The sequence below is a fragment of the Cyprinodon tularosa genome, unplaced genomic scaffold (genome assembly GCF_016077235.1).
Source record: "Cyprinodon tularosa strain WSP-4 unplaced genomic scaffold, ASM1607723v1 ctg142, whole genome shotgun sequence".
Taxonomy (NCBI): domain Eukaryota; kingdom Metazoa; phylum Chordata; class Actinopteri; order Cyprinodontiformes; family Cyprinodontidae; genus Cyprinodon; species Cyprinodon tularosa.
The window spans coordinates 1,690,463-1,805,292 of NW_024038243.1; the positions used below are offsets into that span (position 1 = coordinate 1,690,463).

At 39.0% G+C, this 114,830-nt stretch overlaps 4 protein-coding genes across 11 annotated transcripts; 1 reads left to right on the forward strand and 3 right to left on the reverse strand.

The window, feature by feature from the left end:
* Positions 1–3,017: 3,017 nt before the first annotated feature.
* On the reverse strand, positions 3,018–9,598 carry trmo (tRNA methyltransferase O). Its single transcript, XM_038278596.1, has 6 exons — positions 9,244–9,598; positions 6,417–6,565; positions 5,519–5,693; positions 4,578–4,735; positions 3,839–4,420; positions 3,018–3,759 (listed from the first exon to the last, which is right to left on the reverse strand). The coding sequence occupies exons 1-6, from the start codon at positions 9,531–9,533 to the stop codon at positions 3,515–3,517; spliced, it is 1,599 nt and encodes a 532-aa protein (XP_038134524.1). The 5' UTR covers positions 9,534–9,598; the 3' UTR covers positions 3,018–3,514.
* Positions 9,599–13,212: 3,614 nt separating this feature from the next.
* hemgn (hemogen) lies at positions 13,213–15,583 on the reverse strand. 3 transcript variants are annotated; one of them, XM_038278598.1, is made up of 5 exons: positions 15,435–15,583; positions 15,237–15,314; positions 14,963–15,041; positions 13,826–14,592; positions 13,213–13,742 (listed from the first exon to the last, which is right to left on the reverse strand). In XM_038278598.1, the coding sequence occupies exons 1-5, from the start codon at positions 15,469–15,471 to the stop codon at positions 13,630–13,632; spliced, it is 1,074 nt and encodes a 357-aa protein (XP_038134526.1). In that variant the 5' UTR covers positions 15,472–15,583; the 3' UTR covers positions 13,213–13,629. The 3 variants fall into 3 exon arrangements, with proteins under 3 accessions (XP_038134526.1, XP_038134525.1, XP_038134527.1); XM_038278597.1 differs by having other exon boundaries at positions 14,951–15,041; positions 15,435–15,582; XM_038278599.1 differs by lacking the exon at positions 15,435–15,583 and having other exon boundaries at positions 14,951–15,041; positions 15,237–15,393.
* Positions 15,584–23,338: 7,755 nt separating this feature from the next.
* anp32b (acidic (leucine-rich) nuclear phosphoprotein 32 family, member B) lies at positions 23,339–38,024 on the forward strand. 3 transcript variants are annotated; one of them, XM_038278607.1, is made up of 7 exons: positions 23,342–23,571; positions 30,542–30,691; positions 30,776–30,898; positions 31,053–31,245; positions 36,441–36,565; positions 36,648–36,714; positions 37,321–38,024. In XM_038278607.1, exons 1-7 carry the CDS (start codon positions 23,518–23,520, stop codon positions 37,398–37,400), a joined length of 792 nt encoding a protein of 263 aa, XP_038134535.1. In that variant the 5' UTR covers positions 23,342–23,517; the 3' UTR covers positions 37,401–38,024. The 3 variants fall into 3 exon arrangements, with proteins under 3 accessions (XP_038134533.1, XP_038134535.1, XP_038134534.1); XM_038278606.1 differs by having other exon boundaries at positions 23,343–23,571; positions 37,318–38,024; XM_038278605.1 differs by lacking the exons at positions 36,441–36,565; positions 36,648–36,714; positions 37,321–38,024 and adding exons at positions 33,010–33,095; positions 33,182–33,583 and having other exon boundaries at positions 23,339–23,571.
* Positions 38,025–44,255: 6,231 nt separating this feature from the next.
* On the reverse strand, positions 44,256–114,352 carry coro2a (coronin, actin binding protein, 2A). 4 transcript variants are annotated; one of them, XM_038278602.1, is made up of 13 exons: positions 114,209–114,335; positions 77,329–77,412; positions 60,420–60,620; positions 56,824–56,940; positions 56,450–56,599; positions 54,325–54,504; positions 49,628–49,744; positions 49,275–49,379; positions 49,100–49,196; positions 46,798–46,910; positions 46,603–46,693; positions 46,252–46,496; positions 44,256–45,121 (listed from the first exon to the last, which is right to left on the reverse strand). In XM_038278602.1, exons 3-13 carry the CDS (start codon positions 60,618–60,620, stop codon positions 44,996–44,998), a joined length of 1,542 nt encoding a protein of 513 aa, XP_038134530.1. In that variant the 5' UTR covers positions 77,329–77,412; positions 114,209–114,335; the 3' UTR covers positions 44,256–44,995. The 4 variants fall into 4 exon arrangements, with proteins under 4 accessions (XP_038134530.1, XP_038134531.1, XP_038134529.1 ...); XM_038278603.1 differs by lacking the exon at positions 77,329–77,412 and having other exon boundaries at positions 114,209–114,352; XM_038278601.1 differs by lacking the exon at positions 114,209–114,335 and having other exon boundaries at positions 77,329–77,616.
* Between the last annotated feature and the right edge of the window lie 478 nt (positions 114,353–114,830).

Below are 114,830 nucleotides of genomic sequence, written 5' to 3' on the forward strand. Positions count from 1 at the left end.
CTATCGATAATCAAATTCTATGAAATAATTTAGTTTTCTTTAAAAGTCAAATAACTATTTGTATATGTTTACTCCCAAAATTCTTCCTCAAAATATCTAATAAATTAATATTTTCCTTTATACATTCAAACTCTCTCCTCATATATCTTCTCTCGCTTTCATATTTATGACATTCCAGTAAAACATGATCTATTGTTTCATATTTTCCAAAGTAATCACATTTGCCAGTAGTTTGCTTTTGAATTTTGAAAAATGTATAATTAAGTCCTGTATGCCCAAATCTTAATTTTGTTATCATCTCTCCTTTCTATTTTGTCTTCTATTTCCTACCATCTTCTGAATTTTATAAAACCATCCTGTTTTTTCTTCATCCCACCTTTTTTATGCAATTTTTCCATCAGTTTTTCTTTAATAATCCTCTTTCCCTCCGATTTACTTGTTTTAATGTCAAACTAATAGGATTTTGAATTGCCCTCTTATCTACCTTCTCTTCTTCTTCTTTTTTATGGCGGTTGCCAAGCAACTTATTGATGCGCATTACCGCCATCTACTGGAATGGAGTGTGAATCGGGATACTATATATAAATTCTCCCACACAAAAAAATATATGTAACAAATAAATTAATAAATCATATATCCTTTCTATCAATTTTGTTTTCTTAATATAATTTATTAAACATGAAAAAAAGAAGTAGAAAGTTTGTCCAAAATATCTTGTATATTTAACTGCAATTTATTTATTTTCTTGTAATGGACAAACTAATTCCCTTCTCTCAACAGAATATTTAGAACAGAATAACAAAAAAATTTTTACTGTCTCTTCTTGAAAACAAAAAACTATTTCCTGTTGGATGTTTTCCTATTTTAAATAATGTACTATTTAACCGTGTTTAATCATAATGTAATCTGGATATAATGGTTTGCTCTTTTCTATTTCTTCCTGTTCTTATCAAATGTTCTTTGAAAGCTGTAAAGCCACCTTCCAGATCTATCCTCCTCCCACTGCTTCTGCCATCCTTCTCTTCTCCTCACTTTAATGTAACTCAAACAGGACATAAATGCAACTACGCTTTTGTATTGAAAAAACAAAAAAACATCCTTCGGTTTATTGTTGTTTGAAGAAAGGATCATTTTCTTGGCCCATATTGGCCCATTTCAATACAAAGATCAATTTTAATAGAACCTTTTAGTTTATTTATTTCAGAGACCCAGTTCACTATTGAAGCCTTTGAACCCCTGGTAGTTTCTAAATAAAACCCAAATTTCATTGCTGAATAATAAACTCTCACTGAAGATTTTTTGAAAGATGTAAGCTTTTAATTTTAATTACATTCTATGTTAGGCAGGTGGTCATGCTTTTTTAAAAACTTTTTTTTTTATTCTCAAATAACATTTTAAAAGGTTGGACTATGGGTTCAACTTATCTTTGCACGCTCTCTGCATATCATCTATGGAAGCCATTAAAGACAAACATTAAAGAACATGGAATTTCTCTTTCATAATTTGAAGACAAAACCTTGGAATGGATAAAAAGGATTAAACACACTCAATAAATACACAATTAAAGGGGGTCATTATGGTTTAGTTTAAATTAGAAGAGTAGTTTCCTCAAACAGAATGGGGACAATAAGCCTCAAAGCTCAATTTTTGTTAGCCACAAGACATAAGGCGGCCCACTCTCAGAGGTCTGAACTTTAGTTAAAGTAACTTTATTCCTCAGAGGTTTCCTCCTAAACCCAGATATTTTGCCTTTGGTTTAAGCTGCATTCAGTTAGAGTTCAGACTCCTCACATTATGAGTGGTTTTAGACCGGGGCCAACAGGGCCAAGTGCTGCTGCTGTTAAACTGGACATGAACCCTGTTCTCAAAACAAACACTAGCAAAAATGTTTATACAAGTCATTTTCTTTTAGTGTGTATTATCCCTAGATAAAGCAGATAGGTAAGACAATTTGACAAAGGGATATTTATTTACTTTTAAAATCAAATAAATAAAAAAACTGTTATTTCAAGTGTCTGCATTATATCTAGTTCTAATTCTTCTATTTACCTGCTTAAATGAAGGGAAAATACTGATATATTAAGATATTTGTACATATTTTTAGATCCGTTTTTGCAGTTTAATACTAAATCAATGATTGTATTGGCTGAATGAGGAGACCATAACTGGTTAACTCCTTAGATAATAAAATATATTCTATTTATAATTTAGAAACAACAGTCGGTTTTAAGCCTCAGCTGTATTAAGAAGATCACAGATTTCCTCTGTTAGATCAGGATTCTGCAACTTTGACTTTGTGGCTCACTTTATACATTAAACAAAGCCCTCTTGGCCTGTTTTATTTTTTTCTTTTACTTCTGTGCCCCTATGAAAAAAAACTGAACACTCTCTTACACCCCTAAACAAAGTCATCAGTGTGGCTGCTCTTATTCTGCTGATGGGGACCAACAAAACCCAGAATACGTAAAATATTACTAATCTGCTGTCCCATCTGCTCCGATATGTGTGAGAATGGAGGTTAACAACACACAGCCCTGAGGTGTCCCGGTGGAACACATACACGTTCAATCTGACAAACAATTGTTTACTCTCACTGTCTTGTTTTCTTTTAATTAAGAACATGATCCTACCTGGATTTTTTCTTGGGATTACATTGTTCATAAGAATGTTTGATTGTAAAAAAAAAAAAAAACATGCAAGAGAAATTGACCCACAGCATCACACAACCTCCACTGTTCCTAAAGGTAATCTTTTTCCCCCCACATACCGATGTTGCTTTGTTCTTGCTGAAAATCTCATCCTGAGTCTAATCTGAGGCTGATGATTGGAGCTTAAATCTGCATTCAGTAGATCAAAAAACTCCATTTATTTATCGCTCTGAATGACGTAACGCTTCAACTAGAAACTTTGGTTTCTGGAGTTCTGTTCTGCCTGAGCACCGCTTTCCCTGACCATAATGGTGAGATAATCAGCGATCCTCATGCAACCAAAGGTCAGCAGTCAAAGCAAACCTCCCAGTGAGTCACAGAGTTTATTTTATTTTCCAGTCACCGGTTTCAAACCTGTACCTCCAAGAAACTTCAAAGTACTTTGAAATGTAGGATGTACCAATGATTTATTCACCTGTAGTTTTACTAATATGAATATTGCTTAATATCGTCCTCCATAACTCAAGATAATCAAGATATAGGTCTGATTTTTGAAGGAAAAAAAATGTGCTCCTTTAAAAATAAATGATGATTTTATTAGAAATCTTCCAGGATGTGGCCAGAACTGATTGCTGAGCATTTTGAACAGAGGCGTTTTTTAAACGACTGCTCTAATAGCGACTAGGTTAGGGGGGAAAAAGAATCAGAAAAATAGAAGATAAAACATCTTGAAAAAAGACAAAGAAAAACATCTTTAAAGTCCTTTTTAACTAACTTAGAAAAAATGATGTGATTCCCAGATCGTCATCTTAGAGGGTTCGCCTGCACAGAAGCATCAAAGCGATAGAATCTAACAGTTTGTTGTTTCACTTAAGCAGTTCTTTAGTTTGCTGTGATCTTACGGGTTGGACCTGCAGAACCTCAGAAAATCCTTCTCCAAACCAGCAGGTGACGTGGGCCGTGTCCAGAGTGAAGAAGAAGAGTCTGTCTCTGCATCGGGTTCTCCTGTAAACTGACCTGGGATCTGCAGACAGAACGCCCCTGATGGCGGCGGCGGCCTCTTCTGGGCTGCGCAGAAACTTGAATCTGGGTCTGCCGCAGTCAGACGGTTCTGTTGGAGAGAAGCGATTTTAAAAACAGGACACAGACAACAGCGCCCTCTCATGGAGGATCAGTATATCAGCTGTTACCTGCCGTCTCCCTTCCTACAGGGAGGAACTCCTCCAGCTCCTTCTGAGCATGAGGGGTGAAGCGGACATCCAGACTGGAAACCGGAGGCTCTCTGATCCAGTCTGCAATGGTGGTACTGGAGTCCGCACCGTAGCAGGGCCAGTCTGTGATCGGTTCTGGTGCTTCGTTATTTACACGGCCTGAAACTCTGCGTTTGGTCTCACATTCAGGCGGCGAGGAGTCTTCTTTGTTCACAAACGATTCAACTTCTTTCAGCAGACTCAGCGTTTCTTTGGGCAGGAAAACTGGAGAAGCCTCAGTCAGCGAAGCTGTTAAAGAAACATCCGTGTCTGATTTCCCTCCTGGATGAAGAATCACATCTTCATCTTCATCATCGTCGTCCCGCTTAGACTCAGCATCACAGTTGAAGTCGCTTGTCTGCTTGTTTTCAGGAGCGGCTGTTAGATCAGTGTCAGACTGACTCTGCTGTGAGTCAAACACCGTCCTGGAGTTCGGGGAGTCATATTCTGGGATGTAAGGTTTGACGTCCAAGACAGGAGTTCCAGCAATCATGTCAATGTCAGAGAGATGCAGTGTGTCACCTAGAAAACAACGGGAAAAAACAGCATGAATTACAGCAAAACATAAATGCTGATGAGAGATGGAAATAATTCAAACCGTGTTCACGCACAGATTCCCACACAGCAGAAAACTTTCCATCACACATGACTAAATCCCTGATTCAGAAAGATTTCAAACCTTGAATCTTGTCCAGCTTCGCCAGCGTCAGTCCGAGGGAGTTTGGTCGGTGTGGACTCCGTGTGGAATAAACTCCCACCCTCTGACCGTTCAGTCTGGGCGGCTTCACTTTGGCTTTGTAGCTCAGGTGTCCGTTTTTATGGAAAAGAAAAATAATCCTGTAAAGATGAAATATTATCAATAATCTAGAGAGTTTTTCTAAATCAGCTTCAATGTCGATAATCCCCTCCAGGAGGTGACCTTAATTTAAAGAGCAATGAAATTCAAGCTCAGAAAATGATCATGTTTCACAACAAACAATAAAAACACAACAAACTGAATATCAGCAGGTAGAGGATCAACCAATTAGCTATTAGTTTTGCGCAAATATCCAAGAACTACGGACGCCGAGAGCGGTCATGACCCTCCCAAAACTTTTCTTGAGAAAATAAGTTAATTTTCTCATTATCTAAAGATAACAAAGCCGTTTTCTGGTGATAACGACATGATTGGTGTGTGTTAAAACTGATTACATCCTTCAATACCACAACAACGGGAGAGGGTTTCAAAGTACAGTATAAGTCATGGCTACCTGTGCATAATTCAGCAAATAATCCTATGTTTAACTTTTAGGGAACAAGACGGCGTTGTCCACCTGCCCGCCCGGCCGCCTGCCTGCCGAGAAACATGGCTAAGCAGTAAATCGGTTGGCAGTACGACGCTCAGATTGTTTGGGTTTCTGCAGCGATCAGGATTTCATTTCTGTTTTTCTTTTTTTTGTGTGTTGCCCCTTGTATGTAAGTTGTATTACATAAAATATTGATACTATGACTGAAACTATAAAAAAAAAAACATTTTAAAACATAAAAACTAAACTAGCTATCAAATACTTGGGGAAAAAATGAAAAGAATAGAAATTCAGAAGTCAAAAATAAATAGGAGGACAAAAACCCTGAACGTACCAAACATGGGAGTACTGTTGAAGGCCCGTCAGTGCGTGCTGAGGGTTGTTGAAAACGCTCTGCTGGATTCGCAGCTGCGCCCGTGACGCGCCACAGATCGTCGGCTGCCTGGGTGTCCCGTTCTTAGCGGAAAAGCAGGAAGTGATGTAACCGATCGGCAAAGTCCGGATCATTCCTGCAATGGGACATATTGTTTGGATTTGTTTTTTTCTTGACAATCCAAATGAAAAACATTGAAAATTAATAAGAAAATAAGAAAAATCTAACTTAGGATATACATTTTTTTTTTCATCATGCTTAGTGGGAGGTTTGGACTATATGGAGACCAGTGTGGCACTTAGACAATCATATTTCCCCCAAACTCTCAGCACTTTTATGTTTTGCTCATAATATTTTGTGAAGATGGACCAGCTAGAAGAGCAAGGTGCGCAAGAAAGCTGGGACCCTTTTTCCACCTGGATCTCCGCTCTTTTTGGCCCTCATGTCCCTCCGTTGTCGAACAAACTTCCTCATCGCCTCGGCCGTATCTAGACCCACAGCTAGTTCCTGATTCTCCCTCTTGCGTAGTGGCGTGGAATAACAGCGCAGACCACGCTTCAATATTGGGCATAAATCAAAAATATCTGTGACAAGCTCACTGCGACGCACTGCTGCGGGAGGATAACCAGCACTTTAATGTTGCTCATCAAATCAATCAGGGTGTAAAAGTTTGAAACCAATGCTATTAAAAAGGAGCATTTCGTTAACAATTCGCAAGTTCTAAATGTTGGGAGTTTTTGCTTCGTGGATCTTCAAAGCTTCTTTACTTATTTTTTGCCTCTAATCCAAACAGTTCCCGCTGTGCAGGATGCTTGTGATAAACAGGAGAAACGGTGACATACATTAAAACAATACCAACCTTGCTCTAAAGCATCTGGTGCTGATGATGAGGGTGATGAAGGTGTGCGGTCTGTCTTATCATGGCCGGAGGAGTCGATCTTTGCCACAGCAGTTTGAACAGACATCAGATGCTTGCGATGCGCTCTGACAGCGCCGTCCAACGTCTGCCTGCTCAGAAAAAAAAAGGTAAATATTTGAGACGGAGGAGTGGGACTCATCTAAGTTGTCCATTTTAAACTGGACTCACTCTGAGGCGATGATATTACAGTTTTTAAATGATTTTACAAGTTAAACAAAGGTTTTAAAGGTTTTTTAGGACGGGGGTGTCACACCCATTTTACATCAGCCCACTTTGGCATTGTGTTGTCTCTAAAAGGGCAGGCTGCAACTAAATGAATGAGACTATTGATCCCATCAATTTATTTACACAGAGCACACTGCTATGCTATTATAACTTTAAACGTGTCTTTTGCGACACTTATTATTTTTTTTTACACTTCTTATAAATTGACATAAAAAGTCAATTTTGGCTCTCGAGGGCCGGTGTTCTGTCAGATCAGCATACCCATAGTCAATACCCACACGCAAGACGTCAGGTTTGCATACGTGCAGGGGCAGATTTACCATTAGGCAATACTAGGCAGGTGCCTAGGGCCCCAAGTTCCTGGGGCCCCATAAAACTTTGTTTACATGTATGGTTAATACAACTATTCCTTATTTGTGCACATTAATTATGCTTTGATAAAAGTTTTTTTGCTAAAATCCCATCAGAACGCTGATAATATTAAGTGTGTGTCAGCCCCCCCTTCAGTGTCCACCATATTGGATCAGTCCATTTGCTGCACATGTTCAAAAAGGTCCAAACAGACAGCAGCAAACCATTTGAAAAGAAACCATGCAAAGAGCAGTGTTGCCAACTTAGCGCTTTAGTCACTATATTTAGCCACTTTTCAGACCCCTCTAGCACTTTGATTTCTAAAAAGCTCCTAGCGCCAAATCTAGCAGCTTTTTTCTGCTACTGGAGACTTTGGAGACAACATCTAAAAGCAGCGAACTCTGCTCTCCAGAGCGAGTAGATTGTAACCCCGCCTCCTGCTCTCCTCTATCTTGTCTGCTGTCATGATTCATGCAGCATTTATTTCATCCAAATGAAAAATGGAGAACAGATAAGCAGATCATGGCTTGTCTACAGTGAAAAGAAGGACTGGCTTATTTATTTTTGCCTTTTTGGAAACACAGGAAGGAGCAATCAGCTAAGTGAGCTTAGTGCTTGGAAAAAATCTTTCATTCCTTTAGAGACAGCATGAAAAGTCAGCTGAGTACAAAACATAGAGAGAAAAACAAGAAGAAAAGGGACAAGAAGAGACGGACAAAACCTAGAACAGATAATGGATGTCTATTCTATTATCATTTCTCTTTCTGTATAATGGGTCTGTTTTATGTGTTGTCTTCTCCATTCAGAGTGGCCCCTGCCTGTCTCTGCCTAGGGCCACACATTTCCTAAATCCGCCCCTGCATATGTGTATGCTAGTCCTGTTTATCCCTTTAGTTTTGTACAATAATTAACTTTAAACTACCTCGACAGAGTATTAGGGACAGGTTATAGATTTTTTGTTAATTCTTTATTTTGAGAATAGAGTCATTACATTATAGAAAAAAGTTGGAATATTACGAGAATAAAGTCGTAATATTGCGAGAATAAAGTCGTAACATTACGGGAATAAAGTCGTAACATTACGAGAATAAAGTCGTAACATTACGAGAATAAAGTTTTATTTTTATGAGAATAAGCTTGTAATATGCGTAATGTACCGCTATTTGCTGGTTGGAGCTCGACCAGCAGATGGCGGGCGACCAGCGCCACCAATCAGCAACCTGAGTGCACTTAGACCTACTGCCCAATTTGATGCTGTTGCTAAAATATTTCCTTATTTGTCAAACCAGAGCCAATGTATAAATTTACTTGATGCTCGACATTCCTCATTTTAGGGAAGAAAGTGCTTCTTGTAAGAATTGTCATAAAATATGACTTGTTTCTCATAATTTTAGGTCTTTTTTCCTCATAATTTTAAGACTTTATTCTCATAATGTTACAACTTTATTCTTGTAATTTTTTCGACTTTATTCTAGTAATTTTATTACTTTATTCTCATGTTATGACTTTATTCTCATAATTTTACGACTTTATTCTTGAAATAGAAGAAAAAAAAAACCTAGCCTGGCCCTAATACTCCGTCATATGTGTCCCTTTAGTCATGAAAACAATTTAAGTTCAGATTGGCATATGCTTCAAAAAACACCAAAAATTAAATAAATTGTTTTTTGGTTTTTTTGTAAATGATTAAAGATAAAATAAAGGGATAAACGGGTATTGACTATGGATATTCTCATCTGACTGGATATGCTGATCTGACTGGCTATGCTGTTCTGACAGAACACCAGGATAAAATGCTAAGATGATCTGGATATGGCCCACGCGCTGTGGGTTTAACACGTGTTTTAGGAAGACCTTCATTAATTTTTAAATATCAGCAAAAAATATTTGTCTGTAGAATAATCTAAGAGTAGATTTTTCTGAAATTTGTTCTATAAAATTCTTGATTAATGCACTTTCAGGAATGCATTAGGTGATCTCCATTTTCACAAAAAGAAAATTAAATCCACAATTTTTTTTTTTTTTTTTTTTTGCCATACTGGCCTAGGATAATGTTGGTCACATTTCCTTGTTGTTGTCGTTTGTTGTCTTGCTTTTTCATTAATCACATTTTTCAGAGTCAAGCCCAATCGGACGCTTACTTCAGTTTTTGGTGTGTGTTTTTTTTTTTTTTTTTTTTGCTCAAACATACCTGACATTTCTTATTTCCTTTCGCATCACAGAAACCTGCTGATTTATCTTTCTTATGTTCTCCCCGCAGCTCTCACACAGCGGACACATTATTGAAATAAAGAGAAACAATGAGAGTTTCCCCTGCTTAGCCTTTAGCTTCCACCACAGAGAGCAGAGCGTCGAAGGAAGCAGCTCCGCGTGAAGGAAACACGTGGGATTTAAATCGCTGGCCAACAAAGACTGTTCCCAGTGAAAAACAAACAGATCACAGCGGCCATGAACGCGAACTGTCGGTGGTGAACAAAGCATGAAACGGTCCAGTAACAGATTTACTATCGTTTAATAAAATATTAATGGCGGAAAACTGGACAGGTTTAGGTTGTTTTTGCACATTGATGTTTGTAACACCAGGTGGCAGCAGAGAGTGGAGTGAAAAAAGAAAAATGGCGACTTATGATAAAATGTCAACATTTGGATTTCATACTGCTTTATGTTTGCATATGACAGAAGAAAATAGAGTACATTTTTCATCTGGAAAACCATTAAAAGGGAATCAGCCCTGATGCTCTGCTGGATCTGATTAGCTCAAAGCATGGGGAAAAAATAAAGTTTGCCAAACTTTATATTTACTTATTGCTTACTTACAGAGATTTCAAGTAACAAAGTACAAATACTTCGTTACTATACTTAAGCAGAGGCGCAGCCAGAAACTTTCATAAGGGGGGCCAGGCAATAACCAATCAACACCGAGGGGCTGCTGAAAGCGGATAGATGCCAGAACCTCAGGGTCAATCTACACTGTTCCAACAGGAAAATTAAAAACACAACACCCATATTTCCTACAGCCTTTGCTAACAAATAGATGCAAATATTTAACAATCTGTACTTTCTAGATAAAAGGTATAGTGGATACAATTCTTTCAGGTTTGAGTTCTATTGCAAACTTCTCTTCCTTTGTCATTACTTACCTACTTTTATCAACAATTATTCTGCATAAAATTGATATTTACAAGTACTAATATAAACAAATTTATTATTAAGTTTTTATTAAAATAGTTATTTATCTGAAAAGTCATCTATTCTCTAAAGACTCCTAGATGACTTTCAGAGACACATCATTTTCTCTTTACCCCATATAACACAAAATATAGCTCTGAAAAGAGCATGAATTATCATCTTTAATGTTAGTATATTGATGTGCATAATTAACCACATTGTTTTTGTTGTAAAGTACAAATTAAAACATTGTGAATATTCCACTTGAGAGTATTACTGCTACCACCGTCTGTATTGGGGGGGGGCCTTAGCCAATGAATGGCTAAGGGTGGCCACGGCCACCTCTGTCCCCCCATCTAGCTCCGCCCCTGTACTTAAGTACACTTTTTAGGTATCTATACTTTACTCCATCACTTATTTTTCTTCCTACTTCTGACTTCTATTCATTACATTTTCACTCAAGTATCTGTACTTTCTATTCCTTAAATTTTTAAAACAAACGTTACTCGTTACTTTTGGCTTCGGTTTAATGTTTATAAATATTTATTACACGTCATGTGCTCCATACAATGCAGATCATTGGCTCCATTCACATCTAGTGAAAACTAGTGTAATTGGATGAGTCATATAACGCAAACACTCATTGTTTAGCTAAAGGAAATCATCAGAAGCAAGCAGGTGTTCTTCAAACTGCAAACGTGAATTGTCTATGCCATGCTACAATGTCGGATTCAGAAAAAGATGTTGAAATGTCTGAAAGGTCGGACACAGGCGAGAGCGTATCGGGAGACGGAGACCAACAAGACCTCACTCATCCTTGGCCCTATCTCAAAGAATTTTTCCAAATAGTCGAAAAATTTAGTTTTCAATTCACATAGAGGCACCTGGCTGGTTTTTTTTAAAGGTTACTTTATACTTTTATACTTCAAGTAGTTTTGGGAGCACATACTTTTTCACTTTTACTTGACTAAAGAGGTCAAGTTGATACTTTAACTTTTACCAGAGTGTTTTTAAACTGCAGTATCTATACTTCTACTTAAGTAACAAATGTGTGTACTTTTTACACCACTGCTTACTTACTTATGTGTGACTGGAACATTATTGTTGCATCCCCCAAAACCAGTTAAATTCTGACAAGAAGAGGTCCAATTCTGATAGCATTTGGTCTGCATCCAGACTAAGTTTATTTATTTATTTATAACAGTGTCCTATCTGATTAATAATTGTCTTGATGCCAAAAAAGGGCCCAACAAATTTTACTTTCACAAGTGGAGCAGTACGGCTATCGCCATAGTGTTCCACTTGATTTATGCATATAAATTGCTTTATTATAATTCATGCAGGGAGTTTTACAGATAATATGGACACTGCAATGAAAGTAGAACAGGAAAAGAAAAAGGAGAAAAGATGAAAGAAAGAGGAGCTAAAAATAAGATAAAACATCCTCGGTCTGCTTCATCACCTGCAAAGAGATGTAAAAAGAACAGCACAACCAGGAGATATAGTATAAGAGATACAATAAGGTAACACTTTGATACTATCGCTGAAGTATAAGTAGTATTATTTAATCTGTGGCTGAAGATCAGAACATGGGCTTTCTGTATGGAAGTGAATCTCTAAGTACCCGGAGCCAAGCACCGGTAAGTTTAGGGATTTAAATGATTAAACAAGCAGCGGCCATGTTTAGAGCACGGATCGGGGGTCGAAGTGGAATCACATTTAAAGGAGTATTTCAGGAGGTAACTGCAACGACCGACACTCAGTGAAACCAAAGAATGAAAGCCAGCAGACTGAGAGAATGCTTCACTTAGGCACCAGAGACCTCTACCAGGACCTGATGGAGTTTGACAGGCGTCCCAGTCAGACCAAAGTGCTTTTATTAAGCTGCTGCTTTACATATGGGTGCGCAGATATGGGTGTCAAATTCACTCAAGATGGAGACCATAAAGTGCGTCTAAAACTCCAACAATCTCAACAGGGAACGTTGAATATGCAAGATGGGTTTCTGAAATCCTATTTTAGATCCACAACTGATTGTTATCACAGATCCTTCCCCCCAGCAGCTGTTAGAGTTTAGAAACATCGCTGCTCCCAATAAATTCAGGAAGCGTTTACATCCCTGCTTGTTTTCTTGTTTGTTTTTGTTTGAGCGCTCCTTTTGCACATTTTAAAAAGTTTCTGTAATGAGTATTATAAAAGTATTATAAATTATACTTTTGTTGTGTTTTATATTAGCTGACTGTTGTGCAAAACCAACATTTTGCTGTAGCCCAGTTACAGGTTTATCCTCAGGCTACTGATAACAGCAGATGTATTAGCAATCAATACCATTTATACCTTTGAATGTATTGATTGCATAATGGCACAACACACATTCGACTTGATTAATGTTACCTGGGGGTTATGTTGACATTTTAAGTTACCTTTAAACAGAGATATAAACTATTTTAATTTGACATCCTTTGCACTTCAGAAGAAAAACACAGATTTACTTTAGAAGCAAATATAAAAATAATGCAATGTATACATGGAAGCAATAGTTTAGATTAGTGATTGATAGAGGCACCATTTGATTGAGTTTCAGTATTTAGTGACCTTTGGTTTAGGTTATTATAATGCAATATCTTCCTTCCTGAATATTTCAGCTCTTTTCTTTGTACAACTGTGTTTTGATTTACTTTTTCCCTCTTATTGTTACTATAAGTTTCTTTTCTCTTGATTTGAGGTAAATTAGCCAATGGAATATGGTCGCTAATATTTAAAATAAGAAAAAATATCTCCATTATCTTATTGTGCTCAATATTTAATAATCTTACTTTAAGGTCAGTGATATTCGTTCCATCGATTGCAAATCGAACGTCAGAAAGCTTTATTTTCAGTTCAGTTTTTGCAGTGTAAATCATTCACTGAACTTTAAAACCACAATCATATATTTTTTTTTTCTTTAATAATATTCATGTTTTCCGGACTCAGATAACAGTAATGACCAGCCTTTTATTATTTAAGCGATAAGATTTATTCTATTTTTTACAAAATCAGATGAAAGACTTTACAAACATCAGCTTTAGTCCCTCTGAGGTGTGCCTAAGTCTGCACTCCTGTTTTACAAATACAACATTTAGTACAATTACTGGTTAACCCCACTTAAATAAAGAAAGTAAAATTAAGCTAAGCAATGCAAAGTAAAAAAAAAAAGTCAAATTTGCACAAAGCTCGCTGTAAGGCATATGTCAGAATAAATAAACCATGCAGGTCTGGTTTGCATTCAAGCATTTTTCAAATAGGCAATAACTGGCTCACCTCAATAAGAGAATGCACACTGACCCAACTAAGCTTCAGACACACAGTGTGACCTAAAAAATACGTTTTGAGTTTGATCTAGACCGAAGTAACATCCAAACAGGAATGTTTACAACTGATTTCCTGGAAGATATTCCTGAGGCAGAGGAGGACTGGACAGCGTTGGAACCGAGTACATTTTGTTTTGTTCAGCCGCATTCATTGCAGGTGTTTCATATAACCCTGGAAAAGATACACAGACAGGTGGTTTAGGAGAGAACATCATCAGAAGCTCTGAAAGGACTCTTGCTCCATGACGTTCCTACCCTCATCTGCTCTGTTGTTTTGTGAAGGAGAGAAGTCTTCCTCATCATCAGGCCCCAGATCCTCGATAAAAACCTGCTCGAAGGTCTCTCTGCTTTTTGACTCTGAGTAGAAAGTTTCCATCCGGGGAGGAGCAGGAGTTTCATCTGGAGCAGATTGTTGGGATGAACCTCGGATTGCAGGAGCATCAGGAACTTGGACATCTTCAGGAGCTTGAACGTCATTGAGAACATCTTTAGGAGCTTGAAACTGGACCAGAACATCACTAGGAGCCTGAACTGGGATTGGGACTGTATAAGAAGCAGCACTGGAGGCCTGCAATGGATCTGGAGCGACATATGGAGCTTGAGCCGGGATGGAAGCAGCACTGGTGGCTTGCACCGGACCTGGAGCGGCATATGGAGCTTGTGCTGGGACCTGAGCAGGGTAGGAAGCTCTCACTGGGACTGGAACTGAGTCCTGTACAGGAGCAGAATCTACATCTATCTTCCCAAAACTGGAGTTTTGGACCAGTCCGAAAACCGGAACAGGAGCAGGTGCATCTACATCTGGAGCTTGCTGTGGCTCCACAGCCATTACGGTGGTCTGAGAGCTCAGTATTTGACCTGAGACGACCTCAGCAGACACAGGCACCACCAACACCGCAGGGTCCCCTGCCTCCTCCTGAACCACTGGAAACTGTGGGACGGGCTCAGTCTTCCGGGGCCTCCCTCTCCTCTTTGCTCCGCTCTTGTTTTCGGCCTTTGACCTTTTCCTCTGGCTCTCCACCCTGAAAGAGTTCAGCTAATTAAGGCGAGCAGCAGAGGACACCGACACAGGGCAGAGTGATATGTTTGCAAAGCTAATAGTACAAAGTCCTTGTCTGTGATCTGGAGCGTCAGTAGACCCACCAGAGCAACCTTTGGTTTCCCTGTTGCTGCATATTCAATATAAACGAGACAAGAGATAAGAAGTGAGAACAGTGATAGTGTTAGAGCCACGCACTGTTATTCACAGACAGTTTATGGGTCAGGCCAACACTTCTACTCTCCTCTTTTAGCTCAAATATTCAGCAGAAGTATTTAGATTTGCAGGATTTCCATGCTGCTCGAACACTGACAGGGTTTTTTGTCTTAAAATAAATTTACCCAAAAACCCACTGGTTAGTTTCCTTCTCCTCTGCTTCAGCTTTTCTCTTCCTGAGAAGCTCTCTGTCTCGCAGTCGCCGGCGGATCCCTCCTGAAACAAACACAAATAAAAATGTTTTAGTCACGCAGCATAAACTCAAATATGCCCCAATCTGCAGCTGTTACACAATAGAAAGATTTTCAGCATTTTTTTAATGTTAAGCTTTAAAATAAACCTCCAAAGACAGATCTCCAGCCTCCTAGAACTCATGCAAAAAAAGAAAATCATGGACACAAAATGAATTACCTTCCTCCTCATTCTGGATTTTTTCCTCAGCTCCTTGTATTTTCTCCTGCTGTGACGTCTCCTCCATTCTGGCTGCAGCTATGAATGAATTCAACTGTAAAGGCGCGCAAGCAAACAGCAAAGAGAGGAAGAAAAAAAAATGACTTCTGTTGTCTATTCCCACCCCCTAGATGAATTATCTGGTTAAACATTACTCACAGAGCTGGGAGAGTGCTTGCAGCCTCAGCCTTATCATGTTTGTAAAGCCGGAGGAGTTGGCGCAGAGCTGTTAAAGCAGACAGCAGGAGCGAGTTGTGTTTGGGGAGGATGATAGTGTATATACAGTAAAAAAGAGGAAAATGCATGCATGACACCTGTTGAATATTTCATACATCTGTTAAAAAGCTCAAGGTTTTGTTCTGTCCATAAAATATGGCTGATATGTTTCTATGATGAGGTTAACTGTGCAGTAAGTGTGTTTTAAACAAAGAGAGATCCCGCCTTCAAACTACAGCAGGGTTCATCCTCTTCTTATCTCTGACAGAACGCGCTCAGTTGGGAGTGTTCTCGATCTGCCCACCGCATGTTGACTCCTGATGCGTGCGTTTGAGCCACTCAGAAAAAAATAAATAAAACCAACCTAATCGATTCCCCCTCCTTTATTTACCCAAACATTACCTTAGTTTATTGAGGTTAGGTTAGGTTAGGCAAGGTTTCAAATTTTAAGATTTTGTTTATTTTGTCACAAACAAATCAAACGTGGTAACATCTGCAATATTGCTTAAACTGAAAACAAAAAACTAATTATTTTATATTTATCTTGATTTAAGGTCCTACTTCGGCTTTTCAATCAAGCTTAAGTGATTGAAGCAACCTAATTTGTGACTTCCTTCCGCTCATTTTGCCTCACATATGTCTCTAGAAAAGTTTAAGATCCATCAACTGACTAAACGTTTTGTGGCAACAGAAACAGTCCCAGATCAACAGGCTTCCACCACTGTGCTTTACAGCTGCTGTAGGTTTGAGTTTATGTTTTATTTTTGTTTTTCTACTTATCTACACTTCTGTCTAAAGGACCTAGTTCAAGAAGTCTCTTGGTTTATTCACATGGAGTTCTGCTAAGGCTCACTGCCATGTTCTTTTTAGAGATAAGCTAAAAAAAAAAAAAAGCCACAGTGCTGCTTTAGTGGAAGTCAACTTCCTTGTTGTGTGCACCGAGCTAGACCTGTGTCTTCCTAAATGTGCAAATGTATGTTTACATTCCTGCCACCATGTGAGTAAATGCGACCATAATGAATGTATTTTTAGGAACAGCAGGCTGAATCAGCATCAGATGGCTGATGATGAAACGGGTGTTCCTCTCCAGGGCAATAAAGACACAATGGTAGGACATTTGAGGATGGACAATGATGGTGGATTGTGTCCAGATGGTGATCTAGTGCAGGGGTCTTTAACGTTTTCCAGGCCAATGACCCCCAAACTGATGGCTAGATGGAGCGGGAAGCCCCTAATTATATATATTGCATGAAATTGTGTTCTATCAAACTGGTCCTAGAGTCACTCTATTACAGATGGAGTCATGTAACAAAGTAATTTCTCCCTGGGATTATTAAAGTATTTCTGATTCTGATTCCTGGTTAATGGGACAGGTGTTGTGAATGAAACCGTTCCCAGCTTGAAAGAGCTCCTGTGTGTCACTGAATGTGTGCATTGATGACTGAGAGACATCTTTTGCCTCCATTTATCTGTTTACTTCAGTGTGTTGATTCATGTTAAAGACATTTCAATTAGGGGGAAAAATTGCAAGGGAAGAATATAAAAACAAAGTCTAATCAACCTAAACTTTCGTGACCTCCATGCAGTACCTCCTGGACCCCGTAGGGGTCATGGACCTCCTGTTGAAGACCTCTGATCTAGTGGAATAGTGAGGAGATTTAAAGTTGGCATTCTGAGGTTCATCTTCTGGTTCCCTAGAAGATGAACAACAGAAAGCAAAACAGGTAACATGAAAATTCGGTTCAATTTAGTTTTTAATTTATAATTTAGTTTTATTCATAACTCACAACAAATCTCATCTCAAGTTACTTTACTCAGACTATTTAATTAGATCATGTAGTCAGATTGTTAAAAAGTTTTCTATCTAAGGAAAATCTGCTGACAGAAGACATTCACTACCATTGCATCATTGACTCTCTGCAATCCCTCACACCAAGCATGCATGCAGTGACAGTGGGGAGGAAAACTCAATTTTAACAGAAAAAAAAAACTCCAGCAGGACTAGGCTCATTGTGAGCAGCCATCTGCCGAGGCCGACTGGGGTTCAAGGAGGCAGAAGCATATATACAGCATAAACATGGTAGCACTGAAAGATAAAAGAAAAGCTAACATGAACTAGCTCAACAGGTGACCCTGGCAGAACCAGGCCAGATCTAGCTACTATGACAAGAAAGAGCAGAGAGAAGATGAGGATTAAAGTTTAACAAACAAATGTTTCTCAACTGGGAAGTACAGATATAATGAAGCAAAATGATTTAAAGCTGTCCCTATGTCCTCCAGCAGTCTTAGTCTATAGCAGCATAACTTTGGAGATAGCTTTAGGACAACCTGAGCCACTCTAACTATAAGTTTTATCAAAAAGGAACGTTTTAGACTGGTGTTGCACCAATACTGATACCAGTATCGTAACAATCTTGCATCTGCCTCAGTTGTTCAACTTCTCCTGATTGGGCCTTAACGAGCTCCAGTTTCCCATCACACTCTATAGTAAGAACAGCCCATACTGACTTAAAACTGCACTGTGTATTTGGTATCGGTGTGGTTCTTCAGAGATATAGCTAACTTAGCAAGCAGCATGGACCTGCATAAAATTGTAAATCTGTCTTTAGTGTTCAAAGTTATTATTCATCTAAAACCAGTGTCAGCCATTCAACTGTGATTAAAGCATTTTTGGTACAAGCAATGAAACTTATTTTAGCTCACTGTTCATTTCAGAGTTGGGTTGTTGTTTTTTTATTATTATCATTATTGTCATTATTATTAATGTCATTATCATTATTATAATATCATTATCCTGTCTGTCAAATAAGAGAGTTTGGAAACATGGACAGCGTATTTATGATCATGGCACTGCATATTAATCAGATTACAGTCTAGACTTTGACTAGACCAGACTAAATCCTTACTGTTGTTGTTTTTTTGTTTGTTTTTTTCATCCATTCAGCAGTGGACTTCATAAAGAACTTTGAATCTGGGCCTGCCAGATAACCCAAGTATTTTCTAGAATTATTCTGAAAAGCTGCTCTGGATTTTTTGGGGGAACCTGTTTTTATAAAGTTCTATTTTAGTCTTATCAGTTCATATGATATTTTCCTGCATGTCAGATTCTCAGGTTCTATAGAAGTGGTTCCTGCTTTTTTATAAATAATGGGCAGTTGGTTTATTTGTTGTTTTTTTAAATGCTGAAAGTCAGAAATATAGTGTGACAAAAAAAGTAAAAACTGATTAAATCCATAACCCTATTAAAGGAAATTGACAACGACTGCTGGTAATACTAAAGGCTTTTTATGCCTGAGTGATTCACTTGTTAAAATTTCACAATCTAGATCTGCATTACAGCATGGATTTAAGACTGATGTTCTTTGCAAACTGAGCCAAAACAAAATCCAAAAGACAACAAAACTGGAAAACTTTGATTCAGACCTCTTTAAATGACAACACAGCCTGAAAAAAATAAAAACAAAAATCAGTGTTTTGCTTGTTCTCTATTGTGAAATAAAATACTCGCAGCTTCTTTCAGTTTGAATAAAAGTAAAATGAAAGAAATTAAAGTTTTGATTTTTTTTTTTATCATTACATTGCTGCTACCAGGATGAGTCTAAAGTCTGGCTGTTTAAAAAGGAACTATGAATAAATAAGCTTCCTGTATTTTCATGTTTAGAGATTTGTAAGATAAAATGCATAAATCTTTGAGCTGATGCCGACTCCTTCCAGGTATGCATGGGCCTCCAAATTACTGAGGCCAGAAGGCAGAGAGGACTTTCCTCCACATTCAGCTCCTGGAACTGAGGAACCTCTGTGTGGATAGGACCTCAGGAAACCAGTCAGTGATGCTACAGCGCCATCCACAGGCCATGGGTGTAACAAGAGAAGGGTTTTCCTTTGACAGCCTTAAAGGTTGGGAAATATTAGAAAAGTTTTTTCTCTCGATTCCAAACCATGCAGACACCACCTTTAGAAGGAACCTGCAGTGTTCTATGTCCATATAACTATAGTGATCTTGAAGGGGGTTGGGTTAAAGGGGGGGGGGGGGGGGGTACCTTGCCAGCTCATGCATGCACAAGGCTCTCTTTACTCCAAAGCCACCTCCTTCAGAGCCATGTGTCACAGTCGAGAAGTTAAAGGCAAGGAATTATTAAGGCAAGTGAGTTTATTGGAGAAGTTGTGGACATTTTTTCCAGACAAAGCATAAATGTAACAGCTATGATGTCATAATGCATTACATGCTGAGCTGTTTGTGAACTTTAAAATACTGTGTGTGTCTGACACCACCCATGCATCGTTGCACATATAAAGGAATATATTTCCCTTGTAAACTTTGATAGAAAAAATGACATGTTTTGGAAAGTATGTGATAACTAACTGCTTCAATGTTTTTCTTTGCATTAATCCATGCTATACAGGTGCTGGTCATAAAATTAGAATATCATGAAAAAGTAGATTGATTTCAGTAATTCCATTTAAAAAGTGAAACTTGTATATTATATTCATACATTACATATAAACTCATATATTTCAGATGTTTATTTTGTTTAATTTTGATGATTACAAATGACAACAAATGAAAATCTCAAATTCATCATATCAGAAAATTAGAATATTACTGAAGACCAATAAAAACAAAGGATTTATAGAAATGTTGGCCAACTGAAAAGTATGAACATGAAAAGTATGAGCATGTACAGCACTCAGTATTTAGTTGGGCCTCCTTTGGCCTGTATTACTGCAGCAATGCGGCGTGGCATGGAGTCGATCAGTCTGTGGCACTGCTCAGGTGTTATGATAGCCCAGGTTGCTCTAATAGTGGCTTTTAGCTCTTCTGAATTGTTGGGTCTGGTGTATTGCATCTTCTTCTTCACAATACCCCATAGATTTTCTATGGGGTTAAGGTCAGGAGAGTTTGCTGGCCAATTAAGAACAGGGATACCATGGTCCTTCAACCAGGTACTGGTAGCTTTGGCACTGTGTGCAGGTGCCAAGTCCTGTTGGAAAATGAAATCTGCATCTCCAAAAAGTTGGTCAGCTGCAGGAAGCATGAAGTGCTCTAAAACTTCCTGGTATGTGGCTGCGTTGACCCTGGACCTCAGAAAACACAATGGACCAACACCAGCAGATGACATGGCACCCCAAACCATCACTGACTGTGGAAACTTTACACTGGACTTCAAGCAACGTGGATGAAGTGCCTCTCTTCTTTTCCTCCAGACTCTGGGACCTTGATTTCCAAAGGAAATGCAAAATTTACTTTCATCAGAGAACATGACTTTGGACCACTCACCAGCAGTCCAGTCCTGTTTCTCTTTAGCCCAGGCAAGACGCTTCTGACGCTGTCTGTGGTTCAAGAGTGGCTTGACACAAGGAATGCGACAGCAGAAACCCATGTCTTTCATACGTCTGTGTGTGGTGGTTCTTGAAGCACTCACTCCAGCTGCAGTCCACTCTTTGTGAATCTCCCCCACATTTTTGAATGGGTTTTGTTTCACAATCCTCTCCAGGGTGCGGTTATCTCTCTTGCTTGTACACTTTTTTCGACCACATCTTTTCCTTCCCTTCGCCTCTCTATTAATGTGCTTGGACACTGAGCTCTGTGAACAGCCAGCCTCTTTAGCAATGACCTTTTGTGTCTTGCCCTCCTTGTGCAAGGTGTCGATGGTCGTCTTTTGGACAACTGTCAAGTCAGCAGTCTTCCCCATGATTGTGTAGCCTATAGAACTAGACTGAAAGACCATTTAAAGGCTTTTGCAGGTGGTTTGAGTTAATTAGCTGATTACAGTGTGGCACCAGGGGCCATCAATTTTGAACCTTTTCACAATATTCTAATTTTCTGATATGATGAATTTGAGATTTTCATTTGTTGTCATTTGTAATCATCAAAATTAAACAAAATAAACATCTGAAATATATGAGTTTGTATGTAATGTATGAATATAATATACAAGTTTCACTTTTTAAATGGAATTACTGAAATCAATCTACTTTTTCATGATATTCTAATTTTATGACCAGCACCTGTATGATGGCATGAAAATTGTTTACTTCCTGGGATTAAGGAAATATTCTTCTAATCTATCAGATAAGAATCCCATTTGAATTTATCTTCTGAATGTTTGTTTTTTAAAAACAAGTTAGGAGGGAGGAAACATTGAATTATGGGGAATTAACTACTTTTAACATACAGAATAATATTTGTTTGTGTAAAACTCTAGGTTTACTTTTAAATTAATATCAGATAAGGTGTTTGAGGATGAGGAGCATTAATTCAAAACTGAATCACACCGTATAAATGAAATGAATTTACATGGAGGTGAAAGGCATAAAAAAAAACTGAATGTTGGAACTGGAACTATACAGTCAGATGTTTACATCACTTTTTTTCATCACAATTTTTTTTTATCACTGCTGCTTACCTTTATCAAGGCTGCACTCTAAAAAAATGAAAAAGTCTAGAGAGCTGTCTAAAACTATTGGAAAATATCTTCACTTTCACTGAAAAATGTGCAGTAATGACAAAAAGCTGGTTAAAAGAGTACGAAGGACCACTGCATGACTGTGATAAGTTTTTTTTTTATTACATCATTAGAGGCTCAAGCATCAATAGTCTGGTAATAGCAAACACTGTAAAGATATAAGTAAATGGTTTAAAGAAGAAAAAAGCAAATGAAGAGGAAACAAAGAAAAAACAAGTACCTGAAAATAACCATAATCAGATGGCCCTGCCTATTTATATTTATATATAGATATGTATTTATTATTTTATTTTAATACCAAACTTCTTGTTCCAGTGACTCACCAAATCATTTTTTGGACTCGGTAAAAAGCAAATGGATCCCTAAGCAGGGAGCAACAAGCCAGGGGTAGAACTCCCCAGAGAGAAAACTGGACAGTATTAATGCCTGGAGTAAAAAAAAACAATCCAGAGAATAAAAAGAAAAATAATAATTAATTCAAAAAATATAACTATTTAAGAAGAATGCCATGAAAACATGTACGCATTTAAAGTAGAAACAGCTGCCCCCTGAGCCCCCCTTAAACATTTTATGAGGTGTTTGGAGCACGGGCGTAACTTTCTGAAGGACTGCTGTGGACATGTCCCCACCAGCTTTGGCCTGCTGTGGACATGTCCCCACCAATAATTTCAATACATAGACCTTGGCTCTCAACAATATGTGGGACAATTTGATTTTGCCGCTTTTAAAGGAGGATAATCACTGATGTAGCAGAAAGGTAAAACATCCATCAATCAATCCACATTTTTCTGGATGGATGGATGAAATTGTGTAGATATACTAATGTCTAACTACCCATAAATATAAATATCAGTGTATTTTTGTTCTTTTGTGTTCTAAACAGTAGGAACGCATTCAATAAATATATCTTTGAGCTCATTTTTGGAAAATACAAACCCTTTTGAAGGTTAAGTTACCAACTTTCATCACAAAGTGAAACCCTTGGTTTGGACCCTACAGGGACAATGTGCAGGATAAGACTAAAAATGAACAAAGGGGAGAATTGATGTCACTGGAATAATGCAGATGCTTGTGTCTGGATTTGTTTAAAACAAAGTGCCTTTAACAAAAAAACAAAACCAAAAAATAAAATGCTTGTGGTTGGTGGCATATGAGACAAACTACATCTAAAATAAATTTGGTTTGTTTAACACAAACATCTGAAAATAACACTTTATTATCAGGATTTTTGGATGGTTTATTTTGACATTTAAACTTGTTTCTTCTTCTTGGCAGCAGCTGCAGCGCAGCTCCGTGTGGTGGAGCCGCGTCATGTTTTCTCACTGCATTGCCCATTCAGAGGCGATGGGCGGTTCTGGGCGTAGGGGGGCGCTGTTGAGCATATATTTTGTTTCAGTCCCGTTTCCCTCCATGGTTTCCCCTTCTCTCCGACTAACTTAGCGTTCGCCTCACTTCATTACACTGTATTCTCCCTCCATAAGGGGCATCTCTGCCGATTTGGACTGAAGATCCCAGCAGAAGCCGAGAGAGCGGAAAAGTTTCACTTCCACCGGGGGAAGATGGACATGAAAAAGAGGATCCACTTGGAGCTCAGAAACAGGACACCGTCTGATGTGAGTCGTGCTTTTTTTAAAAGCAGCCTTTTAGTTTTCAGGCTAGCCCCTCGCTAACGGTGACCACATGGGTTTCCAGCTTGTGTGTTTCTCCTTTGTAGCAGAGAGTTAAAACAGTAACCCTGTTTAATCCCTCCGTAGTGTTTGCTGGATTGGGCGTATTATACAGAGGGGGCAGCGAGACGAGAAAAGCTGTATTCAATGGTTACTTTCAAACGGCGGTTCTTCCTCCCCCCTCAGTTTGCTGACATTATTATTGCGGTGCTTTAACCGTTTCGCAGCCTCTCCGCTGGCCGCTGCACACACGCCTCGGTCCGCCTGAAAACTTATTTCTGCTGCTTCCTCCGCCGCCGTTTGGCATGCACACGGCGCTATATTTTAATACACTCCTCGGAAGCCATGTTTGCTGCTAGCTCAACTGCTAGAAGAAAAAAAAAATCGGTGCTTTTTAGGCAAACTAATGCAGATTTCCGGAAATTACACCTTTTAAATCGAGTTGAATGATCTGATAAATCGGTCGTGGGAGTAATGTCTTGTAAATGCGACATTTTTTACACTTAACCGGTGAAAACAAAAAATAAAACACTCATACCGTGAGATTCTCCTTACATAGACAGTAAATACAGTTTTAACGAAATAACCCTCCCTATGTCTGTTTTTTGTTGAGTGTGTATAATAAAAGATGACGCCGTTATTGTGTTTATATACCAATCTGCTAAAGCCGCTTGTATTAAAGGCTTCGTATAACATCGCAGGCTGTATTCCTTATCTAGACTCTGAAATTTTGCTGTTTTTTAAATGGAATCAGGCGCTGCCATTATTCGAGACCCGGCCAGCTAACTTAGGAATTTGTTCCCGCCATATTACCACCACCCCGAAGTTGGCTCGTGATTCGCAGCTTCTTCAGTAAAGGGCCTTTTCATATATATTTTTAAGGGCATGTTAGCTGTAGTTTTTAGTTTACAGTATTTAGCACGGGTCACACCTGGACTTAATTATTTCACACAAAATAAACATTTCCGGAAAAGACAAAAAAGGGTTAGCCTATGAGCTCTTTCCGTTCTGTAGAATGCAGAAGTTAAACCTGCACTGATTAATCTACACTACAACTCTCTGGTGGTCTAGGTTACTACTTACTTGTGAAGTACTTATTTTCTGAACCATTGTAGACTGGATTCAGCTTTAAATCTTAGATAGTTAAATCTGAATTTATGAATCTGCAATGGTTACAGGATATGTAAAGGTTGCAGTGTTAGCAAATAACTAGTTTGATATCCAGAAAAGGCATATTTGTTTGCCATTGTTGGCATTTAAGCTGCCTCGTATACTTTTCAGAAGTATTTATTTTTATAGAAAAGTTTTATTTTTATTATAAATTCTCAAGTCTAGAAAGTGATAATGCTAAACGAAAGCCATGCTTTCATGCTGTATGGAAAACATAAAAATCCATCTACAGATATTAGTAATTAAGTTTCCTCTAAGCTGGATCTTTTTATTATAGTTTCTGGATCGGGTATGTAATATCTTAATCTTACACAGTTACATTCTTTTACATACAGTTTTAAGCGCTATAGAAAACACCTTTACACAACGAAGTAACAATTCGGAAGCGAACTTCAAAATCGCCATATTGCCCCCTTCGCGTTAACAGTCAAATACGGTAAAATTCTCACAGCCGCACACCTAAAATACAACGACTGTGTTTGCTAGTTATTAGAATCTTGCCAAAAGTCGCATTCGCGGCTAAGTAAATATTGTTGGTTGGGTAGCGGCCTCTTAGACAGAGCCAGCCTGCCTGCCTGCGTGACATTAAGATCCGACGCTCCACGCTTCATGCGTGGGTAACCGAAAAAACTCGACGGCCGGCGTTTCCGCTTAAGCAACACTTGAACTAAAAACGTTTTTCGTATATTAGAAACGTTTTGTTTAGTTTTAATTCTCTACAAGCAGTTGTTCTAATCATCTTTCCGCCATTGGAGTGATGGGAGAGCTGCATACTGTAGCTTTGGAGTCGCCATGTTTGTCGCTCAGTGGTCTTTGAAGCCCTGGCAGAGAGGAACCGTCTCCATCTTTGTTTTTTTTTCTGTTTTTCCTTACTAAATTTCCGTTCTCTCTCCTTCGCAATTTCGACCTCAAAGCGAGTCGTTGAACAACCTGGGTCGTTCACTCGACGATGAATATTCCACTTTACCCCCTTAATGAAAGCTGGTTTTATAAAAGGAAGAATCTTTGTCGGGGTGCGTTGGTAGTCCTTTTCCGTTGCTGTAGTGCTGTCTAATGGCGGGCGGACTGTAGCAGCTGCTCTGCTGCTCCGCAGCTTTTATAAAAGGGGGCAATGGCTAGCTTGTAGCCAGCTAGCTTCAAAAAAAATCATTGCATTTTTCCATTAGTGGGGGCATCAGCTAAGCTATTAGCTGCTGATTTAGTTGGTGTCTGTTTTAAGGTGGTAGTTTTTAATGTCGCCTCGTTGAAGGACACACAAAGTCTTATTAGAACCAGAAACGCCATTCCTTTGGACGGTTTTCCTCTGCTAAGTCGCAGTATTCATTGTTTTTGTCCAACATTTTAATTGCGCAACCAGTGAGTTCAGGCAAACTCAAACGAACTCCGCCTTTTCGATGCGCCTTTTCTCATGTTTATCCCACAAAATGTCCCTGAAAGAACAATTAACTGCATACACTGGAAAAATAATGAAATCTACATAAGATATTTTTCTTTAAATAAGATTTTTTCCCCCTTGCATTGAGGAGGTAAAAGATAAATTTAAAGACAATTTACATGTAAAATAAGAAAAAGAAAAAAAAAAACTGCATTGTTTTATTTCAAGTGAATATTATCTAATAATTATCTTATTTTAAGAGTAAAAAATACTCATTCCATTGGCAAAGTATCTCATTTACCTATTCAAATTAAGGGTAAATACACTTAATTTAAGACATTTTTACATATTTAGGCCCGAGCAGCAAAGCGCTGCGAAGGCCTATTGTATTTCGAAAGTTTCTTATTATTATTATTATTATTATTATTACGATTCTTGTAGCACTTTGAACGCATTTTACGGGGACTTCGCATATTCAAAAACTCAGGAAAACGTGGCAGTAAATTGTCCCCCGCGTGAAATAGCCGGTCTGTAATGGAATCCAAAATGGCCGCCCCCAAATTACGCCACAGCGCCCCCTAACGTGAGTTGGGGGAAACTGTAAGTCCCAGAGATTTGAAAGTTGGCACACAGGTAGATCTCCTCAAATCATGAAAAAAAGTCTCTTGGAGGTATGCCCTAAAACCCACAGGAAGTCGGCCATTTTGGCTCAAAGTGCGATTTTTGGCCATTTTTCATTTTCGCTCATGTCGAACTTTAACAAACTCCTCCTAGGGATTATGAGCTATCGGCTTCAAACTCGGTCATTATGCAGTTAAGGCATTGGAGATTAAAAGTTATCAAAGGTTTTCGTTTTTGAGCATGTTTAAGGGGTCCCCAGGGGCCCCGAAGTTAGGGTACTTTTGAAGAATTTCAAAGTGGAATAACTTTTAGAAAAAAGGTTCAAATCAAACCACGTTTGGCAGTAAGGAGCCCCTTTGGGTGCTTGACCATACTGGATGGTCAAATGATGACATCATCTAAGCCCCGCCCCCTAAGGGAAGAAAGTGACTTTTTTCACTTGGGAGGGTCCCTTTGAGTCATTTTAAACACCAGCACCTTGAAAATTTGTCAGATGATAGAAAACATGTTGGTCTAACTTCGTTTAAAGCACAGAGAGTCTGAGTTAAATGGTGTTGCCGTGGCGCCATGGCGAAGTGAGGCGTTTCGCCATGAAAATACGATTGGCTCTCATTTCCTCATTATTAATCAGATCTGCACCAAAATCACAAGAGATGATCCTAGTCCAACTCCAAACAGGAATCCAGAGCAATATTTTGTGGGCGGGGCTTAGTTTCACTACAGCGCCCCCTAGAAATAACAAACTTCAAACCACCAGCCCCAAGCCGTTTTTAGTCCTAGAATATTGAAACGTTGAACACATTTGCATCTCATCAGGCCCTAACTAAAAGCCTCTTGAAGCCATGGTCTAAACCCCACCGGAAGTCGGCCATTTTGAATTACAATTTACTCTATTGTGAAAGCACTGACCTTTTTTCAAAAAATTGTATAAAATCAGCCTTTTATCCAAATGAGCTAAAACTTTCAAAATACGTTCTTTACAAAGCCTGCTGTAAGCTAGTTACAATAGCAAAGCGCTTCTTTAAAGTCCGTCACTCTGATTTTTCAAAAGTTTGCGTTCTCGCCTAATAGTTGGTCAAGTGGACAGATAATGCCAGGAAATAATTCAGCCCCTAGCCATGCTCATTCCTAGGATAATGAAACTTGGCACACATCTGTATGAGCTCTCCACCTACAAAAAGTTTCATTGGAGCCATGGTCTAACCCTCTCATGAAGTCGGCCATTTTGAATCAAACGGCACCCTTATGAAAATAGAATCACTATGTTAAAATATTTCTAAAAAATCAGTCGTTTACCCAAAAGAGCTAGGACTTTTGGAATATATTCCTCTAATTGCTACTTGTTTGATGGTAAACACAGCATAGCTCTTCTGAAAAGTCCATCACTCTGATTTTTCAAAAGATTGTGTTAACAAGACAGTGTTGTATCTCAAAAAGTTTTATAGCAATCCTAGCCAAAATTGGAACAGTTATTTATCCTTTGATTATAGAAAGTACTGCCAAGTTTGGCGTGAATCTATGCATGTTTGAGCATCTTATGGGGTTTTCAACTGCCGCAGTATATGGCATTCAAGTTTAAAGATTTTTCTTTCTTTAAATTATTTAATAAATCATCTAAAAAAAATCTAGGACATGCAAGATGTGTTCCTTGACATTTGTGATTTTTTTCAGGATTTTATTGCAAACTATGGATTTTTAATGATTTTTTTTGTTTTGAGTAGGGTGTATTACCGCTAACCGTGGAGTTTGGCAGTGCTGTTTCTCCATCTTTTGAACATATACTTTTGACCGACCACCTGAGATGGCCGCAGCATCTATCTCACAGATGAGATTCATCCCAGATATTATATTTTATCCCTAGTTTAACCCTTCCTGACCAAACCTGTGGTTTTCTCCGGCTGGTCCAGAGGTGAAGCGTGGCGCCTTTTCCGCTGGCTGGGAAGGAGCAAGAGGGCGGCAAACTTCTAACTTGCTGAGCCTCGAATTAAGACATAAGGGGTCAAAAGTAATCAAAAGATTTTTGCTGTGACAAACCATGTGGGCGTGGCCAAGCATCAAAATCAGACTTCTCGCCGTTAGAGTATGACTAGAGTATGACTGCCTCAGGCCCTGCTTTTATTAAGGATTATTAAATTTGTATAACCGAACACGATGCTCAAAAAAGTATATTGGAGCCATGGTCCACACCCAACAAGAAATGGGCCATTTTGGATCAAAGATACCATTTTCTTTTTTTAGGTCATGACATATCTGAGTGAAGGGCTCTTGGTTTTTTTTGAGTTTGAGACTTTAAATTAACTTTACATGGACTATAGTCATAGCAGATTAAAAGTTATCAAAATTATTATTCTACATGGGAGCATGTGGGCGTGGCTAAGCATCAAACTGTTAACTCCAGTCATCCAAAGCCATGCTTTTAGGAGGAGGAGAAGGATGATGAGGATGAGAAACAAACACCAGTAGGAGATGCAGTGAGAGCAGCAGCAGGAAGAAGAATATGAAGAGAAGGAGCACAGGGGGAGGAGGATGATTAGGATGAGAAACAGCAGAAGGAGAATGGAGGAGGATTAAATGAAGCAGGATAAGGAGGATGAAGAGGATCAGGAGAAGCAGCAGTAGGCAGGGGATGAAGAGAAAGAGCAGCAGCAGGATGAGGAGAAGGAGATGCAGCAAGAGTGACAGCAGGATGAGGAGAAGGAGATGCAGCAAGAGCGACAGCAGGAGGAGGAGAAGGAGACACAGGAAGATAAGCAGAAGCAGGAGGATGATGAGGAGAAGCTGAATTAGCAGGAGGATGAGGAAGATGAGGAGAAACTGCAGGAGTAGGATAAGAAACAGTGGCAGCAGCAGAACGAGAAGGAGGGGGAGGATGAAGAGAAGCAGCAGCAGGCATAGGCTGAAGAGCAGGAGCATAGGCTGGGAAGGATCGTGGAGGTGGAGGTCGCTTGGTTCCCGCGATCGCAACATACCAGGCGGTGCGAGCTGCGAGGGCCGCCCAATGCCACTTGTGGCTTTAATTCTAGATTGCTTTTCCAGTGTAGGATTGTGTGTTTTTATTATTTTCTAGTTAGACAATTTATACTCGGTTTGGGAAAATGTGGAATGAACTTTCAAAGGGAGGGAGAGGACATGTATTTGAAATATAAATAAAAACGTTTTAATTCTTGTCATGTCAATAAACTGAAATATATTAATGAAAATTAAAACAGGTTCTCTCCTTTTTCTTTTTTAAAGGTGTTTATATGGTTCAATATTTGATCTTATCTCACTTTTTTGTATTTAACTCATCAAACAAAACTAGCAACGCACAAACACTACTACTAGCTACTGTCAACCACAGTGGTGGAGGTTTGATGATGTGGGCTTCTGCCACCTCTATTGTTTACAACTTTTCGTGGGGTCAGCCTTGGACCAAACCGTCAGTGATGGAGCAGTGATTCCACAGAAGCAACAACATGCTGTAAAATCTGTTTTTATTGGTATAAATGCCTTAATTACTGTTAACATTTTACAGTGCAATCATGTTTTGGGATGCCTCAAAGTTTAAGAAGTTTTTATTTATCTTTTAAAAGTAAATGAAAAAAGAAGCCTATTTATCTGGAATAAATTTACCCCAATTAGTGATGTTGTAGATTGCATCATGCTGGAAGTCAATGATTAACTATTTATTCACCATACAGCAGGTAAATGTATAACTCCTGCATTTAGTACTTATTAATGCTATAACTCATTCTTTTGATCTAATTTCAGGTACGAGAACTCGTCCTCGATAATTGTCGATCGGTTGAAGGGAAAATCGAAGGCCTCACAGCCGAGTTCGTCAACCTCGAGTTCCTCAGTTTGATAAATGTCGGCCTCATCTCAGTGTCCAACCTGCCTAAACTAGCAAAACTGAAAAAGGTAAGGCCAGGTTCTTCACTCTCACTTTCTCCTGTCACTTTCCAAGGACATCACAGTTGACCTCTCTGTCCTCTTCCCTTCCAGCTGGAGTTGAGCGACAACAGAATCAGCGGCGGCCTCGACGTTTTAGCAGAGAAACTCCCCAACCTCACACATCTAAACCTGAGCGGAAACAAATTGAAAGACATCAGCACGTTGGAACCTTTGGTCAGTTCTTTAGATTTAACTGCACCCTAATTCAGTTTACATCAGATACTATATAAACAGCTACTAACTGACCAAAATTAGGGACCGTTTTATTTGTTTTTTTTCTTTGTTTGTATGCAAACATTTAGTTTTAATTTGCATTGTGCGTCTGCAGAAAAAGCTGGAAAACCTGAAGAGTTTGGACCTGTTCAACTGTGAAGTAACAAACCTGAACGACTACAGAGAGAGCGTGTTCAAGCTGCTGCCTCAGCTCACCTACCTGGACGGATACGACATGGAGGACAGGGAAGCATCCGACTCTGACGGAGAGGTGGATGGCGACGGCGTAGATGATGATGAGGATGAAGGTAGGAAGCTGTAGCAGAGTCTGATCCAAAGCAATAGTAATGGCCTCCAGGCTCTAAGTTACCTTCAGAGTCCACATCCTCTGTAACCGCTCCACTCACATACGTCCAGCACAAGTCACATTAAATAATGGGAACAATTCCACATCAACCGTGACTCCTCCAAAGGTCTCCTTCCATATGCGCTTTCTCAGTCCTTCACATACGGAGCAGACTTATTTTTCTGTTCCGGTCCATTGAAATCCAGCCGGGTCAGCCTTAGCAATTGCAATCGTATCAAACAGGAAAAAGAACGTTAAGAAGATCTGGTTTGTCAAAATAAAATAGGTTACCACAAATAATACATAATTTTTGAACACCCCCCCAAAAAAGCAAAGCATTTTATTTAATCATTGAATGCAAACTACTGGTCCTCCAGTGTAAGTAAGTAAATTTATTTGTATAGCACTTTTTACAGATAAAAAAAAAAAAGTAAAAATGTACTACAATAAAACAATGTAGAATACAATGTATATCAACATTTTAAAAACAAATGGAAACATACAAACAAAGCCATAATAAACCACACGTCTAATTAAAAGCCTGCTTAAATAGCAGCGTCTTAAGTTGCTTTTTAAAGTTGTAGGGAAATCATATTTAAATGACAAATCATTATCTTATGCAGGCCAGTTAGTTATACGTCAGCCTGAACACCTAAATTCAGCCAATCATATATTAAAGGTCATCTGTCAATCACATTTTTTCGGTCATAGCATCTTGATGCATTTGTCACAGCGAACATACGCAACATTTAAAATAAGAATAATTTCCTTTCCCATTGAGTTCCGTCACAGTGTTCACTGGGATGGACGTCTGTGTCTTCAGCAGGCGTAGAGCTAATAGAACTGGCAGCGTTGCGAGGCAAGGGCGTCCTCTTCCACAACATCTTCATCCCCACTTTCCTCCTCTAAATAAAAAATGTATGACGGAGGAGACTCATCCACGACCTCCGACACAAAACTCCCCTCCTCCTTTGTCACCATGTGTATTGTTATATGTTATATTGGAGGTAGACTAGCTATGTTTGAACAGAAACAGAAGTAACAGTAACATAACAATACAACAGATGTAATGTTTGCAGTTTTTTTTTATGTCTTGCTACGTTTACAGCAGAATGCTCAGTTGAAACCATTGTATTGCCACAGCACCCTCTCTCCTGGATAGTTGAAGTAGGTACAGAAAGCATCCCTAACGGCTCTGGCTGTAGCCGATGTGCGTTGTCTCGCCATATTCTCGAAAGGCAGCAGCCCATGTCGGTCCTCTTAGGCACTCTTCGGCTCGGCAGGAAGTTGTGGAGCATCCAAGCTGCCATCACAAAGGAGTCCACATTATCAGGGAGCAAGTTGTGATGAAGTATTCTCCACCTTGACGGCAGAATACCGAAAGCATTTCCAACAACCATCCGAGCTCTTGACAAACGGTAGTTGAGGATCCTTGTTTGCTGCAGGGTAAAGCTGATCTTGTATAGATCCCTCAATCACCCATCCCACGGTGCCCCACACCAATGACACCCAATCATTAGTCTGCTTCCACCAAGAAAATCAGGAACATTGAGAATGTTAGTTTTATTTTTATTTATTTTATTTTCTGTAGCTGAAGTACAGACTACTAGGTCATGGTGTGTTTTTTTTTCTATGACCACATGCCATCAATGCTCCCAAACAACGGCAACTACCTGTTCTAAAAATAATCAGAGTTCAATAAATTTGTGTGGTTTTTTTAAAAAAGGGAAACGGGTCATTGCAAAATGGAGAACCCTGCGAGGCGGTTACGTCAGGGCACAAAACCTACCAAGTGGCTCCAAAGCAGAGACGGTGAGGGAGCATAAATATGCCAGGTTGATGGCATTTTTAGACCCATACATCCAGTCCTGAAGCTAAGGCAATTCTGTACATCGCAGGAAGCAGACGGTCAACCCACTGATGTCTCTGGTGAAATTCATCAGCAATGTTTGGCAGCATCTACCTCTGGCCAGCCAACACGGAGCAAAGCTGAAAGGTCTTCACGATCCCGGAGCCCAACAGACCGGGCCACATCACCACCCACTAGGTTGACAAGAGCAGCAAAGACCGCTACACCCAGGGCAGCAACTGCTGCATCAGGACGGGCAACAAGGAAACCGGATGTTGCTGATCGACTTCTGCAACTGCTGAACGAGCCACAGGTTCTCTATGTCCCGCACGGTGTGGGCGACGAGTTGTACCACTTTGCACTGAGCATCGTACCGATGCTGCTGAGACTCGACAGCGGTAACAGACCCCAGGCCAGGCTAAGATCGCCATTCTAAACACTCTGCACACCTTGGAAAGCTCACAAAACCAACAGTAGACGACCGCAACCTTACCCCCACCACCAGTGTTCCCAACCTCACCCACTATGCAAGGAGGAGGCAGGATTGCAACCCCCTCCCCATCTACACATTCCTTTGATCATCCCCACCTGACAGTTAATTCCTCCTGAATGTCAATCTGTTACCTCTACCCCCCTGGAAGCCTCATGAGGATGACGCTGATCCAAAATGTGACACAGAGGGCACTACTTCATTTCTGGATCTGAGCTCTGTTAGACTTCTATAAAAGAATTAAATCCTGTACATAGTTCTGTGGTTTAAATGTTTGTAAGACCACATGTGTGAAATAAATATGATCACAAAACCTCTGGGCCTGCTGCTAGTCTTTGTTTTGGTTCAGCTGCTGCTCTGTATGCAGTTCACCAGTATTGGTGTTTTTCTGAGCGTAGCCTCAATTCTTGGATCAGGTGATGAAAATCACCTTTGCCATTGGACGAACCCAGTAGCAACCTCCTCTCTCTTCGCTCCATAGCCAGTCAGCAAACATGAACCATACCCCAGTGCTTTCTACTAATAGTTACTCTAAATACCATGTAGGTTTTTGGTAGCTAAAGTACTCAGCCGTTCTTGATGGTGGTAACCACAGACCATGTCAATTGATTATCAGTGCAGGAGCACTTTCTGAACGCTATTCAAAGGATGAATCAGAAATAGGCTTGGTGTGCCGCTCCTTTATGTCCCCTTTTTTGTATCACGTCAACTCAAACCTCTTGTGGATGCTTTCCTTGCACTCCAGGGTACTCTAAGGGGGACGGATGGGGAGCATATTAGCCTAGTAAACTAGCCCCAACCGCCAGTGGCCAAAATCGTTTTTGCCTGCGAGTGGTCTAGCCTCGATCAATGCCCTATGATCGAGAACTGGCTGGCCAATCACAACGCAGATATGTGTTTCTTGACAAAGCGGGCGGGGTTTTGAGGGCGGGATGGCAACAACTATTGAACAGTTCTCGTTTGACTCAGCCTTGGAATCAGTTTTGGAAGGATTAGACTTGGGGTTTTCGTTGAAACGTGAGCAGGAAGAGGCTCTACGCTCATTCATTTTTAAGACGGATGTATTCACTGTTTTACCGACAGGCTGTTTGTTTACACTCCCCCACCAGCTTTCTGTAGCGTTTACTACGTCACAGTCAGTTGCTCTCATTGGTCAGAACGTTGGCCAGTAGGCACAGACATGGTTTGAAAGACAACAGGTTGTTCTCAACAATTATGTTCTAATGTCTCATTCATCAGGGCCAGACTAAGTTACACATTTAATCTCACATTTAGTCTGGTTTATCAGGCTAAGATAAAGAACTCCCACTCATATCTAATGCATATCATCTTTGTCCACTCTGGTTATTAGGAGAAAATAACCTGCTGTCAGTAAAACTGGATCATCCTAATGATCTTCATCAAACGGGGCAGTGTGGCTAATAACTGATACAGATGCTGCATTGACCTCTCATTTATTAAAAAAAGAAACTTCTTTATATCAGATTTAATCTATTAACATTTATGGTCGGCATAGTAATGATGAAAAACTGGACAAACTAGAATTAGATTTTTAAAACCTGCTTGAAGTTAAAACACTACTAGATACTAGTTAATTGAACATAATCATAGTCTGAGAAATGTTTTATTCCAAAAGTTATCCTAATTTATTAGTTTATTAGTAGAATCAGATGGGATGTTTTTTGTTCATTATTAGAACAGATCCTCAATGCAGGGGTCATGACCCCCTCGTGGGTCACAGGAGTACTGAAGCCACCAGAATCACAAACCTTTAAGGCAACACAGTAAAGTAACATCTACAATGTTTGAACTACAAAAATAATTGTGTTAATTTTAAATGGGGACCAAAAGTTGCAACTCAATTTGTTTTTCTTTTATATTTTCAGACAGACATTTGTTGTTAAAACTCGGCTTTTAACAGGCTGATGATAATATGTCAGCAGATTATATACTCCTAAAACTATAATGTATGTCCAACAAATCGGCTTATTTAGCAATTAAATAATTAGTGGCAAATTTCCCACATCTTTTTTTTTTTTTTTTATATCACTGTTTGAATTTAACTCACCAAAACTTGCAGAAAACCTTTTGAAAAGGAGCTCAATGTAAAAATAAAAAATGTTAGACTCTTCTTAAAAAAGCAGATTTAACCTTAAAGTGCGGGGGAAAAAATATGTTTCTTCAGGAGTCACTTTTGATAAAGTCACAGAAAGATCTAAAGATTGTGGCATTTCCCCTGGATTCCACAAGGTGGGCTCAGTGAGCATAGACGGCTTCATCTTTTCTCCTTGTTTTGCATTTTGCAGCCATGTTTAGAGTCAGTTGTGCAGCAGTGCACAGCAGGCTGCTCTGCTCTGCCTCGGCGGTGCATTTTTTCCGCCCCTTTTCTGTCAGAACAACTGACATGTCTGCCATTTGGCCCCGTCCAAATTTAGCTCTTACTGCATTTCTTCAGTAATAACGGCGCACAGCATGCTGTATACCCCTGAAGGTCAAAGATTTTACAGGCGGTGATTGAAGTTTGTTTCTTATAGCGAGATATGATGAATTTCTGCAGATAAAGCATGTAAACATAACCATTACTGTTAATTCCGTTAGCACCTTTTATCTTTGGCAAATATAATAGAAACTGATGTAAAACCTGGTTCTGGATGTCTGATCTAAAACATGTAGGCATCATTTTTAGGTCTATGTAAAAACAGCAGCTGTGATGCATTCACTGACTGCAGGGGAAATAAAGATCAGATTTAGCACCGGCTCCTTTTGCTCTAATCGCTCTCAGCAGTTTCTAATGTTTTTTTTTATCTTCATACCACAGAGGGAGAGGAGGAGGAGGATGAAGATGGGGAGGAGGAAGACTTTGACGAGGAGGACGATGATGAGGAAGATGAAGAGGAGGTAGAAGGAGAGGAGGACGATGAGGAGGTCAGCGGTGAAGACGAGGTAAAAACCAAGTGATTGATTGTTGGAACCGGTGAAGTCACTTAAGTCTGCTGTCTTTAACTTGATAACGTTGTTCATGAAGGATGAAGAGTTTGGTCAGGATGGAGAGGTCGAGGACGAGGATGAAGATGAGGATGAAGACGATGAGGGTGAGTAGTTATGCAAAACTACACAGCTTTGGGTGATTAAAGTTGTGTTGGATCAAAAACAATAAGATATTCAATATTTTATTTGCTGAGATGTTACAGCAGCACTTCTAAAACTCTTCAATACAAATATATTTAATTTTGACTTAAGCAAAAAAACAACTCTGCTATCATTTATCTCATATTTACTATTCATTACAGCGTTTGTATGGAAGTGGTGCCTCAAAAAAAAATGTGGCCCCCAAAAAAGACATGTATGAAAACAAACTTTTTCATACATGTAAAAGTAGAAGGTTATATTTTTATTAGTTTTAAAGAACAGTAAAACTACATTAAACAAATTCTAAAACTTTATTTTCCTGGTGTGATGCTGTTTGAACACTATGAAACACTTGTTTATAGACTTTATCTAGTGCATGTTATAAGGATTCTATTATATGATAATAGGGTTTGCCAATGATAATATACTAGAGTTCTTCAGATTGTAATCCAGTACATTTTGGGGTTTTTTTGTCTGTAGATGTTTTATAATCCTGCAGTTTTCTGATTTCCTGTAATATTTTTATTTAATGCATGTTTGTTTTGTTTTTTTCTATTTCCCCCCAGAAGCAGAAACCGGAAAAGGCGAAAAGAGAAAGCGAGATCCAGAGGACGAAGATGACGATGAGGACGATGAAGAGGACGATTAAACGCAAAACTGAAAAAGAGAGCCTACCGAGTTTCCCCCCTTCTCCCTCTTTGACCCTCACAAACCCGAACGTCGACCCTCCAACAACTCGCACCGCCTTTTTAATCTGCGTCAACCTGTCCCCCCTCCCCAGCACTGCGCTCTATTTACGAGCAGGACTGTACTGACGGGTGGGCCGAGTGGATCTGCCACTCCCACAATCCCAGTTGTTTTTTTCTTTCTCCCTCCTCCACCAAGGAACTGAGAGCCACCTAACACCCCCCACTGCGCTCCCACCCGTTAACCCTGAGGTTCTCAGGCAGCCTACCACTCAGCATTCCACGTTTCCACTGTCCATCCCTCTTTATGTATTCCCGTGTGAGGACTTTGGGACTGGTATCTAGTTTTGGGTCTGTGTTTTTAATATTTTGTTGGATTAAATTTTTTTTTTTCTTTGTTGGGTCTATTATTTCCCTTATTTTCTGTTTTATTTTTTTCCCCCCAATAAAATTATTGCTATAGCAGCTGTGCAACCAGCAGGCCATGGTTTTTAGTGTGGCGGCCTGTTGCACAAATCAAGGTTGTAGCTACATTTTTACTTTCTGTATGACAAAAAACGACTTTGTAAATAAAATGTTAACATTTTTGGCTTTTCTCTCTCCCTGCTTCGCTTTTCTGCTGTTCTGAAATGAATAGGATCAGAAAATATATTTTAAATTACATTTCGCCCTTTGAGTTATTGGAGAAGGAAAAACAAAAAAGTCCATATATTTAATTTGTGCTTTTTAATCTGAACCCCTTCAGTAAAACCCAGCCTGAATGCAGGTCAGTGGTTGTAGGAGGACCCCAGGGGGATATTTGGAGGAATTTATTGCACAAGAAACATGGAGACCAACAAACACAATGGATGGATTGGGAGAAGGCTGCGGAGAAACTTAAGCAGAGTTAGGGGAAACAAAACATTAAAGAATTCAATTAATGGACTGAAGGTGGAGTTCCACCTGAAACAGTTTGGTTACAACAGAACTAATCGGAGGAGAGGTCCTCTGGAGGAAACTGGCAGCGACAGGATAGCCAATCATTACTGCTGATATAGAGAGTTGTTCTGGTCTGAATTAGGCTTCTAAAAGGAACCTTTTAATAGATGCATCATATCCACACTAAAGTACACCACTGGCAGTATCATGCTGTGGGGATGCAGTCTGGTCAGAAGTGATGAAAAATGAAAAGATGCATTAAATTGGCCCAGAACTGAATCCCATCCAAGATTCTCTGAGCTTGAGCATGTTTCTTAAAATTGTCTAGAAAAAAAAAGTTTTAAATTTACGTCACTAGAACCAGGCTTTAAAGAGGCACTGATCTGTTTGTCTTAAGACACATTTTGCTTATAGGAACTGATATTGTGCAGGTACTGATCAGATTCTGATTCTTTAGAACAATTGTTCCTCACAGAGGAGGAAAGTTCATTATGAACAGAATACCTGATTAATTATCCAGGATTTCCAAATGTCTTCCAGCCTGACGTGTCAAGTAACAAAGTATAAACAATTACCTACTTCATTATTTTTTTCTTGGACTCTATTTACTCAACATTAACACTTTCACATTGGCAAACTGATCAGAACATGTACGATTCTGTTTAACTGGATCAGAGGCGGGCGTAAAAGGTAGGCAGGCAAAGAGCGGAAGAGCCTTTGATGGAGGTCATGTGCTCAATTCATTTTATTTTACAATTCAACCAGATCATACCGTAAAATTGCTCAAAAGTTTTTCTAAGGAAAACCACTTGATTGCATTGACTCTAAGGCAATCCCTCACACTAAGCATGCTTGTAGTGACAGTGGAGAGGAAAAACTCTTAACAGGAAGGAACCACAGAGGTCAACTGGGGTTCTAGGAGACAGAAGCAGAGATACAAAAAGCAACTGTAAATCAGCTCCACAGGTGGCCCCGTCCAGGAGAAAAACAGCCAGGCAGATGAGCTCTGAGCCAGTTCCCATGTCCGGATGCTGTTGATGGAAGCAGCACAGCTGGTATTTTTCTCCAGGATGGTGTCATGGCCAAACAGGAACAGACTAGGTGAAGCTACTATGAGAAAAAGCAGAAAGAGCATAGCATTAGAGATTGAACTTCTGCAGAGTGGGAGAAATAGAATGAAGCAGAATGATGAAATAGGGGTCCCCATGTCCTCCAGCAGTCTAAGCCTATAGCAGCATAACTATAGCGATAGCTCAGGATAACCTGAGCCCCTCTAACTATAAGCTTTATACATAACTTCCAACCTGATTAAAACAAAAAAAATTGTGGAAAATTATTTTTGAATAGAATGACTAACACTTTTAATTTTGCTCATCAATGCCCAATTTGCACAAGCACTTTCACCATCTGCTTAAGCTTATTTCATTAAAATGACAGAAGAGAACAATTGTTTAAGTTACACTGTTTAAAACATTTTACACACAAAAAAAAAAAAAACTTAGAAAAGGTTTTATTATACACACCAATTATTAACTTAAATGGGAAAAAAAATAAAATCATATTCTATTACCAACTGTAGTTCTGCACTCCACCAGTAGGTGGCGACATGTTCACATGAAGCTTCATGAACTGTGAGGATCATTGAAGCAATTAGTCCAAAACGGTTCAATGAGGCTTCATCTCACCACACTGCAAAAACGAACTAAAAATAAGTAAAAACGTCTTAAATTAAGTGTATTTATCCTTATTCTAAGTAGGTAAATGAGATAGTTTGCCAATGGAATGAGTATTTTTACTCTTAAAATAAGATAATTAGAGAATATGCACTTGAAATAAGACAATGCAATTGTGTTTTCTTATTTTAAGTGTAAATTGTCTTGTTCCATTGGCAAAATGTCTCTTATACCTCCTCAATTCAAGAACAAATGCACTTATTTTAAGAAAAAAAATACTTATCTAGATTTTGATTTTTTTCCAGTGCATCACTAGAGATTTGATTTAGAGGAAAGGTGTATTACAGTGAAAAGAAGTGAAAAACAAACTAGAACACTCAGCTAAAACCAACCTCGCTGCTTTTTGAATAGACCGACGTGAAAAGCATAAAATGATGAGCTTGAGTGATCAGAGCTCCCCACTGACACAGTGTGTTATAATTCAAGAGGTCTTCAGGAAGCCCCAGTATTAAGGAACAAAAATATACAAATAGGGAAGAGGTTACAAAATATTTGTAGACAGGCTTAATGGGACGTCATTTAATCAGCTGATAGGATAAAGCTGTTTTTGGGTTGAGAAGCCAAAGATTACTGCATTCCAGCCAGTCTACGTTCATATCTGCCCTGGAAATGGGTGATTCAGTAGCATCTGGCATCATGGTGATGCATCACCAAACATGCTGATTCTGAGAGCAAACTTGATAGAGATGAACTGTAGAAGTTTTTCCAAACAAAGCCTGATGTACATGGTTCCAGAAGTTGGTTACGCCGGTCACGGTTGGGTGGAGATTTTGAGGGCCCAAATGCAGAGGTGAGGAGGCAGAGGTTAATTTTGTAGATTTAATGAATTACCAAAGTACAAAAACCAAAGTACAAAAATACAAGGAACCAAAAACCAGAAAACTTCATGGGAAAACTCACGCTGGGAGCCAGGAAAAGACGAGGAACCAGCCCTGAGGAACTGCACAGGGAGAGTATATATAGGAGACAGAACAAAGACTGGACTAATGAGCTGATTGGGAGCAGGTGTGAACGGAAGCAACTAGAAGGAAGCCAAAGGGAAAGGAAACAAACACAAAGGGGGGAACAGAGAGTAACTCAAGAACAAAACACTGTATTTATAGTTGTTTTCAAGCAAAGAAACTAAAAATAAACAGAGGGCAGAATCCTGAAAACCGCCTTTTATTACAGACCCATAATAAAATGTTTGGATTAGAAGTTTGAAAAGAAAACCTGAAAACGGCAGCTCGATGCAATCAGCTGGTTTTTCTTATTAGAAACTTTAAACCATTCTGACTGTAATGTCTCTGCAAGGTGCCTTGATTTGACATGCAATGTGATTTGGCACTATATAAAAAACTGAATTGAGTTTTACTCACCTTTTAAACACATTTCTCTAAAACGACATACAATTATTTACACTACGGAGGTTTTAAAACCAATTTGTCTGTATACTGTAAACAAATATATATTTTGATTTACTAAATCCATCTATTATCTTTCCAGTATTGATTAATTTTCCACAGTGACTCTATGATCATCTATACCCTATGACTGTAATTTTGTTCCATTATTGGTCCAAGCAAAGATCATGTTTTTGCATATGTAAATAATAAAAAAATGCAATCCGCAAATGAAACTTGCGTACTTTTGCTATTTTCTTCTACCTTTTTTCATTATTAAAATTTTATTTTTTGACATTAATATTTTATTCTTACAGATTTTATATTTTCAAAATGTTTTCCAATTTCTGTTTTTCAGAATGAGATTTTCAAATCACATTAGGTTATTGCTAATGTACATGTAGACTAGACCGATAGAAATGCAACTCCGCACCAAAGAGGAAACCCTCAGAAATGAAGAAAACATGATCTGCAAAAGTAATTTGAAATGGACATTTGTAAAACTAAACTAAACAGAAAATAAAATGAAAATTTGATAATAAAGCTGTAAAAGATTAAAATCTATGATTTTTTTTTTTTATTATCAAATTCACTCTCAAAAAAGGAAGTTTTTAAAATGTTTATATTTCGACTGCATCTTTGTTTGGTTTTTTAACAATTTTTTACAAAACGTGTCCTTTGCTTGCAACAATCATGACAAAAAAATCAATCACTCATTACACCCTGGCAGAAAGAGAGAGTACCCACCCCACATATGCACAGACTCCAGCTGGGGTGATGGTCTCTTAAGGAGCATTCAAAGTGAACATGGTGTGGGAGCGATGGCCGTAGATAACCCTAAATGCTTCCGTCTCCTAGAACCCCAGTGAGCCTCAGCAGATGGCTGCTTCTTCCTGTAAAAAGAGTTTTTCCTCTCCACTGTCGCTACAAGCATGCTTAGCGTGAGGGATTGTCTTTGAGTCAATGAGTCGATGCAATCAACTGGTTTTCCTTAGATAGAAAACTTTGAATCAATTTGGCTGTATGATCTGGTGAACTGGAAAGTCCCTGGAGATGACACGTTTTGTGAATTGGCGCTATATAAATAAACTGAATTTAATTTAATTAACTCTGCAGAGTTTGAATATATACAACTTAAAACTAACTTCACCACAGTCAGAGAATTTCCAGTTTACTTTCTCCCGAAACACACATTGCACATAAGAAGGGCTTTAGAGAGCTAAAAAGTGCTACTGTTCACACCTGTCCATTCAAGTCTGAACCAGTTCAAGCACAAGCTGCAGCACAAAAAGCCATGTTCTAAACCAGAAAATTCATATTTGACATATCTGACATTGCAAACCACTGAATATCAAACACCAGAAAGGCTAAGATGCCTTTGTAATATTTCCACTACGTTTTGATGTAGTGGGAAGTTTTGACTCAGAATGATTCAGGACAAAGGTGTAACTTTGTGATGAAAGTTGGTGGGGACACTTTAAGGGTGGGTGCTGATGGACCTACAGTTACTCGACTATTTTCAAAAACTGAGCTCAAATATATATATATTGAATGCTTTCCTATTGTTTAGAACACAAAAGAACAAAAATACACTGATATTTATATTTATGGGTAGTTAGACATTAATATATTGAAGGAAAAAAAAAGGATGAATAACAGCCGATTTCGATACCAACAGCAATATATCACGCCTCCCTAGTATGCACACAATTTCAGTTTCATTCATCCATCCAGAAAAATGTGGATTGATTGATGGATGTTTTCCCTTTCAGCTACATCAGTGATTATCCTCCTTTAAAAGCGGGAAAATCAAATTGTCCCACATATTGTTGAGAGCCAAAGTCTATGTATTGAAATTATTGGTGGGGACATGTCCACAGCAGGCCTTCAGAAAGTTACACCTGTGATTCAGGATCTGAAATACAGTCCAGCTAGATTTAAAACCATTTTTTAAGATATATCTAACACTTCTTGAGGTATCTAAAATGGAATTTTGACTAGTTAAAAATACATTTCTAAATATCTACATGGATTCATCTAATCATTTGCTTTCAAGATATCTTCAATATAATTCCCACTCATCAAATCCTGCTTTAAGATATCTTAAAATACATTGAAGATATCTTGAATAACAAGGTAATTGAGAGATTTAATTGGATTTACAGTCAGCCGGAATAAAGGGAGAAATCTCAAATGTGTTTTATGACTAGTGACAATTGTTAATATCTGTAATATACCTCTGAGATCTTCTTGGACAGGCTTTAAGCTTTTTCTGTTTCTAATTCATGACATTTCAGCCATGTTTCTGTTGGTTATTTAAGTTATCTTCTGCTACTTTTCAGGAAAGAAATGAAGCATTTCTGTTTTCTGCAATTTCGGACCATTTCAGGCATTTTTGGTTAAAATTTTTCTTTTTTTCTGCCATTTCTTAACTTGGAATTTACAGTTTAGCGTACAGAATTCACACTGCATTTTCTCAGGAATCACAAATTTTAATCTTAAATCCCCATAAAGCTTAAAAAACACCAGTCTCTGTGTTATTTTTCTATATCTGATCTATTTGTTTCATTTGGAGAATAATTTTCTAATCTATTGAATCTGACTGTAGAGTGGGACATCCTAGATAGGGTCAGAAGATCCTCATCAGCTTCTGAGTAACTTACTTTTCAGAAAGTTACAGAAAATAAATGGTTTTTTACAATAAAGCTGTCACAATAACAAAGGAAGCATGAAGGGAGACAATCAAAAGTCATGAAATGAACAAACAAAAACAGGTTTTGGATACTTTTTTTATTTTTATAGATTTTCTCTTCGTATATTTTCTAAAATCAATTCTGGGGTTAAATTAATTGTTAAAAGGTGTATTCTCCGCTCGCATCTTCAAATAAATATAAAAATCAAGTTCAAAAATTCAAACTGGCAGCAGGTACAGATTTAGCTCACACAATCATTCCTGGAAAAAAAAAAAAAAAGAAATCAATTGGGATCGAGACAGTTTTTAAAATAAAATCTGGGATAAAAAGAGCTGCAGCTTTAAGGAAAGGCAGAGCAAAGGTGGGTCATTCATGTTGCTCTTTCACATTCAAGACTCAAACACCACGGCTGTGTCCACTTACAGCAGTTTAAATACAATAACAACAAGCACAAAAAGGAAGTTCAGCAACGTTAGCTCTCAGGCAGATGGTTGGAGCTCAGACCTCCATTTATCTGTGGACTACAGAAGGAATAAAAACAAAAAAACTCCATATGAACAGTAAACTTGCATAGATGTGACGTGTACAAAAGAAATGGGGCAAAAGGTAAAAAGGTGCATCTTCAAAAGTTTATTTACACGAAAAAAAGAACGTGCACCGAGTGTCGAGGTGGTCGAAACAACGAAGAGGTCCGAGTGTCAGGAGAGCTGTGAAGTTTTAAAGAAGGAAGGAGGTGATTCGGATTCTGAGCTTTAAACCAGAGTGTCCCGTCAGGAAGGTGGGGTGGGGGGGTGCAGCTCAGCGCATCAGGAATGTTTGGGAACTCCTAAAGTTAGCTCTGAGAGTTCTTGATGTTCTTAATCTCCAGCTCGAGTTGTTTGACGCGAACTTCCCTCTGGTTCAGGAGCTCCGTCAGCCGCCTGATCTCCTCCTGCTGCCTGAGGCACTTCAGACGCAGCTGTAGACACACATAAAACACAGCGGGGGGTCAAGAAAGGCGCCTCTGACGACACAGGGACACACACTGGGAAAACGATCTATATAATAAGTAAAAATTTCTTAATTTAAGTGTATTTTACGCTTAATTTGAATAGGTAAATTAGATACTTGGCCAATGGAATAAATGTTTTTACTCTTAAAATAAGATAATTAGATAATATGCACTCGAAATAAGACAATGCAATTGTGTTTTCTTATTTTAAGTGTAAATTGTATTGTTCCATTGGTAAAATGCATATTTTACCTCCTCAATCCAAGAACAAATGGACTTATTTTAAGAAAAAATGACTTGGATTTGGATTTTTTCCAGTGCAGTAACAGTAAAAAGGTTGAGAGGTTCCGAGTAGCTAGTATCCTGTCTGCTGAGAATGACCTCAGTCTGAGACATGAAGTCCAGCTGACATGTCTTTAAATATCTCCAGTCTAAGGGGTGTGACAATTCTATCAGGATGTGATAATTTTCAAAAGAACTATTTTTTATTTTTTAACAGATTAGGACACAAATGCACTTTTAAATTTTAAATTATCCATCCATCCATTTTCTGTCACGCTTATTGCAAGCAGGGTCATTTGGTGCCTATCTCCAGCTGTCTACGGTGAGAGGCGGGGTCCAACCTGGACAGGTCACCAGTCCATCGCAGGGCAACACAGAGACAAACAACCATCCAAACACACACTCACACCTAAGGAGAATTTCGAGAAGCCAATTAACCTAACAGTCATGGTTTTGGACTGTGGGAGGAAGCCGGAGTACCCGGAGAGAACCCACACATGCACAGGGAGAACATTCAAACTCCATGCAGAAAGATCCTGGGCCAGGAATTTTTAATTACTTAAAACTATGACATTAAATTCAAACAACAAGAAATTAATAGAAAAGCTTTTTTGAAGCTTTAATTTCTTTTTGTAAAAAATCAGAATTGTTCAAAAGTATAAATAAAAACAATTTAAAAAAACTAAGAAATTGTTACTCGTTATAGGTCTAAAAACTGTCATTGGTGAAAATAAGCATCAACTTTCTTGCAGGCCTGGATTTTAAATGGGATCATTTAAAATCCAGGCTTGTGTTTGATAATCAGCTAATCGCACCTCGCTCTCTGTCAGCGGGGAACCATGCGCCTGGTCGTCCCCGTTGCTCACAGACGTCCAACTCCTGTCGGACTTGGCCTGCTCGCCGTCTTCTTTGGCTTCCAGTTGGTCCTGAATGTAGGAGAGGCGCAGCATGCCGGGTCTGCTCTGAGAGCGCCGTGTGTCCAGGGAGTTGGTCAGCCCCTTCAGCTCTGACGGAGGCTCCATTAGTTCACTTCCAGGCTTCAGAGACATGAAAACCGGTCCTGAAAGACCCAAACCAGGAAGAATATGAGCACAGCAAACTACCTGAACAAAACATGCTTGATCAAATTTCGGGGATTATTCATAAGAAGAATGAGCATTGCTGACCTTTACTGATGCCGCTGAGCCACTCTTCTGCAGTCAGCGCTGGTCTGTTACCTGCCGTCATTGGATAGATGTCTTCTTGGTACGACTCCGACTAAAAACGAAGAGAAAGTCAGAACGAATGACGCTTAGATGAAAGAAGTTGTCTGATGCTTGCTGTGTCGTGTTGGAGGTGTGTGTTAATCTGGGCGCTCTCACCCTGCGGGGTACGATCATAGAAATAGGCTCAATGAGGCTCTTGACTATCACCACTTTGTAGAACCTGAAAACCTCACATGATGTGACATCCAGGCCTCTCTTTGGCATTACTCCTGCAAAAAAAAAAAAAGACATAAAGAGCTTCACACATGGGACAGAAGTCTCATTCACAATGTTATTCTGTAAAATCAGAGATTAAAGAATTTTGGATTATGTCTAACTAAACCAAGAAGTTAGTCAGATTGTGACCCGACTTCATAATCAGGTCAATATGATTTGCTGCCCAAATCATTACCCTTCCACCACCATGCTCAACATGAGCCTTTTTTTTTAGCTGAAAAACTGCATTTGTTTTCTTAATTGAAGGTCGTTTGTCTGAGAGGTAAAGCTCGGCTGCCAAACACCAAAGGTAATCACACAACAGAATGTCCTAATAAGACTGGAACCAAGGCTTTGGTCTAGTTCAAGTCCACACTGGAAAAACGACCTAGAAAAAAGTAAAAAGTTCTTAAATTAAGTGTATTTAACCTTAATTTGAGTAGGTAAATGAGATCATTTGTCAATGGAATTAGAATTTTACTCTTAAAATTAGATATTTAGATAAAAGGCACTTGAAATAAGTCAAAGCAATTGTATTTTATTATTTTAAGTTTAAATAGTCTTGTTCCATTGGCAAATGTCTCTTTTACCTCCTCAATTCAAGAACAAATTCACTTATTTTAAGAAAAAATTACTTATCTAGATTTCTATTTTTTCCAGTGCAGGGCTCAACCTGGCCGACACCCTTTGTCTGAACCCCCTGACAGCTGTGCGGAGACAAAGTTAGCAAACCTCTGAGGCTACAGAACCGACCACTAACTGAAATGGAAAAGATTCCTGATAGTTTAGCAGCTAAAGGTTGTTCAGGAAGCTTCTGATTCATTAGGTTTACAGTTTACCTACAGACAGATTTTCAGTCCTGGTTTCATCGGTGTTTAGATTCAAGCTTTCTTTAGTACCTTGTAAAGCCCATCTCCTAGGTTATTTGGTTTCCAAACATCTTAAAGGGCTCATAGAATGATTCTATAGGGTATTTGGTGCTGGTCCTTAAGGTCTCTGAATAGGATGTGTAACATTGGTTGGGCTGAAAATGGCATATTTGCTGTTCTATGAGCCCTAATACAAGCCTGGTTAAGTTGAAATGACAGGTTTTCTTCCTTCTATGCTACGCTCAAAGCTGCTGAGCAATGACGCATCATAGCAACAAGCACTCAATTACTGAAACATTGTTGATATGGTAGGGTGACCAGATGTCCTCTTTTTCCCGGACATGTCCTGCTTTTCATACCTGAAAAAATGTCCGGGGGGAATTTCAAAATTTTCTAGGATTTTGGTGGACTACAGTGCAGCACGTAGTTGAAACAGGGAGCCAGCGGGGGATGGAACGACAAAAGTACAGGCCAGAACAAAATAAAGCAACATCCACGAGTTTACGTCAAGTCGGGGCTTCGTTTGGATTCGCCTGTTTTATGGTGGAAGTTTAGAATTGTGAGATTTGCAGAGAAAGGAGGTATCGATGGGGTTGGAACTTCTCTGTACGTCCATTTCACCCACTGAACCATCGTTATTCATCTATGACAATGGAAACTTGGTTTTGCATTCCATGACACCTTTAAAAAAGCTGGAAATGTTAGTTTATCAATTAACCTGAACTTAGAAATTAATCAGTTCCTGCTTCTCATTGTGCTGTGAGCTCTGACTGTCAGTCTAAAGCTTAAAATCATCATCCTATTATTTGCGCAGCATTCATCCGGTTCTCTTCTTTAAATCATGGGTGTGTAAAATTAGCTTAAGAACAGGATTAACAACAGTCTCTTCTGTATAAGCTCTGTTCGTTTGGAAGGATAAAGCTCAAGTTAGCACTATTATCTCAGGTGCTCAGTAATCTGATCTGAATGTATAAAAATGAAGCTCAGAGCGTCCAGATCTGATGGGGACAAGAAAAACACAACAGGGGACGTTGCTGCAGACCATGTTGTTCAGTTAGCGCATCATTTCTTCAAATATATTACTAATAAAGCATCTCTGTAGGATTTTCAGTGCAGCAACACTCCGGTAGTCTTTGATGTGAATAGTTGAAGGGTAGAGGTCTAGAAAGGTGACGGCCAGCAGGCTCCTCAGCACCTGATTTGGTTAATCAAATACAGCAGCTTCATTTGCACAACAGCTTTGCCTACAGGTGCAAAGAGTCAATGCAGCCTGGGGAAAAGAAAAAAAAAAGCTAAAAAAAACAAAAAGTTTGACCATGTTTTGCTTTTCTTACCCATTCCTTTCTGAGGTGAGTGTGAACGGTACTCCGTCAGGTAGTGGAGGTAGGGTTTTTCTGAGCTGATCTCATAGTACCTGATGTTTCCATCCCCCTAAAAATATCAAAACATTTACAGCTTTTTGATTTTGTGTTTTTTTTGGCTATCTTTTCTCTAATGAGCCCGTCTTACCTTTCCAGCAAGGTAGAGCATGTGTGTGTCAGGGTCGTAGAACGGGAAGATCACCCCTGAGGAACCGTCCAGGTTCTCCTGCAACAAAGGCACAGACAGGTCTTCCTGCAAACGCACACAGAGAAACAAACTTTTGTTAAAAAAATAAATTAAAATAAATAAAAAAACACAGTTTGATCCACTGAATTAAAATCCACAATCCATTTTTGCATAGTAAATAAAATTGGCCACTAGATGGCAGGGTTGGGTTTAATACAGAAGTTTGAAACAGGAACATTAAAAAAATAAATAAATAAATAAAAGCTAATTTGGTAAATAATTAAAGAAGGAGAATCCTGAGTCTGCTCTCTCACCTGATCCCACAGAGCTATCTGTCGATCGTTGTAGCGAGAAGTGCCAGATGTGATGAGCATCTTCAGGTTCCCTAAAATCAGCACCTTACTGGCTTTATGCGACTTACAATTTGCTTCCTGCAAACCAAAAACAAAAAGGAAATTTAGAGGCATTTACAGTCTGTTTTCTTTGGCGTTTGGACAGACTGCTTTTTCTGTTTACTTATCTACAATGTGGTTCATTAAAGCAAATGATAGAATTCAAATAAAATATTTTTTCTTGAAAACTCCAAAGAGGCAGATAAAGGAAAACTTGAAATACAGTTTGTTAATATTGAAAAGGGAAAAAAAATCCTTCCAGTTGTAAACGATGTAAAATAAAATTAGAAAAAGGTGATGATTTTATACCAAATATTTATTAGATCAAAATGTATTACATCAATTATACTGCTTATTGTTAATAACCATATTTTAATTAATGTGTGAAGATCTGGGGGAAAAATTAGAAAACGACTCTAAACTCAGTTTGACTGTAAAAAAGGTAAAAACTAATCAATAATATTCAAAGCCAAACAAACATTTTTTAAATATTCAGAGCAGTTTATTGAATGGGAAACAGGATAGCTTAATACGATTGTTCCGTTTTCAATAACAAAACTTTGCGTCACAATGGATGTTGGATCAAGAACTAAAACAACAAACAACAAAATAAAAAAAATATCTCTGCTAAACACGTCAACGATAAGAATTAAAAAATGATAAACTATTTAAAAAAGAATTGTTGTACAACATGTCATTTTTTTTGCATATCAAATCTAAAAAAAGTGTGTGTTCTGTCTGATTGGATTCAGGGGATGCCAAACCCAGGGACACGAGGACTGGGATTAAATTTAACCAAGATCTCTATTATGTTTAAGAGTGTTGAATATAAAATGTGTGTTCTCAGTTTGTCACAGAAATGTTTTGTTAATCACCAATTCCAATTTAAATAATTAAAAACACAACTAGACATAAAATTAGGCCTCAAAAGTAATGAAAACATCAATTTTCTCTGCCCTGAGACAATGAGGGTGTGTTCACTAGGGCAGCTGAAACCACATGCTATTCTATTACAATACACAGTTTTAAAGAAAAAAAAAACAGCTACTTAGCCAGACTCAAAACCCATCTGTTCCAGCTCGCTTATCTGTGAATATACTGCTCTTTTCCCTATCCATGATTGTTTTTTTTGTTTTTTATGTTCCTGTATCTGTATTTTGTATTTTCATCTCTTTGTATTTATTTTTTTTGTATTATTTGTAAAGTGACCTTGAGTGTCAAGAAAGGCGCTGTTAAATAAAATGTATTATTACTATTATTACTTATTATATTTACACAGAGTTTTACTTCAGGGGGAATCAGAGGAAGCTTTGCCGTTTGTAACTCATCTTCAATGAAAGAAGAGAGGAGAGTCTGTCTGCAGACAGGCTGCAGCTGCTGCATCCTTAGATTTATTTTTTCATTTTTTTATTACACAAGTGTAAACAAAAAAATTTTGTTTAGAACAGCTCTCTAGACAATTTAGTTTTTTAAAGTGCAGCCTTGCTAAGGTAAGCAGCAGTTGTTGTTGAGCTGCTAGTACTGCCTCCAGCTCCTGAAGCACTCACTTCTCCTGGCTCAGGGGAGGAAGAGGATGCTGATGATCGCTGTGAGGGTGGTAGCCCCCTGGGTTGAAGCGGATGCCGTGGTTGAAGCAGCAGCGGTGCCATCGGCAGGTTTAGCAGCGACAGACGATGCTGGAGAAGCTGTGGAAGCCGGAGGGGGCTGGGAGGAACCGGCTGGGGATGTTTCAGCATCTTCAGGGAAGCAACTAGAGTGCTCTCCTCATTTTCACCTGCAGAGGGCTGTGCTTCCCCTCTAGATGCTGAAGATTTCCTGGGAACAGTCTCAGAGGAGCCTCCAATTAAGGAAGAGCTCTTTGTTTCTATCGGCGTGGTACAGCATCAGCCCCTCCAGGCCAACAACATTGTCCGGTATTGTTTGATGCAGCCATGACTCTATCAGAATGATGGTGCATTAGTTACATATCTCCTTTTATGAAGAGAGATCAAGTCGAGGATGATCCATTTTGTTTTCCAACGAGCGGACGCTGGAGAGCAGGATTGATGGAAGCGGACCCTAAGCAGCCTCACTTTCTCCGTCTTGCTCATCTCTTCCTCGGTTTTTTTCCGCTGTTTGTTGACATCCGTCCGTAGCACTCTGCAGCTTTTAAAATGGTCAAAAAATGTCAGTATTTAAAACATTTTGTGACCGTAGCTCCAGTAGGCCTTGGCGATAATAGATGCGGGTTTGATGTCTAGTTTGTATCGTTTTAAGCGAGCGAGAGGAGCTGCTCTTGGCTGCTGCCTTGGAGGAAGGGGCTTGCTCACTGTTCGCTGAAGACAGTAAACTCAGAGCAATCACTGCTCTGTTGTCATCAGTGTCTCCAATACAACAGGAAAGTTTTTAGATTGTTTTTACACTGCTGAGGCCTATGCATCACTTTTAAGGGATGGTTATCCTCCCTCAGCAGTGTGTCACAGTGAGCTTGATGCAGATATTTTTGATTTATGCCCAATATTGAAGTGTGGACTGTGCACAAACCAAGAGGGACAATCAGGACCTAGCTGTGGGTCTAGATACGGCCGAGGCGGTGAGGCAGTGGGGGCAAATTTGTCCGACAAACGGAGGGACATGAGGGTGAAAAATAGCGGGGATCCAGGTGGAAAAAGGGTCCCAGCGTTCTGGTGCACCTCGCTCTTCTAGCTGGTCCATCTTTACGAGTCATTTTCCACAATGGCGGTCATACAAACAAAACAAGCCGGTAAGGTACCAAACAGGAAATACGCATAGGGTAGAGCGGATGTAGATTTGACCAATCAGAGGCCTCCTGTCTGCAGCACTGTCTGTGGTCACCTACAATTCTGGAGAGGTGCAGCAGCGTGGCCGCGGCAGGGCGGAGGCACATTTGCATTCACTGCGACACACACCCTGGTTTTTGAGTATAAATCAGCCTTTAGACACGAACCCAAAATAATGAAACACAGGAATACTGAAACCCAGATTTAATTCTAGTGCCACAGTGCCATCAAAGAATTTTGGGAGACTTTTTACACACGTAGAACAAAAAATTCATGACATTTATAATTCATATAGAAGGGAACTCTTTCCATGGTCTAAATAAGAAAAACTCCTATGTTCATTAATGTGAGAACAGATCAGAGAACAACTTCTCTCCTGAACCCACCGAAGAGCAACAACCATCCAATGTAGACCGGTTTTATACAGTAGAAAATGTGGTACAAAATGATTATGGCGGGTTATAAACAGGTGAACTTCTGGTTCGCTTTATGCAGATAATCAGATGACATCACAAACGATCGGTTATTATTATTCAGTTTGAATCTGACGGTGCAAATGTGTCAGTTTTGTCCATGTGGTGCTGAAACACAGTCTGCTGTGAGAAGGAATAAAACAGATGAGGAGCTCTGGAAACGGATCAGAAAAAAGCTGTTCCTGGGAAGGCTGCAGCAAAGCGATACTGGACTGACCTTCCTAATATATCATCGGTTTTAAAGTCTTTAAAAAATGTGTTTTGTTTTTTTTTCCATTAGGACTATGCATAGGTAAAGGGATTTATCAAGAAACTTTGACCAGTTTATCCAAGCAGCAGCAGAAAATGGAGATATTGCCTCAGAGGGGGTTTCACCTGCATCCCAGTCTGGAATTACGACCTTTCAAGTCTCCACATGTTGATGTCTGAGCTCAGAGCAGAAGCACAGACAGCCAGTAGGTGTCAGCAGGGCAGGGCCCGCTGCCAGCATGCAAAATCTGATCTGATCAGATAATGCCGCATGGATTAACATGAACTTCCTGTTTATGGTGAAGGATTAGTGACGATGGTTGGATGAGTTATGCGTCCGTTACATGACCCACAGCATTAAAACGCTGACAGCATCTCAAACATGATCAGTTATCAGCTCTGAGGGGAGTTTCTTCAATCTTTAGTTATTCCTAAAAATTCTGGATTGGACCTGAAATAATCAGCAAGGTTCTGAATATGTGCAGAGGGACCTTCTGCACAGATGGAGATGGGGCAATTGGATGAAACAATTTGTGGATCTTGATATGGAAGCATAAAGAACGGAAGCTCAAACATCTGGATCTTGTGTTTTGTCATTTCTTTAAATCTTTCACTGAATGATAAACTCAACACTGGAAAAACAATGTAGAAATAAATAATAAAATTCTTTTTCCTTATTTTTATTTTTTACGTAAGTGCATTTACTTTTAAATTGAGTAGGTAAATAAGATAATCTGCCAATGGAATGAGTATTTTTACTCTTAAAGAAGATATTAAGATCAAGTGCACTTGAAATAAGACAATGCAATTGTGTTTTCTTATTTTAAATGTAAATTATCTTATTCCTATTGGCAAAATGTCTCTCTGAAAATCTCAATTCAAGAAAAAATGCACTTATTTTAATAAATAATTATTTATATAGATTTAGATTTTTTCCAGTGAACATTTATTTTATTCCAAAAAATGTGGCTTTTGACAAGGGTTCTACAGGTTCAGGTCAGAGAAGGACTCCTTTCTTTTTTGACCATAGTCTAACAGTTTCTCTGGTCTTGTTGCACCAAGGTTTATGGAATCGCTCTCATTCTGACCGCAGATTTAAACGCTGTGACAAACACACCTGCAGCACGTTCCCTGAGCGCGCCTCCATCAGCCGGACCTTCCTGTCCCTGCAGGTGGTGGCCAGGAGGCTCCCGTCCGTATTGAAAGACATGGACAGGACGACGTCTGTGTGGTGCTGGATGGTTCGGACGGGGTTCTTTATCACCTGCTCTGGAGAGTCCAGGTTCCAGATCATCACCTGGTGGGAGGACAAAAAAAGCAGAAACGTTCAGCAGAGAATCAGCTGGAAAACAATCCAGATTATGTTTATTGGTATTAAAAAGTTAAATACAAAAAATTACAGCTTATTTATAAAGCAAATTAAAGAAAAAGAAAAACCAACAACACCCTGTGATGTTGGCCTATGTGCTGACATTGATTGTCTACTTCAGGTCAATGTTTCCAGTGGTAAGGTCACCTCTGGATCAGCTTAGATCAGGATAGTTGGTTCCCGTTCTCCACCTTTTAGAGTCATCGTTGGTCCGACACTCCTGAACTGAGTGACTCAGTATGCGGCACGTTTCTCCAGCTTTCCCTTCATCATCCAGTTAGTTCATTCAGGAGTGTTGGACCAAGGACAGTTAGAAGTTCCAGGATAAGAGCAGAGAGACTCTGTGTGGCTGGACTCTGATCATGTCAGGATCACATCATCACGCCATAGGACATTAATCTGCTCTGTTCCTGTTTGGCTGTGACTCCATCCTGGAGCTGTGTTTCTGCCATCAACACCTTTGTTTATAGATGTTTGAACTTGGCCTATTTTTCAGTGTTGTCCTGTTTCTCTGACTGTGAGTGGCTGGATGTGCTCTCTTCATCCTCTGACATGGGAGCTGGCTCGATGCTTGTCTGCCTGGCTGTGTCTTCCCTAGACGGGGAGTCCGCCTGTGGAGCTGGCTGCCTTTTGTATCTCTATTTCTGTCTCCTTGAACCCCTGTCAGCCTCAGCAGATGGCCGCTCACACTGAGCCTGGTTCTGCTGGAGGTTTCTTCCTGTTAAAAAAGAGTTTTTCCTCTCCACTGTCGCTACAAGCATGCTTAGTGTGAGGGATTGCATTTGAGTTAATGAGTTGATGCAATAAACTGGTTTTCATTAGATAGAAAACTTAATCAATTTGACTGGATGATCTGGTTGAACAGTAAAGTGCTTTCAGAAGACATGCATTGTGAATTGAGACTATATGAATAAACTGAATTTAAAATTATAGTAGTGTACTTGTAGGCTTTCAACAGATCAACAAACCAGTAAAGTGCATAACTGTCCAGTATTCAGCGGTCAATATAGTTTGCTTTTTTCTAGTTATGTTTTTAACTTAATGCTCATTATGACTCTCTGAACTGCCTTAGATTGATCTGGAATCAACGCAGCAAAAAAAAGAAAGGCTGCCGGTTTCAGAGACGCACCGCGGCGCATCCGTCCTGACTGACTAGAGCTGCTGTGATCAACTGCAAACATAAAGGCAGGAGCCAGACTGGTCCATGACTCTAAGGTCAACAATCAGCCTTTAAGATCTATTCTGGAGGGAACAGGGGGCCAGCAAAGAGAAGCATCTTCATAGACCTGATGAATCTCAACATTTAAAACTGGCTCAGCTGGTAGGTCTGTCAGCATCCTGGACCCTGGTTCACCATATTGGAGCTTTACCTTTTAATCTGGATTAGAAGGACCCAGACACAGTATTTAATTTTAGAATACCAGATAAAAGTATTTGGATCCACGTAGAGTTGAACTGTTAGAGGACAGTGCTTCACATCTCCAGCGTTATCAGTCTGTTTAAGCTACTTTTTAGGCATGGATACAAAGGTTGGAGTTTGATCTAGATATTCTCCTACGGATAAAAGCTGGAAAAGAGACGATATATTGGATGGACAGAGATACACAGAAATATTCCTCTAAAGTCTGTTTATTTTCCCATCCTAAAAAAAAACAATTAAAATCTCAGACTTTTGCAGAGCAGAGCCCTGAGTGTCATTTGCTTGTAAAGTCGCTTCACATGGACGTCAGCGGCGCAGTAATCACAGAAAACATCTAATTCCTGAAACCCGTTTGGCAGCGTTATAATACAGACGTGCCGCCATATATTTAACAATCAGCCTTTTGTTATCCTTATCTTCACGGATGCCGTGAGGTCAGATCCCTTCTGTTACCTGGTAGTCATAGGCGGTGCTGAAGAGGATGTTGTTGGCCGTCGGATGCCACTCGATGAGGCCCACTCTGCGGCTGTGACCCTGCAGCTCCTTCCACGGCATAGTGAGGTTCGTCAGCACGCCATGACGAGGGATTTCCCATACTTTAACCTGCACAGAAACGCGCTCAGAATGATTACAGAACCTTCATCAGAGAGGAGCAGAGACTTTGCCCCCTAGGCACAGTTTATGGACTCCTCTTCCTCTGCCTGCAGGGCTTTGTTCTGAGCCGCCCTGCCAGGCGGAAGGCTTAACAAGCCAGGGAATAAAAATCATCTCATATTTCAGGAATGCAACTACACATCAATTCAGTCAGTCTGAAAGCGTCCACGCACCGTGGCGTCCTCTGAGCAGGAGGCGATGCAGTAATCATCGAAGGGATTCCATTTGATGTCCAGGACGGAGCCCCTGTGGCCCGACACTCGAGGGTGGTGGGGATCCAATTTACCCGTCTGACAAAAAATAAATAAAACTATAATTAGAAAACTAGACAGTCAGTCTGGAAATGATCATTATTTACTTTGCTTGGAAAGGAAATCAATAACCTCCTGGATAAGCAGCAATCAGAGGAGTCTGAGTGTTTCAGACTAAAGGTAGCAAAATCTAATAAGCTTCAATGATATCAGTGCATGACAGGACTGATTTGCATGTGTAATGTAAACTAATCTGCTTAGCAAATTGCTGCTCTAGGAAAGAGCAACATGCAAAGGTTTCAAACCAGCTTGGATTTTCCCCTCCTAGAAATTTCTGAACAAGAAGTTTCTGCTCTGGAAAAATAATTATCACTGAGATTCTTTGATGGTTTATCTGCAAAATAATTTTTTTTTTTTATTCTGGCCATTAAATCCAAAACTTTAAAAAAAAATCTTATTTTTATCAATAACAGAAGCGACACATGTCATGACTTTGTGTACTTCCTCCTGTTTTAGAGGAGGGATTGCTGCAAAGCTAGAGACTTTGTCCCTTTGATTCAGTCTGCTTTCATTAAAAAAACAAACAAAACAAAACCGAACAAACAACTGATCAAATCTGAATAATTGACTATAATATAAACTGGATCTGGGTTTTCTTTAAGAACCCAGATTTTCAATTGAAAACTTAAATTGAATCTCAAACTGCAACCTCTAGTAAAATAACTGTGAATCTATTTATTCTCCTTTTAAAGAGGAAATCTTTCATACAGTTGTTAAAATGAACAAATTTCAAATTATTAATTTAAATCTTGTTTCAAAATTGAAATGAATAATATCAGCCAGTAGGAGCCTAATCCAGTTTGAAGGGGTTTGATGGGAGCCAATCTGAAGCCCCTCTGCAGTAGGGCTGAGTAAAAAAAAAAAAAAGTGATTTAATCGATTTTGAATCGATTCCTTTACATTTTTGCAAAATCAATGTCTAGGGAATGAGATCGATTACTTTTATTGTGACGCGCATGACGTTCACATTCAAATAAGCAGGGAAGATGCACTCAAGATGACTTCAAGCCAGACAGCTGCAAATATAGCCAACAGGTTGACTGAAGACATTAACAAATGGAGGCTGAACAGCAAACACCCTGTATTTGTTACAGATAATGCTGCAAATATGGTTTGTGCAGCAAAGATAATGCAGCTCATGAATGTCTGCTGCATCACATCTGTTTGCTCAAGTGAAGCTTTTTCACTTTTCACAAACAAGTTTGCACTTTTGAGACAGTTTTGTTCACATCTCAAGTTTAAACTGTATTTATTTACAAGTTCCCACTTTGTGTTTAATATGAAAGGAAAAATTTAAATACATGAGTGTTTTGAAACACAGTTGAACCAATTTCATTATTGCAAAAACAGATCGAATCGAAATTAATCGATTTAGAACTGAATGAATCAAAATGGAATCGATTCAGGACTTTGGCGAAAATACCCAGCCCTACTCTGCAGGTTCTGGAGCACAAAGGTGACAAAAAATGTAGATAATAGAACTCTTATCTTCCATTATGCTACCAAAACAAGCCTTCTGTTTCACAGAAGGTGACCTAAAGACAATGCATGAAGTGATTCATGGATGCTTTTGGTGTTAGCACCTCCAGAGAAAAACACAGACATGTTCACACAGAGTCATGGTTTGGGTGGGACTCAATGCAGGTGAAAGAAAAAAAAAATAAACTCCAATCTGCCAGATGTTGTCTTTTTTCCCCTGAAACTTTAATTATTGTAAACTCCAGTCAGTGCTGCTCAGATTAACATCCCTGAAGGGCATTTATCAGACACATGACGGGCTAACTGCTGCTTTCCTTTCACATAAACCGTCAGAAATTCTTTTGGGGAGCATTGAAAATAAAATAAAAAAAACACTGATGAGTGTGGCTGAAAAGTCAGTCAACCAGATGCACAGGGAGAATCAAAGTGTCAGGCTGATCAGAATGTGTTGATCTGTGCAGGCTTGGACACGATTCCCCTTTTTGCACCGCGTCTAAACGTGCAAGACATTGACGCGAAAGTGCAAAATGTCCACAAAATCTTGCAAATTCTTTCGGACGGCTCCTCTCATATTAGATCAAATCAACTGAAAAGGTCTGAAACCTTTCTGTCCAAGCGGCACCGGTAATTATCTCTAAACAGAATGCTCCGTCAAATTCATGCCTGCAGGCGGGAGAGCCGGGCAGGTAGAAGTCTGTAGAGGTGAAAAAAAAATGAAGCTGTTCAGGCACAGAGCGGTGGGATGTAGGACGGTGGCAGGAGGAGTGCTAAAGTTTCACCTCCTTGAGATAGAAGGGAGGATACTGCAGGGGGGTCAAAGATGAGATATTTCATTCCTGAGCTCATATGCAATCCTTGACGATGCCAAGAGGCTGGTAAAAGAAAATAAAAATCAGAGAGACGGAGAGAGAGAGAAAGAAAAGGAGGTTCTCAGCTTCATTAATCCCCTATCTTCAGATAAGCTGAGTTCTTTTTTCCAAGACTACACAAGAGAATTAGATATTTTAGAACAAAATCAGGATTTTTGTCGAGAAAGGGTAAAAAAGGTGTTTCTGTACACTAAGATTTATAACATGAGAACAGATCCACCTCCTCTTAGCCGCCCTTAGAGAACAAAGAAGAGTTAATCAGCTTTTTGATTAGCAGAAACATTTCTGTGATCCTTTATGTGTCGCAGATTTTCTGTGACCAGCATAAATCAGGACGAGGATTTGTGTCCGAAATACGACCAAAAGAGGAATAAAGGACATTTTCTGGGAAGGAAACACCTAAAGCAGTGGTTCTCAACCCAGCTCCTCATTTGACTTTTTAAAAAGCCTGTCCCACATTAACAAAGGTGGACTATAGTTGATTAAAATGTAAAAATAAAATCTTTGGATAACCATCCTTCGCTTTTCGAAGGACCCTTAGATTTCGAGGTTTGCCACCAGTGATTAAAAAATGTGAAAAAACAGTTCAAACAGAGCAGCAAACCTGCTCCTCAATTCATGCATCGTTTATTTCCTTTGAAGTCTTGATTTGCTGTCAGTTTTAAATTGATTTCTCAGTATAAATTTGAAAGGTCGACGTCTAAAAGCCTCACCAGGAACCGGATGTTTGGATCGGCCTTTAGCTACAGGACAATTATTGCTTTTAATTCTAATGTTTTATGTCTTCTCCTTGAATAAATACATTTGTAATAATAATTAATCAAAAAGGATTGTGAAAGGACTTCTGCAGACTCCCACATTTTAATTACCTCTGAGGCTTCCATGCCTGTTTTTTTTTATGGAGGATCGATTTTAATTATTAAACCCATATTGACTCAGCTTTGGTTCCCTTTATTCAGCTGCCATTTGAATCATTCATAAATTCACACAGAGTCCTGCAGCTTGCAGTCCCCCTTTGCATGTCTCTCCTGATAAATCAGTGCTTCGACCTCATTAAACAACCTGACATCAGTCTGTCTGCAAAGCTGCCTGCCAAGCAAAAAAACTCACATGGTGGACCGACAGCACCAGGAAGGCCCCGCCCCCGACACACTCTGTGATGATGGCGATGAAGCGAGGGTTGACGGCGCAGAAGTGGTTGTCCTGGACGCTGCGTGTGATCGGCACGCCATCGTAGCAGTTCTCCTTAGTGGCAGCTTTCCCAAACACATGGCGAAATTTGGAGCTGCGGTACTGAGGGCGCCATGTCATCTGAGAGGAGGAAGAAAACAGAAAGGTTTGCAGTTACCGACTGGGTGTGCTCACACTTTACAACCGAAAAACAAACCGCAGATCAGTCAAGAAACCAGGAAAAATCACAAAATCAAGATAAATAAAATAATCTCCCTAAATTTGCCAATCCAGTTTTCTTTAATGAAAAGGGCGGTGAGTCCTAAAGTAAAGGCAATAATGATCAGATATAATGTTGCTGCTTAAACTTCACCTAATACTACAAAAATATGATTGAAATTATTAAAAAAGCTTGAATATTACAGGGAATCGATATGGATATGGGGAAAAAAAAAATCTGAATGTCGACCGGCATCTTAAATCTTTATAATGTGCACTTTGCTTTTAACTGCTTCTTTTAAAGTTTCTGAAACCAGCTGGTTAAAAGTAAATGGGTCAGTTGTACCAGTTGTCCGTGGCCATTTCTAGTCCTTTTCTACAGTGATCCATCCTGATATTCTGTCTGGTTTATAATAAAAATAGGTCGGAATAATTTTGCAAAGATCTAAATTGTGATTATTTTTTAACCAATATTTCAATTTCAATGTTTCTTTGCATTTAGTACGAGCATGTAGACCAGCGGTCCTGAAGCTTTTGCGTGCATCCCTGCTCTAAAACCTAAAATAAAAGCCCAAACCAGCTCCTTGGCATGTCGGTTAGTTTAGCAGAGGCCTGGATATTAACAGTTTATATATTCCTTAATTAATTTACCTCAGCGTATGAATCCATGTTTAATGTAATAAATGGAAAATAGGATTGTTTTCGGGGAATGTTTTCTATCCTTCAGATTATTTAAGATTAGGGTTGAAACAATTAATCGATTACTGAAATAATCCTTAACTAATTTAGTAAACAATCGTTAACTAGGGCATAGGGACTCTAAAGCATGTCTTTAGCTCACAGAGTAAACCACTTAGAGCAGCAATTATACCAAAATTGTAAAAAAAAAAATTATAAACATTTTGCATTTAAAGCTACAGTGTGTAACTTTTAGCGACATCTAGCGGTCAGACTGCAGACTGCAGCAACATGAACATCTCCCCCCCACCACTTCTCCCCCCCAACAGTATGGCGAGCGTTACGGGACAAAATGTCTTCCACGATGTCCGCATCACCTACCTTCTCAAGTGATGAGGTTTGTTTACATAGATAATTTTACAGATAGTATTTCATTAGTCTGTGTAGGGTATAGATTTCATGTAGACTTAAGATAATAAATATACCCGTTATTTTTTCTACATCGTTGTGACGTTTTGGCGATCTCACAATCGCTAGTTTGTTGGCTCTGCGCTGCCGTAGCGCAAAGATGTCTGCCTCCATGGCTGCGAGACCCGCTCCTATTTAATTATAAATAACGAAGGCAACGCAAATATTAAGGTTAAGAGGCTGAGCTCGTAGATGATGATAAATAACATAGTTATGTATAATATATTACATTTCTGACTGTATATCCCTTTAATTATTACACACTGTAGCTTTAAGATGAAAATCCTTTTCGTCTGTCAATCTGCTCTATCCAGAAATCCTCAAGTGGAAAAGTTTTAGTCTCACCTGCTTTAATTTCGTAAGAGTCTTCTTTAAATGAACCTTTGTATATCCGATTATTAATAGATTAATCAAAAAACTACTCGACAGATTAATCGATTTGCTGAATAATCATTAGTTGCAGCCCTATTTGAGATCAAAACAAACAAAAAGAAACACAGGACAGAACATATTCATGACAGAAAGCATAAACAAAGCTTCCTAAATCCTGAGTGAGTTTTTAGCCCATTTCCTTGAGCTGGTCGATGCATATGTCATTATTGGGAAAGATAAAAGGCTCTGGTCCAGAGGGAAAAGCCTCGGCCAGCCAGCATGTCTGCTGCTCCTCCCTGCCTCGCTGCTGCAAGCTCATTACTAATGAATAAAGGGTGGAGGCAGACGGACGAGATGTTACTGCTTAAAAATAGGTCCCAAACAACAACAACCTGCAGAGAGCTGCAGGAGCAACAAGCTGCGGGGGGTGTGATGTCATCTAAAGTTTGTGTTTGCAGACAAATCCAACATAAAACAATTACCTAATTCTAATGACTTGTCCAGACAGCGTTCAGATGATGGCTAAATAAATACACGGTAGGCCTGATGCTGGTGAGGCTAAAAAAGAAGCAGAGGAAGGAAAAAAAGACACAACTGTGACTTGATGTCTGGGTTTGCTCTTCTACCTCTCTGCTCACATGCAGGATATGCCTGCATAGCAGACTATCCAACCATCCTGTCAACCAAATTTGCAATACTCCCACAGTTAGACAGACAGCGTTTCCTGCTTGGTGCAAACACACCTAAACACGGATAATGAATCCAAATAGAACTGTTTCTATTTATAGGAATAACAGCTCGACTTAAAGGGTCAAAACTTTTCGCCTTCATCAAACTTCAGCAGGGACATGAAACTAGCTTGATTTTAGGAAAGAAATGTTAAAAGTAGTATTGTTATTGAAATTAGTTTGAACCAGCTGTATTTAAGGTCAGCTGTTCCAACCGTTGCATTTCCCAATTCTCCCAAGTAGTGCCCTACTTTACACGAGTGAATAAAGTGAATGTGATTGGTCGTTTATCAAGAGGGCGGGATTGTTGTGGCGGGAGGTTCGCAAGCAGGTTTGATTGTGGCCGGTTTCTCTGAAATATCTTGCTAACCAGTTAGCAATTTAGTGCTAGCAGGTTCCAAATGGGAAATTCCATTGGGACCAAGTAGCACTAAATTGGTGACTTAGAAACGACACTGTCAAGGAACGCTATGGACAGAGGAAACATGCAAGAGGAGGAGAGTTTAGTGTTGGAGGTCGTGGATGAGTCTCCTCCGTCATCCATTTTTTATTTAGAGGAGGAAAGTGGGGATGAAGTTGTTGTGGAAGAGGACGCCAGGGCGTCAGAAGCTTGGTTTGGTGTAGAAGGCTTACAGCCGTACATGTTTGAGCCCTTGCCTCGCAACGCTGCCAGTTCTGTTAGCTCTACGCCTGCCGAAGACACAGACGTCCATCCCCGTGAACACTGGGATGGAACTCAATGGAAAAAGTAATGATTCTTATTTCTTATTGCAACTGTTGCGTATATTAGCTGCAACATATGAATCAAGATGCTATGACCAAAAAAAAAAAATTGATTGACAGATGACCATTGATATATGATTGGCTGAATTTAGGTGTACAAGCTGACGTATAAATAACTGGCCTGCAGAAGATAGCGGAAAAAAACACTGATTTTAAGACAGGATTTTTTTTTCAAATAGAAATGTTCTAACTTTTGAGACAATATTGTCTGATAAAGAATAGATTTATATCAAGGGCGTAGGTTTGATTTGAACTTTGGTAGGGACACTATCAGTCGGTTGTCATTGGTGCTATGCAATATGCATGTCCTTTTTTATGCACGGTGTGAGGATCCGTACTGATAAGAGGAATTCATTGTTAAAAGAGAAAAGCAACATTTTGCTACATTAATAAAAATTGTATAAGCACTACACTCATTAGATGCTGTTTATGAATGTTTGAAGTATCACCGGCTCTGATCAATGTGGAATTAGGACTGTTCTCCACTTTGAAAATGGTTTCATTTGAACGACTAAGAGAGAAGGTAAATACAGTATTTTCTTCTGAAGATATAGAATTGTGCAGAGTTAAACCCCACTCTTATATTTTTACCTACTATTCTCTCTCTGTATCAAGCGAAATAATACATTCATTAAAATATTAAGTTCACTATTAAAGTGGAACATCTGGGCTGTAGTTACTCTGTGTCGCCCATTTCATGTATTTTATCTGGGACTGAAAAAATTAATCGTATTAATTGATTATTTCAATAATCGTCAACTAATTTTGTGAGTGATTCATCATTTACTGTAGAATAGAGACTCTAAAACATAATAAAAATGTAAAATATGCCTTTCTCCGACAGAGCAACCCACTTAGATCAGTAATTATACCAAAATTTTTAAAATACAACATATATATATATATAATATATAAGATTAAAAAAATGTTTTTGTCTGTCAATATTCTCCATCCAGAACTCATCAAGAGGAAATATTTTAGTATCACCTGTTTTATTTAGACATCATCTGAAGCACTGAAGGGCCAGCTGCTTCACCTACAAGCTGCCCTGCATCATTATTACTGGATATCTGTGTTTCCTATAATCATTTAATGTATAAGTGCAATTTTAATAGTAAAGGATTAAATGTAACACAACCTTTTATCATTGTCCTATATTGCTTACTGTCTGACTGTTTAAATAGCTCCTTATGTCTATTTTCTTTTTTAGTGGCATCATCTACAAACACAACACTAAGCATGAGCGTAAGTTTATAGAATTATAAAATCCCTTTTAACAATTATAAAAGAAAATATAACACTATCTTATCTGTAATTTAATAATATCCAAAATAAACAGTCAGATTCAAGCATTTTTACCAGACATTAATGTTTGTACTAATTTACTTAAATACTGTGTGGAAATCTATGTAAGATCAAATCAATGTTAATATTCTTCCTCTGTTTGTTCTTGTCTTTATCCTATTTCTAGAAGTATAAATAGTCAATAAAATAGAACTATTATTATGTGGAACCCTAATTATGCTTTTTAAACGAAAAACAGCAGATGTTTAGGCCCCATTTCTTGTTGTTATAGGCTACTCTATAAAAGAAATAACACCTGCTAATAATTATACCTGAAAGAGTCATCAAAAAATGAAAACAGTAATAGCAACTAAATATCGGTAAAAAGGAAACACTCACTTTTTCTTTTTTAGTTGGCTGTGGCTAAGAATCAGAAATGTTGATGGCTTACAGCCTTTATTTGCCCATTTTTCCAACAGTCTTCAGAACAGACTCAGAATATTTCGTTTTAAAAAAGAAAAAAAAGATTTTGGTTTTTTAGTGCACATGATATTCACATGATATTTTTTTTTTTTGGGGGGGACTAGTTTTGCAGCCTAATATTAATTGCAGTAACCGCGGCATTCTAGTGTGAATAAATTTTCAATTTTGTGCTCCAAGCACGGACGGACTAGAAAACAGCCTATCAAGGAGAGAGAAGGCGGGACTTAAGGCAGAACGACCAATGAGAGTGGAGTTAAACAGCCCAGCACAATTCCATGCGCTGCTACGTGAAAGGGACAGGAAAGACCAGGCAGAGGAGCTGCGAGAGGAAAAGATGCCACTGCTGCAACAACTACTGCTGTAAATGATAAACATGTTGCTCACATCCAATTATTGGTAGGGACAATTAGGTCGGTTCAAAATTTTGGTAGGGACATGTCCCTATGGTCCCTATGCAAACCTACGCCCATGATTTATATACATGATTAAGCCAGAATAATTTGACATTTAAATATGACTTCCCTAATAAATCACTCATCTTTTTGTGATTTTGTTCCAAAGAGAACCAGTTTTTTAAAAGTCAAGAGGAACTTCCATTTAAGAGGTTGTCTTGATTGATAGTTATCCAGACCTTCTTTAGGTCTTTAGGTTACAGAATTCTTTCTAGGGTACAGTAGATGAATTTATTTATTTATAAACAGCATGGTATGTTTCTATGGTCGGGGGACAGAGTCTGGACAAGAAACACAGAGGAAGAGTCAAAGTCAAACAAGACACATTTGACTTACATCATGCATCCCTAGAAGTATAATTTAATTTCCATCCATCCTGACAAATATGGATATGCTGCATTTTAAATGTTTTTCTTGTAAACTTTGTAGTAAACTTGTAGATATATTTTATTGCATGTTGCATATCCCAGTAAATCTGTTTGACCTTTAAATCTGCAGCCCTCCCTACTTCTCTCTGTGCTCTGTTTAAAAAAGATTTATGAACCTATTTACCAATATTATGACGCCAGAAACAAAATTTCAAGATATGTAGAAGCTCCTCAGTCTGATTCAGTCTGTTCAATAAAACATTTTAACCTGTAAATGTGAGTCATGATCCTCTGAGAAGCTTTTTTTAATTAGTAAAGAAGAACAAACTATGTTTTCTCAAACTTCTTGCATTATATTACTAACTTGTATAAATTTACAATCTATTGCCATTTTCAGCTGAAAAAGCTCTGTATGTCTGACGAACAGATTTTTCGGTGGCATCTCTACTTTTTTTTTAACAAACCCGTCTCCTGAATTTTCCATAAGCATCTATAGAAGTAGGTGCTGGTTAATATTCACTGAGTGCTGCTGTGCGTCTCTCTCCAACCACGTAGCTACTTTGGACGCAGTGAAATGCGACCGCAAATCAGATGCCTCAAAGCGACAGATCCGATTATGTTAAACCAAGAGGCGGGACACAGGATCAGCGCGAGAGAGGAAAAAAAACACTGACTAAAAACGCTGTAAACACAGTTAGCTGCACCCAACCTCTGTTACCTTTGGTTTAAGTAAATGAGCAGAAAGGGGGAAAAAAGTGGAGATTATTGGTGGGGACTGTCCCCACCAGTCCTTCAGAAAGTTACGCCTGTAAATTAAACCAATACCTTACAAAAAATATATATATTTCATATTACAGATTTTTCTTTTTTTTTTATGTAAAAATGCTCATGCTTATTCAGTAACATTTCTTAGCATTAATGTTTTAGTCATTTACAATGCATTTCAAATACCCAATAGAATTTTCTTTTTTAAAGCTCAAACATTTTTTTTTATTTAGGTATGTTTCTCTTCTCTTTTATTTCTCTTTTTAGATTAATTTAAAAAATGCATACCTTTTTCAGCAATGGCTAAAATGATCAATATCTGCAGACTAAAAAGGAAGCAGAACTGCTCTTCAGGAGACTAAATCATCTCCTGGTTAATAAGAACTAGAATGACATCAAGGCATTAAGCATCACCAGGCAATCATCAGGCATAAAGATGAGTGATCCAAGCATCCTGATCTGCGTTCCATCAAAAACGTCACCAAAGACGAGAGCAGAGGAGAAATGGGTTGATTCCTATCAGGAACTGAAGTTGACGATGGTGACGCTCGTCAGTTTCCAAGCAATACAAGGCCTTGTCTATATAAAGCCTCAAACTGAATGCGAATCAGGACATTTTGAATTGAGAAAGCTTCCTGGAGGGGAAGGAAACGTCTTCAAACCTTGGAAATCAAGTCCAGTGGATTGTTTTTTAAACACTTATGTAGAGGTGTTTTTCCCCCCTTTAAAGACAGATTCTGGATATAAAAGAGAAAATAATCTGGTGCTCTAGTTTGAAAACCAGTGAGACCCAAGTTCAAACTTAAAACTGCAGCTTTGAATTAAAATGGCCCCTCATAATTAAAATACTAGGCCACCAGCAATGCTTATCATCAGTCTCCCTGTGTTTCAGCCTTTAATGAACAGAAAAACACGATGACTTCAACAACTCCCCAGGTTTAGCACATGGCAGACTAACCAGTTAACTGGTTAATGAAAGGAACCAACAGGATAAAACCCAGAACTTTAAAGAGAAAATGATCCAAACCAGCACCCACAGGACGGGGATGCAGAACCATAGAAACACCGGTCCAGGTCCAACAGAACATCCTCTACAAAACCTGAAGGTAGAGTGACCAGACGTCACATATTTCCGGGGCCAGTCCCCGTTTTCGACCCCTTTCCCCGGCTAAAGCTGTCCCCGGAAATGTCCCCGATTTTACCATTTTATGAATGAGGGGGAAAATGTTGCATATAAACTGTTATTATAGTAGAAAGAGCGCATGAGCATGCTGCCACAGAAACAGCTGTTAATGTATAGATGAGGAGCAGAGTGCACCAGTTTTAAAATAAACGAGGAAGTTCGTTATCACAGCCGGCTGGATGCAGCTACACTTTGTTACCCCGAGATCCCACATCCTCTGTCACCGCCCCGCCCGCTCCGCTCCAGACCACCAGCCTCCGCTGCTCCTCCCGTCTTGCTGAGCTCAGACTTTCTCGGAGCTCGAGGAGAGCATGCGCTATAATATTATTAAATTCATAGGATCAAAACATGCGGAAATGAACGCTTAATTTAATATGATACATAAAAAAAAAATCCCCATCAGCATCCAGCAGAGGTGCAGTTTCTGCCCAAATATTTTCTTTTTGTTGTGGATTTTTGTAATGGGGATAACTAGATTAGGATTGGGGATAACTAGAAAATAGGATTGTGAAAATATATTCCTGGCAGGTTTTACTATAACTTTATTAAAGGACAGATTATTTTTATGCCCTGAGAGCTTATTTTTTTATTCATCTATACCTGTAATTACAAAACATGTATTTCTGGTGTGGCTGCTTCAAGCTGCTCATGAGAATGATCCAGCTTTATAGATGTGTTTTAATGGTTTTAATTTAATCTGAATATAAAAATCTAACTACACTTTTTTAATAGTGACAGATTTTAATTGAGGCTGCTAGAGGCAACCCAATGCTCTGCAGCTGTCCATGATACAGGAGAAACAACTGGAGCCCATTTTATTTTATAGTTATCATTATGTAGAAGAAAAATATATCTTTTTCAATTTGTGCATATATATAAGTTTCATTTTATTTTTTGGAATGGAGAAAGAGGGGAATTCCCGCAGACTCTGTATTGATGCAAACTGGCCTTTCCCTAAAAACAATGTTATGTTGCTTACAGGGATGATGATAGGAGACTGAATGACCAGATGGCACTAATAACCACTATTGATTGATTAATATTATTTATCTTAATGCAAAAGGCGCATTGGTGGATTTCACACTTGATTTTTGTTTAAATATGAATAAATAAGAAAAATTGGATGAAAACATCACTGTCCCTGTTTCCTATTTTACTTTCATAAAAGGTATTTATTTTTATCTATGAGCTGCAAATGTCCCCAGATTAGACCTGACCTAAAGGGATCCTTGACTAGTTTTAACAACAGAATTTATCTGAGAAATACGCATTCTACATGTAAATACAACATGGTTAAATTAGTGTAATAACTTAATACTATTAAAATATCATCACACGTACACCTTCAAATCGGCGCTATGATTTAAAGTGCTCGACAACCTCTTTAATATGCAGTCAAGTTCTCCAGAGTCCTGCTAATGATCTGAGTATTTGAATTAAATGTGGTGAAGCAGAGATGCATCTAACGCCTCCTCCTCATTGAAATGCGTGTTTTTCAAACATCCGCTATCAGTCAGCATTTGGCTCCCTTACCATTTGCAAAAAAAGCCGGTCTAACCCCCCCGCAGCTGCATATCTAGTAACATCATAACGCTGGGCTAGCATTGATGATGTCACCAGTGCGACAGAAATAAGGAAAGCAAACAATGGAGAGCAACATGTAAGGAAGCCAGGGCGTAGCAAGTGTGCTCTATCGTTTTGCTCTTTTCTCTCTCCCAATCTCTCTCACCGGAGCCGCTCCATGTTTATCGAATGTAAACAGAGTCGTTTCTGCTTGTTAGATCAGAATCGACTGGCGTGGTGCACTGACATCCTTACCTGGCGTTGAACGGTGTCACATAAAATAGCGGTTAAACCCAGCTATGGTGTTCGCACAGCATGCTGATCAAAGCTGAGGTGATTTTAACGCGGGTCGCTTGCCGAGTCATTCGACCCAGGTAGACATGCGTCAGTGAGCTGTTAAAATTGTTTTTCAGCCAGTAGGAAAGGGGTAAATAAAGTGTAGGAGAGAAGCTCTCAAGGACTTTGAGGCCTGGTCTTTAAGGTCAAGGAGGAAAGGACATAAAGCAGGAAAGAAAGTTGGACTGACAAAATAAAGGACTGAAATAAATGGAAGTACTGTCAAATTGATGGGTAGACATACAGACAGATGGATGAATGGCTGGAAGGCTTTTCCAAACCTGGAAATTACTTGGAAAACAGGAATCCTGTTCCAAGACCCTCCTTCGGCATTAAGGATCTTTGCATGTAATCATGGAACTTTGGCAATCGATGAACTGCGGTAACTACTGATGTATCTGAATTATTATTACGTCCAGTAACAAACTTCTCCCACTATAGTCTGAGTTGACACCCTGAAATATAAAGCGATGATCATATTTTCACATCTGCTACAGAGCAACATACCAGACTAATAGAGAGACAGCTGCTGGTGGATCTAAGCTGGAGAACTAGCAGGTATTTGGTGTCTTCATATTCTGTACCAGTCCATCTGCGTTGGACACGAGCTGCACCATGCTACAAACCTCATCAGATCTGGGCTGCTATAATCAGCAGTCATGTAATGCTGAGGCTTACAAGAGCAGAAGCTTCCAAAACCACCAGCTCAGACATCTTGACACACGGTTGTAATCAGGCCATTGGCAGCCTCCTCTCAGCTGCAGGTACCCAGCAGGCTGCTGCTCAGAGCTGATGACAGAAACACCATTCGGCCTATTTTTACACTGTCTTGCTGATCAAAAGCCTTGCTGATCAAAAGCCAGTGAGGCGCTCTCAGTGACAGCAGGGGATTTGGTTTATTCCCAAGTGGTTCTCTGATGGGCTCCATGTCTGAGAAACGTAGGAAAAATAGAGACGCCGTCCTTTTTGTCAGTGGGAAATTTATTTTATTCCATCAACAGTGAGGTAAGGAGCCAACCACATTACTGAGGCTTTAAAACCACATTTAGTCCTTAAACAGAAAACCCAGACCGGGCTTAGAGAAGCCTACTACGCAAATATTTTAAATGAACTGATTTATTTTAAACATTCCTTTTGTGTCCTTCCTTATCTTTTAAAAAGGCTCATTTTCAGTCCTTATCCAGGCTTTCTGATGGATTTTCTTTGGACTTTGACTGCTTTTTCACTTTATTTTGTTTTTTACAGCTCTGTCAACTAACTAAGAGCATAAAGAAAGAACAGCATGTATCTTTTTATGTTTAATGGACAACTACATATACGCCATGATCCATCCGCTTCCAGTACAAGCCTAATATATGGAACTGAACTTGTCGAACTGTATGTCTTAATCATTTGATCAAATTAACTAGACACAAGCATAAAGCTGATTTTGTGGTCTTAATGCTACATAAATATATGGAGAGATTTAGACTGATTTCTAATGTTGCTTCAGGTCATCGAGGGTTGCAGACATTTGTTTCTGCACAGCTCTCCAAAGTTGGACTTAGGGTGGACCATTGGAACGGCTCCATGCTTTTCTTCTTCTAGGAATGTGTTGTAGATTTGTTACCCTGTTTGTGTTTGCTGCAGAGTTGTAAACCATCTTGGATTGAGCTCCAGCTTGTGGAAAACTCTCAAGAACACATAATAATTCTTCGATTCTTGGTAAGGTGTGCAAAACCAGGCCCAAATCATTACCCTAATACCACCGTGCCTGACAGCTGGTATGATGCGTTCAAAACAAGGCACGCATGAAATTTAAAATATACATACTATCTTTGAAACCTAGTAGACATTTGCTGTGTCCAAACGTACGTCCTAACCCCTAACTCTCTCAATCCCTAAATATGGAGCATGGACTATATAGTGGACTTTATAATGAACTAGGGTTTACTGACCGTTCGGACAGATGATCACTGCTTTTCACTCCCAGTTGGTCACGTGATTTGATTTTTTCCCTCAAGGACAATAACATGGTCCTTAGAGACATTAACTAGACAATGAAACATTCAGAATCAGGCTCAGTCATTAGCCAGAGTTAAGTAGCTTATGGATCTGCTTTTGGACACTAATAAATCATCGTCTCCTGCCACAGTGCATCACTTATGGGAACAAAAAACAAAAATTTTGCCTTTGAAACAACCTGCCTTCATTTATTTGCCAGTGATTTCCTGTTGTGTTTAGGATAATAGAGTCTAGATTACTTGAATCCAGGCCGACTCGAGTCCAAATCATCATCCCTCCTACAGTTAGAGGTCTTTGTGCTGATATGATGTGCTCATCATCATATCACTCTATTGGACATTGCTCCAGAAGTTCTTTGGGTTATCCAGATGCATTTTTGCAAACCTAAGCTGTGATACTGTATTCTTAAAACTCATGAACTTTAAAACACATCATGCTAAATCAGGCTAGTCAGGTCTAATAAAAAATAAAAGTCAATTTCGATTTGCATTTGAAAGCATGACTGTTCGTAATTAAATTAGTTGAATAACTGCAGCTTATCTACAGGTGATTACTGTTGCTTACCCAGCGTCTTGACATGTAAAGGGTTTGTTCTCTATTATGTATGTACAAAGAAATGACTTTTGTACAGTAGTGTACATACTTACTCACCTTCCCTCACCTAAAGACAGCCAGTAATACCTTCTAGGTCACAATCATGCCAACTCACTGCCACTCCTCTGCCATTCCAGGTTGCAGAACAAGCTGGTGGCCCACAGGACTTCTCTCTTATGGCCAAAATAATGATTAAAGATCTGTAGCCATGATAAAACCCGTTGAAGCCCGTGTACACATCAGTACTCCAATAATACATCAATACAGCCGTCTGCATACGGAAAAACAAAACAACAAAATATTCTTGTCCCACAATTGGTGACGTTGGTGACACAGAATCTCACCTCGAACACGTGCCCTGCCTCCTCCAACTTCAGGTGGGAGGTTTCCCCGACTCAGGGTGAAATTTAAGACCAGGAATGCACAGGTGTGAATGCATGTTGCAGCATATCTGCGCACAAGTATCCAAAGTGTGTCTGAATGGCTCTGACTGTCGGATATCATCCACACATGACAGCTTACAAACTCTGAGGTAATAGGATAACAAGTGATAATCCCAGGGCATCTTCATTACACATTTGAGGGGATAAAACAGCATGTCTGTCTGTTTACCTGACAGAAACCACTTCTAATTCATGTAGGACTCAAACCCTGATAAAAAAAGTCCCACTTTCTGTTTCATCAAAACCACTACCACCATGAAAATGCTGCTGAAGTCCACCGTCAGTCTGGGAAACTCTGACTTCCAGTATTTATACGCTCATTTCTTCAGGTTGACTCATGACAGCAGGCCGTTTTACAACAGTGTAATTTCATGACAAGACAAAGCAGGCTAATGATTAACAAGCCCGGCCGTCTGCTGAACGGGTGTGGAGGTTCTGAGGAAGATGAGAGAACTGCAGAGCGGAAGCAGCAGGGGGAAAAAACCCTTCATTCAATGGAACAGGAGTTCCTCCTTCCTCTAGTTTCTCTCCATTATTTTAACTTTTCTTCCCCAACATTTCAAAATATCTATTCTCAGACATTTGGGTGAAATTTTTAAATGTAAATATTTGCACTTTTCTTATCTAACTCAAACAAACACACCTCCTTTGACTGTTTTAGGAAGAGACTTTGCTCCGTTTAGCTTCCAGCAGCCTGGCACAGAGTGCACAGTAGCATAAATTGGATTGGTTCTTTGGTTCGTCAACCTCATGTCTTCATATAGGTGGAGGTAAAACCCTGCATCCCGCTAAACTTTAAAAGGAACAATAGTCTCCTAAATCTCGTGAACGGTTTTAGCCTTTTCCGCTCTCTGTAAGTGAATGACTGGCTGGTCTCTTAGCTCTGGCGTCGCCTGCAATCAGCCACAGGTATACAGACCTGTGGCTCAAACTTCAAAACATTATTTCCTTTTAAAATTATATGTTCTTCCCCTTTAGTGTTAGAGATACTCCAAAGTGCTGATTTTGTCCTCTTTGGGTTGTGGCAGCCATCTTTCTTTTAGCTGATTTGCCTTGTACAGCAACATGTGGAGGAGGGGCAGCCACATATCAGAATATGCTCCATACAAACTGGGAAATCTTTGTTTACTGTCACATTAAAGAGTGACTGATAACCGGCTCATGACTGGTTTGACTGGGAAGGACATAAAACTTAAATCATGTTTCTATTTTCCTTAGAGATGGGAGGCTGGCTGATATTTTTGGCCGATGATGTCGTTCTATTTCCCCGTGCCTGCATCCATTCACATATTCATTATTGCAGCGGGCAGCCGTGCTTTGACAAAGCAAATGCATTAGTGAGCCCTACCACTACCATCTATTGTTAATGTTTGCTTTGATTTGCTAAACGTTATTTTTTTGTTTAAATTCAGATTTACCTTTTTTTTTTATCATCGCGTTATTATTATAGTTTAAATAGAAGAATAAGCAATATCTGCTAAAATAAACAAAACAAAACGAAAGGAGCAGAAAAACAGAAAAAACTAAAACTTATCAGTAAACCTCTAGTGTAAAATAAACTAGACAGTGGTGTCGGGTGCAGGAGTTGCCCTGCAGTCGGAGGGTTGTCGGTCAAGCCCCTGCTCTGGATTTCAGTGTCGTGTCCATGGACAAGACACCTGCATTGCCCACTGATGGTGGTCAGAGGAACTGGTAGCACCAATGTTAAAATTGTAGGCTGTTCCAACCGTTGCATTTCCAAATTGCCCAGAGTGCTGCACGACTTTATACGAGTGAATAAAGTGAATGTGATTGGTCATTTATTCAGGGGGCAGGATTGTTATGGCGGAAGGTTCGCAAGCAAGTTTGATTGTGGCCGGTTTCTCTGAAGCATCTTGCTCACCAGTTAGCAACTTAGTGCTAGTAGGGTCCCAATGGGAAATTCCATTGGGACCAAGTAGCACTAAATTGGTGACTTAGAAACGACACTGTCATGAAACGCTATGGACAGCGGAAACATGCAAGAGGAGGAGAGTTTAGTGTCGGAGGTCGTGGATGAGTCTCCTCCGTCATCCATTTATTTAGAAGAGGAAAGCGGGGACGAAGATGTTGTGGAAGAGGACGCCAGGGTGGCAGAAGCTTGGTTTGGTGTAGAAGGCTTCCAGCCGTACATGTTTGAGCCCTTGTCCTGTGGACACAGAGGTCCATGGTGATGGACGTCTGTGTCCATCCCCGTGAACACTGGGACGGAACTCAATGGGAAAGGAAATTATTCTTTTTTGTTATTTTAAATGTTGCGTATATTAGCTGATGACAGATGAATCAAGATGCTATGACCGAAAAAGTTTGATTGACAGATGACCGTTGATATATGATTGGCCGAATCATTATATTTAGTGAGTCCCAGCGCACCTGCGGCTACGATGTAGTTTGCCACCATCAATGTGTGAATGGATGAATGAGTGAATGTAGTGTAAAGCGCTTTGGTCAAGTCCACTGACTTGAAAAAGCACTATATAAGTACTGGCGATTTACCATTTATTTTTTCAATTTTTCTAGTTTGTATCAAGATTACAGAGGTCTGGCAAGCATGGAAAGAATGTCTGTGGAGGCAGCGTTTCAGGAAAAGACTGCAGTAGCAGTGCGTCCGTGTCTTGGTGCCCCTTAAATCCATCCATGATCATCTCCATGGTGGTAACCTGGTTCTGGCTACCTGTGATCTAAGGCGTGGTGCATTCATTGGCAGATTTTGTCAAATCTTTCTAGGGAGGTGCTGATAACTTACAGAAGCCACAACCAACCCAGACACATGGCAAAGTTGCTGTTTGGTGAATTCCACTTAAACGTTCAAATTAGGAAAACTATCCAGCAATCTAACAATGTGTAGCTTGTTTGAGTTGCAGCCAACCAGATTTAAAACAAGCAGAAAATGCATTAATTCACATAACTTTGTTGTTCTATCGTTATTTAAAATAAAGAGACTAATATTACATGTTATCTTTGATTGACTCTTAACTAATCAACTGAGACAAAACTTTACCTAAAGATTATGAATAACCAAAATAATATGTCTAAACATAGATATATTAACCATTTTAAATTTTATCAGTTTTCATTAAAAAGCTGCAGTGAATTTCCACATCAAAAGGATGTTTTAACCCCATTTAAAAACTTGCTTAATAATGAAATCCATTTTTGATATAGCAGAGGTCTATAAGACATGTAAAAAAAAAAAAAAAAATAAAGTTTTCAATTTAAAAATTCACCCGGCATTGGTGCCCCAAGAGGAGACATTTTCAGCTGGACTGAGAGCAAATGTGTCTCTTTGGATGCTAAAGGATGCAGCCTTCTACTCTAAACCATTAGACCTCATAATGTGCAGATCTTCATTTATCAGGAGTTCACTCCTGAAAGTTTTCCATTAATTGTCTCCACTGAACTGCATGTAAAGGCTCTCAGTCCATTAGCTGCTGGAGCTCATCAGTGATGTTTGTGAAAGCATTTCCACTGAAGCAGCCTTACCCTAAACTGATACGAGCCATGTGATAAACGGGATTGGCTCACTGTGCTCCAGGAACAGATACCTAAAGGCAGTAAGAAATGATTCAGATTCTGATCAAACTGATCCTGTTGTTCATTGAAACGAAAAGCCTCAAACTGACTGCAGTTTAAACCACAGGCTGCATCTTTTTTATTGCAGCAGCGTTCAGAAGGGCGGAAATCCTGCAGAAACTTGACCAAGTTGTTCGATCATGAGGTCATTTAGACTGCTCCAAATAATCACGTCCATTTCAAAAACACAAAATCTGTTTCCAGCAATGAGTCGACTAATAAGAGTGAAGTCTCAAAGAGAATACAGTGAAATTTAAATGTCCAAAAAAATCAATAAAATAAGATGTCCAGGAATAAAAATAACCTTTAACAGACTGAAACAGAAAGCTGCTCTGAATAAAGGCTGAAGCTTGTTTTGGACTGACTTCTCCCATGCACACGCGCCAAAGTTTGGATCCTGAGGGGAAAAACTGAGCTCTGTCCCGCAGACACTCAGATCAGGAGGAATGAAGCATTAAAGATGATAAAGAGGAAAAGCATTCCCTGAAGCAAAGACAAGAACATCATTAAAGGTAGACTTTTCTGCTGAACTCACCCTGTCGAGCGTGTCGTCAGCGTCAGGAGCAGCAGCAGCAGGTCCTTAGGTGAGAAAAAGTTACTCCAAATCTCCCACAGCAAGCTGGAGGAACAAAATGACCCGAGTGGTGCTGGGTTATCTCATGGATCAATGCTGCAGCTGCTGCCACACAATCACACAGACGCTCTTCAGTCCAAACTCCTCTGCTGTCCAAGCTAAAACTCTTCAATCTGCGTGTCCAGCGGAGGAGACTGTGGGTGTGTGTGTGTGTAGCAGGAGACTGAGTGCATGTGTGAACAAGCAGAGGGAGTGTGCAGGAGTGTGTACACTCCCTGAGAGGGAGGCGACTGCGAGGAGAGGGAGAGAGAGAAGGGAGCAGCAGGTAATCACACTCCCTCCTCTCACTCCAACGCAGCGTTTGCTCAACCAGGATTTCTTACCTAATCTTTGCCGAGAGGGAAAGAAAGAAAACTGCAGACACTCCTCTTTACTCTTGTTGCGCAAAAAAAGAAAAGGAAAAAAAAAAACTAACAAAAAACATTCCCACTATGTCAAATATGTGCTTGCAGACAAGGTCAGAGTATTTCTCTCTTTGTGTTCAGTATTTGTTTTAGAACCAAAATTAGAGGCAGGATTATTTAGGTCCCTTTGACTCAAATCCAGCAAACTGGCATCAGAGGTGATGTCATTTATAAAACGAGTCCACCTGTGTCTGATCTAAATCCAGCCCTTCCAATGACGGCCTTAAAAAGGTTCTAAGGAGATACCGAGAGAACGAACGTTATAAAGAACCAGGAACAAAGCAGATGAAGAAGGGAGAAAGATCTTGAGATGTTTAAAACATGGTTAGCTTCTAAAACAATTTTCAAAATCCATCTCCCATAATTCAATCCATCATCTGATTATAAGGGGGGAATGGACCCCCTGCAGACCTTCCAAGACACTGAAGTCCATCTAATCCAACAGGACAGACAAGGGAAACATTCATCCAAGCAGCCAGGCCAGCTGACAGGACCACCATCAGGCCATTAAAAGCCCCATTAGCAGAGCGCAAAAAACATGTAGAATATATGGAAGGACGTCCTCTGGTCAGATAAGGGGATAAATTTATAAGTAAACACAGTCACTGAGAAGAAACACAACGTGATACTGAACACACGGCTCCAATGGTGAAACACGGTAGTGGCAGCATTAGGGAAGCTGGTCAGAACCATTACAGGATGAATAGAGCCAGGGAAACTGAAAAAAATATACAGTATAATGTGTGGATATATATGTACACTACCGTTCAAAAGTTTGGGATCACATTGAAATGTGAGAAATTGCAAAGAAATTGAAGATTTCCTACAAAGGTGTGTACTACTCCCTTCAGAGGACAGCACAAACAGGCTACTGCGGGTATTATTTAATGAAGATGCCAGTTGGGGACCTGTGAGGCGTCTGTTTCTCAAACTACAGACTCTAATGTATTTATCTTCTTGCTCAGTTGTGCAACGTGGCCTCCCACTTCTTTTTCTACTCTGGTTAGAGCCTGTTTGTGCTGTCCTCTGAAGGGAGTAGTACACACTCCCATTTCAATGTGACCCCAAACTTTTGAACGGTAGTGTATATGTGCGTGTGTATATGTAAATGTGCTTGCAACTTGATAAACTAAATGAAAAACCCCCTGCAGCCAGGAGTGAAAAAGGCTTTTTTCTCACTTTCATTTTTTTATTTCTTTAAGCTGTGATGCAAAAGAAGCCTTTCAGAATAAATATTTTATTATTTTTTCTGTAGATTTCTGGCTTTAGACCAGATAAAAACACATGTGGATCTTTCTCAAACATTCCCTCTAATAGTTCCTTTACCCGTTTCTAATCTTAAGATATAACTAATTCTAAATAAAAGGTTTTTTTTTTTATTTAATTTGAATATTTTCACACCTTTACATTTTTAAAATTAAACTGAGTTTTCATCCCACTTTTGGGCAGTCTTTGAGATTATCTGTGGAATTGCTGTTATCCGGCTGTATGAGGTGATTCAGAGAGTTCGAAGGTGTCACCGGTGAAACTCTTAAATAGAGTTAAGATAGCTACTAATCTTTCATCTACAGGTTTATTAAACATTCCACCTGAGTTAGTTTGGCTGATTATGTCTACCCCATGTAGGGATGGACAATGATGCAATATCAATATTAATTGCGTATATAATCTTATTCAATAATGGTCGTATGACGTTTATGACCCTTTTTCGATATACATTTTAGTCTATTTAAGTGTTTTTTCCCGTTATCTTATTTAGGCCTTTTAGTTAATCGTCAGCCTGAACACTTAAATTCGGCCAATCATATATCAACGGTCATCTGTCAATCACATTTTTTCAGTCATGGCATCTTGATTCATCCATCCATCCATCCATTATCTTACACGCTTGTCCCAATTGGGGTCGCGAGGGGTGCTGGTGCCTATCTCCAGCAGTCAATGGGCGAGAGGCGGGGTACACCCTGGACAGGTTGCCAGTCCATCGCAGGGCAACACAGAGACACACAGGACAAACAACCATTCACACACACACTCACACCTAAGGACAATTTAGAGAAGCCAATTAACCTAACAGTCATGTTTTTGGACCGTGGGAGGAAGCCGGAGTACCCGGAGAGAACCCACGCATGCCCAGGGAGAACATGCAAACTCCATGCAGAAAGACCCTGGGCCAGAAATTGAACCCAGAACCTTCTTGCTGCAAGGCAGCAGTGCTAACCACTGCGCCACTGAGCAGCCCATCTTGATTCATGTCGCAGCTAATATACGCAACGGTTGAAATAAGAAATAAGAATAATTTACTTTCCCATTGAGTTCCGTCCCAGTGTTCATGGGGGTGGACGTCTGTGTCTTCAGCAGACGTAGAGCTAACAGAACTGGCAGCGTTGCGAGGCAAGGGCTCAAACATGTATGGCTGTAAGCCTTCTACACCAAACCAAGCTTCTGCCGCCCTGGCGTCCTCTTCCACAACATCTTCATCCCCACTTTCCTTTCTCTAAATAAAAAATGTATGACGGAGGAGACTCATCCACGACCTCCGACACTAAACTCTCCTCCTCTTGCATGGTTCTGCTGTCCATAGCGTTCCTTGACGGTGTCGTTTCTAAGTCACCAATTTAGTGCTACTTGGTCCCAATGGAATTTCCCATTGGGAACCTACTAGCACTAAGCTGCTAACTGGTTAGCAAGATGCTTCCAACAAACTGGCCACAATCCAATTTGCTAATTATTATGAAGATTTGTGAGCACATATTTTTAGGCTTAGCTTTATCTTTTAAATGTATGAAAGTCAGTCAAAAAAATAAAGGGGGAGATAACAGAAACTGTAAAAGAGGGAAGAACCCTTAAGACTGAAATACGAGGAGGGCGAGATGATCAGCTGGTTATATGTTCATTTTAATCTGTTCAGCTTGTAGCATAGTAACAAGTAGTAACATAACAAAACATTTTCATAAGCTTGCATAGGGATCTGTTCTGGTCATTACTGGAAGTCTTTCTGAGGCTCGATATCAGAAGCGTATCATATCGACCGACATTGAGAAATGTATCATGATATGAGATTAGGTAATCTCATCAGTAATAATCCATGGTTTCTTTTTTTTTCAGATTTTTCACCTTTTGCTGTAAAAGGGGTGAAGAAGTGGCAACCAGATTTATTGCTGCATCTTTCACAAAATAAAAAAAAAGAAAAAGAGGGAAATGTTGGAATCATAAGAAATAGCCTTACAATGAAGTAGGTTTGTGCATTTTAGTTTTAAATCAATCATCATTAGTATCAACTGAAGATTTTTCTTAAGAGTACATCCAAGAGTAATGCCATGCAAAATTCCTCAGGCAACTGTTAGGACAGCTCAGTGACAGCACTAGGGAGATATTTCATATTTCAGATATTAAAAAATATAGTTTTGGCTAGTGTGACTAGTCCAAATTAACTGAAATATCTTGATTATAATTCCGGATGTGTAACACTTTAAATGATAAATCAGATTACATCATTTGATATGTCTCAAAATGTATTTTGACTCTCTAAAATAGATAAATGAATGAAAAGATACCTTGAATTGTTATTTTTCCCTAGACATAATATAAAAATATAAAACATCATTAAGGGCAGTCAAAATTTTGTAAATAATGTTTGTCTATTCTATTAAAATGTCTGTATCTCTATAATGCGTCTGTATTATGAGAAGTCTTCTTGAGTGAGAGGGCCCAGTGTCCGTCTTTGCCTAGGGCTAATCTGCCCCTGCTTCAATTCTCTCCTGCGGGTTTTATCTGTTGTGCCCAGAATGACCTCCCCTGTCGCAGGAGCGCGCATCGCCCTAAACTCACTCCCACTGATAAGAAAATGGATTGAAATACGAACAAAAAGGAAAATTTAAACATATTCTTAATGTTTTCATATTTCTTATGCCTTAAAATTGATAGTTTTAGTGGACAGATAAATTCGAATTAAAAGGATTTTACTTGTATGGAGACGCGTTTCAGTCGATGTGCTACAGTCAGTGTGCGATGAATAAAGTCTCTTCTCAGTGGAAGCCAATTCCCCATTTAACTATCAACACCATTCTAGATCATTTCTGATACTTTATTTGTTAAACTTAGAACCTGGAACCTGCAGAAGATTCCCTCCCCTCCTTATTTTCACATTCCCTCAAATCATGTCTTTGCCTCTTGGTCGTGATGCTGTTCAGAACAGCGTCAGCTGCTCCACTGGTTGCGCCACTGAGGTCGAAAATGAAATCGCTTGTGCCCTCTGGGCCACCGTAATTTGGTCAGGCTACTTGTAAGACCACAGCCTTTTAAATGTTGAAAGGGCACCATTATTGCCATTACTGTTAATATATAATAGAAATTTACACATTCAGTGACAGTGAGAGGGCATGCGCGAGATGATTAAATTCAAAGCAGCAAAACATGCGGAAATGATCCATGGTTTCCGCGAATCATTAAAAATAATTACAATTCATAATTTTTTTTGGATTTTTTCATTAATTTCATTTAAAAAAAAAAAAAATTCATTAATTTTTATAGGTTTTATAATTTTTTTTATTTTTCGGTGTAACAATAAACATATACCGAACCGAAAACCGTGACCACGAAACCTTGAACCGAGCCGTATTTTGTGAACCGTTCCACCCCTAATATATACACACACATACATACATAGATATATATACACTTATATATATATATATATATATATAAACACATACAATTACATACACACACACACACACACATATATATATATATATATATATATATATATATATATATATATATATATATATATATATATATATATATGTATATGTGTGTGTGTGCATACATACATGTAAAGAGTAAATTTGTCCACCATGAGTTCAATAAAGTCAATCAATCAATCTAAAAATAGGGCATTAACTTTAGTCAGTTATTTGACTTTAATTAACTATTATCAACATTATCTCAGCAAAAAATGGATAAAAACAAAATACCAGACAAGTTGGATTTGAAGTTAAACTAAGTAAACTTTCTCTTTTTTTTTAATCATGTCTCAGTAATTATAAGCTATGGAGCACATTGATTGGTTTCAATTAAGTTTCTGAAACAAACTTGGAACATTTACAGAGACTCCTCAAATACCATTAAACTGTTTCTTCTTTTTAACATAAAAAGCTCAAACCCTTTACTTTATTGTACAACTCTAAAATATTTTAGTAAAACTAAACTAGTTGTATTGTTTGACAGAGATGTAAATGACGGGGCTGAGATTTTCCCATGCCCTTGGCTAAAACCAGCAGCAGCGACCCCAAAGCAAACTGCCCCGTTATGTAACGACACGTTAGCTTCAGAGGCCAGCAGGTCGATTGTCAGTCAGAGCTGAATGTTGACAGCTGGCCTTCACATGGTCAGGCTGGGGTCTAACGAGGGGATCAATGATTGCTGCTGCACAAACGTGACCTCCTGCACGCCAGCTGCCCAGGTTTCAGCGCTGTAGGGTTCAGCTTCATTCATCTTTCACCTTATTGGCTTAATGCCCTTTCTGGAAATACTCTCACACTGCTCCATCTACCTGAACTCAGGTAACCTGAAACACAAGGCTGAAAATGATGCAGTCTAAGATAGTTTTCAACAACTTTAAGATATTACTGGGAGTTATTATTAATAGTTTTGTTTGTTGAGTGAAGAACTGGAAGTCAACAAAATCAGGATATGTTTACAAGTTTATCTTCAAAGACGGAAACTTGATAAGAGAGTCAGTCATTGAAACAGCCTCAAAAACCAAGATTCCCTCAGGAAATAGGAAACATCAGAGTAACACAAGGCATGAAACTGAAAACCCTCACACACAAAAACATAAATAAATCAATAATAAATCAAACCTATATGTTTGGTTCACAGTTATTCTGCCCAAGCATGTTTACCATTTTTCTCTTCTTAAAAAGAAAAAACATTTTTGAAGCCCTAAACAAAGAGGATAACCAACCAAACTTTGAACAAAATTATCAATAAAACACAGATTTTAGACATGCAGTATTAAGAACTACAAAAACTCATAGTTTCCAAGTCCATATTCTTTTATCTTTAACTATGACCTGGATGACTAGGAATCTTCATCAGCATACAATATATATATATATATATATATATATATATATATATATATATATATATATATATATATATATATATATATATATATATATATGGGCTGCAACTAATGATTATTTTTGCAAATGGATTAATCAGTTGATTTTTTTTCCTAATTAATAATCGGATAGCCAAAGCTTCCTTAAGAGAAGACTTTTGACAAAATCTAAACAGGTGAAATTTAAAACCTGAGTTCTGATAGAGCATATTGACCGGTAAAAACATTTCTTACCTTTAATACCAAATGTTTATATATATATTTTTACAATTTGGGTGTAGTTACTGCTCTAAGTGGGTTGCTCTGTCAGCTAAAGGCATGTTTTAGATTCTAATCTCCATTTAAAAATTAATGATCATTTCAATAATCAATTAATCGGGATTGATCCAATTGTTTCAGCCCCATATATATAGTTTTTTTTTAACATGATATATAATTTAACTTTAATTTAACTTTATTATATTGTATAGTTGGATGTGTGTATATATTATATAAAACAGTAACTGGAGCGTGTAACAAAATTAATTTCCCTCTGGGATTATTAAAGTATTTCTGATTCTGATAATATATATATGATAACACAAATATGTTTTATCATATTCTTACAGTTTAAAATAAAAAATATAAAAACTTTTCTTGGTTTCCAAATATTTTTTAAGTTTAATTTGTTCTTTCAGTTTTTTCACTTTTTTAAACAAACTTTAATGCCCCTAAAAAGCTCCATACGGCAGCATCACTGCCTCAATGGCTCCTGTGTGTCACATCCCAGTTCATGATGTCATAATCAGTTAAATATCGCAATGGTGCGGTCCCTTCGCTCCCATTTTTTGGCCAGTATATCGCAGACATCTGAACTTTAATACGTAGATCCCTCTAATTTGATAAAAAAGCAGCAAGTATACTGACTGCTTCTATTCAGATTCTCCTGGATTTTTTTTTCTTGTTTCGATGCTCTGTCTAACAACTGAGGAAAGTGAAGCTGAACACAAATGAAGAAGAATCCATCAAAGGTTTATGACCAACGATGCATCCTGGTCAAAAAATAGGCGTAATTTTAAGATAACGACCCGCAGGCTTGGCGCAAACAGAACAAATGACCAGCTTGATTTAACACCTGTGGACTCATGATGAGAGTGCCCCATTTGATGCTTTGTGTCAGCAAAAATAACATACAGGGTTCTTATCTTTTAACTGAAAAAAATAAGACTTTTATACATTTCTGTCCTGGTGGTCATGTTATTTTTTTTACATTTAAATGCCTAAATTTATTTTTCATGTTTATGGGAGTTAATTTTAGCCGAGTAAGTGAAAAAAAAGCCATGTTCTAATGGGTTGTGGGGAGCGTAGCGGGGTACTGATCCAATCGGCAGACCGTCTATCAAAGGTACTGCTTCACTAAATCAGAACACCGAATTGCTTCCGCCTCCCATTTATGCCTCAGTGTTTGCAAACAACATGCAACCAAGCAACAGCGCCACATCATTCCCACTCCTACAGCAGTTTACAAGCTGTGGAAGAGTTGCACAAGAGTCCTTTCTCTGTGAAAATTGAAGACAGACCACCTGCAAGTAAAGGTGAAGAAACTGAAGCCTGAGCCAATATTGGAAAACACAGGAGTATCTGCTGATGAAGTTGGATTTAGCACAAACACAACTACTAAAAATACACAAAGTCCATCGGTCATAAAGCATCTGTGAGATAAGACAGCGAGTCCAGGAACCGGCTCATAAAAGCCTCGACAATCAGTATGGCTCATTTTTTCAAATCAGGACATCCCATAAACAGTCTTTACGTTTCACATTTGTCTCTTCAAACCAGGAAACAGTAAAGCAGAACCACTCAACTCAAGGTGCTAATAAGTCAACACCGAGAGCTGTGATTGGCCGATGCTCTTATATGATCTGACTGGAATTTATTTCCTTTCATCCAGGTGCAGATTCAGAACTGTCTGGGTGCCAAGTATCAACAGACAGAGGGTCCTAAAAGCTTTCACTTTAATCCCAGATCAGTCGCAGTTTATTAGACGTCTGCTGCCGACAAATTAGGCCAAAGCCTTTGACACTCGGGAATCACACTGACCTTCAGTCATTGATTATAACTGTGTTTTGACTGGGAAGCACCTGCTATCAGGGCCCAGTGACCACCCAAGGCCTTCACCTTCTGGAAGCAGGTTCCACCGTCTGTTGAGCACACACGCTGCGGTTCAACAGGGAAAATAATGCTCTGCAGTTCAAATATGTGTTTAAGCGAACAGGCGCAGCCAGGAGTGAGCTGAGGCTACTGGAGTCCAGTTTACAGAGGAGGCTTCATAAAAACGGATAACTTCCATGAGGCGCTGTGATGGTTACCGGGGCGGGAGCATTTTCCAACAGGATGACTCAGCAGGATATTATTGAGAGGCGGCGAGAGCAAACAAAGCGAGCCTTTTCTGTTTAACATAAATTTGCCTGGTGCCCTGCGCTGTGGTTTCATTGCTTCTTTGTGCAAATGAGGAGCTCCACCTGTCTAGAGTAAACCTGAGCAGGAGATGTTTTGATTTATTCTAATAATTTATGAAGACAAGCCTGGAACTTTTATTTTATTAAAGAGGAAAAACTGATTCTTCTGATTCTGATCATTTGTATGATACAACTGCAAATAAGTGTTTAAACACCTGAGAAAATCAATGTTAATATTTGGTACAGTAGCCTTTATTTGTAATAACAGAGGTCAGATATCTCCTGTACTTTTGCACAAACAAGATCAGCATCCCCCTCCTTGGACATCTTATGCAAAACATTACCTATTGTCACTCATGTGCAATATTTTTCTCTCTCATTGTGCAATAACACATGCCAACTACTGTGTAGCCCGATTCATTTTTTTATATTTTTATTTATTGGCTCAGTACATCCCTTAGCTCTCTACTGTGCAGATATTTTTATATCTAAGGGAAACATATTCCAGGACATTACAATTTTTTGTGGTATATGCACTCTTTCTATATTGTCTATTGTACTTTTATCTTTAATGACATCTTGCTTTAACTCTTTGTACTCCCTATAAGCTATTGAGACCAGAATTTCCCTTAAGGAGCAGAGGCGTAGCCAGAACATTTTTATAAGGGTGGCCAGGCAATAACCAATGTACACTGAGGGGGGGGCCGAAAGTAGATAGGCTCCAGAACCTCACGGTCAATCTACACTGTTCCAACAGGAAAATTAAGGAGCAAACACCCACATTTTCTAAATAAAGACAAACTATACTTTCCTACAGCTTTTGCTAACAAATAGACGCATATATATATATATATATATATATATATATATATATATATATATATATATATACACTGTTAAAAAAGTAAATGGCAATTGTTGTTCTAACACACAATTGTATTGTAATCCGACTCAGAAATATAAATTTGACATCTAACAAATAAATACACGTTTGCCCAACTCAAATTCTCAGAAGTTGGTTTAACAAGGAGTTTTAAATCGCCTATACAAGATTTTTTGAGTTCCCTCAACTGTAAACTCATGGGCATGCGCACTGCTTATGTTCATGGACACGCCCACTACGGTACGGGGTTTCCTATCCCTTTCTTCAAGGGCACAGCCTTTTTCCCTCGTGTTTGAGAAGATTGGCGGACATTGTGATTTTATGCATCTGGAGAACCACGGAGGAACGACCCTGGGACCTTACCAGTTTTCCCGGTGAGTGCTGCAAAGTACAGACAGTTAGCGGTTAGCTCCGTGAGTTAGCATTCCCTTGAGGTGTATTGCCACCGAGTTGAAGCATGAGTTCACATGTTTTTCACGTTCTGATGAAAGGAAAAGCAGCGCACGTGCACGTGTATAATGCGCGTGTGCGCGTGCGTGTTTGTGCCGCGCATGTGCGGGTGAGTGTTTATGCATAGAGAAAAGAGTGTGCCTGTTATTTTCATTGTACAAATGAAAAGAGACATTAAGTTGAGTGTAATAACTTATTAAATTTCTAAATTGTTTTATGTAGTGCAGTGTTGTTGCACTCAGGCACAGAATATTACAAGACTACATTATTTTACTTTCTTAATCCGATGTGGGTATTTACTGTTATTTACATTATTTACATGTGGATTTTTTGCTTTCATGATTTTATTTGCTTTACAAGAAAAACAGTGACATTAACATTTTATATGTTAACCCTGTAATGCAGCAGTTAATTCGTAATGAGTTAGAAAAGTTACATTACACACTGAAATTTATCATACTTGGAGAAATATAAACTGTACAGTTAAGAACAAGAAGTGAATGGATTTAACTAAGCCCTGTTGTGCTATGCAGGCTGGGTTTTTTGGATACCCTGGATTCTGGATTCTCTCCTTAAATGGAGATGGCGAGCCAACCGTGTGAACATCTGGATTTGGATTGAAGAGGACTTTCTTTTTTTGCATTCATCGTCCTGTCGGAGTGGTAGGACTAAAAAGAAAAACTCAGAGATAAAAAGGGAAAACCTTTTTCTTTTTCCGTTGGGAAACAAGACATTTTATTTCATTTTATTTTTTTTAAAAGGGTGCACCCAATTTAAAGAGACTACAATTGAAAAAAACAAACTGAAGGCCGTCCAAATTTGTAAAACTGTTATTTTTTCATATATGTTAATACACTTACTTCACAAAAAATTACCTGTGTGTTTTCCTCTTACTAAAATGGTGTCTTACTGTTTTTTCCCTCATCATCACTCTTACGAATCTAGAACATTCTGGTCCAGTGTCAGGTTACTTTGATCTGTGCAGTTAAGATTATGTTGTTGAACATGGTTTTATACTGTATCTATGCAATGTTTGGCTTGAAGCAATAAAAATGTTGTATTAACATAATTTTTTGTGTGATGAATGATTGGTAGTGAAGACGATTGGTAGGACTAAAAAAACTGAGTTGATAGAACTCAACTTGCAGATAACACTACAAAATCTGAGTTTGTAGAACTCAAAATCTATATGTCAAACTCATAAAACAAAGTTGATAGAACTCAGAACTTAAAGGTGAAACTCAAAAACCTAAGTTGGTAGAACTCAAAATTTCTATGTAACACTCCAAAAACCTAAGTTGACAGAACTCAAAAATCTTTGTAAACTCAACCACAGTGAATTTAAGTAAGGAAAACTCAAAAAACCAAATGCATCACGTTGCCTAGAAAATGTAAGTTCTGTCAACCTCTATTTTTTTTTCAGTGTATATATATTTATTAACATCCGTGCTTTCTAAATAAAAGGTATAGTGGATAAAATTCTTTCAGTTTTGAGATCTGGGAGATAAATCTTTTTTATCATCATTACTTACCTACTTGTATCAATAAACATTCCACATAAAATTGATATTTACAAGCACTAATATCAACATAAATTGATTATTTGATAAGTTTATATTGAAATTGTTATTTATCTATGATTTCACTGAAGACTCCAAGATGACTTGTAGAGACGCATAATATTCTCATTATCCCATATAACACAAAATCTAGTTCTGAAAAGAGCCTGAATTCTATACTAATCATCTTTGATGTTAGTATATTGTATATACTAACATTATACTGTGTATAATTAACCACAAAAAATTTTAAGATTTTGAATATTCCATTTGAGAGAATTACTGCTGCTACCATCTTTATTAGAGTGGGAAAAAAATGGTAGGGGTGGCCAATGATTGGGTAAGGGTGGCCATGGCCACCCCTGGCCCCCCATCTAGCTCCGCCACTGTTAAGGAGTAATCCCAATGGATAAATAAAGTGGAGTCTAAGTCCACTGCAGGAGGGATTTTGGCCCACTACTCCACAAAGATCTTCTCTAGATCAGCTAGGTTTCTGGGCTGTTGGTGAAAAGCATGAAGTTCGAGTTCTCTCCAGCTTCTTCCAGAGCCACTCCTCCTGGCTGTGTGCTTCGGGTCATTGTCATGTTGGAAGACCCAGCCTCAACCCATCTTTAATGATGGAAGGAGGTTGTTCCAAATAATCTGGCAATACATGGCCTCCGTCATTCTCTCCTGAATACAGTGCAGTCACCCTGTCCTATGTGCAGAAAAACACCCCCAAAGCATGATGCTACCACCACCATACTTCTCAGTAGGAATGGTGTGTTTGGGATGGTACTTCTCATTCTTCTTCCTCCAAACACGGTTATTGGAATCATGACCAAAAAGTAATATTTTGGTCTCATCTGACCACATGACTTTCCCCGATGACTCCTCTGGATCGTCCAAACGATCTTTGGCAAACTTAAGCCTTGTTATGTGCTGGTTTAAGCAGGGGAACCTTCTGTGCCATGCGTGATTTCAAACCATGACGTCTGAGTGTATTACTAACAGTAACCTTGGAAACAGTGGTCCCAGCTCTTTTCAGGTCATTGGCCAGCTAGTCCCATGTAGCTCATGACTGATTTCTCACCTTTCTTAGGATCATAGAGACCCCCATTAGGTGAGATCTTGCATGGAACCCCAGTCTGAGGGAGATTGACAGTCATGTTTAGCTTCTTCCATTTTCTAATGATTGCTCCAACAGTGGACCTTTTTTCACTGAGGTGCTTGGCAATTTCCCTGTAGCCCTTTCCAGCCTTGTGGAGGTGTATACTTTTGTCTCTAGTGTCTTTGAACAGCTCTTTGGTCTGGGCCATGTTAGTAGCTGGATTCTTACATCGGTTGGACAGGAAAATAGAAATAAAAACCATGAAATAATAGCCTGCTTATCCAGAAAGTCAGCTTAGCGAAGGTGCTGAAGTAAACCAATAAACTGTTACATTTTTTATTCTTAGTTTAAGCTTTTTCCAAGAAACAACCACAAGCCTCAGTGTTTTTTCTGCTTGAAGCCATTGATCCCAATGTATGGTTAAAAGCTGGCAGTAATAGCCAATTTTGATGCTCTCCTTTCAAAGTGGTAAACAAATTTGGACAAATTCCCTCTAAACCTGAACAAAATCAGACGTATTCCTCCGGATAGAATTTGTGTTGCGCCGATGCCATTTTTTGACCCAGATACCGATACCTGGCTGTGCAGTATTGGTCGATACGGATACTATCTGCTTGAAATTGATGTGTGTGTGTATATATATAAAGAACTACATACTACTTGAATGTAAAATAATTACCATCATGGCTTTGTCAAGCTGCTGCCTACCTTTGTGCAGCAGAAAAAAGATTTATACAAAGTGAATCCAGTAGACACCGATACCACCATTTTAGTGCTGGATCGGGGTCCCGGCCGATACCGGTATCAGTATCTGCGCAACATTAGTTAGAATCTAAAGTTTCCCCTTAAGAACAAGAGTAATGCTGAGCCAATTTTAGGTGCAACAGAAACTGGGAAGTAAAAACACAAAGCAATAGTATTTTGGAGGAAATATTTTCAGTTGCTTTCAGCAAGTCAGCGCAGGTACACCCAGATCTGCTTCCTGAACCTAAGAATAAATCACCACCTTTCCACGTATTTCAACATCAGATACCAAGATCAGAATCTATGCATGACTACACTGATAAATATCAGACCATAACCTCTTTCTTCCCCATGAGTCTAAACCTTGTAACGGCTGAATAATCATATTTACAAATCTGTTTATAGACAGTTTGTTAAGCGTATAGGAATGCTGCTGCTTGTTAACACCATTAGGAATCAGCTGACAGTCAAACCAGAGGAAACTTTCTGCTCATGAACTCCTTATTATAAGGCGGATCGAGATGCAAATCTGTAGACACAACATGAGGGCAGCCGAGCATCTGTTGAGAAACCTTGTTTCTGTAGCGCATGGCTTCATGGATTTCCTCATATGGATACCTAAAGCGCAACAAGTTTAAATCTTACATGACTCATGTCTGCATGTCTGTGCAGTATGCTTCATTCTCTCACCTTTCATTCATTTCCTTTGAAACAATTCCCATTCCAAATGAGATCACACCTTCACCTGCCTGATTACATCAACCAGGACAGCCAATAAACCCAGAACAAAACACCAGAGGAGTCCTTAAAAGTCAACCCAAGATGAACACGAGAGCCAAAAAATATCTACTCAACACCCCTTAAAACTTAAACACATACAGGCTTGACAGCAACAATGAGGAAAGTAATATTTCACCAACTTGTAGAGTACATGTGCATAGATCTACAGAGTGCTCTCAGAGAGCTCCCAGCTTCACTGAACGAGTTTTAACTTAAAGTCTAACTAACCCTAAATCTACTATCTTTATTGAGCGGGTTAACAATTTAAACTGGGCCTGAGCAGTGCCTTTCTAATTTTATGTGATTTTTTTTATTTTTTTATATGTGAGGCCATCATGTCTGAGGCCCTTCCTGATCCAACTGGGTCTCCTGTATTAAAGTCAAAGACAACGACACACAAGGGCAACTGTCAGAAAAACATAAAACATATGACTAGTCAGATCCACAGTTAATGTTCAAGTTTAAAGTTGTTCATTTAAGTAAATCACAAGTAACTCCTTGAATGATAGCATCAATGGCAGGGGTAACCCATTAAAAATCAGCGGGGTCCAACTAAAGAAAATCAACAACCAGTAAAGCTCCGGAGACATTTTTAATTATAATCCGTTACTTTAAACAGAATTTAACACTGAAATAAAATGCAGGTGTTTATGCATCCATGTTATACATTGACTTTTTAGAAAAAAAATGTATATATAAAAGAAATAGAAAATAGAAAATCACAGCATTCGTTCTTGACTTATTAGCACCAGTTGAGTGGTTGAGTGGTTAAAGAGAGAAATGTGAAATGTTAAGACTGTTTATGGGATGTCCTGAAAAATAGTTTTTTTGAAGTAGAGATCAACAATCCTTCAGTTTGGTATACAGACAATTTCCTGATTCACATATTTTATAAAACACCTGAACTGGCCATTTTTTTTTTTTTTCTGGCTTAATGAGAGCAGTGGGCTTTATGTTGCCCTGCAAGGATTTAAATCTGGGTTTGAATGGAGACAAAGCCATTCTCATTTTGAGCCTGGATCCATATTTATTTTTGATTAAGAGAAGTGTTTATTTTAGTCGATCTGCTAATGTCTGCCTCATCAGGGAATCTGCTATTGACCTCATGGTCCCTTGAAAAAAGCTGCAGACGCACATTTACCTGGAAACCTACACCCGGCTTGTCCCTGTTGCACCTCCTAAGCCTGATTTTGTGAAACAGGTATGGTTAGACTGATCACACTTAGTCAACCCTATAGCTTTATCTGATCACCAGGCTAAACACTGATTCCTTGGATCCATTCATCCGTTCACTTTTGCTACATAAGCACCCTTCATAGCATTGTTCTCCAACTAATGAACAACCCTAAGGTGTCTCCATACGTGATCCAAAGTCCATCCAGTGAGTTCCAAGTCTGCCCAATAGGCTCCAATACAGACTTCATCCAAAACCCTCTTAGATGACACTTATTAGTGTAAAGGTGCAAAAACATATCAAGCTCCTGCCAGATGGCCCGTGTTCTCCCCCAGTCTGAGAATAAATTGATTCTAGTCGCTTGTATCCAGGATATTTGTTTTTTTAAAGTCCTTTTAAATCCATACCTTATGGCCAAAAGAAACTGCTGGAATGTTAGTGAGCATCGGTTTTCTTTTAAGCACAGCTAATTCCTCACCAGTACAGCTTGGAGAAGACAAAACCCTGAAAAAGTGGATGCAGAAACTCAGCCAAACCCAAAAGAAGCATTGCTTTCTGAAAGAGATTCTGATCCACAGTTCCATCATCCTTGATACTTGAAACTGCTAGGTTGGAGTGACTTCATCTCAGAAATAAAGATGGCTACGTTCACACTGCAGGCCTTGATGCTCAGTTCCGATCTTTTTGTGAAATCTGATTTTTTTGTGTTGCCGTTCACATTTCCAAAAATATGCAACATGTATGTGATCTCCTGTGTGAACTGCAGTCAAACAACGCAGGTGTCCCGCATGCGCAGCAGAGGATGCAATGACATCAAAGGCCAGCATGCTCTGTGTTTACAGGAGTAAACATGCATGGTAGTGCTGGAGCACATCTAGTGATCTTTCCCAACCATAAAAACTCAATCTTTTCATTATCGTTAAACATAAATACTGCTCTCCGCATTATCGTCTGCCATGGTTGTTGTTTTTTTTGCCGCCTCTTCGTAGGAAGACCCAGAATAGTGACTTTTGTCGGGTATTAATGCCATTCAGGTGGGATTAATGCGACCACGCCGTTCACACAGGTCGCATTTGAAAATATCAGATTCGTATCGGATTCAGGACCACATAGCCAAGTGATCTGGGTCGCATTGGAAAAATCGGATCTGTGTTGTTCAGATAGCCATGAAAAGATCAGATACAGGACGCATATGGGCAAAAAAATATCGGATTTGGTAACTTCAGCTTGCAGCGTGAACGTAGACTACGTTACAGTTTTCTGTTTATGGGCCCCTCTTATTTTGAAGAAGACAGGAAATAGATTTGCATCACCAAGTTGCTATAGCTATAATCTCTGCTTCAAGGTAAAATATCAGTGTTACAGACTGATAATTAATACAAATTAACTTCATTTATAGAAAACCCAGATTTGTTAAATATGAATAAAATATAGTTTTACAAATTGTAATTGATGTTCCTGAAGATTCAGCAAATGACATGAAAAGGAACCGTATGGAGTGGGGAAAATAATAATAAAATAATTAAATCTTCACAAACAAACAAAAAATATTAACCATTTTCATCAATTAATCACTGAGCCCAATTTCTAGGTGTATCTGTGCACTTTGCAATTTGTCTTTATACTCTAATGCAGTTTGACCTCAAATGAGGGACATGTAAAGGATTATTCTGCTCCAATGAGTTCTTTGCTTTTCCATTATGTCTTAGCCAGACACAAAATGGCCATGTTACATTTTGTTGTTCCCCATACGTTATCTCATACGTTATGTGCAAAAAAAACAAATACACCAGTTAAAGAGAAAGCCTTGTGATGAGTTGATTCAGCTAAAAGATATGCATCCACTCAACATTTTACCGATCGTGTCCCTTTGCTCCACATAGAGAGGAATAACGGCTGCACTATCATGACGGTTTCTATAATCTTGTATCAATCACGACGGCATAAAGCTGCTTCCCAGACAGCGATCTATGATGCCGTTTTCTTATTATGAACAATCTGCAAAAAACAAGGCAGAGGTAAAAAAAAAAAAAAAGCAGCTACAAAAAATGAGGTCTGCTGATCTAAATATAGTTCAGGTATTTTTGCTGCAGAATAACCAGCTCCCACATATACAGACTAAATGACATAAAAGCTGACAGGAAAATAAATATCCTGCATGTTTCTTAGAATAAACCAAATGTCTCCCCTTCATATAAAACATCAGTGAGCCTCAGCAGCCTCAGGTCACCCATGGTCACTGTAGTCAAGGAGAGATTTTCTTTCTTTGACTCGAGGGGATTAGCTGAGCTTCACACAGACCCACCCTCTTCCTATAAACAATACACAGACGGCTGCTGTTATCAGATCGCTCCTTCAGTTAACTGCATTAAGGTGTTTAAACCGTCCACATGCAGAGAGAGGGAAACACAAGCTCTGGAAAGCTGCAGTTTGTAATAGAAATAGTTCAATTATTAATCTATGCAGCACTCTTTCAGGATCACAGGGAAACTGGAGCTTATTTTAGCTTCCACTGGGTGAGAATAGAACAGAAATAACCTGTATTGTCCCTCAAGGGAAGAAACAAAAAACAATCCGCTGTCACTGCAAAGCAAAAGGCAAAAACAGAAGCAGCTGGATTCTCAAAATATGACAAAGCATTAGAACTGAGAGACTGTGGTAAAAAAAAAGATTTAAAACATTTTAAAAAGGGAGAAAAAGAGTAAAGTAAAGGTCCATAGATGGAGAACTATTAGAAGTCATAGCAGGACCCAGATCTTTTGGTAGGTTTCTATTAAACATTCTCTTTAATCTGAGTGGGGTTTATTTCTACAGGAAGTTCAGACCTACAGATGTCCGCACTTTTATGCTACGTTCACACCGGACGCAGCAAGAGCAGCAAAATCGCGTCTGCTGCTTCATTTTTGCTGCTTGTACCAGTTAGTTCTGACACGCGGCTGAAGCATCTTTACTGCTCTGGCTGAACGGTGCAAAAGTGTGTCTGACGCATGTTGGGCGGAGCTACTCTATCCTTTCTTTGCCTTGCAGCTGTATTTGCTGTGATCAGTGGGAATAAAGTAGTTTTAATATGTTTTTAAGTGGGAAAATACACCTGAAAACTTCATCAGTGCAGTCAGTTCATCCAGATTACAATCCTGCCTTCCAATCCTATTTCTGTCGGAGACGCTCAGACCCCCACATACCAGCGGTGCGCTGTCAGTAGGATCCCATTCCACAGCAGCCTCTGGCCTGGTCGCCTCCTCGTGGTTCACCGTGGCAGCTGGTACGTGTTTTTCATCTAAATAATCTAGACTGCACACACCAGGATAATAAAACCGAACATATTCTATATTTTAAGTTAATTTAGGCATTAATAAACTGTTTCAGAGGAGTGATCACAGCGCTCTGATCATCAGCGATGTGTCTGTCTCACGGCCAGCTCCCAGATCAGCTTCTCTGATTGGTTGACGTGGCGCATCGAGCAGCAAGAGTGAAATTTTTCCATCTCGAGCAGCAGCGCGTTTGCGGCGCGTCAGATGCTTAAACGCGCCCGGCGCTCTGCTTCAGCTGCTCAGACGCGCTGTGCCTGCTGCTCAAAACGCGCTGAGGGACATTTTGCTGCGCCTTGACGCGCGTCAACCATTGACTTTGCATGTAAACTTGCTGCTTCTGTCGCGCCTGCTGCGTCCAGTGTGAACGCAGCATAATGTATTCAATGTTGCTTTATCCCAGTCTTGCGCTGATAATGATACCAGTATTGGGCTGGGCCCCGATCCAGCACTAAAATGGTGGCATCGGTATTGGCGAATACCAACAATTAGGGCACTGATACCATTTTGAGAGCCAAAAGTTTATTCAACTATTGTCACCCATTCCAAGTTCTACTGGATTCACTTTGTATTAGTCTTTTTCCTGCTTCACAAAGTTAGGCAGCAGCTCGACAAAGCCATGGTGGCAATTATTTTACATCCAAGTAGTATGCAGTTCTTTATATATACACACATCAATTTAAAAAAGAATGTATCGGTATGGTATGGGTATTGGCCAGTACTGCACAGCCAGATATCAGGTATCTATATCAGTGCCAAAAAATGCTATTGGCGCAACACTAGTTTACACACAAAGGACAATTTACGAAACAAATTAACCATTTTTACCATATTTTACCCGTATGATGGTACCTGCTCTGATGGTTGCTCTGCTGTCAAACTTAGGTTTTATTAAAAATTGAAATTACATTTTTTTTTCCAAACCAGAATTTCAGTTGTGATTTTATTTAGATTTCCACTGCACTAACAGCGGGTATGTAGATTTTTTCCCTCCAGGGTTTCATTGTTTTCATGACTTTAAAAGCTTGGAAAGAATCCATTGTTGCAGGCCTTTACTGTCACTTGTGCGTGGAAGAAGTTCCTACTTCTACTTGCATTCATGGATCTGCATGCTAGATGCAACCATTTACTTCTCTGTAGTACGGTACATCCATTTTAAGTGCATTACCGCCACCTGAAGGACTGGAGTAAGAAAGGCTGGATTACTCCTGTAATTGTACTGTGACCAAAACTCAGTGCCTCTACGATTTGAAAATTGTGATTTGCTAAACTGCCGTTATGTTCTAAATTTAATTATTGCCCACAACCGATTAGACAGCAGAGTTTTTAATCTTTAAATTAAAAGCAGCATCACTGCTAATTTTATACAGTCACATTATTACCAAAATGAACCGAGCTACAAAAAATGCCCTAGGAACTTTTGTACTTCTTTTCATCTTAAAAAAAAAACAAAAAACATCTCTTCTGGTTAGATCTGAAGTTGGTAAAAACAGAAACCTCTGCAGTTTTCACTCATGAGTAAGGAGATTAGTCCTTATTTAGACTGGCAGCGTTTTCATGCAACCATTAGATCTGCAGCAGAGTTAAAGAATCAATAAGTTGAAACATGGAGCAGTGGAGGAGGCTGACCACTAACATCCATGAATAATAGATCAGACTCTGCTGACCCATCTAACACATCAGAGCAAAAACAACACATGTACACGTTTGTGTCTCCATGTGTCGGGGGAAACTTCAGAACTGATGATCAGTCATTTAAGCCAAAACAGAAAATTGTGTCTGGTTAATTAAAACATAGAAGAGACAAAAACAAAAGCAGAAGGATTTGGTACTAAGAGGCTAATAAATGGGTTATGTAACTATTATAGAGAGGTGGTTAAAGAGAAAACATGCCTATATGAAACAAGATAATTGTTGTTCTTCTCTGCAAGGGCTCGGCAAATTGGCTTAAATAAGTTACCACAATATTCTATTGTACAATTGTTATCTAAAAAAAATGGTGATAAAAACACTCTTCATTAATTCTTTGAAGTTGTTTTTAGGTAACTGCATGCCACAGCAATCAGAGCCCCACAGTAAAACTACTGCTCTGAAATACATACAAGTTTAAGATAGGCTTCCAGTTATATAAAGAAATGCAATTTATTCCACAAAACATCCCGTAGTATTTAACTGTATTTAATGACAAAAAAAAGAGGAAAAATATAAATATTGTTTAACCATCATTAATTCTTATTCAGGCGATAAATAAAAATTGTTCTGAACTTGTGTTGGGGGTTGAGACTTCCTGTGTGGGCCTTCCTGGGATTAAAACACCTGCACACCCCTGTGTGGCAGGAATGGAAATTTCACAAGAGGAAAACCACAAAATAACAGGATAAAAACAATGACATAAACAAATGAAACCGTTATATAACCCAAAACTAATCTGACGAGGTTGTCAAACAAATCTCTCTGCAGATTAAGAGTTTGAAGAGTTCGATTAAGCCGGCATCCCAGATATTTTTTTTCCTTTTTTAAAATTTGCAATAAAGTGTGGCCTCCGTGCAGACTGCAGAAGACATCAGCTCTCTGCACCAACCTGCACGCTCCAGATCCATTTTTAAAGTAATCCGCTCCACATCCAAGCCACGTGGGCGCAGCCGCATGATAATCCTCAAACAGCCGGACAGCTGTCATGCCAGCAACATGCAGGATGGCCTGCCTTTCATAATCTGGGCGATGACAGAAAAATAAAAAAACTCCAAGAAGTGTTTGCGTTAAAAGCTGATTAAATCCTGTGATGCTGCCCTCAGTCATTTCAGCATTTATTAAACGGAGGTGTGTTTACAGGGCAGTAACAGAGGTTCTGAGGTCATGTGCAATCCCTGGCTTCATTTAGGAATGTAAACCCATTGTTAATAAGTTTAAATAACTAAACCTGGTAGTGATTCAACATAACATACATTTTCTCTATTTATGCGCTAACTATTAGACTAAGATATGCTTTTAAGAGGTTCATGTATGTAAAATGCTCATGTCAGTAACATTTTCCTCTAGAGGTAACAACCATTTAGTTTTTTTCAGTGTGTTTAACAGAAAAAACATGTTAAACAAAAACACAAAAACTGAAATACTAACAGAAAATCATTTCTACAAGCTTCTTTACATGCAGGAAACATCTAAGAGGAGTATATCGACTGAAAGGGGATGTTCAGCTGCAGATGGCTAATATGGTCCTCCAGCGAAGAGCTGCAGTAGCAGCCATTCAAAATGGTCCTTCCCAGTCAAAAGCCAGCTGAATGGCAGCCCACTTTCCTGCAGCTCCCAGCAAGATCCCCTCCAACTTCCAGCCACCGGCCTTCTCCTGGGCGTGCATATTTTATTACTCTGACTCCACCCTTTCATTGAATTACAGGGTCTGACCAGGAGACGACGCTTCTCTTTAGATCTTAATGTCCACAAATCATGACAGAAAGAATATTTTAGTGCAAAGATTGATGTTTAAAAAGCAATTGTAGGGGAGCAGCCAAGGAAAGTGGGAAAATTTGTAGGGATCAACCCGCCAATGCAGAGCTTGCTCAACACCGGCAGCAGATGCGTGTCAAACAATTGAGTGAAAGCTGAAAAGAAGGGCAGAAAAAAAGCTAAATATAAATAAAACACAGGTTTTTGAATTCTTGGCTTAAAAATCTTTGGACTCCCAAGAAAAAAAAGGTGAATACATCCTTTAGATAGAATTTTTATGGAGGTGAAAAAGGATGAAGGTTTAGACTTCTGGAGGACATAGGGTCCACTTTTTCATCATTCTATCTCTATTCTCCCACTCTGCAGAATCTGTTAGTTCAATCTCTAACGTTATGCTCTCTCTGCTTTTTTCCTCATAGTAGCTTTGCCTCATCTGTTCCTGTTTGGCTGTGACAATATCCTTGAGAGAAATATCAGCTGTGCTGCAGCCATCAACACCTTTGTTTATAGATGTTGGAGATCGGCCTGTTTTCCAGTGTAGTCCTGTTTCTCTAACTGTGACTGCCTGGATGTGCTCTCTTCATCCTCTGACATGGTTGTTGGCTCGGAGCTCGTCTGCCTGGCTGTGTGTTTCCTGGACAGGGAGTCCACCTGTGGAGCTGGCTGCCTTTTATATCTCTGCTTCTGTCTCCTTGAACCCCAGTCAGCCTCGGCGGATGGCCGCTCACACTGAGCCTGGTTCTGCTGGAGCTTTCTTCCTGTTAAAAGGGAGTTTTTCCTCTCCACTGTCTCTACAAGCATGCATAGTTTCCTTCGAGTCAATGAGTCAAATGATTTTCCTTAGATAGAAAACTTTGAATCGATTTCACTGTATAAGCTGGAGAACTGTAAAGTGCCTTAAAAATGACATTTGTTATGAATTGGTGCTATAGAAATAAATTGATTCGAATTGGATTGGATATTGGTCGATACAGTCAGCCCAGGTATTGTATCAGATTGGATTGGTGTATCTCTATAAATACCTACCCTATCCATAAAAGCACCCACCTTAAATGTGCTGCAGATGCCCATTGAACAAAACCCCTAACTCCATTTAATCAGCAAGCGGTGATGTGAGGTAGAGTGCAATCATTTCTGCTCAAAGCTGACATATGCGGCTCTTTTAGCTATTAATCTGCACAGTGACAGCAACTGTTCTGTTTTTTTCTAATGTCTAGATTGCAAGGAGTAGTTTTTGCAGCTGCAAGAGGTCTTGAACTTCGGTCAGCTTGCCTAAGCAAGACCCTGATCTCCAGAAGTGGGGTGATACCACATTGCAGCAGGTCTAGGGTCGCATCATGAAATGAGCAGTATCCATATGGCAAGATGTGAAAGCAAGTTTACTTCTGTAAGGTTGCAAAAGCAGAATGAGGGAAAAAAAACATACTTCATAACAAATGAGTACTCTGTAGTGCCAAATGCAATGTTTTGTTATCTATATGACTCACTGACTGAAACACAAACATGTATCAGACCTTGGTCCATATCGTCACATGATGCTTTTTTGTTTCAGCTCTAATTCTAACTAACAAGTTGCAGGTTTTACACCATGTCTCTGTTTACCATGTCTCAGGCATCTTTTACTGACAGACGGTTCTCCAAGATCAACACCTGTAGGCACAGAGTCTGGGAAACAAAGCCAAAGCAGCCCAAGAAACACGAGATGAGCTCATTCAGTTTCAGGCTGTTTCTAATGAAATCCGCAATATAATCCAAACAGCAGGAACATACAAACACATACAAACTAGAGGAACATGAGCATATAAACAAAAACAAACAAACAGCTACATTTCAGTTAACACAAGGATCTAACAGTTGGCTTCCAAGCAGCTTGGATCATTATTAAGTAAAGCAATGAAACGATAAAATGTTTATCTTTGCTTAACATTCAATGACGTGCTCTTCGAATTTGGCTTTTTGTTGCTTCACAATCCTTTTCTAAATAAGCTCTCTGTTGCATAAACATTATAATTGGAACATTTTCCCATTTAAGATCTGGTCCATTGTCAGAACTCTGAGGACAGAGGGCATCACTGAGATGTAAGGAGGAAACACAACCTGCAACAAGCATCTATTGACTTGAACTTTGGTTACAGGGGTCCGTTTGTTGATTTTTTGTTTTTGACCAGATCCCCAATCAGTTCTGCCCTGCAGAGAGGCCGCTGACTAGGTGAACACATTGAAAATATTTTCTTTGTCAAACACCAGCAGCCCTCATGCTGTGCTGCTTCCATGGCAGCAAAACACATGGATGACTTCATAATCACAGCCCTGCTTAATAAAAGGCTGCAACTTGTTTACCCAAACAATGTCTTTAATATGAAGGATAATAAATTTTATGTACAGGCACAGCTCAGCAATAAACATTTCCTTCTTTTGAACGCACACACAAACCAACCTGGTTTGACTACGCAAACATAAAAAAAAAACCTTGATTCATCTCAGCCTTAAGAGAAGGCTTTCTTTTGATCATTAAAACTGGTCTACTTAAAGTGCTGCATTTTTGGCCCAAAGATGCCTGTACCACAGTTAAATAAGCAATAAGAAAGGCTTTAATTACATTATGTGTTTTTAATCACAGTATGATGAATGTCTTATGTTCTTTTACAGTTAAAACAGGTAATAAATACTAGACTGTCATTTAGACATTAACTTATTTTGGAGATCTGGAACTGGAAGTTCTTTGCCTCAGGCTAAAAAGAAGGGAAAATCTAAAAAAGTTAATGTTTTACTGTGTTTTCTATTCCAAATAATAATCCTCCTTTCTTAGTTTATTTCTATAATGTGTTAGAGAATGACAAAGCGCCACTCTAAGTAATTTGCGTACTGCACAAATATGTGTATATGATATGCAAATATATGAGTATGATGCATGAACAAATCAGCTACTGGTCTGTGCAGTAGGAGTGGGTGAATAATTGCTGCTAGTGTTACTTGGCGAATGACACCTCATTATCATTTCTTTGTGTCCAGTAGGCTGGTCTAGTGAACCTTGAGCTAGTCCATGCTAAACTTAGCCGTTCGCTTTGAGCTAGTCCATGCTAAACTTAGCCATTCACTTTGAGCTAGTCCATGCTAAATTTAGCCATTCACTTTGAGCTAGTCCATGCTAAATTTAGCCATTCACTTTGAGCTAGTCCATGCTAAATTTAGCCATTCACTTTGAGCTAGTCCATGCTAAATTTAGCCATTCACTTTGAGCTAGTCCATGCTAAATTTAGCCGTTCGCTTTGAGCTAGTCCATGCTAAATTTAGCCGTTCACTTTGAGCTAGTCCATGCTAAATTTAGCCATTCACTTTGAGCTAGTCCATCCTAAATTTAGCCGTTCGCTTTGAGCTAGTCCATGCTAAATTTAGCCGTTCGCTTTGAGCTAGTCCATGCTAAACTTAGCCATTCACTTTGAGCTAGTCCATGCTAAATTTAAGGCTTATTTATACTTCGAAACTAGGTCGTCTGCGTAGGTGTCGCAGTGAACAAAAGACGTCCCCGCCCACTCCGCAGACACTCTGCTGCACCTCTCCCAAACTGTAGCTGACCACAGACAAGTGACGCACACAGGAGGCCGGCTTGTTTTGTTTTTATGACCGAAATTGTTGAAAACAACTCGTAAAGTTGGACCAGCTAGAAGAGCAAGGTGCGCAAGAACGCTGGGACCCCTTTTCCACCTGGATCCCCACTCTTTTACACCATCATGTCCCTCCGTTGTCTAGATACCTTGTGGGTCTAGATTTAGCCGAGTCCGTATCTAGACCCACATCGTATAGCGCAGACCACACTCAAAATTGAGCAGAAATCAAAAATGTCTGCATCAAGCTCACTCAATTAGACAAAGATAGCCTTCTGGGGAAAAAAATGCAACAACAAAAAATATCGTGAACAGCTGAAGCTCTTCATTATGAAACCCAAGATATATAAAGGTGCGTACATTTATATGTGTCTACAGAGTTGATGTGAGAAAAATAAACGTTAAACTCTGAGGTGGACTAAATCCTGCTGTGGACAGGATAGTGGACAGCAGATGGAGTTTCCAATGTTAAATGGCAATAAGAAGCATTCTGCTTTCTGGTCCTATAGCTCTTACTGCCAGTGTCACTACCTGATCCATACTGTAATCACGATCCGTACCATCAGCTCATTTGTGCTTGTCCAACCAGATATACAGCCAGGTTTCCATAAATAATGTAATTATGGTCCTAAAATAAATAATTTATATCCTTGACTCACTAAAGAGGAACTTTAAAAACTGTTTTATAAATTTTCTGAGACAATTGTGATACCTTTTACATTTTTTCCATTGTCGGAGGTGATCAACGAACATGCTTAGATTAGTCTAGAGAAATATTAAAAAAAAATTTATCTTTTTTTTAAGTTATTTCTTTCTTTAGATTATGCACTATATACCAAAATGTTAATATGAACTGAAAATATAAAACTCAAAAAGACTAGATTTATGATCCCACTTCCAGCACAGACGAGTGATAAAACAGAAAGGATTTGAGGCATTTATTTTCTCAGGAAATTATTACATTATTAACCTTAACAAAATTATAGTTTAGTACAGGTACTATTTTTTTGGGAGCGTAAAACTTAATTTACTGTAGGTGTTTTTTTACAAAATAAAAACGAGAGCAACCCGGATGTATACCTGGTTGCGCAAATGAGCTGATGGTACGGATCGTGCTTCCAGAACAGATCGGGTAGTGACAGTCAGCACTATGAGTATAGCTCTTATTTGCTGAAATCTAATTCAACATCTTCATCCTCCAAAGGCCTGATCACGTTATACCGTCGTGCTGTGAATTGGAAGACTCCTCTCTATGCTGCCAACAAATGCAACCTTCTTCTTGGTCTGTTTTGAAGGTCAGGTTTATCTGGACCTGTTTGAATCCACAGCCAAACTCTTCAGGACTCCTTATTTTCACAGACCTCCAAAATAACCCAGTCCAGGTAGACCGGGTCCTTGGAGGATGCAGCCTCTGAAATTTGAGGTTTCAGGATTGAGCCACAGTTCATCTTAACTGTTAACTTAGAGCTATCTGAGCTCAATTTTATACCTTCCTAATAATAATATTGACTAACTAATCAAATTAACTTTAGCCATTTGCTTAGAGTTGTTTCATTCTAACTTTATGCCATGGAGTTTCTCCCACAACTTGCTCAGCCTAACTTACAAATCAGTTTGTCATGGATTAAATTAAATTTATTCACAAATATTTCTTAGTTTAAACAACACCTTTAGGAATTACCAAACACTATAACCAAGGGCTGCAGATATGGCTTAAAACCCACAAAACACTGGATGAGCTCATATATGCAAAGCAAAAATCAAGACACACCGCCTTCCATCACACTGCAAAATCAATCTAGAAAGAAGTAAAAATGTCTAAAATTAAGTGAATTTACTCTTAAATTAAGCAGGTAAATAAGATTATTTGCCACTGGAATGAGTATATTTACTCTTAGTATAAGATAATTAGATAATATGCACTTGAAATTAGACAATACATTAGGTTTTTTTCTTATTTCCAATGTAGATTTTCTTGTTCTATTGGCAAAGTGTCTCACTTACCTATTCAATTGAATAAAAAATGCACTTATTTAGATTTACATATTTTGCAGTGCAGTAATTAGGGACCACCATTTTTGAGCCAAGGCTTTCAGTTTAACCCACTTTGGAAACTGTGCTCATTCACTTATTCAATTCACAAAATCAGCCTTACAAACGTATTTCAAAAGAGAAATATCAACATCTCAAAGCCACAGTAGTCAGAAGCATTCCATTGGTTATTATAAGAAGCAGAAGCAGGGAAATACTTTAAGCGACAGATGGACAAGATAACAAAAACGTAATTTTTCACTTGAAGTGTCACTAAGAAAACATTTCAGCTGTTGCTTCTGACATCCAGAAGACATCTTTTTCCACATATTATAGAGCCCAGGTCACTGATTGGACAAAGCCTGGGAATTTCAGGTATGTGTTAGTAGTCTGTGTGATAGTGTACCAGAAGTACATGTTGGAATTTTACGACGTAACGTAGAAATGCAACATCATTTCACTAGAAACTGAGAACACAGTCTATGAATTACACTAAAACTTGTTGCAACACAAGTTTTCTGGCTTTCATAGAAAATAGTTTCATTTTAGGGTAACGTACACGAGGCAGCCAGCTCACTACTCTAAAGCTTCTTTGGCAAAGTGACAAATGTCTTGGTGAGGAGCCATGTGTAAAGGACCACTGGCTCTGATGGTGATTTATTTGTTCTATTTGGCAAAATGTCCATTTTGTTTGTGTTTATCCGACTGTGTTCATTATTATTACCCCACTCAATGAAAAAAGTAAGAATTTATTAATATCTAGGGACTATTCATAACAGGAGGTGAAACGCAGCTCCTGACGAGCCGAGCGTGTTGTGATGTCATCAGTACTCTTCATTTCCAATTAGAGACTGACATGGGAGTGGATTTTCACTCCTGTCCCATCCCACTCCCACAGAAAAAAATTGTGTCCCGTCCCGATCCCGGGCCAGAGTAGAAATCTAAATCCTGTCCCGTCCCACTCCTGGTGAAATTACTCCCACTCCCATCCCGCTCCCATTCAGAATGACTCCCGCTCCTGCACCACTCGCATTCTTGTTTTTGTTTTTTTGAGCGCGGGTGAAAAACTCAGAGCGGAAGCACTGTTGGTTTTTGGGTCGTGTAGTTTTTTTGACTCGCATTATAGTGTAGGCTTCAAGGAAAAAAACTACAAAATGGCAGCGCCACGCCAGTACTGGATTTTTTTTTCTTTCTATTTTATTTTATTTTTTGGCATCGATCCTAGTTTTTTTTAGTCATTATTGGTTTGCTCCCACTCCCGTCTGCTCCTGCTAATGTTTAATCCTGTACCGTCCCAATCACGTGATCTTTACTAATACTGACTCCCATCCCAAGGGAATCCCACGGGAATCCCATGACCCGTGGGATTCCCGAAAAAATGTCAGTCTCTATTTCCAGTGGCCCATGTTTATGCTGTTTTGCCTCAATGGCCCAAAAAAGTCCTACTCTGGTTATGTGCATGCCATCTCACCTTACCTTACCTCTGAGACGGGTAATTCGTCTCCCTGTTTAAGGCACACTGACCAAATAGAACATGGACCAAGCCCAGAGCAAAATGTGTGTCTGCTCTGAGAAAAATTCATCAAAAACGCAACGACCTGTGCATAAAATCACTGATCTTGATAATGACCATCCGCTTGCTAGTTGTGGCCAATCACATGAAAATTGCTATTTGACTTGTTAAAGTTTAACGGTCCACAAGATCACTGTAGATCTCCTGACCCAACTTCACAACTTCATTTGCAGGTACTTCATACTTTACGTTCAGGTGACGAATAGAATGTGTGGACAAATTTGAGCGTAGCCTGAAATACGCTGGCGAGACCCCTGAGCTATTTATAAAGCAAACACTTTTGGTTGTATTTAAAGGAACCACAGAGGATGGGATGGCAGGACATAAAAGAATAGCAAAGTTGCAAAACCACCATTTTTATTCCCTTTTAACAATAACAACAACTTGGTGTCAGTTTTTCACATAAAAAAACAAATAGTTACTTGACAAAATAATTTTAAGGAGAGTGAATCATTTTGGAAGGTGCTTCATGAGCGAAAGCCAACTCTTTATTCCAGGCCTGTGTTAATATTTGCATTCTGTCACAACAAGCAGATAAGCAGTAACGGACCATGTGCTTTATCTCCCGGGCTCAGGTTGGAGGAGGACGTCACAGTAATACAGAGCAGATCATTTTTAGAAGGACTTGTTAACCAATTAGGACAAGTATTACCAGGCTCGGACTGGGAACAATCTTCGGCCCTGGCATTTTTACATCTACATCGGCCCACTTATGGACCCCACCTAATTGGAACCAAAAGTCTATTGATCTCTTAGGCCATAAATCTAAAGAAAAAATTTTTTTACCCATAGACGGCCATCCTAGACTGCCAGATTGAGAAACATGCCAACCTGGCAACAATGTCCGTAAGACGGGAAATGTTAGATTTTAGATACAAAACCCCATCATGCACAGCAACATATTTTTTGCAAAATATTCTAACATAAATTCAAATATAAGAGGAACATCGTAGTTTGGTTTAAAAAAAGTATTTTAGTTTTATTATAATTTAGTTTGTTGCATGGATTTTACAGTTTGAAGAAATAGAAAATACAAACTGTCACTGTCAGGAAGTGCATGACAATGAAGGGCTATATATACTGCATGCATCATTTAGGTAGTTAACATTATATAACTTGGGTTATTTACTGTCACTGGTAGGTGCTTCGGCCGGAGAGTAAATGTTGTGGCCGGTATGATTTAAAGAGGGCCCTCGCACACTGAAATTAGGACCGGCCCACCGGGCAAATGCCCGGTATCACAGATTACCAGTACGAGCCTGAGTACTACTCATTCACCATCTATACTAATGGCTTCCAGTACCTTTACAGAACACTGATGTGGCTGAGGTCCAGTATGGACTCTACTAGTGCACAAAATCCAACTCCAGACCTCAAAGGTGGCTTAAAACAAAGGGTGTTTTTTGGGTTTTTTTACACACAGAACAGGTGTTGCTGTCTATTTCAATAATCAAACCCAATAATCCTTTATAGGGCACTCAGTAAAATACTTTGAAAATCAAAATTTCAAGCCAATAGTGTTATTAGAATCCAGGACAAGACCTTATTACCTTTATAACATTCAAAAAATATGGATATTTTAAAGGCAAGAATTTATGTCAAGGTAATAACATGAAACGCCAACTTGTCCGAATATATTAAGAAAAATAACAAAACTGTTTCTATAAGAAATTCACGAAAAACACAGAGTGAAAGAAACACGTTTTTTTGGTCCAACATAACCTTAGAGGCATTAATGCCGATACTGGCACTTACATTTTTGTAGTTTATAAACCTAAATATAATTGTTAACTAGGCTTATTAACTTTTTAACTTTACTTTTTAACTTTTCAATTAGCTTTTTACCTTTTTTTCTTGACTTGTTAACTTTTTTTAACTTAATTTACAGTAGCTAATATATCATCTAAGGGCTCATCTAATTGGTCAGATGCCAAAATAAGATGTTCAGCCATGTAGCAGTATCTTTGCTTAATGGCTGGATATAGATCTCGTTTTTCTAGACCTCACTGAGGGACGGGGGGGACTCAATTTGTAAGGGGAATGCAATCGATCAAATACGGTAGCTTGCCCTATAAAGTGTTAAGATGGATTGTTCTCTGGCTCAGTGTAGTACCGCGGCCCCTCCCTACTGTTGTGCACTGCCAAACAGCTGGCTATAAAGCTAGTGTATTTTCCTTCTTCCTAAAAAAACAGAAAAGAAACAACGAATCTGATAAGACTCTGTATTTTCTGTAATACTTCCTGCTAAAGGAAATAACTGATGATGTGAAAACAGAAAAGGTGTCATCCATATCTCTGACGGTGTCCCCTCTGAGCTACCAGCAGCAAACCTGTTAAAAGTAGGCTACCTGAAAGCAGCTGATATAAGCAACTATGAGCAGAGCACCGGCAGGATAATATAATAATAGATAAAAAGCTTAAAGGATGAGAATAATAATTTATCAGGAGGTTTGTTTATGCCTTTGAATCATAAATGCATGCTATAAATAAGAATATAACTGTAATGGTCAATGGAATGGATTAACAGTTTAAATATTTTCCATTTGATACAAATACAGTTAGATCTATCTATTTAAACTGAACTAAAACTTTAAAATGTCCCATTTACGTCCCTACTGAGAGGAACACAAATAAATATTAGTGTTGCACAGATACCAGTATCAGGCGGGGCCCTGATCCAGCACTAAAATGGTGGCATCAGTGCCCTATTTGTTGGTACTCGCCCAAACCAATATCACCGATACAGATATCACACTGCACAGCCAGGTATCGGTATCAGGGCAAAAAAAACGCCAGTGGCGCAACACTAACAAATATGAAGAGCTACTATATTCAACTAGTGTTTTGGATGTATTTTACTCATCGTTTTGGTCAGCTTGTAAATTATAACTAAATCTTTCTCCAGATAACAGAATAATAATTATGATGGGTTGTTGAAACAAAGAAGAAAACTGCTTCATAGTGCACAGTGTCCCCTGCATTAGACTTGACTCATTGAACACCAATCTTTCCATTTGGTTTTGTCTATTGTCTCCAGTTTGTTTACATTTAGACAAGAGAGTGAAACAATGGATGGGAAGCGTACAGTGGCCTGGCCAGAGCTCAGCCCCCTACAGAGCTGAGGAGGTCACTTATTGTAGGCCAGCTCATAAAGGCAATAACAAGAACCGTCTGGTAGTCTATTTTTTGCTGATCACAGTGGCTGAAGATACAGATTCCCTTTTGATGTAGATTTGGTTCAACTATTTAAGGTACAAGTAAACTAAATGTAGAATGCTCCTTAACCCTCCCATGGGTTTGTTTCACATTTTTCCCTTTAAAGCACTAAATCTCAGTTGTACCATTGAGGAAAGGAGGGGTCAACCCTGGAGTAACAGTGGCCCAGTGCTCTCCTACCCATTATAATAAGTTGCTGGTTTAACAACTGAAGCAGAGTTTCTACTTGTCGCTGAATGTGCCTGTCTTTTCTGATTACCCATGAATGCAGCATCAAACATGGTTAGAGTTTGCCCTGCTTGTAAAGGATCATTTCTGCATGACATGTCCAGGAGGTGCAGACAGCGCAGCTTGGTCAAACGGCGTAACATTAGCAGGCCTGCGCCTCTGCGTTGCCTGCATTTGGATTTTCTGCACCACCCGGCTAGAAACATTAGTAACAACCCAGACAGCTCCACATTTTAAAATACGACAGAGGAGAAACAGCTCCTACTGTTAAGGTCGTAGGGAAGCTGCTGTTCCAAAACGAGTGAATAAAGTGAATGTGATTGGTTGTTTATCAAAACGGCGGGATTGTTGTGGTGGAAGGTTTGCAAGCAAGTTTGGTTGTGGACGGTTTGTTGGAAGCATCTTGCTAACCAGTTAGCAACTTAGTGCTAGTAGGTTCCCAATGGGAAATTCCATTGGGACCAAGTAGCACTAAATTGGTGACTTAGAAACGACACTGTCAAGGAACGCTATGGACAGCGGAAACATGGAAGAGGAGGAGAGTTTTGTGTCGGAGGTCGTGGATGAGTCTCCTCCATCATACATTTTTTATTTAGAGGAGGAAAGCGGGATGAAGATGTTGTGGAAGAGGACGCCAGGGCGGCAGAAGCTTGGTTTGGTGTAGAAGGCTTACAGCCGTACATGTTTGAGCACTTGCCTCGCAACGCTGCCAGTTCTGTTAGCTCTACGCCTGCTGAAGACACAGACGTCCATCCCCGGGAACACTGGGACGGAACTCAATGGGAAAGGAAATTATTCTGATTTCAACAGTTGCGTATATTATTGACAGATGACCATTGATATATGATTGGTCGAATTTAGGTGTTCAGGCTGACGTATAACTAACTGGCCTGCATAAGATAAGGGGGGGGGGGGACACTACAGATTTTAAGACAGGATTTTTTTTTTTTTTTTTATAGAAATTTTCTAAATTTTGGGACAATATCGTCTGATAAAGAGTACATTTATATAAACGTTTAAGCCAGAATGATTTGACATTTAAATATGATTTCCCTACGACTTTAAGGGTTTGCAAATATAAATATCTAAACATATCTTATGATGTTGCCCATAAAGATCACTAAGATAAGATCAACAAACTTTAAAATCTTATGGGAAAAAATACTACAAGGTTTAGATGAAAGGAAGAGGAATTGATAGAAAACGTGTTTTATATTTCTAGATGAGGTGTGCTGTTGTGCGGATAGACAGTGCCCTATGGTGCTCCTGGCGTTGGCCAGAATAATAGGTACAGCAGGGGAAAGCAACACAGAGCATTAATCACGATTAATCTGATTAATAGAAATCGTGATTGTCAACTAATTTAGTAATCGGTTAATCGTTAACTGGAGTTTAGAGACTGTAAAATACGCCTTTAAATGACATAGCAACCAACCTTGAGCAAAAATTACACAGAAATTGTAGTTTATATATATATATATATATATATATATATATATATATATATATTCATATCTAATTAATCGGAAAAATAGCCAACAGATTAATCGATTTGCAAAACAAATGTTAGTTGCAGCCCTAGTTAAAGTAAAACTTTAGATAGACTCGAGATTTATGTTTGAAGCGCTGCACAGGTTTGCTAGTTTTCTTACTTCTGTTTAAATCCAGTAACAAACTTGTAATTTTTTGCAGTGGATGTTACCTTTTCGAACAGAGACGAACCAAGAAAGAACCAAAATGCGTCACTATAAGCTATGTGAGAAGGTGTGTCCACAGCAGGAGAACTCAGGAAATCCAGGCAGTAGATGCTTTGTTCTGAGCAAATAGGAAACCCCAGGATTTAATCAGATCATTAATGGGGTTTCAGGTACCATGTCAGGGTAAAGTGACAAATGCTTTAAGGGAGGATGTCATGACAGCTGCAACAGGGCTTATGTTAAAAAGAAAAGATGCGCCACCATTGGTTGTTACTTTGTTTACATTACCACATCTTACAATGCAATGCAAACCTGGCTACAGGAAGCTGCTTGGCTCAAACTTGCAGCAAACACCTGGTAGCTGCATGGATCAAGGTTGGATTATATTCACACCATAAATGAGCCATTTTAGAGTTCCTTTGGAATGGTACCTACCCAGAACACTTCCTTCAAACAGCCTCTTGTTTCAGTCCACAACAAGGAGGGAAATGAACCAGACTCATGTCAGTGCAAAAACACTCCTAAACATTAAAAATATGTCTGCATCTTAAATGAGGACTTTGAACGAGTCTGCTGCGGAGATTGCTTAAAGATCACTTTAAAATTAATAAATGGGCTTTGCTTCACAATCTTGTCAAGAAGAACCTGCGCCTGTCGCTTTAACACCTGTTTTCCCTTACATTTGTCCTTCCAACTAATTTTCTCCTCGTTTAATAACCTTACTCTCTAAGCAGCCAGGAAGACATTTTTTGGTTAAAAGAGCAACATTTCTGCAATTAATCTCAGAAGTTTGACTAAATTCTGAAAGCTAACAAACATGTTGGCACCAACCAATAGCCTTTGTCTAAAGATTAAAGTCAGAATTTTGAGTGAAAAAAAAAGTCAGAATTTTGAGTGAAAAAAAAAGTCAGAATTTTGAGTGAAAAAAAAAGTCAGAATTTTGAGTGAAAAAAAAGTCAGAATTTTGAGTGAAAAAAAGTCAGAATTTTGAGTGAAAAAAAAAGTCAGAATTTTGAGTGAAAAAAAAGTCAGAATTTTGAGTGAAAAAAAAAAGTCAGAATTTTGAGTGAAAAAAAAAGTCAGAAATTTGAGTGAAAAAAAAGTCAGAATTTTGAAGGGAAAAAAGTCAGAATTTTGAAGGGAAAAAAGTCAGAATTTTGAAGGGAAAAAAGTCAGAATTTTGAGTGAAAAAAATGTCAGAATTTTGAGGGGAAAAAGTCAGAATTTTGAGTGAAAAAAAAGTCAGAATTTTGAGTGAAAAAAAAGTCAGAATTTTGAGTGAAAAAAAAGTCAGAATTTTGAGTGAAAAAAGTCAGAATTTTGAGTGAAAAAAAGTCAGAATTTTGAGTAAAAAAAAGTCAGAATTTTGAGAGGAAAAAAGTCAGAATTTTTAAGGGAAAAAGTCAGAATTTTGAGGGGAAAAAAGTCAGAATTTTGAGGGGAAAAAAAGTCAGAATTTTGAGGGGAAAAAAGTCAGAATTTTGAGTGAAAAAAAGTCAGAATTTTTAGTGAAAAAAAGTCAGAATTTTGAGATGAAAAAAGTCAGAATTTTTAAGGGAAAAAGTCAGAATTTTGAGGGGAAAAAAGTCAGAATTTTGAGGGGAAAAAAGTCAGAATTTTGAGAGAAAAAAGTCAGAATTCTGAGAAAAGGTCAGCATTTTGAGAAAAAAGGCAGAAATTTGAGAAAAAAGGCAGCATTTTGAGGAAAAACTCCGAATTTTGAAAAAAAAAAAAAAGTCAAAATTCTGACTTCTTTTTTTGTTGTTGTTTTTTGCAGTGGCCCTATTCCTGTTCCGTACATTTTTAAACTTGTTAGTTAAAAGAGGTGCAGCAGTTTGCCTGGTGGTGGTAATCCTTCATGCAATAGGCTGCAGTTTAAACTCTCCTCCTGGTTGAGCTGCTGTTATTCCCGCTCTGAGGAGGCTCTGCAGCCGCATGGCAGCTCTGCAAAGCTCCAAAATAATCCCCTCAGAAAAACACATCTGCAGCTTGAAACAGCAGAGGTAGCTGAGCAGCGGACTGACCTTTAAAAGGAGGACCTTTGCAGCATGCTCTGCAGCACAGCTGGAGCTCCTCACATCATGGCTGGCTGCTGCATCATGTCCGCCTGAACCTTGTGAGCCTCAGCAGAGAGAAAGAAAGAAAATAAAGGAGAGAAACTAAAAGACCGGGCGGTTTGGCGTCCAAACAGAAGAGCAGAGAGGAAGAAGAGGATGAGGAGGAGGATGATGCGACGACAGCAGGAGGGAGAGCATGGAGGGAGGGGCATCAGGTGCACACCGGCTACCCCAGGAAATGAGGATTAAAAAAACACATCAAGTGGTTTTAAGTGGAATAAAGTCTGCCGGACAATTATAATACCGCAACCTAAAAACATTAAAAACACGAGAAAATAACTAAATAAAACTAGAGAATCAAAGAGGCGAATATTTTAGTGCTTGGCTGATAAAAGCTCTAACAGGTGTGCAGGGGCGGATTTAGGAAATGTGGGGCCCTAGGCAAAGACCGGCTGGGGGCCCTCTGAATTGAGAAGACAACTACGGTGGCCCAGAGGTGTCAACACAAATACAAACACAAATACAAAAGCTGCAATAAATATATAAAAAAACCATAATGGAAATATAAAACTAAATCAGAAGTTGTTGT

What these genes read in the sequence shown, in the direction of transcription:
- trmo (XM_038278596.1), bottom strand. Translation starts at nt 9,533, where the DNA reads ATGCTTTGTTCACCACCGACAGTTCGCGTTCATGGCCGCTGTGATCTG. An exon ending in CAACAGTACTCCCATGTTTG is followed by an intron (nt 4,736 to 5,518) that starts GTACGTTCAGGG and finishes TCATCTTTACAG; the next exon opens with GATTATTTTTCTTTTCCATA. An exon ending in TGTAGGAAGGGAGACGGCAG is followed by an intron (nt 3,760 to 3,838) that starts GTAACAGCTGAT and finishes TCTCTCCAACAG; the next exon opens with AACCGTCTGACTGCGGCAGA.
- hemgn (XM_038278597.1), bottom strand. Translation starts at nt 15,471, where the DNA reads ATGATAAGGCTGAGGCTGCAAGCACTCTCCCAGCTCT. An exon ending in AATCCAGAATGAGGAGGAAG is followed by an intron (nt 15,042 to 15,236) that starts GTAATTCATTTT and finishes TGTTTGTTTCAG; the next exon opens with GAGGGATCCGCCGGCGACTG. An exon ending in AAACAACAGAGCAGATGAGG is followed by an intron (nt 13,743 to 13,825) that starts GTAGGAACGTCA and finishes TATCTTTTCCAG; the next exon opens with GGTTATATGAAACACCTGCA.
- anp32b (XM_038278605.1), top strand. Translation starts at nt 23,518, where the DNA reads ATGGACATGAAAAAGAGGATCCACTTGGAGCTCAGAAACAGGACACCG. An exon ending in TCAGCACGTTGGAACCTTTG is followed by an intron (nt 30,899 to 31,052) that starts GTCAGTTCTTTA and finishes GTGCGTCTGCAG; the next exon opens with AAAAAGCTGGAAAACCTGAA. An exon ending in GTGGCTCCAAAGCAGAGACG is followed by an intron (nt 33,096 to 33,181) that starts GTGAGGGAGCAT and finishes TGTACATCGCAG; the next exon opens with GAAGCAGACGGTCAACCCAC.
- coro2a (XM_038278603.1), bottom strand. Translation starts at nt 60,620, where the DNA reads ATGACATGGCGCCCTCAGTACCGCAGCTCCAAATTTCGCCATGTGTTT. An exon ending in TGCTCTACCTTGCTGGAAAG is followed by an intron (nt 49,197 to 49,274) that starts GTAAGACGGGCT and finishes TGATATTTTTAG; the next exon opens with GGGGATGGAAACATCAGGTA. An exon ending in CCCCGCTGACAGAGAGCGAG is followed by an intron (nt 45,122 to 46,251) that starts GTGCGATTAGCT and finishes GTGTGTCTACAG; the next exon opens with CTGCGTCTGAAGTGCCTCAG.